The following is a 144,179-nucleotide window of genomic DNA, read 5'->3' on the forward strand; positions in this document are numbered from 1 at the left end:
TTCTCAGCTGCCCCCGCTGCCTGCCAGCCCCAGCGGTCCGGGGACGAGCGCGGGTTGAAAACTGATGTAACTTAGTCAAAGGGAACTGCTGCCCCACCAGATACCAGGTTAGGGGACTGCACAGGGGTCCCAGCAACAGGCTAGAGGGGCTTGTGCTAACTGATGCTGCGTAACAATGGCAGCCTGGCTCAGACTGGGACGTGACGCTGCCCCTCAACCAGTGCCCCCACCACTTGGAGCCGTTCTCATCCCAGCCGGGGGCAGCGGGGTGTAAGCCGCCCCCTCCTCCTCCCTTGCTCCCGCCCCAGACAGCGCATTCCAACAGCCCCCGAGTTGACGGGGTTGTGGTGCAGAAGGCTCAGAGACTCCCCCCCGCTTCCTGAACAGCAGCGCAAGGGTCAGCCGCTCTGGGGGCGCAGCACTCTCTCCCTTTAACCCGTCAGGCACATACACAGCTCCCCCCTCGAACACACCTCAGCCCACCCTGCTGCCAGCAGCTGGGCCTCCAGTTGGAGCCTCTTCTAGGGTTGCCAGGCAGCCGGTTTTTGGCTGGAATACCCAGCACCGCCTACTAAAAGTCCAGTCGGCAGGGTAGCGGGGCTAAGGCAGTAACCCTGCAGCTCCTAAAAGCAGCTGCTATGTCCCTGCGGCCCCCTACGTGCAGGGGTGGCCAAGGAGTCTCCGTGCTCTGGGCCTGCCCTGAGTGCCGGCTCCGCAGCTCCCATTGGCTGGGACCGTGGCCAATGGGAGCTGCGTGGGCAGCGCCCGCGGGCGAGGACAATGCATGGAGCACCCTGGCCACCCCTGTGCCTAGGTGCTGCAGGACTTACCGGCTGCTTCCGGGAGTCACCTGAGGTAATCACCACTTGGAGTCTGCACCCCCAAACTCCCTCCCAGAGCCCACATTACCCCCTCCGCCGGGCCGCACTCTGAACCCCTTGCCCTCAGCTCGGTGCCCCCTCAGAGCCTGCACCCCCCCCAACCAGAGCCCCCACCCGCTCCATTCTGGTGAAAATGCTGGAGGGGGTTGGGGGGGGTCTCGCCTCAGGGCAGGGGACGGGGTTCGGTTTTCTGCAAGCAGAAAGTGGGCCACCCTAGCCTCTTCGTCCAGTGCAGCACCCCGACAGGGGAGGTGCCGGCTGTGGCAACCCCTCCCCGCCATGGCTGACAGCAACCCGAGCAGGAAGACAGCGGGCACCGCTTGCTGCTGGGCACAAGCCAAAGCAAACTGCCAGGGCGAGGCTGGCTCTGCATGGGGCAGAGCCAGGCCCAATTCCCCTCCCCCAAGCCCTGACATGCTGCCCCCTTGGCGCACGTGGGAGCCCTGCTGTGCATGTGGCTCAGCTGCCCCTGGCCCCACGCGTGTCCACAGGGCTCAGCTGCCCTGCCACGGCCACGGCCACGCGTGGCGTGTTGCTCCAGGACTAGGTGGCGTGTGGGCTCCCCCTGCTGCCCATCACCCGATACTGCAGCTCGAGCCACAGCAGGCCACCCTCCGCTCCTCACCAGAGCAAGGCGGGCTCGGCCTTGGGGTGGGGGGCAGGGGGGGCGTGGTACAAACGCCTCCTGGATGGAGGAAATGCACAGCAAGGCTGCAGGCCCTCCCCCCCCCGCAGGCATAAGAGTAAACTCTCTCCCCCCGCCCTGAGTACTCCTGGGCCAACAGCAGCCTCAGGGGCTCAGCAGGCCTGGCCCAGCTGGTCTCCTGTACCGCAGGCCTCGCTCCAGCCCTGTGGGTGCAAGGGGAGGAAGGGGGGGGGTACGGGGGGGGGGGGGGTGTTGATGTGCGCACACTCACACTCCCCTGCAACGGCACCTCCGTTGTAGGGCGACCATATGGCCCATTTTGGCTGGGACAGTCCCTTTTTTAAGCCCTGTCCTGGCTGGCCCGCCTTGTTTGGCAAAACTGGGCATTGTCCCAGCCAACTGCTCACCAGCTGGCAAGAGCAAACTGGCCAAATGCAGTTTTGCCAAAAAAGTGGGGTGGGGTGTGACCCCCCCCGGCCTGTGGGGCACAGAGGACCGGGGGGGGGGGAGCAAGCGGCAGCATCGGAGGGAGAGCGGCTTGGGTGAAGCCAGCCGTGCATGGGCAGGCATTGGGGGGGGGGTCTTGAGCCAGACCCATGCAGGTGGTGGTGGGTCGATGGGGGCCTTTGGGTCAGCCCCATGTGGGTTGCATGGTGGCTTGGGCTGACTGGGTGGCAGCAGGGCCTCGTGCCAGCCTCACGTGTGGGGCGAGGAAGGGCGGGGGGCCCTCAGGCCAGACCCGTGCCAGCAGAAGGCAGGGAGGGCAGGCTCATGCGTGTAGGGGGGGAAGCTGGGGGCTGCAGGCTTGTGCTGTGTCCTGGTTTCCCTTTGGGAAAATAATGTCACCCTTCTCAGTTGGAGCATTGTTGGTGAAGAGGATCCTGCCAAGACCTAGTGAGAGCAAACGGGTGGTGGTCGGGGGATATTCATCCTGCCCCCGTCTCAGGCGGCTCATTCCCTCCGTGTCCCAGTGTATACCACCATGCGAGCCTGTGGCAGCTATGCTGAAGCAGTGATGGCGTGCAAGCGGCCAGGTGAGCAGCTAGGCATGACAGGAGACAGCTGCCCATGGTTGAGTGGGGAAAGGGATGGGGGTGAATGCCTGATTGGGCATGGGCCCCAGCCAGATGGGCCCAGCAGTGCAGCATGCTGTACCCATTTGTTCCCTTACACCGTCACTGCATCTAGGGCTGCACTCCTGCCAAAGCCCCAGTCATCTGTGCATGTGGCTGCCGCGAGACCCAGGGTACTGCTCACTCCAGGAGCAGGATGTTGGGCCCCTTTGCACCATCTGTTCATTCCACGTAGGAGATTGTGTATTTCCCCCCAGCTACGGCAGCGTGAGGACTCCTCTCCCTCGGCCCACTTCCACCACCCTGAAGCTGGAGCAGCAGCAGCCAAATCTACTAGAGAGCGGCGGGTACCTCTACACCAGGTTACTAAGGGCTCAGCTCGAAGGACGAGCTGGTGGGGTTCTTGTGCATTTTACCTACTGTGTGTATTCTATCTAGATGGGGTCAGGGTAGGTCCCCCCCGTACAGGAGGGAACACACTTCACAGCAATAATGAGCGGGCAAAACCTAGCCCCAAAGGTATTTAAAGACAGACTTGCAGGCACTATACCGTCACTTCCTTTGCTTGCTCAGGGTGTTATCCATGTTTTGTTAGATTAGAGCCACTTTTTAACATACACTAAAATGCTTACCAGCTTTAAAATGTACCAAACCACACTTCCGAATCCAGGAAGTGGAGGAGAACTGGTCCTTGAAATTATACTGACATGAAAAAGGGTAAAGTCTACTCTAGACTATGTTAGTGTACCCCTTCTGCCAGGAGTAGTCAGCAGCACAGATAACCAATTCAAATATCTAGGGGTTCCTTTTAGAATTAAACAAATACCAGCTTAAGCCCCTTCCCAGAAACCTGGGAAAACTAAATGCCTTCCCTGGGCATCTTTAACAGGCAATACTTCCCCACTCGCAAGCATGGAGTCTGAGTAGGAAACAAGGAAAACTGTATTCAAGGAAAAGGGGATGCAGAATCAGGAACAGTAACAACATGTGTGTGTATGTATAAAATAAATCACCCACGCCCATGGTATCTTTGGCAGACGTTCAGCTCAGTTCCCAAAAGGCTGGTGTGTTACAGGATAAGAAAATGTCCCTTTAACAACTTCTATCCCCTTCTTCTTCTTCCATTACACCCTCTCATTGTTGATTGGTTGTCACAGTCACTTTCCCCCTCTGCTACTGCACTCCACTTATCATTGATTATCCCTGGTTAGCAAAGTCCAGAATTCAGCAGGCCTATCTCCAACCCCTAGGGGAAACACTATGCAGTCTGGTCCTGAGTCTTCATCATTTAATTCAACTGTGATAATTTCAGTATAGTAGGGAACAAACTTGCCCTATTGGTTTCTGTCCATATTTCACTATCCAGCCATACCAGACAGAGGATTGGTTAGGGTGACCCCTCACCCAGGGCACATTTGGTGTAGTTCTTTTGCCTTCTGTCACCCAGCAAGGATAACAACATTTCATTATCCTTTCACCCAAAAAACAATTTTCACCACCATCACCACTAAAACTTTCACATAACAAAAATGCAAATGAGGCCTGGCTAATTCAGTCTCTTCTCCCCGTTCACCAGTAGATGGCAGCAGAGAGCTCTTTACCCTGCGGAGCTTGTGCCCATCTGGCATTCTCAAGCAGCTCTGGGCCACTTTCCACTGCTCACCGATCGAGGGTAGCAGCAAGTGCCCGGCCCGCTAAACTCCAGGCTACAGGTCTCACATCACACACACACAAACTCCATGAAGAATGTTTCGGCTGTAAACCCAAGTCCCCAACATTTAGGGAATTCTAGATTTACAACTGCCCATGCCCCCTTAATCCAGACTCCACGTCCATCTGTCCTGTCCACGAGAGCAGTGGTTCTTAACCAGGGGTCAGAGGCCCCCTGGAGGGCTGTGAGCAGGTTTTGGCAGGGCCACCAACAGGGCCAGCACTAGACTTTCTGGGGCCCAGGGCAGAAAGCCGAAGCCCCGCCACGTGGGGTTGAAGCCCAGGCCCTAAGCCCCACACCACCCAGAGCTGAAGCCAAAGCCTAAGCAATGTAGCTTTGCCCCTGTGGCACGAGGCCCCAGGCAATTGCCCTGCTTGCTACCCCGTAACACTGGCTCTGGCTTTTCTATGCAGAAAACCAGTTGTTGAGACACAGGTGGGCCGTGGAGTTTTTATAGCATGTTGGGGGGGCCTCAAAGTACAAGGGTGAGAAGCCCTAGAGGCGGCAGGGTTCCTGTGGGAAAAACAGCACGTAATTACAGACTGTACCACAATGCATGTACACAAGGGGGCCAGACTGAGGTTGCCCATGTTGCCTTAACTCTGGCATTCCCTAACTTTTGAGCTCAAGGCCTGGCTCTTGGCTTTGGGGTGCTCCAGGAGACTATTTCTGTGCAGCACCTACAGTGCGGGGGAAAGACTGACCCACGTGGTGACGGAAGAGTGACCTGAAGTCTCACTGCGGGGAAGGAGGGCCCATGAGGAAACCTGGGTGGGAGGCAACGTTTAAGGACTCCAAAGGGAACAGGCTAACGGGATAGGGAGCCTCAGTGCCGTGGAGCTACCCCTGTCCCTCCCGGCCAGCACTGCCCAGAAACAGCAGCTGCCACCACCCCGGGTAGCATAGAGGATGGCGACAGCTTTCCTGGCCTTCATGCCAGTGCCACAGTGGCAGCCTGTGGCCAGGAGGAATCACTGCGGAGGACTGAATTCCTAACAGCCTGTGACGGGTGCATGAGAGATAATTTGGTTGGAGGTGGAACAAGCTCCTTGGGGGTGATCGAAAAGAAAAGGCCACACAAAGATCTGCATTTGCTTGCTTCCTCCCCTTTAAATTTACAAGATTTTCAGGCTCCTTTCAGACATTCTTCCTTGCTCCCCCAGTATGGGACCTCCCTGTTTGAGAAAACCTGTTCTGAGAACAGCAATCTCTGGGCGTAACACAAAGGTCACGGGGATCCCTCCAAACATGCTCATGAAGCACGGGTTTTAAAGCCAGATTTAGATATAATAATATGGAGCTATACCTACCTCACAGAGCTGAAAGAGACCTTGCAGGATCATCGAATCCAGTCCCCTGCCTTCACAGCAGGACCAAGTACCATCCCTTATTTTTGCCCCAGATCCCTAAATGGCCCCCTCAGGGATTGAACTCGCAATCCTGGGTGTAGCAGGCCAACGCCCAAACCACTGAGCTATCCCTCCCTCTCCTCTCACCTTTTTCCATAGCTCAGTCTAGTACAAAGGCACATAACTAGGAGTAATGGCATGGGAATTACAAAAGGGAGGCCTTTTACTTATGATATTAAGGAAAACTTCCCAAGAGGTGGAATGGCTTCGTTTGGGACATTTCAAACTAGACTTGCCAAACAGTCATAAATGTACAGCTGGAAACCCGTTCCTACATCAGTGGGGAGATGAGTTGGGTTACCCCCAGAATTTCTATTACAATTTTTGAATGAGGCCTGAGGAAAAATGGTTTTCAGTTTACTAAGAAAATCTAAGCTAAGGAAAATGTCCATCAAAATGTAGAAATTTTAAAGAAAACTTCAAGCCAGAGCAGCTCAGTCGGGCTCCAGATCCACTGACAGGAAAAAAGGAGCTTGAGGAAGAAGGGATACATGCTCCTGTATAAATCTCCCTGCGTGAGCTGTACTTAACATGGTTCCCTCATATTCCAAAATGAATAGTTCTGATACTCAGGTGGGCTTCAACAGGCTGTCTCCGTGGAGATAATTTAATTTAACATGGGAAAAGGTCATTCAAGATTCTGAACCAAACTCTCTCAAGTGATATTCTGGGACTCCTGGACATCTATCATGTCTCAATCAGTGTGTAAAAAAAACCAAGACAATGTGTTTTAGCAGCAATTTCCCAATTTATTGAAACTGATTGATTTTTGCAAGTATGTCTAAGCTAATCCCATCACATAAAGTAATCATAATCAATAGGCATACCTTTGGCATGCCTAGGCAGACAAGAAACTGTGAGATCAACTAGAAAATAAGGTAATATTTACCTGAACTACATTTACAGAAAATCAGTACAACACACAGTCATGTTCTCCCACTGACTTCTGATTACTAAAATCTCCCCACCTCCCCAAAATATTAAACACATCTCCAATACAAACACAGGTTTATAATAATTAATATAAAGTCAGTATAATATAGAATATTCCCAGCAAAAAAAAAAATAGTCAACAATCTTCAAACACTGTCTTGGTGGGTTTTTTATTTTTAGTTTTATTTTTGTAGACAGGTTTAAAGCATGTTGAAAAATAAATATATATGAAAGCATACACACAGCACTCTTACTATGCAGAAATTCTAGAAAAGGCAGAAATCCAGAACACAATATAGAATCTAAAAATAAAAAGAACCATTAAGTATGGCTTTCTCAAGAGTTGCACATGTCACAGAATGAGCTAAAATAAGATTATCTTTCATAATATTGCAAAAAATTCCAGTTTTTGCATTTTCTTGGATTTTTTTTTTTTTTTTTTTTTTTTTAATTAAAGGATGATGTGCAAAATTGGAAGCATTAAGGTGGATCTTTTTCACACAGGTGCCTATTCAAAGATGGCAGTGTTCTGACCCAACACTCTACTGCAAATTGAGAGTCAAAATATACAACTTTGTCAGGAACAAGAGTTTGACACATAACCCAAAGTAATAAATTCCCAAACATACATATATATAAAAAGTCAACTGAATGCGATTTTCACTTTGGAGTTGCAGAACATTTAAAGGCATAATTCAAGATACAAAACATAAAATGGGACCTAACGCTAAAGTAGGCTTCCTTTTGATAAGAAAATATTCCTTTAATAGTCCAAACACTATTTGTTTTTAAAAAGAGCCAGTCACTTCGAAAACCTTCATGAGACATGTCCTACTTCTCATCTCCCTGCAAAATCATTCTGTATCTTTGTGAGGTTTTATGGTGACCTTAAACTTTAATATATAAAGAAACAATACTTAAATATATATAAATTAGGATTTTTGTTTAAATGACTTTTTGAAAGAAACAAAAAGGGCCAAGAACCTAAGTTGCCTGTATTGTTCAAGAAAGCTTTTAATGCAGTATTTTACGAAGGTCTAACTTACTGCATCATTTAGCATTCTTTAGGTATTTATTCTGAGCTGCATAGATAGTGTATATAAAACTGAAGAAATGCATTCAATCATTGAACTGCATGAGAAGTTAGCAAAGCTATATTTGAGATGCTCTTTGTAGTCCTGGCCCCATTTTATATATAAAAAAGATGAGAATAATAAAGAGATTCAGGGTACAGTGATCACATATTACATATAAAATTTTTTTAAAAATTACACACATTTCCACTGAGATCAAATGTTTTATTTTTTCATTAAGGGAGTTCTTTTCTGAAACTAAATCTGCATTTTATTTCTTTATGTATTTAAAGAAAATGAAATTTAAAAAGGGAACCTCAGTAAAATATATAAATTCCTGAAGGGAAATAGAAAAGTGGATGCTAAAGATTATTTGAGCTAGTGTTGGATAGAACAACATTTAGGCAGAGTTTCTTTACACAGAACAGCAAAGAGAAATTTATATAGGCAGCAAATTACACAAGTATCTGGACACAGAAAAATGTGAGATATGGTTGGTAAACTCTAAACTGGTGCTCCAAATTTAGAAAGTCAAACACCTGCACGCAGTTGTGCATTTGCTGACGTCTTTGTGGGCCTGGGCCTGGGGATGGATCTGGAAATTGCTGGTCTCTTTCCATGCTTAATTTCCTGTTTTCAAATCTGATTTCTTTTAATTTTTACATAGATTATCCCTGCAGTTAAACACAGTGCAGCTTCAGATTTCAGTTTATAACATAGAAGCGAAGTAACTGGTAAAGTTGTATAGAGAGCCCCCCTTTTCATCTGATGGAAAGTATCACCGTTTTCAAACTCACTTTCTTTCAAAAATAAAATCCCATGTCTCTCCCCCATAGGGTGTGAAAGTTTAAAAAGCAATTCCTTAAAGGTTTTTAATTTCCAAATCTGCACACCTCCATCAAAAACAAAGCACTTAAAAGTATACATCACATATTAGAATGATTTATTTGGTATATATATTTATTTAGTGTAAGTTAGTAATATAGACGTATGCGCTATATTATAATTTTAACATTATAACAAGTTAGCTTTTTGTGGGTTTCTCTTCTTTTTTTGCATCCTCAGTTTGAAGAGCACAGAAGTGGCACTGGTAGAAAACATTTATGAAAGCCATTTGGCTTCTTGTCCACCATTTTAAAAAAAGGAAAAGAAAAAGGCAATATAAAATATTTCCAAATAAAACACAAAATAAAGCTAAGCACCCCAAAATATTAATACAAAATCAAGTTCGCCCAAAAGGGGGCAGGGACAAGGGAAAAAGTCAATTCAGGATCAATACCTTTTGTTTCTCCCTAAAACATACTAGCTGAAGATAGTGAATTTGTATAGTGGAGTCAGGGTGGACGAAAAGTGGAATGTAGAAACTGAAGGTTTGTGGTTTCGGGTTTTTTTTTTTTTTCCTTTCTCCATTTTTAAATAGATTTAATATATAAAAAGCCAAGCTACAGGTTTCTTTAAAGTACTGTATGTATTTGTCTACATGTAACAAGTGATTGCTGGAAGTCTAGGGAAAAAATTAATATTTACAGAATAAATGGCAATAAATCCACAGCCTGCATATCTGATAGGTGAAAGCAGTCAAGTTCATGAAACAGTGGCCTGGTTTTATAATCAACACAGAGTGGACACAACTGCTGATTTCTTTTGCATTTAGAAAAAGGGATATAAAAAGGTCCAATCTTAAAATATTGGGGGGGTTTTAAACATAGTTATAGGGCTTTATAACAAGCTAAAATGCAAAAACAGCTTTTTACAGTTTCATAAAAATGGTTTTATATGACCCTCCCACACTATTCCTTGAATATTTAAAGAATCTGGTTGCCCATTTTTGTCAGGTAACTTTCTCAATCCTAAATATTAGCCTAAATATCACATAGACAAGTGATCATAGAGCTTTGCTTTGAGCTAACAATAGATTTAAGACCATGGATTGACTCAGAAAAACATTTTTCCAAATTACTGACAAGTACCAAACTTGAACAGCAACAATTCTGGTGCTTATGCACATTGTGAAAGTATAAACCATTGTGAGTGGAGTCCCAAAATTTGGGGAGGAAGAAAACATGCATAGGAAAATTGGGGAGATTTTGGTTTTTTTCCTTTTCAAGAAACTGAAGACAACTGCAGAGAAAGGAATAAAATACATAACAATGGTGATATGACCCTTCAAAGAGAGCAATGCCTAAATGTCCAACTATTCTAGGTAGCCAGGTGGGTAGGTTCCTGCATTATCACACTTCACTGGGAAGAGATTCCTGGCACCTAAGAGTTGAAAAACCTAAAGATTTGATTACTTGGATTTTGTACAGTAAAATCTGCTTTTATTTTACTCCCTGGGTAGAACCATGCTTTCCATTTTTTAAAATTAAACTGCAAGGACTTATATTGTTTTCCCACAAGAAAGTACCTTTCCCACAATTGGGGGGAAAATAGCACCTTTTAATAATTTGGCTTCCTAGATTTAACTGGTTGCCTCTTGGTCTTGTTTGTGGCAGGTTTCAAGACCACCATTAATCATACAGGTTGTATAAAAATCTGCTCCATAGCAAGAAAACAGTGAGGTCTTCAGCTTTTTTTTTTTTTTTTTTTTTAAGCACCAAAAGCATGAAGGTGAAAGGTTCAGCAGAAGCTTTTATTATGAGCAGGACACTTTCATTGAGTTTTTTATTTAAATGTTGTCATAGGAAGGCAGCAGTGGCCAATATGAACTGAACTATTTGGAACACACCCATGTAAACTCTACTGTATAAGAGGAGATGCTCTAGTGGAGAAATATGGTTCTCTAAAAGGGAAGGTTTACTTACTTGGAACCAACAAAGGAAGTTTTACTTAGTCAGTTAAACATACGGACTACACCTACAAAGTAAGTAGGAATGTTTCAGCTTGGCAAGGATGAATATAACAATTTGGGAAAAATCTTGACTTCAGAGCCAGGATTTCTCCCCTAGTTCCTTGAGTTATCACAATTTGTAATTCATTTTGCTAAATGACTTGTATTTACTAAAATTTGCATATAAATATGAAAAAGGCAGTTAGTTGACACCTAAGGAAGAAAGGTGACAACTTTCATGTAAACCAAGCAGCTGGGTACTAAACTCTATGCGTCTTTTATAGCAAAAGAAATCTTATGGAAACACCAACACTCATTTCAGATAATAGAACTAAACAAGGTTGGAAAACTGGATACTGTTAAGATGCCAGTGGGCCCAAGTAATTTCATGATCTTTAACCTGATGGACTATTTGGGAGTTAAGATCCCATGTTATGAAAGGGGTTCTTAAGGCTGCAGCCTGAATTGCTGTTTGATCTAACAGGCTCCATAAAAAAAATCCATACATTAAAAAAATTAAATATTTAAATTAATTCTTTGCGAAAGGCTTGGGTTATATGGAGAAGCCCTCGAACACACAGGTCAGTTTATTTACATGATACTAGTTTGTAAGTAAGTCCACTGCTGCTGTGAATTTAGAACAAACAAAACTTTAAAAAAAACCAGTGGTTTGGGACACAAAACCTCCCTGGTATTTAATTCAGGGTGGGGAAGGTTTATAAAAGGAACACATGCTTTACACTGTCTCCTAGTCTCTCTCTCCCCCCTCACAGTGCTTACATCTTCAGAAACTCTAAGTCACTTGCATGCAATCTGATTTGCTCCCACAGAGAGGCAAAGACAGACAATCATATTTTTCCATGTGGGAGAAGGGGAAGGGGATGTAACTGATGCCACTAAAAGTGACACTTACTAATACAGTATCTGAATGGTACAGATAAAGGACTTGTTTGTTTAAAAAAACCACAAACAACTCTTTTGCACACATGGACAACAACAAGGCTACTTAGTTTTTCCCAGCACACTCTGTCTTCCCTCCCTCCCCCTACAAACAAAATCTTCCCCGTTTCCCTAAGAAATCCAAGTAAAATCCTTGTCATTTTCTCCAGAGTTCTCTTGCTCCTGTGGAGAGTCGACATCTTCTTTGTCATCTTCTAGAATCACATCATCTTGTGAAATTCCTACATCATCTTTCCATTTTATATCATCATCATCCCCCATCTCTTCATCTCCCTCCACTTTCATGTCATCTGGATCCTCCATGTACTGGCCTTCACCAGGATACAATTCATCTGGAGAACCTTCTCCTCCATTCTGATCTAAGTGGCCTGTTATGCCTCGACCAGAGCAATCGGCACAAACTCCATGGCGGCGGGAACCATGCTTAATTCCCACGCTGGCTGCAGACATGAACACTCTGTTGCACACTTTGCATACATATTTTTTATCTTTACTGTGGACCTAGGGAAGGAAAAAATAGAAAAAAATTAAGGCAGGGAAGATGAAGCAGAGAATTGCAAATGTGGTCCAAGAAAGAAGAGATGCTTTCCGTTTTGCTGTAAAGGGAAAAAAATAATGTAGCCCGTAACTGTCACTGGCTGGTATTTCGAACAGAAATGATGGGTCCCAGGTATGACTTTTATCCACTATATTTCTACTAGTATTAGTAGGAAGGTATTTTACAATGCAATGGAAAATCCTTTTTTTGAAACACCTCTGACTGTGAAACCAATCATTTCAGCCTAAACCTCCTTGCTTCTCTTGGTCTACATTTACCACAGGGCACTAGAATGCACACATTCCTAAAATTCCTACTACATTTTGAAAGTCTCATACTATCTTAAAATAGCTGTCACCAGATGCTAGTTAAAAGCTACCCAGAAATATGTCTCAAAGATACAACAAGAATTTCAGTGTTTGCTATTGGTCAGACAAAGGAACGGTCTACCTTAGGAACATTTTCACTGGTGGTGTAACCATGTCAGTGTAGTTACACGGTGCAAACTGCTAATGTAGCTGCACTGCACTGAAGTAAAGTAAGGTTTACTTTGGCAATTAACCATATTAAGTCGTGCCTTTGCAAACCCTGTCTTGGATTGGTTCAGTGCATCTGTGTGAGAGGTGTACCCTGCTTTAGTTGCAGTGACACAATTACATTGATTACGTTTTTCAAAAATGTTCCCAGTGCAGACAGGCTCAAAGGTGGTAACTTATCAACAGGTGTCAGGATATTGTAACGCATGAATTTAGCGGTCTGTATTCCATCATTATCACCATCACCGTAGGCTAAAGAATAAAAATCTAATCAATGTACTCACTTTAAAACAAAACAAAAAACCAAACCACCTTCTAATGCACATCAGCTTCAAAATTTGTGTCTACTTTGACAGCTGAAGAAAGTTTATCACAGAAGTTTCTGTTTCTTGAAAGAGTCACACAGCATTGTGTGTCTGAACATGGCATTATGCACAGCTATTACAGTTACAGAGTACGAGCAGCAGTGGAAAAGTAATCTGCAGAATTTATTCAGAGGGAGAACATTGTTCTAACTGACCCAAACGTCACAGTATAATAACCAGAACTAAATACTTGAAGAGTTTGTGTGTTTAAACACAGCTCCATACAAAGTATGCTAATACACGTAATCTCTGCCTTAGTGCATTTTCACTTTAGGCAAAGCAAGGGAGCCTATTTACTCATTAAACTCATTTGCTACACTCCACTCCTAAAGAAAAGAACGTATCAGTGGGGTCAGGATTACTGAACTCTACTTCAGTGGAGTCACACCAAAAATAATCTGGCACACGAACACATGCTTTTAAAAGTTCTTTCTGTTAAGATGTTACAATGCGAAGAGGTCTCTGGAAACAGCATTCAAATCGATTGTGACTCTCTATTCTTTGAATTGATGGGCCTACCATGTCCACCAGAGAAAAGATGTTTTCTGTTTGAGGGCTCTAAGGCAATTAAAACTATGCTGGCTATGCCACGAAGTTATAGTAAGGAACTGATGAAAAAACCCCAAATTAAAAGCTAGACTTTGACCTGACAATCTGAGTTTAGAACACATGCTTCCTCACATTGAAGTCAGGTGGTGAGTTGGCTTTTCCACACAAAAAAGGAGATAGGAGGACAGATACCAATGCAGCCCAACTTTCATTAGGCATAACTTGATCCAAAGTTTTTGCATGACTAAATATGAAACCAGTCAGGAAATGTGCCACATAGAAAATGCCATAGAAAGATAAAACGAACAAACAGGTCAATATAGAGCTGTGCCATAAGTCACCTTTGAACAGGAGATGGCAGCCTTGCAGCTGAGCCACTGATCTGGGATTCAGATCTGGGGTTAATTCCCAAATCTGTGGCAGACTGCCTGGGTGAGCTCGGACACTTCACTTCATCCTTGTGCCTAAATTACCCGTCTGCAAAATGGGGATACTACCTATTTCCTTTCTCCCACCCTTCATCTGCTCTGTCTGCTTCGACTGTAAGAGTAGGTGAAGTTGGTCAGTTTCTTCTCTCTCCAAATACCTTTAGTTCAGCTGGGTAACCAATAAGGAAATTGAATATTCTAGTTGTAAGCACTCCGATTAGCCTATGATCGGAATAGGAGCATAGGAATTGCCATAGAACAACTGGTTTGGCTTCAGATCCAGGAAATGTAGATCTTCTGTGACTCAGTTAAAAATGTGTTTAATTGACCTTCTTTCTGAGTAAAAAAATGTTTTCACGTTGATGAGCCCAAATGCCTTTGGGAGCAAGGAAGTGGAGCCAGCACCACGAGAGCTGCCAGCAGACAATTAGAAAGTGGTCCATGGTCCTCAGCCAACATTTTCCCAAGGGGTCTCAACTTCCCAAGATGTGATTACGCTTGTCCTTGCTACAAGTTTTTGGGCCACCGTGTCCCCCTTTTAGTCGATACACCTTATATGCAACTATGTCAAGAGCACACACAGTATATGGGCAGTGCCTCCCCATATCCCCATGCTATCTACTGATTCAATTACTGTGTTTCTATCCTTTCTGTTTGCTCACTTTACTCTCCTTTTCTGTGTGTTTCTTTTTTATACACCTCCTGTTACTCCCATTCCTCCTTTTTCCTGTCCATTTTTATTAGTTTTTGCTCTCTTGGTTTTTTCTCTCCCTTCCCCTTGTTCCCATTGCCTATTCCATCAATGACCAGAAAGCTACGCTGCTTGTGATGGAGGTGAATATTTACTGCTTTCATGTGGCCGAGACTCTTGTTCTCACAACTGAGCTGTGTATTGCGAGGGACGACACACACAGATTGGACCAGCAAACTGCTTCCTGACCCTGCACTCCCCAGCCATGAGCTGTATCTCTTAGCAGCTTTATGAGGGCCCATCACAGGGCCAGAAAGGCTACCCATTTCTTTACCCCTAGCAGTATGTTTGCAGTGATAAATTGGTCCTGCTTTAACTGCTCCATTGCTCTTCTCATGTGGCACCTTACCCAAGTCGGGAAACTTAACATAATCCATAAGTGTTGCTAAACAGAATGACTAAAATCTGTTCAAACAACTTAACTCTGAGACTAGGAGTATTGTGTTCTTGATACTCCCAGCTGCCTTGAACTTTGAGAAACAGAAATCATCAGAGAGCTTAGTGCCCTCCGGAGTGGAGTGCTTGACTACAAAGTTGATTACAAAGTTAATGTGAGGAAGTGTTGCTCTTAGATATAAAGATTCGAGAGAATTTTTTGTTGAGTCTGGTGTTACATTCCCAGTTTCTGTCTGTTCAAATGCCTTAGTGGTGGTCAAATGCATTACAGGGGATGGGAATTATTCAGGAAACCCTTTTTCTCTGAGCTGGGACAGGAAATTACATATATTTGGGGATTCAAACTTGGATGTCAGTAGTCACAGTTCTCAATCCTGACAGCACAGTATCATCTCCTGCAGGCAGCAAGAGTTTGGGCACTTCACCCACTCTCATGTGCATTTAGCCATGGTACCAGCTGTGTTGGTTACAGACAATTCATTTAGAAAGCACCAAAAGAAGAAAAAAGTCTGCTATGTACACTTGATTTGTGCTACAAGAATTCTTACTTTCAACTGAAATTAGTTGATTTCCGGCTGTCTGTTTTTATTAATTATTTATATCACCTGGGGACCCCAAACAGGTTGTTATAGTGCCTGGGTCCCCAACCAAAGTTGGGGCTACGCTGTTTTAGCTGTTGCACAAATATATAATGAGAGGCTGTGTCCCTTCCTCAAAGATATTACAGTCGAAGCAGACAGAGCAGATGAAGGGTGGGAGAAAGGAAATAGGTAGTATCCCCATTTTGCAGACGGGTAATTTAGGCACAAGGATGAAGTGAAGTGTCCGAGCTCACCCAGGCAGTCTGCCACAGATTTGGGAATTAACCCCAGATCTGAATCCCAGACCAGTGGCTCAGCTGCAAGGCTGCCATCTCCTGTTCAAAGGTGACTTATGGCACAGCTCTATATTGACCTGTTTGTTTGTTTTATCTTTCTATGGCATTTTCTATGTGGCACATTTCCTGACTGGTTTCAGATTAATTTCAGATTTAGTCATGCAAAAACTTAGGATCAAGTTATGCCTAATGAAAGTTGGGCTGCATTAATATCTGTCCTCCTATCTCCTTTTTTGTGTGGAAAAGCCAACTCACCACCTGACTTCAATGTGAGGAAGCATGTGTTCTAAACTCAGATTATCAGGTCAAAGTCTAGCTTTTAATTTAGGGTTTTTTCATCAGTTCCTTATGAAAAAGTTAGGGCTTCTCTACACTTACCGGGGGATAGATGACGGCTGATCACTCTCCCGTTGACATTGCATCGTGTGAACCCCACAGTAAGTAGATCTAAGTATGTCACCTTCAGCTACGTTATTCACGTAGCTGAAGTTGCATAACTTAGATCGATCTCCCCCTGTAATGTAGACAAGGCCTCAGTCATGCTTCTGCTTTGATCAACATTGAGTTCACCAAAGCCGGTGCATTCTTACTCCTATTGAACTACACGTTATTCCATGTTCTGAAATATTTTTCAAGATGGGTTCTTGAAAACTATTTGAAATACTATTGTATGTATTACCATATGTATATGAAGCAAACTCTTTTTTAAAAAAAGTTGGATAGTAGACCCATCCTAAAGAAGGGATCTTAAAAGCGATTTAAAATGATCTATGCTGTATCCATGTATGCCGTTCTGTGTTACTGAAAAGATTTTCAGGAATCAAAACATTAACATCATCTCAGGAGATGGCAAAATAGGTAGATGAGGGGAGGTCCTCAGGGCCAAGAGAGCCAGAAGTGACACAATATGCACCAAAATGAACCATAACTTCAAACAGAAGTCCAGCAACCCAAACTTTTAAATGATTCTCCCCTCCAACCCGCTCCTTTTCTACATTTGATAGTCCAACTGGAATACTCAGAATGACGCACACAACTGGATTTTGCCATCAAAACATACTATTTCCATTCCCCCAGTTAACTCAAAAGATGTACTATCTAAAACAAAGGCACGTATGCTGTTTGTCTTCAGTGGTTGAAAATGACCACTTTCATGGTAGACAGACCCTATTCTTATTGTATTTGATAATAAGGATATTCACCAATATTTCAAAGGGGAATAACTGCCCTGGCTGCAACTGCACCAAATCCTAATGTAAAAAAGAAAAATATTCCACCCCGAACTATAAAGATCCAGGGAACCAGCTGGCATGACAAGGTGTCTACAACGGCAAAATTAACAACAGACCTTAAAACCTTTGTGTCTACAGGGGACAGAGCCAGCTGCTTGGATGTGCCTATTGAACACCAGAAGACTAACACCCAAAGGAAATAATAAAGGGACATCTCAAGGAGCAGTTGGTCCCAAGGCCAGATGGCTGGGCACTCATCCGAATGGACACATACTCATGGAAGGAAGTAAAAGATGGTGGGGTTTTAGATACCATAGCAACTGATAACATAAGCCCCTTGATCATTCTGGTTTAAGTGGTATGGGCTAACTGCCACCTTGTATATAAACACCACCACTTGGCAAGCTAAGACATGACACTGGCATCTGCTGCAGGCAGGCAACTGCCTACCAGCTGACTACATACAACTCTTCCCAGAAAAAGGAACTGAACATTGTTTCAGAATGCACGTGTGAACAAAACAAGCTGAATTCACAATGTAGTATCTACATTAAAAATGTCAGTTTATATTTTTAAAAAGCTATAGCTTCTACAAGAAGTTGGGTGCTCAGCAACAAGGGAAGCTGTTATTTTTCCCTCATAAAGCCACTAGATTTAAGTAATTTCTGGTCACTATGGACACTGCAACTAGCAGGGGTCAGAAATTTTTTAGCAAAAACAGGGACAACCCAAAGGGAAAAACAAAACAAAAAACCCAACAGCAAACAGCAGATCAATACTTTTTGCTGAAGCCATTTAGAAATATTTGATTATAGGGCTACACATTTTCCTTGCAAGGTGGACATCCATTTTTGGAGACACAATGTGCATTGCAACCTCAAGGAAAGCGAGTGGTGATGTAATGTTAACTGATACATTATCCATTGGTTACTTTTGCTATTACATCTAGGCCCTCCAAAGTAAATGGTCATTTTAAAATAAAATAAATGAACCTTATTTAGAATATGTATTTCTCAGTACACATCTATAAATCAAATAGAAGAAAGGAAATATCAAAGAGATATTTGCCATCTCAGGTCATGTGTGTGTTTTTCAGAAGCACAGCTGTTTATCTAACTCCTCTTTAGATAGAAATCACACTAGCAAAACTAACTTTTTATAGACAGTGTTTTAAGGGACAATATCAGATTTAAAACAATATTTTTAAAAATTAATGTCCTTACCTATGTTAACGTTGCATACATTATTAAAACTAGAATCTGTGCTGTTCACACATTTTGTATTTCTCTCAACCTGGACAATGAAAATATATCTGTCATTTTTGTTTCTAGTTAATTTCACTGTCAGCTTCTTATGCTCTAACACAATGGAAAAGTATCTGAGAAGCAAGGAATGCAGGGAAAAATCTTATTTGCTTAAAAAACTTGCTCTGGATTTTAAAAAGATACCGCATAGAAACATTTCTACAGACCTGAGGTTATGTAAAAGCTTTAACAAAACAAAACACATTTTTAAAACAAAAAATTGGGCTAAACAAAAACTAACTCAGGCCCTTTAAACCTTGCACATTGATTGAGGAACTGAAAGAAGCAAAGGCTTTGCTGGTTTAAACACATTTCCTTTTCTCTACTTCAACTTTTTACTCTGAGATGTATGTCTGGGAGTTATTTTTATAACAGGTGCAGTTTGCATTTGATGCACAACAACATTCATCTCCACAGTTCTACCTGCAAACTGGCACTAAGAAGCACAAACGTCTGACATATCAGGAAAATAAAGTTACAAGACAAATAAGCACAAGGAACAAGATTCCATGGGTTTCCCTCCCCATATTCAATTCACACAACCCCCAACACCTCCCCATAAGTGAAGATGAAGATACTGATTGAACTAGTAGCCTGTGGAAAGTGATGCTGTGCTAACTGGAAAAAAAAATCCGATGAACATAAAACTATCCATTTTCTGGAGTCTTATACACAATCTTCCCCTGTAGGGCTCTCACTTTTGTGAAAATACTCAGTCAGTGGGTTCCTCTGTAGAGATTTTTGTCAGTAAACCTGATGGGTCCATATTGTAACATCCAAAAAGCGAAGTGAACCTACCTAGTGCTTCTTCATAGAAGGAACAATGGTCTAAACCGAAACCAATCATGATTTTTAATTTATTTTAATTGTCATTTTCACTGTCCAGTTCGGGGCACCACCACACGTTAGGGAAGATGTGGATAAACTGGAGAGACTCCAAAGGAGAGCAACAAAAATGATAAAAGGTTTAGAAAACCTGACCTATGATGAAAGGTTAGAAAAACTGGACATGTTTAGTTGTGAGAAAAGGAGATTGAGGGGGAACCTGATGAGCTTCATGTTAAGGGCTATGCTAAAGAGGACAGTGATCAACTGTTTTCCATGTTCACTGAAGGTATGACAAGAAGTAAACCGTTAATCTATAGTAAGGGAGATTTAGGTAAAATATTAGGATAAGCTTCCTAACTATAAATGTAGTTAAATTATGGAATAGGCTTCCAAGGGAGGTTGTGGAATCCTCGTCATTGAAGGTTTTTAAGAACAGGTTGGACAGACACTTGTCGGAGACAGTCTAGGTTTACTTGGTCCTGACTCAGGCTGGACTTGACCTCTCGAGGTCCCTTGCAGTCCAACATTTCTATGATTGTTAACCCAACCTTTATCAGTTTTGTTATAAATCAGTTAAACTCTTTGGAATAACTTCGATAGTAGTAATGTTTTTTTTTTATTCCATGTGAAACTTTTTCAGGACTTTATCCCTTGCCCTGCAAATCTGCACACCCAGTTGGCACTTTCAAAACAACATGCCTAACCTCTTGCCATAACTGGATTCTGAGGGACAGGCTCAACTGCATATAAAGAAAAGCTACAGATATCTCAGAGATGTCTGATACATCTCCCCACGTATATACTAAAAGAATTTTAACTCCACTTCAATACACCATGGTAGTGACCTGAATGGTCCTTCCTTATAGCAAAAACGGAGATCTAAGATGGATTTGCACAAAACTACCTCAACTTCACTTCTGAAAGACAAGAGAAGATAAAAATATGCTACGTACTACCTGTTTAAAACTATCCACTACAATAGGAAAAAAACCTTGCAAATGTCAGGATATTCAAATGTGTTATATTTAACTTAAACTATTGTTTTAAATCACCTTTTCAAAATCTGGTGACGGGAGAGAGGATTTCTCTGTGGATATCTGCTGTTTGACTTATAACCAGTAAAACATAAATCAGTCTAAATTTATCTTTAATCTTTTGTGATACCTTAATTTACATGTACTTCACATGGAATCTACATCATCCAAAAGGAAAAGCTGTCTCCAGCTCCTATCTGTCAAAACCCATTAAGGTAAGGGTCTTTCTTAGCCTGGAAGATTTTAGTCAGTCTTACAGCCCACAATCAAGAACTGTTGCTTCTGAAGATAATACATTCCACTGAATTCTCTAGTACTTGCATCTATTTGCAAATTCAAAATTAAAAAGGTGATAAAAGGTAAAAGCAAGCAAGTTATTGAACTGGCTCTAATAATTTTTTTCAGTGATTTCTCTGCCCAGCACTCTTTTCCCCTTTCTCTCCCATAGTGTTACAAACCAGTTGATGTATGAGAAAGTATTACTATGAAGCCGCCACCATCCCTAAAATTAAAGCTGAAACTGGTGTTTGTGCTACAGACCTGATTTAAGGGGGAAAGGGACAGTGCTGGTGGTCTTGGCTGTTGAAACTATTGTGCTAGAAGTTGACATAAAATTTGTTCTTTTTAAAGTAACACTGTTTCAAGGTGGGGTTTTTTTTTTTGTTGTTGTTGGAGAAAAATGTGAGTTAGTTTTAGATTCCTTTGTGTCAAATTCTAGCCCAAACATTCTGTTTAAAAATCAAACCAAAATAAACTTGGTAAGGTGTTAGATTCTAGCACTTCTAGTTTGTGGGTACTGAATTTATTATAATAAATAGAAATTGCCAGGATATTAACAGGTTTCAGAGTAGCAGCCATGTTAGTCTGTATTCGCAAAAAGAACAGGAGGACTTGTGGCACCTTAGAGACTAACCAATTTATTTGAGCATAAGCTTTCGTGAGCTACAGCTCACTTCATCGGATGCATTCAGTGGCAAATACAGTGGGGAGATTTATATACATAGAGAACATGAAACAATGGGTGTTCCCGTACACACTGTAACGAGAGTGATCACTTAAGGTGAGCTATTACCAGCAGGAGAGTGGGGGGGAAAAACCTTCTGTAGTGATAATCAAGGTGGGCCATTTCTAGCAGTTGACAAGAACGTCTGAGGAACAGTGGGGAGGGGGCTGGGGGGGGGAGAGAACAAACATGGGAAATAGTTTTACTTTGTGTAATGACCCATCACTCCCAGTCTCTATTCAAGCCTAAGTTAATTGTATCCAGTTTGCAATTTAATTCCAATTCAGCAGTCTCTCGTTGGAGTCTGTTTTTGAAGTTTTTTTGTTGAAGAAACCCATTGTTTCATGTTCTCTATGTATATAAATCTCCCCACTGTATTTTCCACTGAATGCATCCCATAAAGTGTGCAGTAGCTCACGAAAGCTTATGCTCAAATACATTTGTTAGTCTCTAAGGTGCCACAAGTCCTCCTGTTCTTCTTCCAGGATATTAAGGTCTTGAAAAAGTAGCTAGTGAGTATGAACAACAATATTTGCAACAATTATATCTAATTTCACTATCACCAGATGGGACTTCATGTCATCTCTACTATCCCACAGTCTCACCCCACATCACCAAGGTGATGGACTGTCAGGTGCAAGAAGTCTAGAAATGATGCTAACAAATGCATGGAAGGGAAAATACCACAACCAAAGAAGGAAATTTGACAAAAACAACCCACACACAATGTCATGTGTTTATAACAACACCGCAGTTGAGACAAGCTAGCAAGTTACAACAGCACACATTGACCTTCTAGCAGCTCTCTGAACAGCAAGCAATCTTTAATTAAATGATAATTAAGCACAACAAGATAGCAGTAATCCTGGATCAGAATTTCCTTGCTTTTACTGGGTGGTGTATTACTTCAAAAAAAATTGTTCCTAATTAGTCAGTCTTTGGCCAACATTTTTGATCCTAAAGATACCATTGCCTCTTGTGCCTTGAAACACCAAAGCCTAATAGGTCCTCCACAGCAGTCTATGTTGCATTAAAAAGTAGTTTAGTGCACCAAGAAGTGAGGATTGAAGTTTGAGATCCCAGCTCAGTCCCTCACCTTAGGGCCAGGAGCACTAAACAGGGTTTGCAAACCACTTCAAATTGTTCTTCAGCAACTCCTCTGGCTGAGTTGGAGGACCAGATGTTGAATAACTCCAGAGGAACAATAAGCAAGATACTGGGACTTTTAAAGGTAGAGAAAACAGGAGAGAGGTCTTCTGCATTCCATAAAAGACTCAGAAGAGCACCAGGGAAAAAAGAGAATACAAATCTAAGACAGGTGAAGTTCCTTTTCTCCTTAATCACAACAACAAACCACCTTTCTGTTTTCCAACTACTTCAAATGCTCCTACTTACCAAGGTGTGCCGTTTCATGTGCTCCCTGCGTGTGAATTTTTTCCCACAGATTTCACAAGGATAGGGTCTTTCTCCTGTATGGGATCGCATGTGTCTCTTCAGGATACACTGATGCATGGCTGAGAAACTGCAGTATGGGCACTTAAATTTCTTTCTGATGACTGTGAATTCATTTACTGAAAAAGAGCAACCCAAGAGGGCAGGTTACAACTCAAAACATTTCAAATAATCCATTTTCTTGCTTAATTTTCATTAATGTTTTTGCTGTCAGACCACATTCCCACTGTTTTATACTCTGCATAAGGAAAACATTTAACAAGTTCAATTACGTTGCACTGTCTTTCTAATGTCTGCCTTATTAAGTGGAAGATTTTAACTAGGGTACTTATACTGTGTCAACACAGCTGGGAACTTCAAGTATGTTCCCCAGAGAAACTTGTTGATAAGACTGTACACCAGGCTGTCAAATATTTAGCAACAGTAAAAAAATGATGCAATTTCCTTAATGTCTGTTAAAGTACAAAACAAAAGGGGATTATAATCTGCTATAATCCTAAATTATTTTCAGGAATTGGTTGGCCAATATAGAGACATCTGAAATTCAAGCATAGTTCTAGTTAGTGACAGTGCCCTCATGTACTGAAACAGCTACATGCAGCATCAGGTCAGAAATAACTAGCTGTGAAGAGAGGATCACAAATGTGACATATTGATAGCAGTATGTCGAATTTCTCTTTAAACCCCTAAGTAAAACAAACGAGTGAAATGCAGTTTATAGGAAACCAGGTACCGTGGCACTATTGCCATTAATGTTCAAAGATGAAGGGGTGTCTTGGACAAAGACAGAGTTCACCATGCAAGCATTTAACAGTAACCATCTTTAAAGTAGCATACTATTGCTGCAAATACGGAGAGTAGCAGAAAGCAGATACAAAATCTTTAATGAAAGCGCAATTCTTGAAAGTGTGTTCACGGTCCAAATTGTATAATCTTTGCGAGATTAATTTTCTTATCACATTTTCCTGAATGATTTGGAAGAGAATGAATTTTTATAAGTTATTCCTGTGCTGTCAACGTTTCTCCTTTTGCCATCCTTTTAGAGGCAAGTGCACTCAAACTGGACCCCAGGGATACATACAGTATTGACAGCCTAATGGCCTAATTTGCCAGCAGAATGCACATAGAAGCTGTGTTGCTGTTTCCCCCTCCAAATAAAAATGAAAGTGGAACATGCAAAACAAAGCAGGGGAAAACAGAAGATCTGATATTCCTTAATGGAACCCACCCATTATACATTTGGAGGTCATTGTCTTTGTGCATGTAATGTTTGATATCCTCCCACTAGTGATTCTCTTAGTTGCCATTTCTATCTGTTAAATATTACCCACTTCAATGACTTTGCCCAAAGCAGTTTTACTGCTAGTAAGGACCTCGATTCTTAATCTTAAGGATACCGGTTTGCATTCAATAAAAGCAAATTCTAGTTGACATCTTAAACCTTGGTGGGCTTAAATATGCTATTGTTCTAAGCAGATGGCAAACCAGCGCTGTGTTTTCAAATGAAGCACTGCATGTAGGAGAGAGAAGGAAAAAAGGGAAGTCTAGTGTCTATTATGGTCTTATGTCACTAAAGGTACCGAGTTAAATTACAAGATGCGTACTCAAATATTACATCCTGCAAAGATCCCAGTAGCTAAGTCAACGCTGACAGCTCTCAGCGTCTCACAGACCCACACCCTTCAAGTGCAGTTGTACTCTGAGAAATAAACTATTTTAAAATGACACCTTTTTACTCAGCAGGCCTGCTCCCTGCGTGTATTCCGTCTCATCGGCTTACTCTGGTGACCAGTTCTTTTTAAAAATTTACTTCTATTTGCATGGCAGAACAAACACAACGAGAGTGGGAAACTAGGTTTGATTCCTCATGCATACACAGTGAAGACAATCCTTTGAAACCCCATTGATTAGTATGGGGCTGCACAAGTGTCACTGAAGGCTTAATCTGAAGATATTGAGTTGCACAGGAACACCTGGGAACAATTTTGGAAGAATTTTTATTGCTGGAACTGATACACAAGAAGGGTAGAAGAAAAAACATTTTGAAAAAAACTTGACTGTCTCATTATTAAATTTCTAGGGCTAGTACTTGGAGAACCAACCAGTCTTCTTAGTTGTAAGCTGTGAAATTCAAAGTAAAAATCAATTAAACAAACACTGAACCACAGTGGGTTGTGGTTTTTTCCCTCCAATAGAGAGACTTTTTAAACTAGAACCATACTCATATGCAGATGGTTACTTGTAGTCAATGTAACTTATTTCTAAGCATATAGATGGAAAATCCTTCACTTTTTTGTCCACATTTAAGTGCTGTGCCCTTGATGACAGAGGAAGAATCATATATCCAGCAGAACAGCACCTGTTGTGCTACTCAACACAAAAAGATAGGTCTTGATATTCCATTACTTTCAGTGGAATAATTGAAGAGTAATGCAATTTTCTCCCCTTTTTAAAAAGCATACATAATAAGATAATAAAGGGGCCACCTGTTGTATACTTGTAACCAAATCTGTTACGTTCTGATTTCCTATACATTTAAATGTTACTCATTGGTTATATTCTTATCTCTAGGCCTGAAGATTGTGGATTCAAATAACACCCAAAGACAGAGGCACCTACCCAGTGTTGCAATACACTGTAGGATTAGATAAGGAAGTACTATTAGAAACATTATTCCTTAGGGGATCATTCAACAACCCCTTCTAACTTTTGCTGACTGCCCAGGTAGAAGTTAGAATGCACAGCACTTTTATTTAAGGAGGAGGAAATGAACATATTTCATCAGATGCCAAAAGCTAAGCAAGGTCACATTTGTTCAATACGTGAACAGGAGACCAAGCAAAATACTGAGTTCTGTAAATTTTGGTGATTCAAAACGTTGACTTTTTTTTTTAAATTAAATGAAAAAAATTGGCATTTTTTTTTTTTTTTTTTTTTACAAGAAAGGATTTGGCTGAAAAGTGTTGTCCCACTCTAGTACTAACTGACTGAGAAACACTCTTCTCCAGGCCAGTACTGTAAAAAATGCCCCACGTTTGTGCTGGGCTTCCACGTGCCATTTTTCAGATAACGCACAAACATGGTACTAACAACAACTGGTTGGAACATTTCTGATGAAATGTATTTTCATTGAAATATGTTGTTAAATCGAAGAGTAAATGTTTCAGAGACCTAGCAGTTTTCTAAGATTTCTAAGGTCCAGGGCTTTCTGGTCATTTCTGAGGAGAGAGAGATGCCCAAATTGAAAATCTGATCTTTTCTATAAGAATAATGGACATTTCAACACAATTCCATTTTGTGGAAACATTTGAAAAATTTTGTTTTTGTTCTAACATGGAATGAAATCAAATTTCAACAACTCAAAATGTTGCCACGAAACAGAATTGTCATCTTCTGGCTGGCTCTAATCCTGACCACTTAGAGAGACAATCCAAAGTACAGTTTCCTTCTCCATCAAATGGGGCAGTTATTTTTAAATCTACCTCTAAATTTCCTCAAATCAGCACTTTGAACTTAATAGTCTTCACGTCTTGTCCCAGACTGTTGCTCTGTTGTGTTCTATAGCTCTTGTGTTCCACCCTGAAGTTATTTAAAGCAGCTCTGGAAAACTGTCATGAAAATTTACTAGTCCAAGCACAAAATCTATTCACCCACCTGTACCATGGTGACTATAATGATAATAATGAAAAAACAAAGACTATTTTATTCACTTGTCAGAAAAGATTACCCACTCCAGTCAAGTAGAATTTCATAAGGTTACTTTAAAGGGATTACACCCATGCATGCAAACTGCTTTGGGAACCTATGGAATGAAAGGTGCAAAAGAAAAGATAGAACACCTGAGTTCCCGGCACCATTCATTCTCAATAAAGCATATTCTAATGTCCACTGCTCTCTGCCAGCTATTGTTGATAAAACAATAGCAACACCTTGCTTGTGCAGTCATTGTGCTACTAGTATTTAACTTGTTACTTGTAAAGCACTGTTGAAATAAACTAGAGAATGGAAAGGTATTCTAGTGTATTTTATTTTTCCAACTTGCCTGGGAGAACTTAAAGTATATGAAAAATATTTTGCCTTTGCATTGTATCTAACACATTTCCCAGTTTATTTCTTTTATGAGCAATCTTTAGCAAGTTTGAATATTGTGAAGGACAAAGATATTTATGATAATCTGTTGCCAATTTCAACGGGATAAGATCTCTCAGCTGCTTGACCACTAACAATAGGTTATACAAACAAAACATTTGCACTCCACAGGATCACCATAACCCAAATACTACAGAATCTAGACAATGTAAGCAAGCTATAAACAGATCAGGTAAGATCAGCCAAGGTCAGCTAAGCCTCCCACAACTACATGGCTATTTTCAGTATTGTCTAACAATTTAAACATAACATACATAACTACATAAGGGTCTTATTAAATTCTCAGCTATCCAGCTCTGTTGGATTCCTTCATAGGTGGTTATTTACAGGAATTAAACTAGTCACAGGTGCAGTAAACAAGGTTCCTGCAGGGCCAGCGTTGTGAACAGGAGATGTTCCCTCTCATGTACAGTTAACCAAATCAGTTAAAAAAAAATGCTGTCTTAGTATGGCAAAACAAATTGGGTCCTTTCAATGAAAATGCCTCAAATTAACAGCAAATTTGTGATATTTTGGATTAGCTTTCACCACCACCTAAAAAAAGTCATTAATAGTAATCTACTGGTGAAATACACTATAAATAAATGCAGGACTTGATCCTCTCACCAATGGGGTGGAGGAAATTTTCCCCTGTGGGTGTGTGAAGGAGTGCTGAAGCTATCCATTTCTGCAGAATTTAAGATGTTCTTTAAAAAAATCAAGTGTGATCCTTGCAGTTGCAAAGAGAACCTTCCAAATGAGAAGTGATACAGTACTGCTTTCCTGAGTCCGCAAAGACAGACCGTTCTAAGCGCCGCCGCTGCTGGCATTCCCAATTTAAGTGGAGTCAAGCTGACAAGATTATGGTTAGTTTCACCGTTGCTATTTAGAATCCTGACAACAATGCAACTGTAAATCAGTTTCACACTGTCGGCCAAGAAACCTCTTACCAGCAACAGAAATAGGTACTGGAGCTATTCAGAAGAGGTAACATAGAATAGAAATTGAAAAGCTAGAGTAAGTCACAACAACATGTGGCTGTTTAGAACAGAAACTGAAGAAAAAATTACTGCTGTTTCAACTGTAGAACTTTATGTAGGCAGAATGTAGTTAACAGTGTTACAATTAGCCAGGATGCCACCTATACCATGAGTGCCATGAGAGTACTCTCAGAAATTAAGTGCCCCCAACACCATTCTGCGATACGGTGTCAATTCTGATCTGTAGATTACAAAGGCAAGAGAAGAAGGGATTACTGTGATCCTCTTGTCTGACCTCCTGTATAATTCAAACCATAGAACTTCCCTGAATTAATTCCCGTTTGAGCTACAGCAGATCTTTTAGAAAAACATCCAGTCTCGATTTTAAAATTGCCATTGATGGATAATTCATTACAACTCATAGTAAGTTGTTCCACTGTTAAAGATTTATGCCTTATTTACAGTTTGAATTTGACTAGCTTCAACGTCCAGCCATTGGATTTTGTTATACTTTTTTCTGCTAGACTGAAGAGCCTTCTATAATCCAGGTACTTATAAACTGTGATTAAGTCACCCCTTAATCTTTGCTCTTTGTTAAATAGATTGAGCTCCTACAGTGTCTCACTTTAAGGCATAATTTCCAATCCTTTAATCATTCTTGTGGCTCTTCTCCAAAACTTCTACAATTGATCATCATCCTTCTTGAACTGTGGACACCAGAACCGGACACAGTATTCCAGTAGTGGTCTCACCCGTCCCAGATACAGAGGTAATACAACCTCTACTCCTACTTCAGATTTCCCTGTTTATACATCCAAGACTCACAACAGTCTTTTTGGCCACACACTCACACTGGTAACTCAAGCCCAGCTGATTATCCACCAGGACCAGCAACTCTTTTTCAGAGTCACCGCTTCCCACAATAAGAGTCCCCCATCCTGTAAGTGAGGTACGTTCCTTGTTTCTAGATATATGACTTTACATTTGGTCATATTAAAACACATAATTTGCTTGCTCCCAGATTACTAAGCGATACAGACTGCTCTGTTTCAGTGACTTTTCCCATTTTACCATTCCCCAATCTTTTCATCATCTGCAAACCTTATCAGTGATGATTTTATCTTTCCTTCCAGGTCCTTGATAAAAAACAAAAGGTTAAATGCAGTAGAGCTAAGAACCTTGCATGTCTCCACTAGAAACACACCCACTCAATAATTCCCCTTTTACAATTACATTTCAAGGCCTGTCAGTTAGCCAGTTTTTAATCCATTTTATGTGTGCCATGTTAATTCTGCATCTAGTTTTTGTTTTGTTTTTTAAATCAAAATACTACGTGGTACCAAGTCAAATATCTTACCAAAATCTAAGTATATTCCACCAACACTATTATAATCTTTATCAACCAAACTTGTAACCTCATTTAAAATAAAGATATCAAGTTTGACTGGATTTATTTTCTATTAACCAAAGCTGATTGGCATTAATTATATTACTCTTCATTAATCAAGTCCCATAACAGCTATTCCATTAGTTTCCTGGGATAGACGTCAAGCTGACAGGCCTATAGCGACCCATGTCATCCTGCTTACCCTTGAAAATATTGGCATCACATAAGTTTTCTTCCAGTGTTCCGGAACTTCCCCAGCATTCCAAGAATTATTAAAAAAATCAATGTGACTGGTTCAGAAAACTCAGAGGTAAGAATGCCACTTACTGTACACATTACTTCCTACAACACTAAGATGCCCCTTGGAGGTCTTCCCTCAACTTATTGTCCAGACAACATATGGTTTAAGCTTGCGAGGCTAAATAAATTACAGTGAAATGTTGCATGTTACTGAAGACATAAAAGTCCCCAATATCAAAGCCAAGGTATACAGTTCCAGGAGTTAACCAGGCAAACCCATGTACAAAATGTCCATTTACGTCACTTTGGATGCATGGTCATAGCAAATCCATGCAAATAATGCATGTATTTGGATACCTAAACAGTATGGAAAAACCAGGCACAAAAGCTTTGAGAGAATGGTGAAAACAGATTGAACCACTTTAACTATTTCTGCTTACCAAGAGAAAGATGTGAAAGTTTTATGTTAAATTCAGATACAAACACCGTTTCAAATAACAGATCCAGAACATTTTATGATAATATCCCTCAAATTCACTGCTTTGGGTATTACAACGAATCTCAGTGCATACGACAAATTTTGCCGTTTACTTAAGATTAAACAGACAGAGGACAATAATTTTTGCAGTTATAATTTTATTAAAAACTAAATATTTTGTCAAATATCCATATATTTTTATTTCTGCATCTATAATCTAAAAACCTGAAAAATAAAAGCATCATTAGAAAAACTGTAATACACAGTTTCATTTTAGAGTTTCACAGTACTATCTATCTGTTAAACACACATGCCTATAAGCACATATAGTTAGTCAATAATATATTAACCTCGGTATGGACATACAATGCATTTTTTGGTCTAAATGACAAAGTTTAAATGCACAAACTATTTGCCCTAAATAAAAAGGCTAATATTAAATATTTACAACACTTAAGAATAGCAGCATCTGTAAACAAAGAAATGATCATTGACCAGATTACCAAAATCATTACCAGCAACGATACATGGCAAATACATGAAGAATAGTACCAAGAAATGAAATATGCATTACGAACAGAGTTGTATTTTGAACAAAAACTGCTAAAATAAATAATTTAATAAATTCATTTATATAAAATGAGCATTTTAAAAAAAGTTATCCAGCAACACTACAAAAACTTTGGCATTACTGTCTCAAGTTATCTATATTGTTTCACTGAGGTAAATTTTCATTGTTTTACATTTTTAGAATTCTCTCCTTGCTAATACATGTTAGCTCCCCTCCCGCTTTCCTACCTGAAAAAGTGATGTGCAGGTTTAACACTATCCTGGTTTGTACATGCATTTCCTGCATACGATCTTTTAAAAAAACCTGTTTGCAAATCTAAAACTCCAAACAAGTTCCCAATGGTGAAAGATAAAGACTTTTTTAAAAAGCATAAATCTGGTCTGTCGACTATCACTGCTAAACAGAGACAAATGCGTAGATGATATAGGAAAACAACCGGTTGTACAAAGTTTATATGCATTAGTCCTATCATGTAACATACTCACATCAATGATGTTATTTCCACTCTAGTTTAGAATATGCACGCTAACTCAGTGATAAAGGGAACCCATTTCATTTAGCATCACATGAACTACAGAAGACATTTATTGTAAGGTTTGTCTGCAGTTTGGAAGATTTGTAGTCAACACCCTCCCCACCAAAAAAACCTACAGCTAAATTTATGCTTTCTTAATATGTTGCTAATCTCATTTGCAACAATTATTCATAATTTTTTCTCTTTATTGCTGATTGCTACCATCAGGACCTCCAAAAAGATATGTTTATAATTCAAAGCCCAAATTATGGAGACAGAATTTCTGGAATCCTGTGCAGTAACTAGATCATTTCTGTGCCATATATTGTTTGGCATTCCCCTGCTTCAGTTGTCCATCCAAATATACTCTCATTACTGCAAGACTGCAATATATTATTTCATTTGGTGTGTTATTAGCATTGCCATCCTTAAGACAAGATGTTAAACCAAAAGCAATTTCTTCTGATTCTATGGAAATTAATTTTTTTTAAATTAAAGGGACAACTTGTTTCCTGACCAAAATTCTCGCTCTCAGAAACAGCTGCTACATTTCCTATACAGTTACATCAATACCAGCAGCTGTTTTGTAAAACACTGCATAACTATTGCATAAAGGTGCTATATAAAACTAAATTTTTTTCTACAAGTCTGTAATTTATGCATATGCTGTGTTACTGCATGACAATTATTGGAATACCGAATCTTTTGGATGCCAAGAAGTGTTTCACAAAATAGCTTGAGGCAAGTTTTTTCCCCTTCATTTTACACATTAGACTGCATTTTAAGCTTAAACTATATCTTTTGTTATTTACATGGTAAAACCAATAATCCCTATCACATCATCTCCTACTTCCCAATTTTGAATTTAAAAATACAAGTTTAAGAAAGTTTTCTATTACATGTTTATATAAACATTTGCTATATTGTTCCCTGAAATTCTAATGTTTGTGGTTTTTTTAATTAATTTGCTCCTACCTGTGAAGACAAGAACTTGCAAGTCACTCAAAAAGTTGGATAAGTATTTGCACAGGTGCCAGGAATCAATACGATCGGTATTGACTGTACATATTACAATAAAATGCCTACTTAACCTGTCTAATAGAAAATAATTTCTTCCACTGCTATGTGATCTCATTTGGATGTTAAATTAATTTAATCAAGTCCCTTAAACATTAGGGAAAGGAGAGGGCTAATCTAGTTGAAAGAATGTTATCTAGACATTTTCACAAAGAATAACACAAAATAATAAAGGACAGACTTAACAACATCAAAACAGCAAACTCTGCAGAAAATGCTAACAGAAAACATTAACAAAAATCAGAGAACCCACAGGGGCATTGGTTAGAATGAGAGAAAAGAAGAGGAAATGATCAAGGGTCTTCTTTCATGATCCACCTACTCCTTCTATTTATAAGATGTATTCAGTGACTTTAACAGTTCCTTATGTGTTTCATTACATTTATTACCATTGTGGCAATTTGATTTCTAATGACTGAACCGTAGCATCACTGAAGAAATCAGATAGGATCGAGATTTGTGACTGATGTTACACAGGTATTAATTCCCTAATACAGGGGGAAACCCCTGCTCCCAGTAAGTATTTAATATGGCCATTATATCTGCCTGTGGCACATAACAGTCTAACTTCCTATGGGTTGTAATACTTTGGGTTAGTTGGGATTAGTGTGAGGGTGCCGGTGGCCTGCGATAAAGAGGTCTGACCCTCTAGTAGCCCCCTGTTGCCTTAAACTCTATGACTATGACTCTGTCATGTGACAGCAGCCCTTTTAGGTATGCTGTGATTATTCATGTTCCTTTTCTGATACGGTCTAGATAAGCCCTCATTTTCTGCTTCCAGAATGCCACAGATATTTCTCATGGGGGCAGAGAGCTTTTTCACAGTTCCCTCTCACTGCTTAGTTCCTTCCCACCTCCTCTCCCATCTGCCAAACAGCACAGTAAATTTACTTAGCTATTGCCAAACATCAAACAGGCAGATTAGTCATGTTCATAACAGGAGGAGCAGGTTGATTCTAAGCCATATTTACATATATATCAATAATCAATAAGGGGAAAGCATTATATGGACAAGAGAGAGTTTAATATGGCTTTCTTGCTATATCAATTAACATGACACGTGCTGTAATAGTTACACAGGAACAGACTCAAACTGTCTGTGATCTGCTCAGGCACATTGGGGATGGGGGTGAGGTGGAGTGGTTTGTGGCTCCCTGGCCCTAAGCTGCCACCCAGCTCTGGTGCAAATTAGAGCTGCAGTGAAGCAGATATAATTTACACCAGAGAAGGACTGAGTGTAGCAGAGCAGTGCTCTAGAAGGCGCCACTTCCTCTCCATGTTGGGGATGGTGGAGCCACCTCTTCCAGCTTTCCACTGGTGGACAGTTCCTCCGCATGAGAAATTCTCCACTGGCCATCTCCAGCTGTTTTATGCCCACTTTGTGTAGCTTGCAAAGTGGATTTAGCAAGCTAAAGAATGTGGCCCTTAATGTTTAATCACGCTACAAGTATACTATATTGTTTGTGCAAAACTAAGCATTTCCTTGCCTTGTTTTCCTGAGGTATGGCCATGCTACAAGAGAACTTCGGAGAAATCACAGGACTACTACTTCTAAAACTTTTGTTATTGCTTTCTATTTATGTTGTGTCACATATCAAAAAAACCAATATACAAATTAACCCCTACACACTACATAACACTTAAGCACCAAACTAAGTTGCTGACAACTTGTGCATTGCACACAGAGTATTTGAAACGCACTCTTACTGTGCCTTAAACTACAGCAATTGTTAGAGTAATTAAACTAATATGTATTTGTATGAAAATAAACAGCAAGCTATGAGTTAAACAGTTCACAGCTTTCAAATAATTGAACCAAAGTAATTAAATGGGAACTATATTAAGACTTCAACCTTCCAGTAACAGTGTCTGATTTTCAAGTTCCACTGTCTCCACTATATAGGCTTTTTGGAGCAACAGGATCTGTTTTTATGTACATTCAATTTGGCTAGCTCAACCACAATGTACAGAACAAACTGATGGAGTTAAAAGACTTGAAGAAACTTAGTTTTTGAATGCCACATTCTTACTCATAAATATAAAAAATAACTCCAGGTAACATTCAGCAGCATACTAAATAATCAAATGTTCTTAAACCTGCAGCAATTTTTAAAAAAACCCTAGTATAGAACATATGCCCAAGTAGCACAGAGTTTCTTAATATGATACAGAAAACTGGACTTCTTTATAAATAGCTTGTGGCATTTGGTGATAGCAAAGTACTTTCATTAACTGGTAGTTTGGACCAGAGATGGAACTAGCAGCTCCATCTAGGGTGACCAGATGTCCCAATTTTATAGGGACAGTCCCAATTTTTGGGTCTTTTTCCTATATAGGCTCCTATTACCCCCCACTCCCTGTCCCGATTTTTCACACTTGCTGTCTGGTCACCCAAGCTCCATCCCACAGTTGTGCAATTGCAAAGCTCAGGTCTTTTGTTGTTCTGTTTCTTTTATAATCTGTTTGATGCAATACAAATCTAATTTTTGTCCAATAGCATTCCAGAAGTTTTATGTGGTTTTTAAAACTAGTATAAATGAAGACATCATTCAGCAAAGCACACATATTTGTCACAGTGGTTCAACAGAGTTTCTCATCTAATACAGGCAACAATCAGAGTGCTTTAGGAAAGAGGAGGTGGCTGAGTGTACATACATGGTACATTGGCAGGAAGCCAAAGGAAGTTTAAAAAAAAAAAAAAATCTCAAAATGCCATAATCAAATTTTTTGAAACAGCAGGCCAGTTTCACCTCTTCTGGTAGGACTATATTCCTCTACCCATGCCTGACATCTGCTGGAATTTGTACTTCTCAGAACAGATTCACTTTAGCTGCCATGCAGAACAAGCTTATAGTTCAACTGTGTAATGCCTAACATCAGAGGGGGAAATCTCCTTAGATGACAAAGTCGACACAGAGACATGCCTTCTTCTACTCCCAAATGCAGTTATCCTGTATACTTCTCAATAATCCTTTTGAGACTATTTTAAACAGAACCTATAAAGCAGAATTTTAAACCAAGCAAATGTTTACAATCACTGATCATTTCCATTCATACAGACCCTCACAGTACATAGGGACTGCATAAAACATATTGCTCTAAATTGCTATCTTTACAAAGGAATCTTTTAAAACTGCTTTTAAAAATAAATAAAAAGTTAATTATCCTTAAAACATTATCTTTGTATAACCAATTAAATCTTCTCTAAAGGCTTGAGCTTATATTAAAAAAATACACAAGCCAAAGTTGTTAATCATGACATGTAAAAATTTTAAAGGAATGTGATCTTTAATCATGAGTAATCCAAAATACCATTATATTATCTATCAAAAATATTCTTACACAAAATTGCAGCTTGATTCTAATTAGAGTTTTTAGTTTACAAAATCTGGAGCTGAAATAGTGCCTGACCAATCTGTCCAATATCTGGGAATTATTACAGTGTTACAGTTTATCCAATAAGAAAAGGAGTACTAAAGGCACCTTAGAGACTAACCAATTTATTTGAGCACAAGGTTTCGTGAGCTACAGCTCACTTCATCAGAAGCATTATGAAGTGAGCTGTAGCTCACGAAAGCTTATGCTCAAATAAATTGGTTAGTCTCTACGGTGCCACAAGTAATCCTTTTCTTTTTGTGAATACAGACTAACACAGCTGCTACTCTGAAACCAGTTTATCCAATGGTAAACCCATTCTCAGCAAGTAACAAAGCAGCAATATACTCCTCTTAATTTATGTATTTAATAAAAAATAAATGCCTAAAACATGGGATCCCATCTCCCTCCAATCTCATGATTTTCTCATTTCCTTAATACAGCTTTGATAGACGACGTCAGGTTCCTGATTTTGATCCACACTATCCAGAACTTCTTCACCAATTGGCTGGGCAGAGCCCAGGTAACACACTTTTATATGAGTAGTGAGATTCTTTTGTGTGCCAAAACCTTTGCTGCAAAAGAGACACACAAAGGTACGTTCATCTGAGTGCACAGACATAAGATGCCGGTTCAGATCTGTCTTGTCTCGAAAGAGTTTTAAGCAGTCAGGGCACTGCATCTTCTTGTGGTTAAAGTGGATTGTCTTTTCATGCCTATCCATATTTGATTTTAGTGTAAAGCTTGCAGGGCACTTAGAACACTGGAAACGGGCAAGCTGATCCTGGGACATATGATCAGTGAGGCCAATGAGCACAGGTCTGGCACAGTCAATTAAGTCAAAAGGAAGAATCATGGAAAAAGCATGCTCGTGTATGTGCTCCTTCAACTTTTCAGTGCACTCAAAAACCCTCCTGCAGAAAGCACAAGTCAGTCTCTTGGTTAAGATTGAATCCAAGAACAGGCCTTCATTGGTTAAGTCCATATCTTCACATCTTGAAACATTTATATCTAAAACAGAAACACACACATGTTAATGACTTTAAGTATAAAATAATTTTCTATTAAAGGTATTGTTCTCTCCATTTACCTGTGTCAGAGTTGCCAAACTGCCACAGTGCTAAAAATGCATCATAGGGGACCTGCAAATGAAAAGTTCAATTAAGTTAAAATAAACACACACAGAAAAATATTTTTCACCCACCCACCAGCCCTCCATTTCTTTAAACAGAGATCTAGCATTCTATTCAGCAATAACTAATTTCTCTTTTACAAACTTTTCATTAATAAAATTTAGAAATGGAGGTCAGAATTTTCAAGTTTGGAGCATAAAGAAGGGGACTTAGATAGGGAATTTAAATTCACAGTTGGGCTCGTAAGTAAATGTGGTTCAATTTTCAGAGTTGCCTAACACACACAGCTTCCTTCAACTTAATGGGAACCATGGGTGCAGAGCAATTCTGAAAGTCAAGCTACTTTTATTTAGGAGGTGGCGTATGGATCCAGGTACTTAACTTTGCCCTTAACCCTTTACTGCTATTTTTCTTTCCATAGAGAAATATCCATATCAAGCAAAAGCATGCTCTCCTCCGTTTCTTTTATGTTAAGACTATATGATACGACTGATTTGAATTATAAATACAAGCTGATTTTTGCATAAGCAGTTTGCACTATGCCATTGCATGGGAGACAGTGACTCTGTCTATGGAATAGAGCAGATGATGTAGTCTGGGCAGGTTTCTCAGAGATTGGGGACAGGGTGGGGTGGTAAATTAACCTTTCTTACCAGGTGATTTTTTTCTAAGGTGACTGCAAAAGAAGAGCTGTATTTTACTCCATTTGTTTAACAAGGAGGCAAATATCTAATTCAAAAATATTTAAAAATGTAACTCATTACTGAGAGCTACATATTTTAGTTCAGAAACTTTTCCGTTATGGAAAGCAATCCCTGCTTCTATCCATGTTTAAATAATGAGTAAAAAAGCACACTGGACACCTGTGTGTTCAAGCATCCCTATACTGTATTATAAATTTTAATGGTTTTTACAATAAAAAGCACACCTGCCATTTTTTAAAAAAATACTAATTACTTTTGGATGCATGTTCCATTCAGGAAAGGAAGAAAAGGGAAAGTGATCTGCAAAATTAGGAAAATATTAGCTCTTAACACAGCCCAGGAGCAAATCTGGATTTTTTTTTCCTGAAATTTCAAACTAACTGTATTTTGAAAATCTAACTCGCTAGTGTGACATGGTAAAAGTATAAAATACGATGGTCACATTTTTCTACTAAGGAGAATGTGTGTTAAAACCCTTTTAACATTTACAAATTTTTGCAGCTATCTCTTGATCTTACCTGAGCCGAGGAAGACAGCTTTCCTTTTATCATGGTTTCTGGTGACATTTCACCAGAACAGGAGATCACAGGGGGGCTCTGAGTGGCAAGGTGTGATGAAGGCAGCAGGGGAGATGGTGCTTCCACTTTGCCATCAAATTCGCCCCTTGAACGATTCAAGTTGGCACCAGGCCCTGGGGAACACAGGAAACGAGTCTCACCCACGTGAACTAGCACCAGCTGGTGGTTTTAAAAAAGGCCCTGAAAAGGTAGTGAATGAGCACTTGCAGTTTATCTTCTGTCAGTGGGAAGGAAACGCAGCAGTGTAGTGATGCAGGCCTTTTGTGTTTTTAAAACCAGCCTCCCCACCCAAAATGCCAGTTGTCTGCATGTGATGTATGTGGTGGGGGTTATATCTCACAGCAGCAAAATGGTCACTAAAGAGAGTCACATGGGAGAAAGAAGCAAAAGGTAGCACAAATATTCTGAACAATTACATCTCTGAAATACACTGCTTTCACAAATACTATTTTAAAACATATATCTCTAAATTCTCCATGAACATATACAAAAATAATCAACTATCCATATAACTGTCTTTAAAACTTCTGTCAAAGCCTTAAGATCAACATTTAACCATAATAAATAAATAAATAAAATAATTTGTTTTATATAGTATGCTTAATCCGAGATCTCAAAGTGCTTTGCAAAGGTGAGAAAGCATTACCTACATTTTATGATTGGGAGAGCAGAGAACTTAAGAGACTTGTTCACGGTTGCATAATTAAACCCTAAAAAGTGTTACATTCTAAACCTCTACTAAAGTTTAAGGGAAAAGAATATTGACTGGCCACTAAAAGGCCAACTTATTTTTGCTGTGCCAGACAAAATAAAAGTAAACCCCTTTGTTCATGTTGTGACAGCAGCTAAATGGTATACAGTACTCAGAAAGTATGTTGACAGTCAATGGTGAAAATATACAACAATGTTTTGACTAAGACAAATGGCTATATAAGTTTAAAATTGTTAATTAAACCTTAACAGCCATCTTAATTGTTGCCTCATTTCAACCTCACAAACCACTGCTTGTGAAAAGAAAGTGGGCAAAATCAACAGGAAAAAATACTATATATGCACTGTTAAATGTGGTTTTGTAAACTAAGCTGTAAAAAAAGCAGAATTTTAAATACTTTACGTCCTTTCAAAGGCTTTTTATTCTTATTACAAGAGTACAATAATTTGCTTGCAAGATCGCAAACAAGATGTATAAAAACTTAGCATAATTTTCATCAAATTATTAAATACGTGCAAATGTTAAGTCGCATGGCATGAACAATTATTTCACAAAAGATACAACTTAATCAAAATTACAACGAAGCATTCCACTGAAACTGGGTAAGAGTTTCTTACTTAAACCACCCGTCCCAAAACACAGCAGCCTAACATTTTTATTAAATACTAAAAAAGATTAAAGTGACTTTAAGATGCCTTCTAATAAGGACTCCCCATTACTTCCTCAGTTTATTTAATTTTTCGTTCATGTGAAACACCACAGCTACTCTTGCACTTCTTACTATCCTCTGGTTTGGCCTCCTCTGTTTTGGTCTTCTGTATTAAAGTTACTCTCACAGTTTAGTTAGTTACATTCAGGAGTGATGAGAAGAGAATATTTTTAAGCTTTCCTTCTATTTAACAATAAACATTGCACGGCAGTGAAGAATGCCAAGAAAAACTAAATGTATGCAGTAATAAGGCAAAATTAAATTATTAAGTTACTATCTCCAGTTATAAACAGGTGGATTTCTTGTCTTAATTTACCATTACAACTTATGTGATTTCCTTGTGACTGGGCAATGGTCTGTGGCAGTTTCAAGAACACATGGAGAGTACATACGAATGTAAGAACGGCCTACTGGATCAGACCAATGGTCCATCCAGCCCAGTATCCTGTCTACCGACAGTGGCCAATGCCAGATGCTTCAGAGAGAATGCACAGAACAGGCAATCATTGAGTGATCCATCCCTGTTGTCCAGTCCCAGCTTCTGGCAGCCAGAGGCTAGGGACATCTAGAGCACGGGGTTGCATCCCTCACCTTCTTGGCTAACAGCCATTGATGGACCTACTCTGCATGAACTTATCTAATTCTTTTTTGAATCCTGTTATAGGTCTGGCCTTCACAACAGCCCCTGGCAATGAGTTCCACAGGTTGACTGTGCATTTTGTGAAGAATTTCCTTATGTTTGTTTTAAACCTGTTGCCTATTAATTTCACTGGGTGACCCAATTGCTGTGTTATGTGAAAGAGTAAATCACACTTCCTTATTCACTTTATCCACACCATTCATTATTTTATAGACCTCTCTCATATCCCTTAGTCATCTCTTTTCCAAGATGAAAAGACCCAGTCTTTTTAATCTCTCTTCTTGTGGAAGCTGTTCCATACTATTAATCATTTTTGTTGCCCTTCTCTGTACCTTTTCCAATTCTAATACATCTTCTTTGAGATACAGAGTAAAAAATATTTTCAATATTCAAATGAATCGGGGGGAAAAATTAGATTTATAGTATTACACTACTTTACGTAATTGCACAATCACTGTCCACCTACACAAATATGAGATTAACTGGTGTTCTGATTAAATCTACAATACTGATGCAGATTGCCCTGTTTACATTGCAGTTCTGCATTGTGACTCTAGAGAACTTACATCAGGAGTCCACTTCAGGCTAAATGTAGTCTGAACTTTGACAAAGTAAGAAACAGTAGCTTAAGCTTTCGTAATTCCCTTGCTAGTTTCCTTAGGAAGCTGTGCTTGGTATTGAATGTGAAGTAAACAGCTGCCCACTTATTAAAGCAACAGTGAAGGCTGATGGAATGGGCAATTTTTTGGAGAATAAGGGAAAACAATATGCCACTCCTGAAAATGGAAAGAAAACATATGCAGCATAAAATAGATACATAACAACAATAATTAATAACTACTTGTTTGTTTCCACCAATTGCAAGTATCAAATGAAGGTATATCATTGATATTCTGTACTATGCATGCAAGTAAGTAAACAGCATCTGCGTTTAGATTTTAATTCATTTTTGCTAATACAGTAAGAAATGGTAAGATTATTTTTTTCTTTAAATTCTTTCAAGGAAGCAAGACAATTTTCTTAATCAGAAATTAAAACTATCAATTGTCCTGTGGCCAGCATTGTTCATGGAAAAATATGCATAGAAGATCTCACTGATAGCAACATGGCAATGGAGGATACTATTTTCAAGAGCACAAACAGATTTAACAGGAAACTCCTGTAGAAAACTTAAATTGAACTGCCAAGATCATTATGACATGCTTAAAATGACATCAACTCTCCTCTAAATCTTGTAAGAAAACATCCCTGCCTACATGAATACCACTTGGGAAAATTGACCACTGTGTAAATGTATTCCTTTAACTTTTAGTGAAAGTATAAATTATTGGCTTCAAAGAGTATCTAAAAATAAAATATTAATTGGTTAGCCCAAGAAAAAAGGGCCTTTTGTACCATGCAATCTGTTGTATAACACGCTTCATAGGAATTCCTTCTATAAACAAACAGAGAGAGTAAACAGGAAGAGCCAAACAGACATATGGAGAACTTTATAACAGACTAATCTGAAAACATGAAAGGAGTCATTTTTTTTAAAATGAGAGTTGACTTCGATCACCAGAAAACTGAAAACGTAACTGACTTTTTAAACTATGGAATATATGGATAAAGTAATTGGATCAATTTATTTCTTACAGCATTACCTGAATGGCAAGAAATGAAAATCAATTTTTTATTTTTTTTATTACTTTTATTTTTAAGCTGATTTGAATTGGTTAAGTTTACAAGTACCGCATTACCTTCTGCTCAGTTGTTTTAACACAATATATTAATATCCACTGTAACAAGAATCATCCTGTATTCCCATTGTCCATTACCTGAATATTAGGGATTTCATGCCTCTCTTTCAGTGTCATCATTACAAAAGGTACAATGCTTGTACATCCTTTAAAATTAATGTTCATTTACACAGAACTTTTTACTTTGTTTTGTTAGCTTAATGTTTACAACACAGAACCACAGTAAAGTTGACATGAAGCTAAGCCTTTTAGTAATCAGCAGTTCCCTTTACTCACCAAGCACAAAGATTTCCCAGGTTTAAAATCCATTAGAAAAATCAGCAAAGGTATGATGAGCACCTTTATGTATTCTCAATTAGCTTCTTACAACAGCATAAACTATGCCAGAGAAAAACTAAAAAAACCCATGTGTTTCTACAGCAACCAGGGGTGCAACCAGAATTTTCCTCAGGAGGGAGCCCCAGAGATGCATTTGTGTGTATGGGTCTCCCCCACCCCTCCGGCACTGCCATGACCTCTTCCCGCTTTCCTCCCAATGGCCAGGGGGAGAGGGGAACCCTGGGCCCCCTGATTCCCTCCCCTCATTGCATCGCTAACAGTGACAGAGTTATACTCTCTTAGAAAGTTCATGAGTATTTCAAACAAAGAAAATACACTCTTACAACCTATTCCTCCTTACCTCAACCTTACTCAGAAAAAGGACAGCAATTTTAGGTCATCTTCTTACACTAACATTTTCTGGGTCAAGACGACAACTGAATCAACAGATGGTTAAGATGGTCCAACACACTTTTTTTTTTTTTTTTAAAGCTTCAGGGTGAAAACCATTTAGAAATGCTTGGTGTAAGAACACGTCATTTTCAGATTTGATAAAACAGAAAACAAAATTACAATAAATAACATGTCTGGGTTTTTTTTTTTTTTTTTGAAAGAACTTTGTTCACTGCTTTTTTTTTTTTTTTTTTTTTTTTTTAAGTACCAAAGATTTAAATGACAAAATCCTCAACTCATGGGTTTGAGAAAGAAAGTAAAGAACTGAAATAATGGAAGGGGAAAAAAATCCAAAAATCTACTACTAACCTAAATTGCATGTTCTGAATGTCTTAGCAGTGCCCTAATCACTTGATACATTATAATTTATGAGTTTAATACTAAACACGAATTTAAAAACAAGCTATCACTTATGGTTTTTTAACAAATACAACAAGACAAAGTTTAATGAGAAATTTTAGTGTATAGAGTTAAATATCATTAAAGAATTAACATTAAAAAGATACTCAGATTGAATGGACCATTATAAAACAAGTACACTCAAAATTATGACAGCAGCTCCTAGTGATATATTAACATAAACAGCAAGGAGCCTAATAAAATATAAAGAGAAGGTTCCCCTCCCCCCCCCCGCCCCAATTCCCTGCTTCAATCAGCTGTAAAATGAGTCTCCCCAAGCTTTTGGGCGCAGTTGTGACAAGTAGTATAGACCAATTATCTTTTTCTCTTAACTCCAGAAGACTTTCATTTTACTTGCATAAAGACCAAGTAATTAGGGCCTATGTGGGTGAATTTCATGTGCTGGTGAAAGCGTAAGGATGTGAAATCAAGTACCTGCCAATCTAGGGCCAAGATGAGGGGCTGCAGTGTGGCATCCTCTCAGAGCTGTTTCTCTTGCCCAAGAAGGCAGAAACTGCTTCATCATGCTATTACTCCTAGAAGCAGTGGCCATGACACATTATCTCTGTAACACTGATCCCAGGTTCCCCCCTGGACCTGCCCTATTTCTAGCCTCCACCCACCTGTAGGCCTGGTGAGAAGACCCTTTCTACAGAATGCAAGGAGGGCAAAAACTCCCTTGTGCAAACACTCTGCCTACAGGTTCCTCCACACAGTTGCAGCAAGAGTTTAGATAGTACAAAGGGTCATGTGCTGCTTCATTGCAATGGGGCCATTTGCACTCTAGGAGCAGCCTGAAGAACAGAATATTCTACTTATTTACTTAGAGATATTATCAAAGGAAAGAAACTACCCTAGCAATTAAAAAAAAAAAAAGCAAAACATCACTCCCAAAACAAAAACGAACGAAACACACAATCCCAAGTTGCAAAAAGATTACTCCTTCCAATTCCCCATAGTTTTTTCACTTTTAAAAAAAATCAGACTAACGTCAACAAAAAATTCAATTATTTTCATTTTGGGAGTGAGAAGGAACATTAAGATTTGCCATTACATTATTTTTAATTGCATTGCCACTGCACTGTAATTCATCATGCAGTTCAGGTGATTGTTAGCTTAAAGGTGACCTAATAAAAATAAATAAAAATCAAATAATATGTGCTAAATGTTTTTTTCACTTTGTTTATTTGGGTCATTCACTGCCTTAATGATGATCTCATCCCCCCCCCGCCCCCTTTCTGGAAGTCTGAAGTGCATATACACTGCTAATGTATATATGCTTTGCTTTGTACGGCCAGTGTTCTGCTCCCCCACTACTGAAAATACCATCTCAATATAGCATATATGGTTGTTATTTCTATTTTCTTCAGCCCACCAAAGTTTTCATAGTTGTATACCCCACAGAATCTAAAACACTTTACAAAAGACTTATGCATAGAAGAAACTATAGATCTATCTTACAATACAGGCAAGCATATATACTCAAGTTCTTATTAATGTTGTGTACACATAACCAGTAGAGCATAACCTGAAGCAACCAGAAATCATACTATGAACTATATGTCCGCATGCTTCAGATTTGAAGAAGGTATGTTTTAAGTAATGAATACACAGAATGATCACTTTTATCCTGAAGAAAAGCTCTGTGTAAGCTCAAAAACTTGTCTCTTTCACCAAAAGTTGGTCCTCACCTACCTTGTCTCTAGCATCCAGGGACCAACATGGATACAGCAACACTGTAAACACTTCTACCCTGATTATTTGGAGATATCTAGCAAATGTGCAAGTGACTATTTACAAGATGCTATCATGAATTTTCCTTCCTTCCTCAATTCCAAATATTTAGTCCTAAAAAATTCCCAAAACAAACAAGTATCATCCCTCTTTGTGCACAAGAATAGTGAAAGTCAGTATGGCTATAGAAACTATATTTGTTCATTACCAAATGCAGAAAATCAGAAGAAAGAAGCAAAAAAAAGGATTAGGCTTGTTGGGTTTACAAACATGACTACAACTCTCATTTTATTTTTAAAATTTACTGGAGTGGCAGTTCCCTCCCACCTGGCTTTATGATTGATTCATTTTTGATCCAAATCCTACAGAGCATCCCTTCTTTAACTGAAAAAGTCAAATATTCCATATTCTCTAAATACTTAAAGCCATGCTAGTGATTTGTCAATAAGCGCGAAGTACAAAATCAATGTAATAAATATCTCCCTAATACCTTTTGTATTTCCAACATTGGTATTAGAGTTACGCTGCATAACACTACAGATGACAGGATTCCAAACCTGGTGGGACGTGCATTTATACAGAAGTTTAACCTAGATACAAATAGTAAAGGAGCAATACATCTCGAGTGCCCTGAATTTCCTCCTTTTCCCCTAATTAGGTTTTAAATTAATCTTTAAGCAAAAATATAAAAGTATAAACTTACGAGATAAAGAATGTGTGCCTTTGGGTAAGTACTCGAATAGCAGAGAACTGTCCTCTCCCAGCATGTCAGCTTTCAGAGATAACAAGCTGTTCTTACTCATGAGGGCTGCGCGCAGGTTAGCAACTGTGGCAGCCTGAAGTGCATCATCCTTCTCTGGGGTAAGAGGCTGAGATAGGTAGCTAACATCACCTCCTATGAGTGCTTCATCAACATTTGCGTAAAGGTCTGATCTCTCCAGTCGGCTATCCGAATTGCTGGGTTCTGTCACTGTCACATCAGCACCTATGTAAATAAAAACACCATTAGAGAAACATACAAAGTATTCAAACTTTCAAGGTGAGATATCTACCACATGTGCATTTCTAATCTTAGGACTAAACAGCTAGGCACCAATAGTACATAGGGAAAGGACCTATGTTTTTGCTCTCATAAGTAGATGGTACAGAATTCTGGTTTGGGTCTCAACTTTTATTGTCCATTATGTATTTTAAATTAAAACAGTTACACATTTTTACTCAACCCAAAACATGCAACTCACATGCTTCTAATTTCCGGACTACACAAAGATTAAAACAAAAACTCTGTTAGCCTTTTCTGTTGCCAACCACTAAAGACTTATTCAAATACATGGTGAGAAACAAATTTAGTGCGAGTAACTCTTTCATCCCTTGAGAAAGCCTGAAGGTAAATAGCAATATTATATGACCCATAATCGTGAAACAGAAAGTGCATATGCATTACAAGAGATACATCAGAACCAATTCAATTAAGGTTCACCACCAGATCCTACCAATTTGGGTTGCAGTCTTCACTGTTGTCCTATGAAGCAGGTGGTTACATCACAGGTACCACAAACAATGTAGATGGATAGGCAATATAAGATAATCAATGTAACTCACTGGATTATACTGAGCAATTCATATTCTGTACTTCAGCAAGAGTTTCACTGACCATGACAGTTAAGATTTTATTACAGCAAGCTAGTACAGAAACGGTTTTCAGCCACTTTAAACTGTGGCTTTCCAGCTGAAATTTTCCAGGCTTGGTCTTTTCCCCCAGGATGAAGATTTTGGAAAATCTGAGCAACAGGTCTACTACAATTCCATGTGGACCCTGAGGTCATTCATATTAAAAGTACACCATAAACCACAGTTGCACAACATATATTATACATGAAGTTTAACGTGAGTACTAGTGAAAAACTTCTGACAAAACAGACCACCCGACATAGTTAATTGCCTCAGATGTCAAAAATATAATGGACTATTACAACAATAAAATTAGTATAAGTACAGAAGAATGAAAAGAATGTTAGAAAATGATAATACACATGTATGTAAAGTTGTAAAAATTACATTTGCATGTTTTTTATTCTAATAAAAAATGACATCCATTCCTTTAGCCATCATAATTATTTAAAATATTCCACAAAGGAATAATCACCCAACAGAGTAACAGTGACCACACACAATAAAGTTAACTAGCCATCAATTCAAAATAGCCAAACATACCCAAACAAACCTAAAACCCAATCACACACACAATTTAGCCATTGCCAAAATCCTGAGCAAATGGATTGTTAGTGCAGCAGGTCCTAAAAGTCAACAGATTAAGGCTATTTTGGAAAGCCAGCAGAACATCACTGAGAATGCCCCACCGAGGGGGCTCTGTATCTCTGCAGAGTGCATGTGTGGCTGCATCATATAGGCAGAGAGGCAGTTTTTTCAGTAGACAGGTCCCAAATGATTTATTACTTTATAGGTCAAAACCAACTCTCTAAAAAAATCACTCAAACCAATAGGCAGCCAAGGCAGATCAAAGTGCTGATGCTGTGTGCTTGCTTACAAGATATACCACCTAAAAGGTGAGTTGTAGCACCAGCTGCAGTTTTCATATGGATTTAATGTGTGGCCCCATGGAGAGCATATTATAATTTAGATAGCAATTTCCATCACTACATCTCAAAGTGCTTTACAAAGGAAGTCAATCATTACTCCCATTTTACAGATGGGGAAACTGAGCACAAAGGTGAAGTGGCTTGCCCAAGGTCACAGAGCAGGCTAACGGTAGAGCTAGGAATAGAATCCAGGTCTTGAGTCTCAGTCTACTGCTCTATCCACTAGATCACGCTGCTCTACGTTATCACAATGTAATTTTGAGGTGACAGTGACACAGATAACAGCAACAAGGTCCAAATCAGAGAGAAAAGGTTGCAATCTCCTGTCTGGCAACAGACCAAAAAACAACATATTGGTCATTGCTGTAACATGGAGTGTCTAAAAGCCACTGCGTTTTAGATGATGGTCTACAACCATTCCAAAATTAAGGAACTAAGGACAGATGAATACTGTGACACTCTACACCCCAGGGGAGCACCCTGTAACCCTCATATTCCTCATTTGTATATAATTTTGATATTAGATACAAAGTATGCCTTGTAAGGTATCATGGGAAAAGTTATGATCTGCTGAAACCCACTGTTCCATCTAAATATACATCATTAATGCATATGAAGTTATGAGAATTGTGTTGTATGATTGTCACTAAAATATGCTATGGGTTTGGGAATCACCCAGATATTAGCTCCCCCAAAGACAATAACCAGGGAGATCAACACCTGCCTGGGCTTTGGTTAACAACTATCAATAGCCATTGTCCAGCAAGGGAGCTACAAAGCAATGACTAAATTGCACAAGGCCACTCCGGGGAATTGCTCAACCTTGCCTGGGGACTCAGCAGCCACCATGAGACAAGCCTAGATTTGTGTTCTCCAAGCACATAGGACTAGGGGTATAAAACAGAACAGAGTGGCCCCATGCTGGGCCTTCCCCCCCCGCCCCGGCTTCAAGCAACAAGGACACTGAGAAGACAGAAGATTTCCACACAGGAGACTGGCCCACATTTAAGGGACAAACCTGTACATTAAGGACTGTAAGATGAAGTGGGGTGAGAACACTGCTTGATCTAAATACTGCCTAGTGTGATAAAGGTTAAGGTTTAGACTGCATGCTTACATTATATTTTATTTTCGTAACCACTCTGCCTTTTTGCCTATCACTTATAATCACTTAAAATCTATCTTTTGTAATCAATAAACTTGTTTTACTGTTTATCTTTACCAGTGAGTTTGCTTGAAGTGCTTGGTAAATCTGCTCAAGTTACAAAGACTCGTGTATGTCCACTTTCCAATGATTAAGTGGGGAAACAATTAATAAACTTGCATTGCTCAAGAAAGGGTCTTGAGCAGTGAAGACGGTATATGCCTGAGGTACAAGGCTGGGAGCTGGGGGGGATTTGGCTCTGGTGCTTTTCTCTGTGTGATTCATGAGTGGCTCTGGGAGCATTCATGCAATTTAGCTGGGTGTGGGGCTCCATATTGTTTTAGCCATTGTTTTCAGCTACCCGCTGGCTGGGCTGTCAGTGGCGCGTTTACCTAGTTTACCTCGGCCCGACTCAGTGACAACAGACGGACCACAGCTATATCAGAGAGGTATCCGTGAGAACTGAAACGGCCACGTGGTCGGCCTCCAAAGAGGTGGGATGATTTCCTAACAAGGAGATATGGACAAGCATGGCGAAGGATGGCCAGAGTGAGAGAAGATTGGAAGACATGTTGTGATTGGCTCAGTCTCAACTGATGAAGGACCGACAGTCTATGCAGTGGGGCTTCACATGCAGTTGTACTAAGTGGTAACAGCACCTGCAGGGGTTTGCTGCTTGCCCCTAGTAAGGCATTGTGAGAGAGAACCCAGAATAGGGAGTAAATGGGGCACAGTGGTTCCACAGTCTCAGGCTGCATCCCAGGGATCCCATCACAAACACCTTCAGCCAAAGGGGCTTATGTTATTTCTCCATATCATCCTAAACTGGACATCCTACAATTTAGCACCACCTGAGGTTTGCCTAGTTTGAAATTTAACTCACCTGCCCTCCTCCACGACCTAATCTCAACCTGACTAAAACTGGCTAAAAGTGTTCAATAGCATTGTTCAGAGAAGGGGTTCTCAGCCACCTTCTTTCTGAGGCCCTGCCAACATGCTATAAAAACCTCCATGGCCCACTTATGCCACAACAACTGTTTTTCTGCATATAAAAGCCAGGACCAGCATTAGTGGGTAGCAAGCAGGGCAGCTTCCCAGGGCCCCATGTCACAGACAGCCCTGTGAAGCTAAGTTGCTCAGGCTTCAACTTCAGCCCCGGGTGGCAGGGCTTGGGGTCCCGGGCTACAGCCCCATGTGGCGGGGCTTCGACTTTCTGTTATGGGCCCCAGAAAGTCTAATGCCATCCCTGCTTGGTGGATCCCCTGAAACCTGCTCAAGGCCCCCTTGGGGGCCCTAGCCCCTGGTTGAGACCCACTGGTCCAGAACACAAGCTGGCTTTCACCCTCATAAAAAATCCTTAAAATACTGTACTCCATGCCATCACCTCACGAAAGCTTATGCTCAAATAAATGGGTTAGTCTCTAAGGTGCCACAAGTACTCCTTTTCTTTTTGCGAATACAGACTAACACTGCTGCTACTCTGAAACATGCCATCTTAGTGGCCTTCCTAATGGCCACACAAATAAGAGGGGTGAAAGAGGAAACTGCAACACCCTATACTTGAGAGCCCTATTTGAGAAACAATGTGATCATGAGACTAAAGACTATCCCAATACATTTGCATAACAATAGCAGAATTAAGGTTAATCATATGGATATCTTGACTTTTAAGTGCTTAACTATGCAACTTGAAGTTTCTCTTAAGAGTTCGCAAGAAGAAAAGGAGTACTTGTGGCACCTTAGAGACTAACAAATTTATTTGAGCATAAGCTTTTGTGAGCTACAGCTCACTTTATCGGATGCATCCGATGAAGTGAGCTGTAGTTCACAAAAGCTTATGCTCAAATAAATTTGTCATTCAACTGTCTTAGTTTCTTTTAGAAAAAAGTATTTTAAAAATTAGTTTTCTGAGTTTAAAATGTTAATACTTAGCCACATTTTTATTAGTGCTTATAACTAAAGGATAAAAACAAGTGTAAAAACAGATTGTTTTAAAAAAACATTTGTCCCTTTAAACAAAATGATTCAAAATCATGCATTGCATGAAAAGATAAAGAAATGAAGAGAATTCTGGCTAAATAAAAAGGCAATTTAACAAACATCTTTAAACCTATTACTCCTATCAGCATGTGTGTAGTGCATTTTGCATGAGGTGGCAAAGAATTCAGGCCTGAAAGGATGTTTGACAACAATCACTGTTGCCAAAAATTGGGCAGTAAAACATTTCCGGTTTTCTCACTTCTTTTCCATAGCCTATTACAGATGCTGACTGACAGTTTCCAGAATGTGTTGCTGCATGCTGCACACAAACACTAATTGCTAAAACAAAGACAGATTAATTGTAACCACAACAAAATATTGCATCTGATAAAGTGAGCTGTAGCTCACGAAAGCTTATGCTCAAATAAATGTGTTAGTCTCTAAGGTGCCACAAGTACTCCTTTTCTTTTTGTGGATACAGACTAACACAGCTGTTACTCTGAAACCTAACAAAATATTAAGTATTCGTCAAAAGCCAAGATTAGAGGTAGCCAATGAAATAGTACCTTTGGGGCTTTCAGCATTTATAGTTGAAATGACCTAATCAAATACATATTAAGGCAAAATAACTAATCACACTCATGTAATTACTAAAAAAAAAATACAAAATAAAAATACAAAACCAGAAACCCCAAACACACAAAGTCCCCCTTAACTGAGCTTCCAAAACCCCTCTCAAATCTGATGTAACAGCTCTTCTAATTTGCTAGCCAAGAATCACATGAACCTAAAGTATCCATCGCTGCCCAATTAACTTAGGCAGTGGTAGGGAACTTACGGCAGGTCCAGTCCGCTGCTGCATTTCATCTAGCCTGTGGCAAGTCTCCATGCTGCGGGCCAGAAGCCCTGGGCCTTGGTGCCCCCGCGTGGGGCTGGAGCCACGAGCACTAGCTCACCCAGCTGTGGAGGGAAGCTGAGGTTGCCAGGCCGTTAAAAGTACGGTTGGCTCCGCACAGCTCCCAGAATGTCCCTGCGGCCCCTAGGAGCAAGGGCCATCAGGGAAGCTTCACACGTTGCCCCCGCCCCCAGTGCTGGCTCTGAAGCTCCCACTGGCTGGGAACTATGACCAGTGGGAGCTGTGGGGGTGGTGCCTGCGGGCAGTGCACACAGCCCCCTGGTCCCTCTGCCAAGGGGCTGGACATGGCAGCCACTTCTGGGAGCAGCATGGAGCTAGGAAGCCTGCCTTAGCCCCACTGTGCTGCTGTAAGCACCTGCACCCCAAACCTCCTACCAGGTCGGAACCCCCTCCCACACCCTAACTCCCTCCCAGACTCTGCACCCCCACCCCCTGCCCTGTGCCCCCTCCTGTACCCAAACTCCCTCCTGGAGCCTACACCCCAAACCTCTTCCCACATCCCAATCCCTCTGCCCCAACCCAGAGCCTGCTCCTGCACTCCAAACTGCTTGGCCCCAGCTCTACCCAAGCCCACATCCCCAGCCGGAGCCCTCACCCCTTCCTCCTGCACCCCAACCCCTTGCCCCAGCCTGTAGTCCCCTCCCACACCCTGAACCCCTCATTTCTGGCTCCACCCCAGAGCCTAGGGGAAGCCACAAGCCTCCACATCCCATGTGGGGCTGGAGCTGCAAACACCAGCTTGCCCCACTGCGGGGCAAAGCCCCGAGCCTCCGCAACCCGCCTTCTTCTCCCCCTCCTCCACAGGGCTGTGTGTGGCCCTCAACTGATTTTTTTTCTGTGGGTCAGTGGCCTATATAGAAAAAAGGTTCCCCACCCCTGAACTAAGGAGTTCATCAGGGCCCTTCAAATTCAAGTCTATCAAGTTCCAGTAAATGCTTTTTTTTTTTTTTAATTATCCAAGGAGAGGAGGAATGTAATAAGCCTTAATTCACCGAACGTTTATGGTATGTGTATGCTGCATATGAAGTTGTGACTAAACATACCATGCTAGCTTTTATCTAGCTAGTACTGTTGATTAGTAATGTAGATGTGGCAACAAGAACTTTAGCACAGGCTAACAACCTGATTACAAGCCATCAGGAAACCTGGGTACATACCTGGGTTAGTAGCTTGAGTTGCCACGTCTTCACTATTATGGTTATGCATGCATGCTAATTAAACCTAGCACAGATATGCCTACTCATGCTACACTCACACCTTCACTTACAACATAGACATACTCTAAATGAGAGCTTAAATGACATTTTATTGCCAAAGAGGCATTTCCCTGCATCTTTTTGCATCATTCACAGGAAACCCTGTTAGAGCCAGCAAATTAAATATGGAATTAAAATGCTGTTCTGAAAAACTGAGCTCATTAGTATCTGCTAATAATTCTCCCACAATTATTCCATTGCCCCACCCTTGTTTCCAGACACTGACGCTTTCAGAAAATCTTTATTAGGAAATTCAGTCTGCTCAAAGACTTGCTTTAAAAAAAAAAAAAAGTTTCCTTTTAACAGTTTCTGCTATACTGTAGGTCATACATTCCTGAAACTCTGAAAGTTTAACTGGGAAAAATCCTTATTTACACATGAAGCCCAATTACATGCATCTTGTTACAGAGAGACCACACATTCTAGCTGACTAATGCATGACACACACACTTTATCCCTAACCATGCTCACCACTGTAAGCATTAGCACAATTCTAGAAACAACAGTGTTTAAGCAGTTTGACAGAGTGGCTGGAGTAGCTGTTTCCTAAACCAACACACACAAAGCCTCTGCACATAAATTTCTACTTGGATAGAGGTAAACTGGACACTTTTTTTGCTTAGGAGCACAAGGGACAAGAAACCAGTTTTTTGTTCTTTGGTAGGTATAGAAGATTGTTAGCTTTTATGACTGCTGCTGCACGCAGAGTGGATGTTTTTAGAGAACTATCCACAATGACTCCAAGATCTGAGAGTTAGCAGCTAATTTAGACCCCAGACTTTTATATATTTCGTAGGTACTATGTTTTCCAATATGCATTACTCTGCATTTATCAACATTGAAGTTCATCTGCCATTTTGTTGCTCAGTCACCCAGTTTTATAAGATCCCTTTGTAACTCTTCACAGTCATCTTTGGATTTAACGGTTTTGAGATAGAGTCCGAGGGGTACTGTATCTCAGCAGTATGCCACTGCTGTAACAAGGGTTTTATTTGAAAATACTACTAAACTGGAAATTCCTACAAAGCTTAGGGAGGTCGGAGAAGTTACAAATACAAACACAAATTAAACAGTCAAAACAGAAAAACATAAGGCAATCTTCTTCGTTGGGAAAATAATCCAAAACTGTTATGTGAGTGACATACTTGGAAAGTATGAATGCAGCAAACTACATAAAACTATAATAAAAACATACCAGCCCTGGCAAAATAACCATTTATCTGCTCTTTACACATGATGATTGATTATAATTGAAAAAAACCCTGTATTTTAGTCACCTGCCATAAAGCTTACTTGCCTAAGTCAAGAAGAATTTTTCAAAGTTGGCTAAAACATACCTGGGGAGGAGGCAGAAGTTTGTAGGCAGCTAGATATTAATTCTGTGATGCGTGACAATTTTAGGTTGTATATCCAGAAAGATCATATATTAGGAAAATAATCCTTCTATATTGCATTGTTTACACTAGGAAATGAACCAGTCACTGACATTATGTGTCAGCAATGGGGGTAATTAAATTAGCACTGAAAATAGACTACAAATGTAGACAGAACAAAAAAACCACATTCATCGCTGTGTCATAAACAGTGGTTGAGCACCGCTTGGTGCAAAGTTCAGCTACTATTTCTGAAACGGTTATGACACATTTGGTTCTGTTGTTGGTTACTAATTTGGAAGTCCATGTCTGAGGTCAGACTGTTTACCAACTCCAGGTAAATCACAGAATGATAGGAATGTTGGGGCTGGAAAAGATCTTAAGAGATCTCTAGTTCATCTCCCCCACTGAAGCAGAATTACATATACCTAAGCAATCCCTGACAGATGATTGTCTAACTTGTTCTTTAAAACTTCCAATGACAGGATTCCACAGCCTCCACAGGTAACCTATTCCAGAGGTTAACTATCCTCATAATTAGAAAGCTTTTTCTAATATCTAACCTAAATCTCCCTTGCTACAAACTAAGCCAATTACTTCTTGTCCTACCCTTGGTGGACATGGAGAACAATTGATCACCGTCCTCTTTACAACCATCTTTTCTGAAGAGTTGTGTCACATCCATGTGATTCAAGATGCCATACCACTGAGATCTCAGAATCTTTTGAGTGTCTTATGTGAAAGTATACCACAAGAACAATAAATGTTGTAGTGACTATTAGGTTACGATTCTCAGTATAGTTGTTTCAAGTATCTTTTAGCTGTTCTTTCAGCATTCCATCCAAGTAGACCTGAGCTCTCTGGTCTGAGCTATGTCTACAAGAGCTGTAATATAATGTTTCAAAGGGGCAAGCTTACACTTTGAATAACTTCCTAGAAAACCTAGTGTCACTACTGAATCCTTTTCCACAGAGATATTTGATCAGCTAATCTCCAGCTAGAACACACAACTCTCATTCTGCGTAGCTATATAGTTATCTTGAACACTTAGCACATGACATGTTCTTGATTAACGGTAGCATGAAAGAAGCAAAAGCCACATGTCAGAACGCATTTCTCAGGTGTCACATCAGGTCAGACTGAGGACACTACTGGGATTTGGTACCTCAAGAAATGTAGCTGATGCAAAATGGGGTATGGATTTGATAATCACTAAGGCTGTGTCTACACTGCCACTTTCAGCGCTAAAACTTTAGTTGTTCAGGGGTCTGAAAAAACACACCCGAGTGACAAAAGTTTAGCGCTTAAAAGCACCAGTATAGACAGTGCTCCCAGAGACAAAGCTACCACCCCTCGTTTGGGGTGGTTATTTTTTAATCGCCGGGAGAGCTCTCCTGTGGCGAAAAGGCGTGACTACACTGCCCACGTCACAGTGCTGCCATGGCTGCGCTGCTGCAGCGTGCTGTAACGTGGGCAGTGTAGACATACCCTAAACCTCTCTCTATGCTCTGCAGAAGTCCCGCCACCAAACTGAGGGTTTAGAGCCATAATGGAATGGCACTGAAATGCAGCTTATCCCTTTGACTTGAAAGGCAAGGAGCTCAAGTACCACTTCAAAACTCTCAAGTTGCTAATTTGGGACCCAATCCAAAAGATTCTACATTAAAAGAGGGTGATTCCAACGGAGGAAGTCTAAATACAGTCACTAACCTTTTAAGAATTTCTTTGCAGACTTCCATGTTAACTGAAGAATCAGTCTAATGGGAAGCTATGGAGGATGACAGGTATAACTCAACATAAGCCTCCTGGGACCTGATAGCTTGAGTGACATCTGTGAGCAGACAGTAATGCATTTACGTCAATCATGCTACTCTGAAAGAAGACAGGTAGTGCTCATGTCTGTCAATGATTGACATCAAGATGACCCTTGGGTTAGAGCATGTAGCTGTTGGGTTGCTTCAAGTCTTCGGACATCTTATGATAATTGCAATTAATAAAATATACAGGTTTAGAGACCCTTAAAAAAGCAAATACCAAATATCATATTCATTTTTAAAGGATCAGAAACTGAGCATTAAACACTGCAGACCACACACGAGACACAAATTTATTTAAAACATTTTGCTCTAAAAAAATAGCAACTTGACCTTGACATGCATTTCTCACTCAAACCATATAAAAAGTCATTACTCCACCCCTCTTCTTTGTTTTATAATCACTGCCTCATACTTGAATTAGAAAACTGTATTACTGATGCTCCATGCAAAAATTTAAAAAAAAAAATTTTTTTAAAGATTTTTTTTTTTTAATATTTCTGGACCATATACAAAAGAATGCTATAGGATCACATTCTACTGCTCATTCTGGCTAAATACATTAAACAACAAGAAAGTTATGTTGACTGGACTGCAATAATTTCAGGATATTTTTTAGTTTAGTTATCCTTCTCAGTAGTCATCCACCAAACCTATGTCATGTAACCAATGAACCAAAAACGGTTCTGTCCTTGATTCAAATTTACTGCTGCAATAAGGAGAGGATCAAGTCCATGAACTATGTTACAATGCTGATAGAAGTTGACACAGATAAATGAAAAATTTAATTAAAACTGTGGGAGCGGTACCAGAGACTGAGCATTTAAAACCCACCTCCATCAACTAAAATGTATTATCATGGACAATTATTTGCAGGACAGTCAGATTTAATAAACTTTTTAGATAAGGCTCTATTTATAAAAAGACTGTACCGTCCAGAAAAATATGAAGTATTACCCCTTGAAGTTTAAAGTGAAGAATTAAAACAAAAGTAAGATGTGACAGTGAGACTCTACAAATATTAGAACAAAAAAGAAGAGCGATACATAATTCCAATCTTCAAGAGCTTGAAAAATGCACTTGACGCTTTTAAAATAACTAAGCCTATTAGCCTGGATGAAAATTACTTGTGCCACCACCCCATAGACAAGGATTATATGCCCAAAGAAACAGCTCCTGCAATTTAAAGGTTGAATACAAATTGTGTACTGTAATTAACTGTAACTTCTTATTCCATTTCAGACATTTTAAAAAATCCAACTCTTGCTTTTGTTATACATTTATCCTGTCGTGGCTTCACTCCACTTTTTGTTTTTCTTTCCTATCATTGTTCATGGTATATCAATATCAAGTTATATTCAGCACCTGTTTCTTCTTTTCCTTCTCTCATTACACCAATTTCTCTCTTCCCTACACTGTGTTCTTTAATTCCTCCTAAACATTTTTCTATCACACTTTTATCCCCCCCCCCCTTTTTTTTTTAATTTGTTCCATCAATTTCTTCCCCTCTCCCTCCTGAATATTGGGTTTCTGGAAAATATTCAAGCCCGGTGTACTAGGAACTAGCTAAAGGGAGTTTGATCTCTCTCCCATAAGTCCCTCCTTGGCTAACAGAATGAGAAAGAATAACTGTTTCCCCATCTCAGTCTTCAGAGACTCCTGGATGATGAGACTGAAGACAAAACTCCAATGGAAGCTGAAGCTAGACAAATTCAGGCTGGAAATAAGGTATAATTTTTTAACAGTGAGGATAATTAACCATTGGAACAATTGATCAAGGGCTGCGCTGAATTCTCCAACACCGACCATTTTTAAATCAATATTGGATATTGTTCTAAAAGATAGGTTCTAGGAATTATTTTGGGGAAGTTCTATGGCCTGTGTAACGCAGGTCAGACTAGATGATCATAATGGTCCCTTCTAATCTTGGACACTATAAATCTATGAATAAACTACCTGATCATTTTCTCTGCCTGATTTTTGGGTCCCTAAGTCAGTAGTGCCTCAGCTGTTACACACAATTTTAGGAGACGCAGCAGAACAAAAGCGCCCATCACCTTGGCAATTTTACTGCTGCCCTTAGGGTTCCGATAAGTAACAAAAACTGACATGACTTTGGTCACTTTCATTCTGCTGAGGCTTGACAAAGCTATAAGCAACACCAAAGACACTGGAACTGTCTGCAGACTCAAGATGGAACTGCATCACTTAATACTGTGTTCATGTTTAGAAGGTATTCTTCAGCATAAGAGCTAGAAACTACATTTCTTTTAAATTAAAGCTTTGATTCTCCAGAAGCTGGATGCTAATCACTCAAGTAAATGGATTTATGAACTCCTATCTATGTATCATATGCATTTGTAAAGCAGCCACTACCATAATATCTGGACATCTAATAAAGATATTCAGAAGAACCTTCAATAACTGATTGTGAATGGACAACTAATCCCACTTCTCCTAATAAAGGAAGAGCATCTTATAAAATGTGTAATGTGTAGGTTGTGGTGGGAGGGAGGCAAGGAATTTTGATTTTGTGGGTGTACCTCTGAACCATACAAAACAAATGGTGAAAATATCTTTTCGTTCAGAAATTGCCAGAGTCAATATTTCTATGTTATCATATTCTCTTCAAATGTCTTTTTTCTAGGTACAATGTTTTAGAAAAGTATAAGAAAGTCTAATGCACAAGATGACAGGAGTGTATGATCTAATCAGTGAAAACTAATTGTAATTATATGTGCAGTTTTATATAAAGAGTCTAGATGAGTACCTAGCACACAGTAGGTACTACTGGAAATAAATACTTGGCACAGCAACAAAACAGGCATCTGATTTGTACTTTAAAGTTAATTTCTAATCTAGATATTTACCATTTAAAATCCATTTTTACATTTAAGAGTTAGAACTGAGCTATTCATAAATGTTGCCGTGCGCTGCAACAGTTGATAGAGTATCTTCCCTACATCTGCATGTGATCCACAGGTAACATATCAAATAGCATATTATACCCCGAGGGGGGGGGGGTGGAATCCACAGGTGGGTCGATATTTTTTAAAAGTATCCTAGAAACACTATCAATAATATTTAACTTGGCATTTTAAATGTAAGTCACATTTATAAATTACTGTTGCGTTGTGTATTTGACCCAAAACTAAATATGTAACCTTCCAGTGCTAAGGGGACATTAACTTTACAAGCATGCATTGCAACTGCCACAATTGCTTGCATCCACCCACCTTCAGAACAAAATAAACCAAGCTTTTATATTTATTGTGTTCTAGTGGACCCTGACCTTCTACTTCATAAGAAGTGCAGGAGCTCAGGTTTGCACACCGGGGAAATAAGTATTAGAAATGCTGCCAGTGCCACATCAAAGATATAAACACAAACCCTCCTCTAAGTGAACATTTTAAAACATAAGATTGAAGCAAATAATTGTTTAAAATGGGGCTGCTAAAAGCACATTATCTCCAGACAAGTTTAAATGGTCAGAGTAGACATGGAATATTTTAGTTACCATCACATATATTCTCTGGTGCTTTATATCTGGTAGAATAAGAGACCTATAGACAACTTTAGGCAAATAAGAAAGCCTACAGAGCTTTAAAGAAAAAGGTGGGAACTTTAAATAAATGGAAGGTACTGAAACACTAAGTTATAATTCACTGTATATATAAAAATCATGCATTTATATAGCACTTCCCTCCCCCACGAAAGACCCAAGCTACTTTAGAGTTATAGAGCATTATTAAGATAGGGCCCATATGCACATTCTAGAGTAAATAAATAATAGTTAAATATAAACTTAAGTATTAAAACAGAGGTTGACAAAAAAGTTATGTAAGAAACCAACTTGGACAGTCTACAACTCTGTTTTATCGTCAATAAAAAAAATCTAAAGCCCACAGCTGAATAAAAGAGGGGAAAAAAAAAGGATTCCACAATAAAAAAAGGTCCAATATCTAAAAGACATTTTCTTTCAAATACTTTCCCTATTAAGATGTACCATTATCATAGTATCATATTAAGTTCCATACCTAGTATTTATGGCCAGCCTATTGTTGCTGGAAAGTCAAGCAAGTTCTAAAATATTTTGGCCCCAAGTCTGTGAACACATACATGCTTAATATTTTGCAAGTGAAGTCAATCAATGGGACTGTTGTCAGGGGGATTTGTAAAACAACATTTTTTACACTGTTACATGTTCTTTGTAAAACGTATTCTTACCATTTTATTGCATGTTCTCTAAAATAGACAAGTCTAGAGGAACTACTAGAGAACTTAGATTGTAAATACTAGTTGAAAGACAGGAAACATTAACAGATGACATTGGATTGATACTTAGAGTACAAGCCTTACTGTATCTTGATAAATTCATCTAATGTTGGGGTTTTCTGATACGTAAGCCAATTTACACAAAGGGACATGTCCTTTTCATCCACTCCCAACTCTCTCTGTATAAGGTATCTGAAGGCAATTTACAAATTTGTGTGGGAGTGGAAAGTGAACATACGTTGGGAGGGATGAGGGACATATTTGGACTGCCAAAGTCACTTTCAGTGTATGAATAAATCAAAAAGATTAAACAGCCTATAATTATACAGCCCCCCGCCCCGAGTGCAAATACTTCCCAAATCTCCATGCTAGTTTTAAGTTTAAAATAATGGTCATACAGTAATCTTCATACATACATGCAATTCAATAGGGTATTCCCTGCTTGTTTTATACCAACAATGCACTGCACTACTCAACATATTATAAAACGCAGTTGATTATGGTAACTGTGGTTCTCCCAAAGCACTGTCTTTATGTACATACATGTGCATGTCTTCCTGCACGTATGCATATACAATGAAGAGCTCGTCTCTTTCAGCAACAGAAGTTGGTCCAATAAAATCTATTGCCTCACCCATCTTGTCTCTCCAAGAATCCTACAACAGAAGAACTCCGAGGAAGAGGGGAAAATAGTATGGTTTGAAAAGGCAACACTCTCAAAGAGCCACAGTCAGAATGTTAAGTTGTTGGGGTTTTTTTTCCCTCTTAAAAAATGACCCCTGCATAATCCTACTTGCAAGATGCTAGCAAGCAGCACCCAGGAAGTTGGACTGAGGAATTCTAACACCACAAGGATTGTAAAATTGCCCTCAAAGGGTCAGATTCGGATATCCTGAACCATGTTGAATAGTAATTTATTCTAAAGGTAGCCCTACTGAAGTTAATGGTACTTTTTTTGGAGTAAGGCATTACTCAACATAATGGGGGGGGGAGTGGGGGATCAGAATCTCGCCCAAAGTCAGTATCAAAGCTGGATGCCACGTAAACTGTGGCAAACACTGTCAAAAATGAATATCCTTGATGTGGGAAAAAGAAAGGACAGCTCTTTGTACTGATAATGGTAATTCTGCAGAGAAAAACAGGAGGTATTTTATCGGAGCCAGTCTGAAAGTTATATGAAAGTAGCATTCTTTAAGGTGCCCTTTAAGTCCAAAGCCCCAGATTAGCTGAAAGGGAAAGGGCAGGAATGATAAAAATTAAAATTAGTCTTTCAGAACTAGAACTTTCTGATAAAGCTGTTTGACTTCTGGAGGTCTGCAATGGGATGAAGACAGTCTTTTGGTATGATTCTGAGATACTGTTATCAACCTATTTATGGGTAGATGATGAAATCTTAATAGCATGGTAACACCATGGAGAAGTTCTCACTCTCTTTCAATTATATGACCAAAAAGACAGAGGGTGCCTGTTAAAAGAATGACTGTCCCAGTTACATCACATGGTCTAATGCCATTAGGAGATGAAGTTTCATCATCTGATTCAGTGAGGTTTCATGATCAATGAGAAAACTGGTAAAGCTTCCCTCAACAAAATTATGTCTTCACAAAATAAAGAGTCTTCACATTAAATCTGATACTTTTGATACTAAATGGTGATACATCCCACTCTCAGATGACAGACTGAAGGTGGGTATGGGAAAGGGAGAGTGGTGCCTGTGGGTATGTTAAAAGCTTTGAAGAAATTTGACTGAATTACAAACTCAGGGAGAGAGCTGAAAAACCCTTCATAAGATGCCTAAAAAGCATAACTTTGTTACATCAGAAGATCAAGACCCTGGAAAATAATCTTAAATGTTGTAATCTTAGAGAGACTTAAAGAAGTAATGTTAAAGAACCTTGTAATGTTTTACCTCATTTGACAGAAATGTCCTTTTGATAAAAAGCTTTGGCTCCCTTTGTAAATAACAAATGCATTTAGAATGCCTTATAAATTTATAAATTTTATAAATAAATGCTAGGCACTTCATCTACACCAGCTTTATGCCACACCTTTAAACTTATCTAGAACCAAGGTTAAAACTAAGTGCTATATTACAAGTGATATTTGGAAGTACTTGGGACATATTTTGGAGGAATGGAAGGGAAAAAGGATACATAATAAACAAGCTTTACAGAAAAAATGAAGCATTAATATGGACTCCTTTTATGGCTAAAACTGAAAAAGTTATTTTTTACTTCTGTTGTCACATCAAACTCTCAAAATCAGGGTTAAACCCCAAATTTGCTCACCCTGATATGTAAGGCTCCCCATTACAACTTGACTGTTTAAAAATAACATCATGACACTTGCTAATAAGGAAACATGAGCCATTGCTAACTTACAAATAGAATTCCTTTGATTGGCCAGTGAGTATCCAATGCTACCATAAAGAAGACTGACTGCTGTCAGTGGAAAGCAAACACAATCCAACCACATGTGCTGTATGAAAGTCTTTGTTGAAAGTTCATGTGGATCCTGATTGAGACCAGGCAACAGAATGGATATTGAAGGTGCGTGTTGACTTCTGAATTTTATTTCTGTTAAGTTTCTTGGAAAAGTCAAATTCTATAAAATCCTCACGTTTGCGTAAAACAGAACTTTTAATTGGAATTTAATCCACGTCAGTTGTTCTACAGGTCTTCAGCAAAGTTTCAAAAACCCCATTTATTTATGCATAGATACATACATACTAGCAAACCTAAATTTGGGTGTTATATTGGCTTCATATCCCTTTAAAAGCATCAGAACATACATTTTTGGGGTGTATTTATGTTGTTACCTCATCCAAATTCAGGAAGCAGAACAAACCCCCTTTAACTGTTCCAAAATGCATTTATAATTGCTTTTTTTAAATGTGTAAAGTTTTAGGAGAACTGTCCAGAACTGGTGAAAATCTGCAAGATACTAGACTTATTCAAGGTGCCAAAGATGAAGCAGGTCTGGAAAAACATGCACTCGCATTTCCACTTTTAATCTACTCAACAAGAACAAACTGTGAAAAGAGCTAAATTTATGTAAGGCAAGACTGATTTGCAAACAGTCAGAAATCATTCTTTGATTTGCCAGTGCTTTTTGTCTCTTTGCCTCCCTCCCCCCACCTTTTTTAAACAGGATTGGGCAGGGGTGGGTGGTGGTGGAAAATGATATTTCACCTCAGGATGGCTCTCCAGTGAGAGGCGGCAGATAATCCCTAGTTGGCAAAAATGAAAACTCCTAGCAGACATAACTTTTCTACAGGTCACTATTTATTAAGCAAAACTACTATTTTCACTTACTGCAGTTAATTTGCATGACAGAATTCAGGCACATTATTATCCTGGATTCTTGGTTATCACACCTTTGAGTTTTGTTGGCTTAAAGTGTGTATGTGTATATAAGAGCTGTGACTAGGATAAAAATGTGCAATATGTTCTATAAAGATATATTCCTGGTTATTAAAGGAAAGCACAAAAGCCTTATTTGCATAACAATTCACAGCTTTATTACAGAAAGGTCCAAGCAAACATGAATATTCAAGCACAAATTTATTCTAAGAACCTCTTTTAAACAGGATATACCTTCTGAAATACAACTACATTTAACTGAAACAGTAATTTGACTAAGTTATCTCCTTGGGGCTGCACTTCATTTTTCACTATGTTATAGATTCTACAGAAACTTTTTACTGTGGTCCATGCTGGGACGTGGAGCACTCTCTCATCTGCACTGCAGGTTGGCTTTGGATAATCCATTAAGTATCATTTTGGAAAACGTAGCGAACAGCTTTTGAAAGTTGCTATCTATTGCTGGGAACCCAGAGGGAAAACTTCAAAGCTTGCTAGGCCAGCTACTCCATTTATTTTGTCTTAGCTAGAACTTTCTAGAGATCTCCCAGAGTCCTTTGAATAAATTGAGAATGCACTGTAGTACAATCTCCCTGAATATTTGAACAGTTGAACTTCTAGAATACAAGGAGTTCAAAGTGCATGCCATTTGAAAGGTAAAGTTCTGCTATATTTCCAATAAGGTCTTGAATATGAACTATGAATTGGTTATCATAGGCCATTATTCGATTTCCATATGGCCAATGCAACAAATACATTTTTATTAGAAAATCTAAAATCCTTCACGTGGAATATATCTGTTCTTTCAATACACAACTCCAGATGTCTGAATGAATGTAAAAAAGCAAGACAAGACAATTTCAACAACTCTCCAAAATCTAGATTTGAAGAGTATCTGAAAACAGTATTTCAAATTCTTTTTAAAAAAAAATATCTAACACTAAGCCTTTTTGAAGCATGCTAAAAAGATTTGGGTTTGCTCCTAGACTGGGCATGTTCTAGCAGAACTTCAGTTTTTAAAGGATATTCACTTGACTACAAAGATACATATTTTAGGACAGTTCACTTAAATACCAAGTACTTTAGCCCACCTGAGGATAAGCTGATTCCCCCTGTTGACATATTACAGAGCAGCTCAAATGTGGGCAGGAATTATACTTTCACATGCAGAATCACAGAAATGTTGGGCTGGAAGGGACCTCAAGAGGTAATTTTCTAGTCCATCTCCCTACACTGAGGAAGGATTAAGTAAACCTAGACCATCCTTCACAGATATTTATCTAATCTGTTCTTAAAAATCTCCACTGATGGAATTCCACAGCCTCCCTTAGAAGCCCATTCCAGTGCTTAACTATAGTTATAGTTAGAAATTTTTTCCTAATATCTAACCTAAATCTCACTTCCTGCAAACTAAGATGCTTATCCTTTGGTACCCATGAAGAACAGACTGCTCTTTATAACAACCCTTAACATATCTGAAGAAGTCTCCCCTTAATCTTCTCTAGACTAAACAGGACCAGCTCTTTCAATCTTTCCTCAGATGTCTGGTTTTCTAGACCTCTTATTTTTGTTTCAGAGTAGCAGCCGTGTTAGTCTGTATTCGCAAAAAGACAAGGAGTACTTGTGGCACCTTAGAGACTAACAAATTTATTTGAGCATAAGCTTTCGTGAGCTACAGCTGATCCGATGAAGTGAGCTGTAGCTCACGAAAGCTTATGCTCAAATAAATTTGTTAGTCTCTAAGGTGCCACAAGTTCTCCTTGTCTTATTTTTGTTGCTATTCTCTAGACTCTCTCCAATTTCTTAAAGGGTAATGCTCAAAACCGGACACAATACTGCAACTGAGGCATCACCAGTGCCAGTTAGAGCAGAATTACCTCTTGTGTCTTACATACAACACTCCTGTTAAAATACCTCATGACACTAGTCTTTTTTGCAACAGCACCATATTGTTGACTCTCATTCAATTTGAGATCCACTCAAACAGAGAGATCCTTTTCTGCAGTACTGCTGTCTAGCCTGGTATTCTCCATTTTGTATTTGTGCATTTGATTTTTTTTCTTCCCAAATACATTACTGTATATGTGTCTTTACTGAATTTCATCTTGTAAAGTTCAGACCAATTATCCAATTTATCAAGATCACTCTGAATTATACTCCCAGCCACCAAGGGTTTGCAACTCCTTCCAGATTGCTGTCATCCGCAAATTTTACAAGTGTACTTTCTACTCCATCATCCGAGTTGTTAATGAAAATATTGAATAGGATTGGACACAGGACAGACCCCTGTGGGACCTCTCTTGGTATATCCTCACAGTTTGTCAGAGAACCATTGATAACTACTCTCTGAGTATGTCTTTTCAGCCAGTTGCGCATTCACTTTATAGCAATTTAATCTAGACCATATCTCCCTAATTAGCCTTTACACATGACATTCTCATAAGCAAAAGTCTTAACACAGTCCATGATTATTATGACATATAATAATCTATTATAATTACATGTTTCATACATATAATACTTTGTGTGTCTGACCAAATAATTTATTTTTCGTTTTCCACTACTACAAAACTAAATCATGAAAAAAAAATATTACTGGTAAAGTACCAATGATAGCTTGATTGGCCTTCAAAAGGAAGGCTCCATGTTACAGACCACAGACCTTTTCGCCAAATTAGAAAACTCCCTCCAACACTCTCACAGGACAGAAATCATTTAAATTCAGGTTTAACAGATTAACAAATAATCCATGGGAATTTGAGGATAATTCACCCTCCTTTAACATGACATGGTAACATTCTGCAACACTGCAAATGCTAGTGTACTACTGTATGTTTATTTGATCTCTTGACTCTTAAATACGGATTTCCTAAAATTCTAGACAAAGTATTATATTATAAATTTCTCAGTGTTGAGACCTTATCTGCCTTTATTTTTGTACAGGACCACACAAAGCTATGATGAGATATAAATAAATGATATTAACACTGAATGACAGGTGCACTGGGACTAATGGCCCCCACTGGATTAGCATCTTATCTCAGAAATAATGTTAAGATTTTCAAAATCCTTTTAAAAAGAATTATTTTGTTTCAAGACGTGATCAAAACTCAGAAAAAGCAGTAGTAACTTCACAGTACTTGTAGATCTCAGATTTTTTTCAGATTGTAGACCACTGAATTCAAAGAATGAACTCCTACATATCATACATAAATGCAAAATTACCCCTTCCATTATAAAGATGAAAATACTGAACAGTTTATAGGAGTGTGTGATTCACAAACCAGGAGAAAATACTTTAGCAGTCTGAACATTTGACTCACATTTAAAAAAATTCTCTATTCATTCAATATTCAAAAAAGGTTATAACTAAGAGAAAAGGCTGGATTAAAATATTAAAATGGTAATAGAATTTTTGTTAAAAAGTTGGATAAATATAGATTAGGGAATAGTATAGCCTCAACTCAAGATGCAAATACATTAAAGTTGCAATAAAGACACTCAGAAGGGAAGTGCTCTCTGATCTGTGGAGTTAAAGCAGATTAGCAGAAACATGGCTGTTATTATAGGGAGGAGGAGGAGGAGAGCTTTGGAGCCTAGGGAAAAAGGAATGCAGGGTGGGGAAGGGAAACAGACAGAGCTTTGAACTAAAGCTGGTTTAGGGTGGAGCCATTTTAAACCAAGGGTGTAGCCAGGGAATGGAAGTCCGAGTTTAAAGCAGTTTCCAGAGAGACTTGAAAATAACCTGACCTAACCCTTTAATAATGGAAACTTGAAACTGCTATTCCTGTGAAGACTGCATCTCACTAATTTCATAAATGTATAACTGTAGTTAAGTGAAGTATCTGATATCTTCCCTGAACATTCTAGGATGAACTAGTCATTGAACATTCTGCAGACCAAAACAGGATTCATTGTATTTTCTTTGTTTTGTTGCAACTACGATCTATTTCCTTGTATACATTAAAATTATTCATTTTGTACATTTAAAACGGAGAGTATACCAAAAGAATTTAAAAATCTGGGCATCTTCCTAATCCAGTGGAATGCAGAACATGGACTAAGCTGATTTGGACTCCAGGAAAAGAATTCTGGGGGTGGGATATTCAAGCACTGAAAAGGTAATCCCTGCAGGTCTGGCTTTAAAGAGAGCCTAGCTCTCCAGTGTATCACCACCTACCCTAGGTGTCACAAAATGCACAATTGTTTCACAAATTGATTAATCGTATTGCCAAATACATCTAAATAATAGCAAGGTATCCATAATACCCTGTATCATAATCCTGTCTTAATTGCTAAATTGCCAATCTGTTTTTAATTAAGTTACTTTTTTAAGGTGGCATGTTGTTTGAAGCTCAAATTGGAGCAAAACTATTACTTTGCTCTTCAATATATATACCGAAAAATTCTGATACCGTTGCAACATTCTTAACCTTTAACTTTCCCAAGAACCACCTTGCACCATAATTAGGTCTATCCTACTTAAAACAAGAAATGTTCTGATCTTTCACAAACTGAGTGTAAAAACAGCATAAAAGCAGTCCAAATAATGAAGCAGCTCTAATAATCTACTTAAAATTTGAGCCCAAATGTTGCTTTTATAATTTAAAACATCCCAGATTACTCTGACACAACTCAACTTTTAACTAAACCAGTTTTAAATTCACTAATGTAGCAATATTCAAACCCTACTGTTCAATTTTATATTTAACACTGGAACTTAAAAAAAAAAAAGAAGAAGAAGATATGGAGACTGATGGGTTGCAGCTTCATCCTGCTCCAGTAACATTGAGCATCACTGTTGTAGATACTTGTGTCTTGGACCAATTATCTTCTGTCCCCCTTCTCCACATCTGTGCAACAGCAGTGCTAAACAAAAACAGCATAGCTATATGGCAACCGAACAGTGGATCTACAAAAGAAAGTATGCAATCTACAGCATCTGTTAGAGGTGCAAAAAACTCAAAACACTATATTACAAATGTTATTAAAAACGCTAATAAAGCCTGTTCTCCATCTCATTAGACACAAAGTCCTTTGACATTCAGTGGACAGATAATTGTACACCAAGGTCTACTTGATAAAATCTACAACAGAAGGACTGAGGCTTTGGTTTCCTTTATAGTGTTCACACAAAATACAAAAGGATAGTGTAGAGGACCTTTTCAAACAAAACTTGATAGGTCAGACATAGAACAAATAGCATAGACCTCTTTTGTTTGCTTTCCAGAGTAATTTTCTATAAATTAGCTATCAAATCAATCTCTTCCAAATTTCAAATTGGTTTGACTTGATAAAATTATATTTTATACACCTCTTCATAAAAATTTATTTACATAAAAAACATATTATATAAACCTAGAAAAGTTCACTGAAACTTATCGGCCCACTAAAAAACCACCACTGCCGCCATCTTGATGGTTAGAAATAGAGACCAAAAACAAAGGTCCAAAGGGTCCCATGGAGCTTAAATATATACTTCAATAGCCCCTTTTATACAAGGATTTTGAAGTGCTTTACATCCATTAGGCCAATACTTAAAGTCAGTGACAACAGGATGGGAATTCACAGTTCCATTAACTGCAGAAACCTCATGGGGCCACTGGTACAAATAAGTCCTGGTCTACACTACAGAGCTAGGTCGACATAAGGCAACTTAACTGTGTAAGTGTCTACACTAAAATGTAGGTCCCATCAATGTAACTAGCCCACTACACTGACTTAATAACTCTACCTTCGCGAGAGGAGTAGCATAAAGCTTAGGTCAATGAAGTTAGCTCAACACAGTGTCAGTATGACACTGCATTGCTTACATCAACTGTTGCTCCCTTTTTGAAGCCGTCCCACAATGCGCCACACTAATAGTTAAATGAGTGCAAGTGCTCCAGGAAAGGATGCAAACCACCGACACGAAGCGTAGTGTGGACATGCAACGCGATTTAATTACTGTGGAGGTGATACTTCAACATAACTTAGGTTGACTTAATGTTTTAGCGTAGACTCTCAGAAGGACAGATAAGTAATGGGTGAGAAGCTAGTACCCTCTACAATTATAATGTTGTGAACCAAAACACTACTATCTGCCTATGACACAACGAGGCCTCAGCTGATGATGATGGCTTGCACACCACTGTGTATTTTGGTGGCTTGCTGGAAAATGTGTATTTTTGGGAGAATAAACATTTTGAATTCTTAAAGACTTTTACAATGGATACTTACCATTCAGCGAACTGGCAGTCTCCCCCACTCACTAATTTTTAAATTAATCTAGATATATTCAGGAGGACTGATCCAGTTTATTTCATCCAAGTTACATTCAAGGAGCACAGACTCCTCTGTAATTGTCCTTGAATATTGAATATGAACTGCTGAACCCGTAAGTATTCCCGTTAAATGCCCCTCTACCCTCAAATTTCTTTCCCCAGTGCAGACTCTAGAGGACCTTTGTTCTCCATGATGATATGTGCCAATTAGACTACCAGTTCTGCAGACAGATGCCCGCCATCCACATTCTACAGGAAAGGTGTCCCTTTGGTGTCCCACTCACTGAACAGAGTGTTCTGCTGACTAAGGTTAACAATCCATATTATGAAGGGTTAGATGAAGTGCATCCCACTCAGATATACAGAAGATAGGAAGTTATATAAAGGGAAATCATGTTACAGAAAGATCTCAAAATAACTTTCTTGGAGAAGAATTTCATATATAAGGCCCTACTTAATTTGCCATACTGCAGATCCCACAATATTAGTCTTCCACCACAATTTTGACTTTAATTAGCTTACTTTGCACAATTTTACATACATTTTGAGGTTTGCATATTTTTTTCCCCATTAGTACAGTAGAATCCCATTTATCTGAGATGACAGTGGCTGGGGCTCCCGCTGTCAGCCCCGCGCACGGCTGGGGCTCCCGTTGTCAGCCCCGCGCACGGCTGGGGCTCCCGTTGTCAGCCCCTGGCACTAATGACTATAATATAGTTGCAGCAAAATGTCTGGTTATCAAAAAAAAAAAAATTAACAGGCGTAACATAATACTTGAGTGTTTGTATTGTTCCAGCATTTTTTTCTTAAACAAAGATCTTCTCTAGCATTTCCAAATTACTGCAATTAATAAAGGTCCATTATTTCTTTTCCATGATTTTCCATGTCTTGTCCACGTAGTTTATAGGATAGGGATCACTACACACATCACAGCCAGATTTTCAAAACAGCATGCATGCAAACATCATTGTGTTCTGTGATCACATACTTTTCTTCTTATGTACTTTTTCACCCTGAAAACAATTTTTATGGTTGTACACATTTGTCTTTCTTCCAATGTCATGATTCCATATTTGTGATGGAAACTCCAACATTTTTCCCTCATGTTGTGAATATCTACAGCTCAATAGGGCAGTCCGATGGATAAAGGCCTGACAGGCTGAAAAATCTTCAAAAAATGCATCAGAAGGTTGCATCATCATGCTTGGCTGACCTATGGATGGCGGTGGAAGTCCGCAGATCTCAAAGACTATGAACACCCTTGATCACAGAGGGAGCTATGAAAATTTGAAAATGGTTTAGTAGCTGGGAGCCATTACATTTAAAACCAGACTGAAGACTTCAATGTGGGAGACAAATGTATAAAATGCTGAAAGTGGAAAACAATATGGCTCATTTGTAATGGTTCCCAGCTACCAAATTAATTTACATTTTAATATCCCCACCACCTCATTGTTCGTTTCTGTACATAAACCTCCTGACCATTTAGTTTAGCTCCACTGAGTCACACAGGACTCAAGCACTGCCTACAGTGTCTAGCTGGGCAAGGAAGTTTCTTTACCCATTACCATTACCCGACATGGTTTTCATTTTGCATGGGCAAAAAGCTCACAAATTAACTAGCAATAAATTGTCTGGTGATTGCTGCAATTTGGTTTATTTACCTCCTTTTCAGGCTCAGAAGCAACATATTCCTCTTAGATAGCAGAACTTCTGCAGAGATCATTCAATTTTATTGTTAAACTTTAATACCATTGTTTCACTCACCAGATCTTTCTAAAGGCAGAGCTGAAAGAAAAGACACTGCCATTTAGAAAGAGGAAAAACAGGGAAAGACATTTTCATTGACAGAAACAACATATGAAAGTGCCTCCATAAAGACTATACTACTTATGAGTCAACAAGAGAGTTCTTTTGTGCCAAATACATGGCAGATATGCCCACCATTTGAGGAGTTGCAACATATGGCATCTGCGTTGCAGAAAATGAAATAAAAAACAACTTTTTTTGGAAGCTCAGTGTCAGTTAGCTGTCCCTGATGTACAACTTAGCCAGGGGTTCTCAAACTGGGGGTTGGGACCCCTCAAGGGGTCACGAGGTTATTACATGGGGGGTCATGACCTGTCAACCTAAACCCCAAATCCCGCTTTGCCTCCAGCATTTAGAATGGTGTTATACATATAAAAAAGTGTTTTTAATTTATAAGGGGGGAGGGAGTTGCACTCAGAGACTTGCTATGTGAAAGGGGTCACCAGCAAAAAAGTTTGAGAGGCACTGGTCTATACCATCTAGGCTCTTATACCATAATCATCACCATCCACAATTAAGATTTTAACCATATGTCCTGTATTTCTATTTCATATAAAAATCTCTAGTAGGAAGATATAAGCCCCAGCCCAGCCAGTGGTTTGTTAAAACTTGCCTTAGACAAGTCTGCTGAGACACACATATTACCCTGAACAAAAGCGTAGTAATTATACAAAATATATTGGAAAAGATTGTATGTTTGGAGATACAAACACTTTAAATAAAGTGGTTAAAACTTGAGGTGCTATAACTTTGTGCTTTAAGAGTACAATTCCCATCAAGGGCACCCTTTTTTGGTGGTGCTAGTAATGGAGCCAACCAGGCTGCTATAAAGACAGACAAGTTGGGAGGAAAATATGAACCATGATGGACAAAAGATTGAATGACTCTGGCAGACTGAAATGCCATTCCAGGTTGTAGGAGACAAAGATTTTGCCTGCCATGCTATATGCAGCATTTCAGTAGTTTGTCTCATATGCTCTGGTCTCACCTCCTGAGGATCTTTTTAGTATCCAAGTAGACGCATTGTTTTCCTCCTTTAAAATCTGCACTTTTCTCTCTACAAGTTGCCAATAATTCTTATTTAGACAACTTGACTAGGTTATGAGATGATGTTTGGGACAAGCACTGATAGGTGCCTCAAAATAATTTCTAACCTTGAGGAGGCAGGGACAAAAGTCTTGAGTAGCAACTTCAACTCCACATCAAAAAAAGGTTGCTTATTCCCTTACCTAACCTAGGCAAGAGGTTAGAAAAGGCATGTGGTGGCATTAGTATTTCTCATACTTCTGCAGTACAGTGCACATTCTTTTAAGTTGATCTGCAACTATTTAAGAAAAATAGTGGAAGCTTATTTATGATGGAGAGCACATGGAATAAGGTTAATTTTTCTGCTGTAAAACCTCACAATTTTGAAGTTTGTATCTTGCTCAGAAGGAAAGTCTCTTAGCGATCTCATCCAGGCACAGACAATCTCTGGTTTATTTGCAAAAATTTCAGACACTTTGAAAACATTATCTAAAATGGGATTTTTAATGCATATTACCAGCTGCTCGTCTTTGCAGATACACTTCCTATATCCTAGGATGATGGATTAAGTTATTACAGAAGGGTTGCATACTGATTTGTGGGGCTGTAATGGGATGTGGGACTAAAGAAAAATTTAGAGCTGGAAAGAGGGATAGCTGCTGGGAAGGATGGGCGAGTAACAGCTTGGAAAGATTTTGAAAGGCTAGTGCCTAGGCGTTTTTAGTAGAGTTGCTGTCATTGTGGACGAATGAGAATAGCTTGCAGGTAGGAGACTTCATATCTAGGAAGAGGGAAAATAATTAGCTGAAAAGGATTTCAATTTTTTTTTTGTATTACAGTAGCTGTTAGGGTAAGTATACACTACAATCAGAAGTGTGACTGCACATGTGTGATGAAGCTATCTTGAACAACTATAGCAGCAAAGAAGCAGCAGCTGTAAATGCCTACCGGACCTTGGGCCGGTACATGTTCTGGCAAAGAACAGAGACCATTTGTTCTCGTTGGTGGCTAAAAGGTCTATCACAGGAAGCTCCACTCGCTGAATATAAGCTTCAGAACACAAGTCCTGCTGGAATCACTCATGGTTGGCAGTTTACCTCAGCAAATAGTATTCTGCTAGATCATTGTTCCAGATAGGTCAACAGAAATGGGAGTTATCCTGTCGTCATATTCATCACTGGTCACAGACTCCCTAAGGCAGCAGTTCTCAAATTGTGGGTTGTGACCCCAAGTAAGCTGTGACCCCATTTTAATGGGGTCGACAGGGCTCATGTTAGAGTTGGTGATGCCTGGGGCCGAAGCCCAAGGGCTTCCGCCTGAGCAGCAGAGCTCGGGCTCCACTCCTGACCTGCTTCTCCCCCACGTCACATAGTAATTTTTGTTGTCAGAAGGGGGTCGTAGTGTAATGAAGTTTGAGAACCGCTGCAAGGGAAGAAAACCAAATGCTAAACCCACTTGGACTTGCAGTGTAAGTGCAGTTGGTATACGGGCTACCATTGGCCAAGGGCCCATCTGTGAATGGAAAAATTGCAGCTTTCACCCCAGCAGAGGCAGATATTTGAGGGGTACACTCAGAAACCAGAAAGGAGACAGAGGTGCATATATCCTTGTAACCATGACAGACCTGTTAGGATCTGAAGCCTTTGGCTATCAAGGTCAATGTGTGATGGGAATCTTGACAACTTGTAGAAAGACATTCTTGCAAGCCAAAAAATATTGAGAAAATTTTGTGGACTAGGAACCTAAGCAGTGTATAAACAAGGCTGCTTTGTGGTATGACAAAGTATTTTAATTTTCAGAGATATCATTCCTTCACAAGTCTAGTGTACTATCAAAGGTATGCAAGTTTTATTCTTTAGTTCAGCCAGACCACCCTTCACTCCAACCTCATGGAACAGAACCAAACACATTGCTCTGTTCACTCTCTTTCTACTCCAATAGCAATCTTAAAATATCTTCAAGTAGTGTTCAAGGTAATGTGCAAAATAAGAAAGCTAGTACAGTACTGCCCTTTCAATTACTAAAATCTTTAGGTAACTAAGTTTGACATCTGTATTCAATAGCAGTTTTGCACATAAGTGCTACGCTAATTTTTTTTGTTAGCTTGATAATGGAACATATTCAAATGCTCTGAACAACATTTCATGGAATATTTCACAGTTATACATACCCCCCCCCCAAAGACCAAACTGAACGCTTACTTCAGAACCAAGGTCGTCTTAGTTTAAGAAATACTACCTTAGCGGCTTAAATGAATTAAAACTGATTTTTTGTCTAGGGTTTCTCTTTTCAGCTTATGTGAAAATGGAAATAGTTTGTTGACATTTTGACACTTTAGTTTGAACACACACCAAATTCTTGCACTGCTCTGGTAGCCTACAGGCACTTTCTCCTCCACTCTTTAAAGAAACACAGTTAAGTTGATGCTATATGCTTAGAGAGTTAAAATACTGTATGAAAATATTAGAGGATGAAGAGACTGCATGTTTTCTCTTGCTTTTATTCTTGTTCAATTTTACAAACACCCCTCCGTATCATTTAGCATTCTTGCTTTCCTCTTCAAAATAGTAGAGCATGCAGCCAGCTGAATTCTCCACCAGGACTACTGACAATAGTCCTCCAACAGTAGGCAGCAGGATTGTGCGGAGTTCTGATCCAACTATGTGGCTGAGCCTTCCACGTCACTGGCAACAGGAAATGTTGCATAGCATAAAAGGGTTTTGACTTGAGAGTTGGGTTTCTCAGGTCCCAAAAATTTTAAGGCATTTTAATATTAATTAGATAATAAATGCACAACGTACATCTTGGAAATATGACTCAGATGTGATGGCAGACGAATTTGGCCACAAAAGGTAGCTATATCCCTTCAAACCCCAATAAGATTAATATAACTAGAGCCTCTCATTCAAAATATAGCTATTATGTGTGCTAGTTGCTGAAACTTGGTTATAAGTTCCACAGACTCTGTATCTTGGAAAACGAATGTGTTCAGTTTTGGTTTGAAAAATCATCATCTACTGCTACATGACATTGTTAGTAGTTCAAAAACAAAACAAAAACACTCCAAGCTTTTGGGAGAAAGGATTTAAAAGATACGAGTGGGAGTGTTTTCTTATAAATAAATTTCTTTACCAGAACTACTGTGCTTGAGTTGACATGTATTAGCAAAAACTGTTCATAAATTTCTCAAACAAAAAGAATGGCAGAAGTTTCAATTATATGAAAAAAGCAACACCTCTGTTTTGCAAGGCTAACAGCTCTTCCTGTGAAGATATGATCTCTGTGAGGCCAACCTTTAATACCATCAAATCCTATAGTCCAGAGTCTGACTCTATTTAATCCTGGAAAAAGGAATATTCCTAACACTAACTGAACAGTCTAAAAAATAAACAAGACCTTGTCTGAAACTTCAGATGCTTCTTTTATATTCAGAATAATCCAAGCAGCAACATTTTAATTCTCTACTAATGCTAAAGGGTTTATAACAAGGAGGTGAAAAATAAGCCAGCCAAATTCTTAAGATAAATCTCTGTAAAAAAGCTTCTTCTTGGTTAAACAATTGTGCAAAAGTTGCAATGTGAAAATACATTTCTCAATTTACCTTTTAAAAGTTGTGATTCCAGTAAACGTGGTCAGAAAAGGCTTACTGTAAAGGAGCATACATCTTTCCACAAGTCTCAATTCCTTCTTAAAAGAACACTGGAGTACTTTATTTCAAATAAATGACTTGCAGAAAAGAAACTAGCAGATTAACCAAGTGAAGATCTAGTAATCCTGTGACGGTGGTTGCTCCTATTACTTGGCAGATATGAATACAGTGTAGAGATGTCAGTAAACAAGAACATCCCATGAACCTTACCCCCCCTTTGCTCTACCCTGCTAGAACAACTAAATAGCATACACTTAAAACACAGAGCAAATAGTATAGTGCTTTTTTCCCCAAACTGAAAAAAGGAGTGGTGGATTGACAGGCATCTCATAGGAAAGCAACTGACAGGTAAGACAATTAAAGTATACTAAATTATGAGGGAAAAAAAACCAGCATATCCCAGATATGAGGAAAGGGAAAGACTGGCAAAACAATTTACACTAATCCAAATAGCAATGGAATAGGAACACAGAAAAAGCACTAAAGAAAAATACAGATTAATCTACATCTGCATGAAAGACCCTTTCAGCCAAATAATGTGTCCACAGATGCCAGGAAACACACAAACTGGACCACACGGCTACCTTAGCCTACTTCACCAAGCTAGAACCTTTTTCAGCCCCCCATACCACCGAAGATCTCAATGAGAGGGGATGCACTAACATTTATACGATTAAGGCCATCCTTCAGAAACTGCAATTTATCTGATTCCCATCACATTTTCAGCAGTCTAGAATCTCAATTTACTCCATATTCTTTCACAAATCCTGCTTCTGCATTCCTTCCTGGAGAAAGTGGATCCAGAATTCACGGCGAACAGTAAGAATCCCTTTCCCCATTTGCTATTTCTGTGGTATCCAAGTACCATGGTGCCTGTGGCCAATACAATATTATCAGAATCACTCCAGACGTTTGCCTTATTTATTTAACTGGCCTGCCATGTAGTGGAATTCAGGAAAGCAAAGCGGTGTCTCTATTCACATCTGGGATAGGGAGTCAACAGATCCATGGATTATTCTCTTAGCCTTTCCACCAAGAATCTGATTATTTCTGGGTTTGAGGCTCCACTCCATAGTCTGCTTTGGTATGTAGGACCTTTCTAATATGCAGTGCCTGTATGTTTCTCACTGAAATAAGCACCATTACCCAAAGGACTGGTAGCTCCTTTACAGTTCAGTTGTGTACACTAGCAAAGAATTTCAGAAAATAGCTTACTATATAATAAACTCCATAACAGCATCAAAGTTTTAATACATTAATTGTTTCTGCAAAACACAGGAGGGGTTTTGGGTCTAGCACTGGTTACTTCAAGTCCTAAGAAGAAAGAAAATTACTTTCATTCTTTTCCTGTGTCAACCCAGCAACTCTAAAATACCCACCCCTCAAAAGTTACCATTAAATTGAGGGGACTTTGTGATAACAATGGAACCCTGTATTATTCTCCTCCCCACTCCAAAATCCACACATGATCATGCTTCTTCCTGTTTCTATAGGGCCTAGAGAAAATTCTAGGGAAGAACAAGTGCTCACACCACACAATTCCCAGAGCAAGGTATCAACACTTTCAGACTATAAACCTGTAATGGCCTTCAGTGAATCATCATTTTAGGCTGCCAGATGGTCTATACTAACCCTTGGCCTGGCAGTATTCATAGATCATAGATATTAAGGTCAGAAGGGACCATTATGATCATCTAGTCTGACCTCCTGCACAACACAGGCCACAGAATCTCACCCACCCACTCCTGCGATAAACCTCTCACCTATGTCTGAGCTACTGAAATCCTCAAATCATGGTTTAAAGACTTCAAGGAGCAGAGAATCCTCCAGCAAGTGACCTGTGCCCCATGCTACAGAGGAAGGTGAAAAACCTCCAGGGCTTCTGCCAATCTGCCCTGGAGGAAAATTCCTTCCCGACCCCAAATATGGTGATCAGCTGAACCCTAAGCATATGGGCAAGATTCACCAGCCAGATACCCAGGAAAGAATTCTCTGTAGTAACTCAGATCCCACCCCATCTAACATCCCATCACAGGCCATACTATTCTAAAAGACTTAATTCCAGGACAATCAGAAGTCTCAAGATACTTCTAGTCAGATTTCAACAGAATGAAGAGGAAACGGGGCCTCAAAAAAAAGTAAGTTTTAAATATTTTTTTCTCCTAGGTATCCCAAACACACACATTACAATGGTATATCAAGCACCAATTCCCTCAATATTGAGGTAGTACTTTTTTCCCTTTGGATATGGACTGAATGGGTAAGATCACTTCCAGATTAGTGAACAGGACAAAGAACCTTACATAAAAAGTTAGGGACAGTTTGAAAAGGTTTTCATTAGGGTGGAGGCTATTAAATTCACAGTAAGGAGGGGGCTGGAATTTGTTAAAAGGTAAATGGTAACAAAACTTGCTAAATATCTCTAACACTTTGCTTACATATGGCATGCATTTGCCATCATCTCTTGTTTTTACTTATTTAGCTGATCAGTTCTCCGGGGCTGTGGCCTATCTATTATAGGTTTGTGAGGTGCTTAGCATATTTTTGGACACTAAATAAATAAGTAATTAAGAAGCTAAAGAAACCAAAAAATATCAGTGACTAACCTAAGCTCAGCTCTGAAGCCTAGCAGCTTAGTAGATCTAGTAACTAGCAAGAGGGTTGCTTCCACCTGCTGGAGATGGGAAATATTAATTTGAGGCAGAAAACCCTATTTCTCACAGCAAAAAGTAAGAGCTTTGTTGACAACTTCCTCCACTCCTATCTCCACCCACTGGAATGGTGAAATGAACTCACATGAATAGCCTATTTAATTAGATTTCATTTCATCCAATGTACCTGCAGAGTTGGGCACAGGAAGGAAATTTGCAACTGGCAAACATCCTAAGTATCCCCGCCCCCGTTCCTCAGACGTTCTTGTCAACTGCTGGAAATGGCCCACCTTGATCATCACTACAAAAGGTGTGTCTCCCCCACCCCCCCCCCACCCCCCGGTAATAGCCCACCTTAAGTGATCACTCTCGTTACAGTGTGTATGGTAACACCCATTGTTTCATGCTCTCTGTGTATATAAATCTCCCCACTGTATTTTCCACTGAATGCATCCAATGAAGTGAGCTGTAGCTCACGAAAGCTTATGCTCAAATAATTTTGTAAAAAGAAAAGGAGTACTTGTGGCACCTTAGAGACTAACCAATTTATTTGAGCATAAGCTTTCGTGAGCTACAGCTCACTTCATTGGATGCATACTGTGGAAACCAAAGATTAAGTTGTAACCAGAAACAGAAAGCAAATACACAAGGTGTGAAACAGAAAAACAGTGTCTCTCAGTCGCTTAAAACACTTTTAGGGATTGATTCTGGCACTATGGTGGATCACACAGTGCTCTCGCAGAAGTGTGCTGAGCAGCACTCAATTCAAGCCCACTCTTGTGGCAGGCAACAGAGTCTTGTGGAGAGGAGCAACATCACTCTGCAACAGTAAAGGGAGGAGAATTCTATTTCTGATCAATTCTTGAGCTGGCTTAAGTGGGAATACCATGGGCTGGTCAGCCTTCAGATATCTCCCTTCTTCAGCAAGATTGCCTGTATTGAGGACCATAGTGTTTGTGGTGCAGCAGCCAGATCTCTGTAGGTCCCCATCTCTGCTGGCATCACCCCTGTGTGTTTATTTCTGGCATTTCACTCAATTTCAACAGTGAACAATAAATAAGAGTATTTCTAATTAGTTTCTCTTTCTGATCTACTGGCACTACTGGAATCTTTAGCTAAATCTTTTTTTAAAAAAACGAAACAAGTTCTACTAATTAGGATCTACATGTGGTTTAACTAGGACTGTCAGTTAATTGCAGTTAACTCATGCAATTAACTCAAAAAAATTAAACCTGATTAAAAAAATTAATTGTGACTAATTGCATTGTTAAACAACAGAATACCAATTAAAATTTACTAAATATTTTGCGTGTTTTTCTACACTTTCAAATATATTGATTTCTATTACAACATAGAATACGAAGTGTACAGTGCTCACTTTATACTATTTTTTATTTCAAATATTTGCACTGTAAAAAATGATAAACAAAATAGTATTTTTCAATTCAGCTCATACAAGTACCGTAGTGCAATCTCTTTATCGTGAAAGAGTAACTTTCAAATGTAGATTTACTTTTTGTTACATAATTGCTCTCAAAAACACAACCATGTAAAACTTTAGAGCCTACAAGTCCACTCAGTCCTACTTCTTGTTCAGCCAATTGCTAAAAAAACAAGTTTGTTTACATTTATGGGAGATACTGCTGCCTGCTTCTTATTTATCTGAAAGTGAACAGGCGTCCGCATGGCACTTTTGTAGGTGGCGTTGCAAGGTATTTACATGCCAGATATACTAAACATTTGTATGCCCCTTCCTGCTTCAGCCACCATTCCAGAGGACATGCTTCCATGCTGATGATGCTCATTAAAAAAATGTGTTTATTAAATTTGTGACTGAACTCCTTAGGGGAGAATTGTATGTCTCCTGTTCTGTTTTAACCACATTCTGCTATATATTTCATGTTGTAGCAGTCCTGGATGATGACCCAGCACGTGTTCATTTTAAGAACACTTTCAGAGCAGATCTGACAAAACGCAAAGAAGGTATCAATGTGAGATTTCTAAAGATAGCAACAGCACTCGACCCAAGGTTTAAGATTCTGAAGTGCCTTCCAAAATCTGAGAGGAATAAGGTGTGGAGCATGCTTTCAGAATTCTTAAAAGAACAACACACAGATGTGAAAACTACAGGACCTGAACCACCAAAAAGAAAATCAACCTTCTGCTGGTGGGATCTGACTCGTATGATAAAAATCAACATGCATGGGATCACTTCACTTTGGATCGTTATGGAGCAGAACTTGTCATCAGCATGGGTGCAAGTCCTCTGGAATGGTGGCTGAAGCATGAAGGGACATATGAATTTTTAGGGCATCTGGCACATAAATATCTTGTGAGGGCGACTACAACTGTGCCATGCAAATGCCAGTTCTCACTTTCAGGTGACACTGTAAACAAGGAGGAGGCAGCATAATCTCCTGCAAATTGTAACCAAACTTGTTTGTCTGAGCGATTGGCTGAACAAGAAGTACGAATGAGAGGACTTGTAGGCTCTAAAGTTTTACATTGTTTTATTTTTGAATGCAGTTTTTTTTGTACATAATTCTATATTTGTAAGTTCAATTTTCATGATAAAGAGATTGCACTACAATACTTGTATTAAGTGAATTGTAAAATACTATTGTTTTTTACAGTGCCAATATTTGTAAAAAATATAAAGTGAGCACTGTACACTTTGTATTCTGTGTTGTAAACGAAATCAATATATTTGAAAATGTAGAAAACATTCAAAAATATTTAAATAAATGGTATTCTATTGTTTAACAGCGTGATTAATTGCAGTTAATTTTTTTAATCGCTTGACAGCCCTAGTTTTAACACATAAAACGTAGATTTAAGGCCACTCTAAACTATTTGATAGTGTCCACTGAAGCAGATGTCTGAGGACTGCACTGAATCAACACTGGAAGTCTCTTTTGGGTGGGGGTGGGGTGTTTTTGTGACCATTTTCATGTTAATACTGTTCAGTACCTTAATCATTAGGTACTCAGTGACACAGACCCTATTAATTCCAACAGCAGAATCTCTTGTATTATGCCACTGAATATATCTGATATATGTTTTAAGAAACTATATTTTTAAAACAATCCTCGAACATATCCCTGCAATTAGTTTTTCAGTTCCATTTTTGCAGCCATTCCAGCATACTTGTATTTTACTCTATAAACCAGTCCAAAAATGTCCACAGTGTGAATAATATAAATTGCTTGAGTGGTTTTTATGGGGTGGTGCGCAAGCCAGAAACACTTATGCTTGAACAGCATCATAGGCACTTAACTGGGAACAACAGGCTTTATTCAAGAATACCCTGAAGTTTGAGAACTATAAATCCAAAATTCATTATAAGCCAGTATCATTTGGCATTGTTGGTTTTAAATTAAAATTGTTTAGGTTTTTATCATTAACCAGTAAGGACGATCAAAATTATATGCAAGCTTGTTGCTGCACGCAACAAAATAAATCCAAAAGTATTTCTAGACTGTTATCCATTCCATCTAATTTGACTTTCCATGACATTTAACATTCAAATTCCAGACCAGAAATATTTCACTAATACTGCCCTTCAACTTCAAATAGGATCAATTATGTAGATTTTTTCCCTAAAATTATAATTCTGTTTCTTACAAGATATATGAAAACACATAAACGTATTTACTTTACACATTACACCTCTCTCTCTCTCTCTCATACACACGCACACACACACCCACACACCCCTCTCCCCCCTTTCCTGACTTTATGTACCAGCATGCCGTAACAGATTTTGTTAATAACTCATGACAGGCTGGGATTTCCAAAGAAGGCCAAGGGAGTTGAGCACCTTGTACTCATTGAAATTCAACTGCAGTTGGGCACTTAACACGCTCAGGCTCCTTTGAAAATCTCAGCCATAACTTTGACAGGCAAATATTTATTCTTAAACCTAAATAATTGGTGGATAAAGTGAATGCAGCTGGACAATTTTCATATTATTTTAAAAGAAAAACACTGATGAAAATTCAAGAGGCGAAGAGTGTATTTGTCTCCCTTGCAATGCATTTAAACCTGCTCATCTGAAAGACTGCAGATATTCATAATAAACCAATAGATGGTCTAAACCATGAAATGACATGAGGATTCCATTCTTAAAGCCACTAAACACTTGGCTGACATTTGATTAAGGAGGAACATGGATGCTATGTTGTCCTTAATCGCCCCCTCTGTCAACACCATAGCTGTTCCTCCATTGAGGAGTGATCTAAGCAGGCCATATGAGTGAAATTGGCGCTCCTGTAGATACCAGAAGGCAGTGTTAGAAACAGTAGTCTCATTAAGATGCAGAGATTAGAGCACATGCAGTAGCAATTAAAAAAGACTCCTTGCTCTATACAACCAGTGCTCCTCAACCCTGACCTGAAATGATTAATCTAGCAGGTGGTCAAGTCCCGTTTCAATCCTTTACCAACACCGCTAGTAAGAATGGCAGTTTTGGTGACAGACAATTGTACATCAAGGACCTGACTTAAGCCACTATTTTATTCGCAAATTAATACCTATGAGATGACTATGACTTCAGTTCTCTACTATCCAGGGATAAGTTTGGATAAATAACCTAAAGATATAAAGGTTCTATATTCCATTATCAATCCCCAGAAGTTCATAATATTTTTATTTCAGTGAATGAGAAGTGTGCTATAAGCAAAATACTATCTATATTTGCATTACTACAGCTGCTCATTGCTGAAAATCAAAAGAAAAAAAACCAAAACAAAACCTTACTTGGGTCACGACTGTTGTATGGCCATCCTGAGGCAGATAAAAAAGATGGCACTGGAGAGCTTGCCCTGCTGTCAGTCTCTACTTGCTGTGTAATATGACGCACAGTTTCTTTATTTTTTCTGTTCTTTCTGCGTCCAGTGGGTTGCCAGCCATCCCCTGCTCCTTGTTCTGAGAAAGTATTCTGTATTGCACTATCCTTGGCAGAACGCAATTCATTCCCTCCATAGTGAGATGGTGAAATTTGCTCCTCTTTGATACGCAAAGACCCATAGCCCATGTCACTGGACCAAAGAGACTGGGATGAAATGTCATCATGGCTATCTGTTTTTGGTTCCTGATCCTCTTTTCCATAACTGCTCCCTCCTTCATGACAGCTAGCAATGGCCGAATCTCCAGAAGAGTTCGCGGGACTTGTTCGTCGAGCTAACCACGGAGAAATACTCCTACCAGCCACCACTGCTGAAATCAAAGCATCTGTACTACTGCTGGAAGCGGCCCCAAGTTCATAATCAACAAGATCATCTGAGGCATCAGACTTTATACTTATGTCAAGAGCTGCCTTTATGAAATTGTGACAAGCTTGTACAATATCAGTCATCTGGAGATAGCTAGCAGCTGACATCACCTCAATGACATTTCTGCTCGTCAGTGCTAAGTGTGCAGAATACATGAAGTCAATGATGGCTTTAAAGCCCTGTGCAGTTACAATGTCTAAATGAGTGACTGTGGCCTGGTCAGATGTCTTCTGCACCTGGCAGTAAAGAGTCTTGAAGTAGCGGCTGCTCCCGAGCAGGACATTTTTGTGAGCCTTAAAGATCTTCCCCTCCACTATAATGCAAACATCACAGAGGATGCCATGCTGTCTCTGCTCATTGAGCTCACGAAGCAGATGACGGTAATGGGAGGCAATCTCCATATCTTCCTTTCGGTTATTCATTTGGGAATCTTTGTGTTTCCTCGTCCACAGACTCTGGAGGGAGAAAGGAAAGCATTACCTCAAAATGCAAAACAAATGTAAAAATGTATTTTGTCAATAGCACTGGTGAAAGGAACTGAAACTGCACCACACTAAATGCTCTTCGAGGATTATCTTGTCATCATAAAACAAAAATTATTTCCTAGCACAGATTGTGTGTTCCTTATGTGATTAATCTTAACCATGATGCTAGTATTCAAATAATTCACATTATTAAGAGAAATCAGAGTGGAAGTTCAACTCCCTAATATACAGGAACATCTCAGACATTATTTTACATGTACCACTGATTATACTTTAAATTAACACAGGATTACGGTGAAAAAGCTTGTCAGTAAGGGCTTGTACACACAGTGGGATAATGCACACTATGGGAGCTATGATTTCTAAAGTGCAGTAACATGTTTTGCATTAATTGTTGCGTGAATACCCTGCTGGTGTGCACTAAAGGTTCCCTAGTGTGCTTTAACATAGTACTGTTTCAAGCAGCACTAAGTCAGAGAACACTAGGGAATCTTTAGTGCACACCAGCAGTCAACATGGTCCAATTAATGTGCAACATGTTAGTGCTGTAGACAAGCTTTGTGTTACTGAAATGGTCCTGGTAAAATACCTGTCAGTTTTTATCATTTAAGACTTGATAAATAAGAACTAGAGTTGAAACTATGCTAATGGATGCAAACCACTGAATAGTATCCTGTAGCGGTAGTATTTCCTTAGGGGGGAAAAGCCCAACTTATGTATAGGACGCTAAATACTCTAAATCCTCAAACAGTAAAAGTCAATTGAAACCAGCCATTTACTTTGCTATATTGTTGCTTTGGGGCTATAATGCCGTTACAGTGTCAGAGAAAAATCAGATCTGAAACCACATTTCGGAAAATTTTAAATCCCCACTCAATCAAGTAAAGTTTTAATGTATAAAGACTATGAAGTTAATTTCACCTGAACTTTAACTCGTTTTCTATTTACGATCAAAACATTTTTACAGGTTTCAGAGTAGCAGCCATGTTAGTCTTTACCATTTTTAGTGTCACGATAAATTTATTTGCCAGGCATACTTTTTGAATGGAATGGATTTGATTTAGTCTCTATATAATCACCCTTTTTTCAATCAAGGGCCCCTAAAACACTATTTGTTCACCAAATACTGTGGATGTATGCATAGTAAGGATTCTCTGACTTCCAAAACAGTAACTTTTGCATCAGACTTGGACTTTTACCCACCAATTCAGAAGACCCTTACAGCAGATTCCTGCCAAGCCTGGATGACGCTACTAGCATTGCCAACATCAATATATATTCCCTGACAATCTTTAATTTAAATGTATAGTTTTGTTTTGTTGTTGTTTTTTTTTTAACCGCCAGCAGAAGTCTTCCCTCTTAAAGCTGCTAAATGTTCTAACTTGTTTCTTCTAAAGAAATTCATAAAACAAGATGTGTTAAGGTTAACATTTTTTCCATAACGCAAGTAGGATCAAATTCACAAGTGAAGTGATAAACTACTATTTAATTATTATTTTTAAATACTCCAATATCAGCATGAACATAGTCCACATATGGTTTCCATATAGCATTAAATAAGTCACCTCTGTCTTAGAGTGACAGAATCTGAACCCAAAATCTTCAGGAAAAAAAGGAGAGAGAGAAAAAAAAGAAGATCAATAGTATGCTGTAAGACCTCTCCATTTGAGGGACCTCTCTGATGACTTCAAACTTCAGAAGGTGAGCTACTGTTTCACACATTGCTCTGTCTGCAGAAGTTCCTTGAGGTCTGCAAGAAGATAACGGTCTCCACAGGAATGTGAAAATTCCATGGCATAGTATCTTCTTTGACCAGTGACAGTTGAAAACAGTAGCCTCTTCCAAGGGAGGAGGAATCCTTGGACAGGTAGAACTGGTAGCCATGTGTTATTTTTGGTGTTTAAATTCCAGATGGAGTAAGCCCTAGATTTTCCTCCTTGGGAATATCTATCCTCTTCCTTGGGAGTAACCAGAAGCTCTTTTAAAGAAGTACCAGGGAAAACAAACCCCATAAGAGGGCTAGACTTTTTGGTGCAAATTAGAAGAGGCTGATGCTATGTACCTGCAGAATATCTGGATGACATCACTGCAGGTAAATTTCCAGGTTCAACCAGTGGTCCTCAGGATATAGGTGTCCTGAAGATTGCACTGGAAGCCATTACCCATGCCACAAATCTTAGCCCACGTCTACACTACTGCGGTAAGTCAACTTAAGTTTCACAACTCCAGCTACGTGAAGAACATAGCTGGAGTTGACGTAGCTTAGGTCGACTTAGGGGTAGACGGGAGACACTCTCCCGTTGACTTATCTTGCTCCTCTTGTTCCCAGTGGAGTACCGGGGTCGACCAGACAGTGAACTGCCATTGAGTTAGCGGGTCTTCAGTAGACCCACTAAATTGACCCCCTGTGCACTGATCACCGGAGCATCGATCCAGGGGTAGCGTAGACATAGCCTTAAGACCCTATACAAGCATCAGACAGACAGACAGTCTTCTCTCACCAAAGTGAGAGAACATTTGAAAATCATTTCTTCCAATGTTTGGACTTGAAAGGAAAAAATTGTTAAAAATACTGTGATTGAGGATTTGACTGCCACAGCTCCATAATTTTGCACCAGTGGGCTCCTGAAAGCCCCCTTCTCAGATGGAAGGACAGTATTTTTGATTAAAGAAGCCACTAGTGCATCTACTTTTAGAGGCTGTAGAAGTCTTTTTGCCTTTGGGAAATTGGAACCACCATATAGGATCAGATGAGTGGTCCATCATCCATGCATTCATTCAAAGGAAGATGCAAGAAATCTCAGTTATGAAGTGAACAGGTTTTTTATATATTTGTCTTCTTTCCTTTTGGTGTTCTCATTCCAACATGAAAGTTTACATGAAAAGGAGCAACTTCTTGGACTTGGTTGGAAACAGGCTCCCCTTGGAGTTACTGTTCCTCATTTTGCTATGGATAATATCAAGCATATTTAGCAACATTTTCATCCATCTTGAAGAATTTAGGCAGCAACAGCCTTTTGTGGGTTTCTTCTTCAATGCCTTCCATCTGAAGTTCAGAGAATTTCCTTAGCATTTGATAAGGAAGACCTCTGCCACTACTTGTGTTTCCCTCAGCTTATTTTGACTATATGTATGTTTTTTCTTTGTGTGTTGTCTGCCTTCTGGATATACATCTCATTACTAGTTATCTTCCAACAGAGAAAAGCCATTTGTACCACAGTGATGAAATCAGTGTAAGTGTCTAGACTGAAGATGGCTAGGATAAAGGAATCTGTGCAAGCTTGTGATGTGAATCTCCTGGTGCCTTTCTTAGGTTTTTTTGTTTGTTTGTTTGTTTTAAATTCAAGCAGGGCTTCTTTAACTAGATCCTTTTGAGACTGAGCCCCTGGAGCTAACCTGAATCAATCTTTACTAGCCTTGTCCTTACGGACAGAGCACTTGCTAGCCTCACTGGATGAGGAGAGCTTCTCACTGGATTTGGCTATTTCCTGTTCAGTATATTCTTACTAGATTCTAGAGCATAGCAATAAAGGACCAAGTATCACCTTCCTTCCCACTCACCAAGACCTTGGCAGAAGATGCAGCCTCTGGGCAGGATGAAAGAATCACTAACCAAAGAAGGGCAAGAGTTGGATGATCCTAGTTTGCTTGCCCATATTTCTAAGGGCACTAAAGAGGAAGCAGAAGGCTGGAGGATACATTTGGGGGGTGAAACTCTGGACTCTCCCCCAAAATGCTTCCCTATGGGGCAGGCTCTTTGGAACGTAGGCCATGCAAATCTGCCAGGTATCTTGAGGAGGAGGGCTGGCAGTAAGTAGCTGTGGCATTGTCAGACACGATAGAGGCAGACTGCATGAGAACTAAAACCAGTTTGGAGTGTGGACTGACCCAAAGAAAGTGGGGGCTCTCAATTATTCTGCTCTGAGTTCATGCTCTACTAAAATATTAAGTATAAGAGTGGTAAGAGTACTGGAAATGAGACTCTGCAGGACCATGAAAGGTGGCTTACTGCAAAAGCACTGTAGTTTTATTACTGTAGCACCTAAAAGCCTTAGTCATGGACCAACATCCCACTGTGGTAGAACAAACACGAACAAAAAGACCTGTCCCACACAGGTTACAATCTAAGGATAACACAATAGACAAAATAGAGTAAAACAAAACAATGAGACAATATTGGTCAGCATAACAGACAATGGCCCCAGCAGTTAGACCACTGATGTGCTATCAACTTTTTCTAGGTATCATGGAAAAATAAAAGTTTAAGGACAGTTTTGAAGGAGCATCATTCGATAACTTTGCAGATGTTTATGGGGGCACTCCTCAAGCGTGATGGACAGCACAGGAGAAAACATGAAAGTGCTTGTTTAAAAGTTTAATAAGTAGGCAATGGAGGGTAGCATCAGCAACCAATCAGAGGCGGGAGTCAACTTCTCAATAGAGAATGACATGACAGGTAGGGTGGAGACAGGCCATGAAGATCCTTGAAAATGAAGACAAGTTGCTCATGTTTGATGCAAAAATGTACTGCATGTTGAGAATTTTCTAGTCTTTGGGTTCTTAGATTCATCTACTTGAGGGAAGGGGAGCATGCTAGCTTGGAGACTAACAAAAATCACTCAACAGTAAATCTGAAACTGGCAGAATAGCTACAAAAGAAAAAGAGAACACCTCACTACTGGAAAGAGACTGAATTTCTCATTCCTGCCTCCCTAAACTGAAGAGAGTCTGGAGACTGAAAGCCAGGAGGACACAAAAAAATACTTTCTGCCATCAATTAGCAAGGTGATGAAACTACTATTTGTGAAGACTAGTGGCTATCGCAACAAGAGAATTCCACATTATCTGTCACCTTCAAATTTGTGCGCAATAATAAGAATATTTGTGTTCAGTTTGACTAGTGAAGTTCAACATCTTCCAATCTGAGAGAAACAGTTATAAATTACTTGATCTGTGTGTCACAGAACCTGTCACCTTATATGCTTTGTTCCACATTCACCTTTTATAACATCATTGTACTTTTTATATAAGAGGTCTTTGGTTGAGAAATTAAATATGCCTCAAATTCAGAAGAGTTAGTTAGTTTTTTGTCTACCCATGTCAAACTAGAGCATCCGTTTTATGTCAAGGACCAGTAGGGAATTAGCACAAGTTAAATTTAAGGCAATTTGCTAGTAGTTAATTCAGTAAGCTTCAAAATCCTCCTCTCCCGTGTTCCAGTTTTACACACTACTTTGTGGTTTTGGTTTTCTACCCTACTTTGTGATTAGATATAGCTATTTATGAGAAATAATGGAAGGAGTTCTATAGAAATGTAGCCCCTCCAACTACTAATGGAAGCACCTGAGACTAAAGAAAAATAAACTGGGGAGTAGAAGTCAATTTTATAAAAATGGATCATTACATAGACAAAAATATTAAAATGTGAGCTTATGAAAGCTCTTTTTAATACTCTGAATAAGATTTCAATTAACTCAGATTGGATTATTTAGGCCGGAGTTCCTGTTAGTATTTAAATGTAATGTGGCTTCTGAAAGAGTTAAATAGAAATATTTAATATGAAAAGTCCTAGTTTTGAAGAAAATGACAGGTTTTTTTAAATGAAAATATTTACTAGATGAAGTCATACATGTGCCAAATACATTTCTACTAACACAGATGAAAGATTTCAAAAAATAAAATAATAAATAAGTGACAACTTCTGGAATGATTTCACTAACTATAATAGAGTCATTAATAGATTAACAAAATTAAAGAAACATGGCATCGGGGTATTAAAATTCAGGTCTCAAATTAACAAACTTGAAAGTTTTACTATAAAGTGTATGGATTAGCATTACTCTAACTTTGCTTCATGAGGGGTTTTAGTTCTATATTTTGAAACATTTACTCTATTGTCTCCACATCTCTGTCTCTCTCTCACACACACACACAGTCCTCTACCGATCTCTCTGACATGCTTTAATTCTCCAAAGTCTAATGTTAGTAAGACTCTTGAAAATGTATCTATTTTTGTTTAATATGAAGTCATCCATATGAAGTCATCATTCATTTATTCTTCACTAAGCCTTTACTTGTATCCTGCATATTTCAAAGATGTCTTACTTTTTATAATTTTGTCCCAAATTTCAAATACTTGCATGTGTGCATAACTTTACACATTGTTAGTAGTCCCACGAAAGTCAGTATGTAACAAAGTTAAGCGCACACACAGTCTTTGGTTATCAGAGATTAAAGCCTCATTTTACAAACAGGATCCATCTATAACCAAACTTTAGTATATCTAGCTTCATGTCAAGATACCCAAAAACACATAAGGAAGCAGCCTTTAAAGAAAGGATGTGAGAAGTATGAAGAGTTGCTGAGTTTGGAGAGAGTACATGATTTAAGATTTAGCCTATATCTCAGTCAAAAAATAGAATACCAAGAACAGACAAGTTCTAGTTTTGGATCAGAACAGTCTGCACCGTTATCGAAAGCAAAATGTAAGTAAGAGCTGTACTGGCTTTTTTGGCAGACACATTCTGTTACCAATATTTCACTCATCACACAACAGTATTATCTACTTATATAATTACTGATGTCATTAAAAATATTTTCTGAAACTATATTTATTTAGGAAGTTAACCTGTTTACAAATCCTTGCCATGTAAATATCAGGAGACAAAACAACCATTACAACAATGAGCTTTCGAGAAACTTACAGTAATAAAATAGAGATCTGATGATTAAATAAGGTTTTACCATATTACAGAGTGAGCATCTTCATACTACTTTATAACATGATGTTTTGGTGATTTTATAAAACTGAGTGAAACGTCTGATTACACATTTAACAAAAACAGACAGATCTATCAATTGTTAATATTCGAAAAAATTGGAAAGTAACTTTTTTTTGGCAAGTGAGTATACTCCTGGTACTGAATAAATGGTAACCAAATAGCTAAGTAACTATTTGTCCTCCGTCTATATTGTTGGGTACACAATTGGTGTGTCAATTGTTCCATAACCATCACCTCCCACATTTTTGAATGATTCCTCTAGTGTTGGACTATTTATCTTTTTCCAAGGCTACCAGTAGCCTTGCAGCTACTAGCAGATGAGAGATTAATTCTTCACTTCCTTGTGTGTGACCATTTCTGCTAGAAAGCCCAGGAGGATTACCAAAGAATCATTTGGTAATAAATATCCAACAATTGTGGTAGTGTAATAAGCTGCATCCAAATACTCTCTAATGACTGGACATGTCCACCATATATGCACAAATCTCCACTCACTCCACAATTTCTTCAGCACTTATCGCCATTCAGTCCCCCCCCTCCCCCCCCGCCCCGCTCTCTATATATATTAACCTGACCAATGTTAGGTACCCTTGAAAAAACATCTTAATCTAAATCTCAGATTGAGATTGCTGATCCTCTTTTCCAGATCAAATCCCATTTCTCTTGGGTAATGCGTCTATCCAGATCCTTTCACCAGTATGTCATGTGATGTCACTAAAATTTTAGTTTCATAAATTCTATCTGAGCATTGCTGTGTATTCCTCCTTAATTCCACTGAATTTTACTTTACACAACCCATTTCCAATACACAACTATCACATGGAAATTTCCAGCCTTTAGGAAAAACTTCAAACAGAATGTATCCAAGTTTAAAGTGCTGTATAGTTTCCTACTTGGAAAGTATTCATTGGGGTCACAACAGATACAGATTTCAGAGCGGCAGCCGTGTTAGTCTGTATCCGCAAAAAGAAAAGGAGTACTTGCGACACCTTAGAGACTAACAAATTTATCTGAGCATAAGCTTTCGTGAGCTACAGTTCACTTCATCGGATGCATACAGTAGAAAATACAGTGGGGAGATTTTATATACACAGAGCCAGAAGAGTACCCAGAAGTTACCTACTACAGGACAGGCCCAACAAAGAAAATAACAGAATGCCACTAGCCATCACCTTCAGCCCCCAACTAAAACCTCTCCAGCGCATCATCAAGGATCTACAACCTATCCTGAAGGACGACCCATCACTCTCACAGATCTTGGGAGACAGGCTAGTCCTTGCTTACAGACAGCCCCCCAACCTGAAGGAAATACTCTCCAGCAACCACACACCAAAAACACTAACCCAGGAACCTATCCTTGCAACAAAGCCCGTTGCCAACTGTGTCCACATATCTATTCAGGGGACACCATGATAGGGCCTAATCACATCAGCCACACTATCAGAGGCTTGTTCACCTGCACATCTACCAATGTAATATATGCCATCATGTGCCAGCAATGCCCCTCTGCCATGTACATTGGCCAAACCAGACAGTCTCCACGTAAAAGAATAAAGGGACACAAATCAGATGTCAAGAATTATAACATTCAAAAACCAGTTGGAGAACACTCCAATTTCTTTGGTCACTCGATTACAGACCTAAAGGTGGCAATTCTTCAACAAAAAAAATCTTCAAAACCAGACTCCAATGAGAGACTGCTGAATTGAAATTAATTTGCCAACTGAATACAATTAACTTAGGCTTGAATAAAGCCTGAGAGTGGATGGGTCATTACACAAAGTAAAACTATTTCCCCTTGTTATTTCCCCTCCTACTGTTCTTGTCAACTGCTGGAAATGGCCCACCTTGATTATCACTACAAAAGGTGCCCCTCCTTATCTCCCCCCACCCCCCGGTTCTCCTGCTGGTAATAGCTCACCTTTCCTGATCACTCTTGTTACAGTCTGTATGGTAAAACCCATTGTTTTATGTTCTCTGTTTATATAAAATCTCCCCACTGTATTTTCCACCTTATGCATCCGATGAAGCGAGCTGTAGCTCACGAAAGCTTATGCTCAAATAAATTTGTTAGTCTCTAAGGTGCCACAAGTACTCCTTTTCTTTTAACAGATACAGAGCTTCCTCAAAAAAAAAAAAAGATATCAACACCACATTTATAAAATATCCATTAATGTGGTATGAACCGAGGTTGAAAAAGTAGGGCACCACCAACCCAGACCTCCATCTACAACAGTCTGTCCAATTTCCTATGGTAGTTACATAAGATACTAACAACCAACCCACTGCTTACCTTCATTGCAGTGTTAGCCCATGTTAACTGCACTCAAATTAGCCTACATCACATGACAGCAGTCACACCGCAAAGTTTTTGAGCTGCACAGAATGTATTAACAGCACAGAATAGCTGAGCTCCCACTTCATTACTAGCTCAACCCACAACTCCTGTCCTGACTGGCCAGCTAGCTAGAGTTTAAATCACCACTTCACCCAATCTAAAGAGTTTTGTGTGCGCATGGGAGTCAGGTTAGGGCAGCCCTCGAACTATACCTAAAACTAATACTGCAATTTGGGCAATTCCCCAAAGAATCACTGTGCTGCCAAAGGACAAAAGAGTTCCCCCCATAGCAGGTATGCAAGGGTCCTCTCCCACAACTCAAGAGATGTGTGTAGGATGTGTGACTACAAGTCTCCTGTTGGTTCAGGAAGTGAAAAAATTAGGGCTGTCAATTAATCGCCGTTAACCCATGCGATTAACTCAAAAAAAATTAATCGTGATTAATCGCTGTTTTAATTGCGCCATTAAACAGAATACCTATTGAATATTTTGGATATTTTTCTACATTTTCAAAAATATTGATTTCAATTACAACACAGAATTCCAAGTGTACAGTGCTCATTTTATATTATTTTTATTACAAATAGTTGCACTGTAAAAATGATAAACAAAAGAAATAGCATTCACCTCATACAAGTACTGTAGTGCAATCTCTTCATCGTGAAAGTGCAACTCACAAATGTAGCTTCTTTGTTACATAACTGCACTCAAAAAACCAAAACAATGTAAAACTTTAGAGCCTACAACTCCACCCAGTCCTACTTGTTGTTCAGCCACTTGCTAAGACAAACAAGTTTGTTTACATTTACGGGAGATACTGCTGCCTGCTTCTTATTCACAATGTCACCTGAAAGTGAGAACAGGTGTTTGCATGGCACTTTTGTAGCTGGCGTTGCAAGGTATTTACACGCCAGATATACGAAACATTTGTATGCCCAACATTTGTATGCCCCTTCATGCTTTGGCCACCATTCCGGAAGCGTATGCTGATCCCTGCTGATGACGCTCGTTAAAAAAATAATGCATTAATTAAACTTGCAACTGAACTTCTTGGGGGAGAATTGTAGGTCTCCTGCTCTGTGCTTTACCCGCATTCTGCCATATATTTCATTTCATAGCAGTCTCGGATGCTGACCCAGCACGTTGTTCGTTTTCAGAACACTTTCACTGCAGATTTGACAAAATGCAAAGAAGGTACTAATATGAGATTTCTAAAGATAGCTACCGCACTCAACCCAAGGTTTAAGAATCTGAAGTGCCCTCCAAAATCTGAGAGGGACAAGGTGTGGAGTATGCTTCTAGAAGTCTTAAAAAAGCAACACTTCGATGCAGAAAATACAGAATCCAAACTACCAAAAAAGAAAATCAACTTTCTGCTGATGGCATCTAACTCAGATGATGAAAAACGAACAAGCGTCAGTCTGCACTGCTTTGCATCGCTATTGAGCAGAACCCATCATCAGCATGGATGCATGTCGTCTGGAATGGTGGTTGAAGCATGAAGGGACATATGAATCTTTAGCACATCTGGCACATAAATATCTTGCAACACCAGCTAAAACAGTGCCATGTGAACGCCTATTCTCCCTTTCAGGTGACATTGTAAACAAGAAGTGGGCAGCACTGACTCCTGCACAGAGTGGATTTGATTTAAATCATGATTTAAATCACTAGTCAGGAAGACTCTATTTAATCATAGATTTCTACACAGACGTGCATTCTTGTTGGTTGTTATAACCTTAATACGTATTCTTCACAACTCAGAGATAGATGTAGGTTTCATTTTTAGAAGGTACACATGATATATTTTTAAAACTTTTCAGATTAGTTTTACAGGTATATCAGAAAACGAATGATTATTTGGTTATTTTATTTACCGAAGGGAATTGAAGCAAATATTTATTGAAGTCACTGGGAGATGAACTAGCTCCAATTCAACAGGTTAATCAATAATTGGAGGATTTTCTTGCCATGCTGTATTAGGAAGAGAACATTATCAGACAGACATTTAAATTGTTTTATTTAACTAAAAACAATAATGCTATGTATTCTGGATTTTTTTCTTCAACAGCAAACATAATATTTTAACAAAACAAACATATGAATTTTTGAATTTAAACATTCAAGTTTTTTAAAATCAGGTTTGTTTTTGTTAAAATTGTTTTTAACTAAAACAGTTAAATGAAATATTTTTTTAAAAAAACAAAAATTAAATTGACTACATCAGCCAGGTCAACATGAGGAACTTAAAATATTGGCTTCTGCAGCTAACTCAGTCATCTTCACCTTCATTTTCCTGTTTGTTCATAATCTGGAAAAGAAAAACAAGCTTTCCTGCTTTTTCAGGTCCCAAACGATTTCTCAATTTGGAATGAATTAGTCCAAAGGAAGAAAATATTCTTTCTACAACATCAGAAGAAGCTACTGCTGTTAAAAGTGAGATTATCACTTCAACTGTCTCTGAATCCAAGTGCTTAAGTGACTTCCACCAGTTCACTGGTGTGACTTTATTTCATCATCAGCAAACATTTCTTGAATGGTTCTTATTCCCAAACTGGGTCTCTCTTACGGCCTGCTGCCATTATAGTTTTCCCTTCTAGTGAGAGAATGGTATGGTAGATCTCAAATCAATGAAGGCTACACTCAGAAAGACCTCAAGTTTTCTGGAATATGCTGCTCAAACAGTTTCACTTTTGTTTCTACTGCCTGTCCCTCCCTTCCCACATTTATCTCCAGCCTTCTTTTCCGCCCCCAGCAATCTTCTATTCATTGAACTTTTTGAAACTTTGCACTTTTAGAGAGAGGTAAGGGATTGACTCTGTGTACACACATTTGCAGAGGGACAATAGGGTTGAGGTCCGTTATTTCTCACCTCTATATATTTATTTATTTTAAAACATTTTTGCTGTTAACCAGCATATTATCTCTGGAGACACAAATTCACAGTTTGAGAACTGCAAAACTAAGCATCTCTGACGGCATCTTCTAGACTGAGCACTGAGTCCCATTGGATAGATAGAAAGATTAACCTAAATAATCTATATAGAAGCCCCTGGAACCCCATAAGATTGGGTCCCTAATCCATGAACTATTGGAACTCATTTACAAAACTTTCCTTAAACATTACATCAATATAGTCTCATACTATAGAATTAGAATTTATAATCCCTATTCCATGATGAGATATCTTTGAGCTAGAATGTATCTTAATTAACGCTTTCTTTAGACAGGTTTTTTCCTCAAAAAGCATTTTATCAAAAAATCCAATTTAAATCCGATTTTAAAAAAATCATTGATTTTTATCCACCCTGCTCCTGCACATGTAAACAAACTTGTTTGTCTCAGGGATTGACTGAACAAGAAGTAGGACTGAGTGGACTTGTAGGCTCTAAAGTTTGACATTGTTTTGTTTTAGAAAGCAGGGGGGTTTTGGTGAATAATTTGACATTCGTAAATTCAAATTTCATGATAAAGTGATTGCACTACAGTACTTGTATTAAGTGAACTGAAAAATACTATCTTATTTTTACAGTGAAAATATTTATAATAAAAAATAAATAAAGTGATCACTGTACATTTTGTATTCTGCGTTGAAACTGAATATATAGTATTTGAAAAAGTGGAAAAATGCCAAAATATTTAAATAAATGATATTTTATTAACATTGCGATAAATTTTTTTTAATCGCTTGACAGCCTTTGAAAAAATTAACAGGAGCTAGTGATATCTTTGACCATTAGGATCTATTTTTCAATTTGCAAAAAGCTACATCCCACGAAAAGAAACCAGGAGTAAATAAATGGCACTCTCTCAAATCCTGTCAGGGTGATATACACCAATAAATAGCTGCAAATTTTGGTAATCCTAAAATTAAATATCCATTGTAGAAAGACAGAAGCTTTGCAATTGTCTACTACTTTGACAATGTTATATAACAGATACTATGGATATCAAGCTATTTATAGTTTTTTAATACCAGTTTTATGGTACAAGAGAATAAATTATTCTGCTAACCAATCTGAACAGAGGAAGTTTTAATTGATAAATAGCTTGGAGAGCTCATTTCCAGTGGTTTAGAAAACATGTGTTAGATATATCATTCAAAGGGTTTAGTATTTTACCGGGCTGAACTTTGAAATATGGTAAATCCCACCTCTGCTCTGCATTAATATGCCCAACAACCATGTTAGTTTCCCCAAGTACAGCCTCTCACTTTCTAGGGAACAAAGGAATAAGGACACTGCAGAGACAGCATCCCCAATCTCCAAAACAGAAAGTTGCTCTAGTCTACAGGACTTTTCTGATTGATCTATCAGTTACTATAACACCCTCCAGAGGGAGGAAAATCTGGTACTCTGATAAAGGAAGGTTGCTACAACAGTGCCTTCCAAGAGGCCAGTGAACCATGAAAGCTCATCTGTAGGGACTCTGACAAATCCTCCCCCCACACAAACAATAAACTGTAGTCTGAACATATTTTCTCCGCAAGCTAATGTGCAAATATAGTAATTTGATTCTACTGAAAGCATATTAATAAACAAACTGCAAAAATAGTATAGAGATTGTTTCTAAACAAAAATGCACTTACACAATAGTAAAATCAAGTATGGGCTTTTAAATCTCAGCAGATTTAATTTTACTTAGCCATATGTCAATTTATAGCTATAGGTCAGAATGACACTGCTCACATTTTTACAGGCTAGGTCGGAAACTAAGTATTAAAAATACGACTCTAAATTACTGCTAGAATGAACCTAGTTCTACAGATACTGTAAATTCAAGAATTTTCTAGTAAATTGCAGATACACACAATGGAACCAAGTCAATGTAATCAGTTGGTGAACAATTTACTGTACTTAGCATGGTCTTGTTTACTTCTTTAACAAGTTAATAAAATACAGCCCAATTTGACACACAAAATAACATTCAGTCTAAGCTTATGGACCATCTTGCTCACATGTTCTAATCCACTTTTTGTGAAATGAGAAACTGTTTTGCACACTCAACAAAATAGTCTTTATCTACTAAATAAAACAACAGGAGCAAAGCTGCAGACTTCAGAACACTAAATTGGGTAGCCTCCTTCAATTGTACCAACACTTGTTAAAATATTCTTTGAACGTTAATATAGAATTGATTAGATACCACCCAAAACTAGAAACCTCAGTAAAAATGACAGTTACTTGAGGTTGTTTGTTTTATTAGAATGGACTTCCTGTGGAAGTTCAACAATGAAGGAGGACTTCATTGAAGTACATCTGTTTCAGGTGGCCACCACTGTAATATCTTACTTTTCACAACATTATCTTTGATGGAAAAAAGTATCTTAGCACTTATTCTAAATTTCACAATGAATTCTAAACTTTAGAGTACCAAACTTTCTACACTTCACAAAAGTAGTATTTCAATGCTAAATCAGTCACTGCAAAGATAATATTTATTGCTTCAACCAAGTAAGGTTTTTCCCCCCAAGTAATACACTTTTTATCTCAAATATCATAATGTGAGATATTTTAAAATACAGCTGAGAAAAAATTATTTAGTTTTCAGACTGAATTAGTATCTGAAAGTTAGAATCTTAAGGGCACAACCCTGCACTAATCTTATCTCCACTGTGCTATGCACTCTAAGCAATTCAAAAATTGTTGATTTTACGCCATCAATACCTAGGCATAAAGGTGTGCCTTCCGGATATAGCAGCAGCCTTACCAAAACTGAGGGATCATCAGTTAAGTTAGAACAGTCCTTCAAAATAGCAAATAGTTATAGGACTATCCTGTCAACATTACGATATGAGTAGTCCCAAGATTAAGATTTAACCCAATTAAAATTAAAGGGTACAAAAAAACCTGCTATATAACACTTTAGTCCCGAATAAAAAGAGATAGGCAGAACACACTTCCTAGGTGTAAAGTAAGTCTACAGAACTGTCCCCCAGAAAAATCTTGGAGACAAACAACAACTCTTCCGCCTCCTCAAAGGTACTTTGTTTCCTTTGCTCAGAAGGAAAACAGCAACAAAAACACAGATTACAAATTTCTTTGATCAATCCAAAGCACGATCCAGGAGAAAGATTTTTTTTTTAGGACAAAAACTAACCAAAAAAATGTACAAACAATTTAGACTGTGTACAATTAAGTACCACATAGCCTTGAGAGTGAAAAAAACAAACTAAGGACATATAAATAATAGGCTACCATAACATAAGAACAGCCATACTGGATCAGACCAAAGGTCTATCTAGCCCAGTATCCTGTCTTCCAACAGTGGCCAATGCCAGGTGCCCCAGAGGGAATGAACAGAACAGATAATCATTAAGTGATCCAACCCGTCATCCATTCCCAACTTCTGGCAAACAGAGGCTATGGACACCATCCCTGCCCATCCTGTATTACTGTATGTATTATACACGATACTAAGAACAACCTAACATTCCATACTCCCCTGGGGGAAAAGCTTAACTGGAATATAGACAAAAAAATTCAAGTGTTGCTCACAGTTATCAAGATAAAACAAATTCAGCTAACAGATTAAGGAAGAACTGAAACTCAGTCCAAAATTCTACCACGTAAAATTAAATGAATGCATCCCATGTTTCTATTTCCCTTATCCCCTGTCCATGCCCACAGTCCCCCCACCCCCCAGCATTCCGACATTTTTTAAATTCCAGTGCAGACGAACTCCGCTAGGTTGGGTCACACTTTCAACTCTTCTACTTGCAGAATAGGACACAGGATGCTTGTCAATTTCACTTGGATCTAGTTGAGAATGCTGGGAAAATAACATGTACAGGAACCCAGGCATAGGTATGTTCTTACACTACTACAAATTAATCGGAAAACAGAAAAACAGAAGAGGATTGTGTCTATGCTTGGGTTACTGCACCTACTTAATGGGTCAGAAAAAGCAGCAGAATGAAAGCACTGATGGACGATGACTCCCAGCAGTCACTCTCCTGCTACTCAAGCTAGCAATGGAAGAGCTCACTCTCCAGAAGCAGAGACTATTTCTGTAAGGATGTATTTCGGGGGGGGAACGTACAGAAGAGAATCTTAGGGATAAGATGGATGATAGAGTACTTCCAATACAAGTTTTCAACAAAATGTGTTTATACTGGGTGTTCAAAAACACACTCAGTTTGCACAATGTTTAAAAGCACAAATGTAAGGCTTGACTAAACAAATTGTCAGACAGAAGTAAGCAACCTTAATTTGATTAAAGAAACGAAGTCCTTTTGGCCAGGAAAAAAAAAATCAAAATTGTGAATTCCAGATTCCTTCAAATATAGACTGATGTCTGTTGTAAGGACAAATTGGACCTTTGGACCTGTAGTGTCACTGAGAACTAGATAAGACTTGCAAAAGAGTATGATGAAGGCACTCCAATATACAATCTTGTCCCTATAAATAAGAGAGAATGAAGACATTGAGTTAAGGACCAGAATGGGTACTTGCCTTTATTTTTACTCCTGCAAACTCTACCCCTAGAAAGCAATGTCTTCTAATGTAAGGAACATTATGGATAAGGCAGAGATCTTTGGGGCTTCATTTCCAATGAAAAGACATGTTTTAAGCTGTGTTTTACTTTTATTAGATTTTTACATAAGCAGAGAATGTTCAGCTTATAAGCCACTTAAGTATCAAGAACAATTAATAGCAGTGGTGAAACAAAAGTAAAATTATTTGATAGGACAACTTTTCATAACTAAGGGATCCTTAGGACATGTAGGATGGAGAGACATTCATCAGAGGGAGTTCAGCATGTCTTTTGTCCCCTTTTCCTTCAGCTTCTAATTTCTCTTTAAAGAGAACTGCTTCCTCTGCACACACAAAAACTCAAGATGTATCCTTGTCTCCCCAGGAATCTGCAAGCACTAACTTTAGATACAGAGGTTCTCACTGGTGATGGGGCAAACATTCCCTTCTTCATAAGTTTAGGCCTGATCCTGCAAAGACCAAACACATGCCTTGATTTCAATGGAACCAGTAAATTAAGCTGATCTTTGTAGAACTGAGACCTAAAATTGCATTTGGCTGTGAATATCTAGTATGTAAGCTGAATGTAAATATCACTGATTGATAAACCTACTTTCCAAGACCATCCCACATCTGGAGGCTTTGCATTTAGAGATCTTTGCTATCACAAACTCTACCAAACTCAAAGGAAAGGTAACTATAGCAAGTAGCATCAAGGGCATTTTATACTTAATGAGACAATGACAAAGTAAACAAATCTGAAACTTTTCAAAACTACTGCTTTGTAAAATAAAAAACAACAGGTGATGTCATAGCCCTGGGCCTCTCAATGTTGATCATTTCCATTAAGACCATTTCTTCTCAATAGTCATGGTGTAATGAGCCTGCAACTATAATTAGCATAATCTGTTGAGGAATATGCAACTGAATTCCGGCACTGGGTTTTGACTAATTTCAAGCTGCAAAAATATTAGGACATAGCTGACATTACTGCAGGAAAATTTTTTCCTTTTAGAAATTCTTACGATAGACAGTGTCCAAGAACACAGAAAGACACCCAATTCAATCAATACAAGAATGGTTAGCAACTACACCCTTGGCATATTTACATGTTCTAACAAATCAATGGATGAGGGAGGGAGTCAACTGATTCAGTCAGGCTATTTCCAAGCACTCTACCTCAAAGAACAGGTTCAAACTCTCAACCTGTATGGAGCAGATTAAGTCAGGAAACTCAAAACATGGCAAAAGATGAGAGCTTAGACACCAGTGGAGTCTACAGTTAGAAGACAACCTCTTCTAGGAGGAGAGCTGAAGGTGTCTGATGGGCCAGAAATATTTATATTCTTTAGACCATGCTACTGCAATGGTGGAGATAAACAAAAACACATTCAAACCCCAACAGCCAGAACTGAAATAAGTGGGAGCAATCAATACAGATTTCACCCTGTGCTCCCAAACCTTGATGGTCAAGCCTTAAATACTGGTCAAATTGGCTGTCAAGAGCTAGGAGCATGCCTCAAGTCCTCAAAGGCCATCTGGCTACAACTGAGTCTCTTGAAACCAATCCAGAATCCTCCCGCTCCAACAAATAGATTCTACAAAATGGTAAGCCATACACTATCAGATGGACAAAAACCCAGAAAGTCTGAAAACTTGTTAAAATATTAGTTTATTAGTTCAGGCTAATGTTGAAGGTGAAGGCATGTTTTCAGAGAAAAACGAGAAACTTCAAAAATAAAAGCATGGTAGAACATTTAGGCCTGGTCTACAATAACAAGGTAAGTCTATCTAAGTTATGCTATTTAAGTTACATAAGGTATGTAACTTAAGTCAACATAGCTTAGATCAACTTACAGCGGTGTCTATGTCACGCTATGTCAACGGGAAACACTCTCCTGCCATCAACAGAACTTCGGCCTCTCAGGGAGGTGGAGTACTGAAGGCGAGGGGAGAGAGCTCTCCCATCAACTTATCATGTTTTCACCAGACCTGCTAAATAGAACAAGAAGCAATAGGCTTAAATTACAGCAAGGGCGGCTTAGGTTGGACATTCCTAACTGTCAGAGATGTTAAGCACTGGAATAAATTGCCTAGGGAGGTTGTGGAATCTCCATCATTGGGGATTTTTAAGAGCAGGTTAGACAAATACCTGTCAGGGATGGTCTAAATAATACTTAGTCCTGCCTTGAATGCAGGGGACTGGACTAGATGACCTCTCGAGGTCCCTTCCAGTTATATGATTCTATGAAATCGATGCCTGCTGCATTGATTGCAGCGGTGCTGATTTAGCTCATAGTGAAGACAAGCCCTTATCCTTAATGGCTTTGAGGGAAAACCTGACAGCATGATGTTCCGTGGCAGATTGAAATGCAAGATAAATTAGGCAACAACAGTTTAAACTTTACAACAGGAGCACACAGGTTTGTATTCTTTAATTAAAAGTTAGCTGAAAGAAAAGTTAAAGAAAAAAATATTGGTTTTTAAACAACTGTGTACGTTTTTACCATCTAAGTAAATTTTAGAATAAACCCACTTTCCTCTTAATAGTCACAAGCAGAATTCAAGGTTTCATGTTTCTCCTACAACAGTCGAGAACATAAAACATTCTAGAGCAGCACAGGCATATCAGCTCTCTGAGCTGTTTGTATCTTACTGGTATATTATTCCTACAACTCTTGTATGAGAAAGACAATTCTGATAAAAAATTATTAAAATTAGTAAGAAAATAAATAAAACAGTGATACAAATTCTGAAACTCTCTCAGTCAAGCCTTACAGCTAACGAGTGTTGAACACCCAGCTATCAGCTGATGGACTAAATATGCTACCTAGTCCACCAATGTAGAAGGCGCTAGAGTTTATGAACACAATTCCAAGATCTACAAGCCATGTGATTGCACAATGGTAATTATGCAGCAGTGTTACCCTTAAAAACGTACAGAATCAAATTTTAGAGTTCACATATTTTAAACTCCTTGGAAAAGGATATTTTTGTTTTGCAATTTTTTAAAGATACTCTTAATTCTAAATGCTGTTTTAAAAAGAGACATTTGTGGTCCTAAAGACACCAATCTGTCCCATTTAATTGATAAAACAATGACGTTAACCTTAAACCTGAAGTAAAATTCAGAGTTTCTCTAACAGTCAACAACAGAATTTCGGGGAGGATGCCCTCCTGCAAATATCGAACCAACTGCCAGATTTTATTAGATGATACCATATTCCTAGACTTAAAGATCAAAGAAATTCAAGACAGTCCAAACATACACACACATTATATGTCAAAAGACAGACTTCCCAATAAGTTTTAATAGGTTGTGACTACAGAAGTAAAACTGTTTGGTACACTGGTGCCCCACTCCCTCACACACACAGAGCAGTGTCTGTATATGTTCTTTTTTAGTTACACCATTTAAAAAGATAACACTACATAAATTCTTTTACATTCATATAATGGTTGATTTGTGTACAGAAGAATTGACCAATATTAAAATGGTTAATTCAACGTAATATTTACAACTTACATAGTCCTTTGCACACATTAGTCTTCAATAATCCTCTGAGGATATCATCATTTTACACATTTAGAAATTACAGCAGAGTTTAAATGGTTTACCAAAGGCCATACAATGCGTGGCAAAACCAAGAGTAAAATCCTGGCCCCACTGAAATTAAGGCAAAACTCCCACTAACTTAAATGGAAGCCAACATTTCACCCTAGGATAATAATTTGTGCTCATTCTTCTAAACCATGCTGCCTGTCCAACAACATGCATTCTGTATGGGACTGTATATGAATATATTGTTCTATGTGGATTATTAAAACAACCTTACAATTAAATTTTAATTCTTGTTAAAAGAATTCTTACCTCAACAGGGTGATTCAGATTCCAGACAAGATTAAAGAGCTAGCTACCTATGAGAAACTGTCTCATACACCTCCACCAATTTACAGTTTAGAATAGATTAAGCAAATTAGGAATTCCAGCTTTTACACTAAAAGGTGTTATTCAGCAGTTTCTATTTATTTTACACGGATTTATTTTCTGTATGCTGTGACAAGGAAAACATTTTAGGTCTGGGAGGTCTCTTCAAAACATAGGTCCTGATCTTGCAAAGACTCATCATGCACATGAGTAACTTTATGTAGTGTGAGTAGTCCCACTGAAGCCAATGGAGTACAGTTTCCAGGATAAGGAACTTAGTTTATAGATGAAGAGATGACTATTTCAGCCACTTTTTTTTTTTTTTTTGGGGGGGGGGGCAAAGTGGGGTTAATGGGATGAGGTGTTTAATTTTATATATGACAGTATATTTATTTGTTAACTCCATCTTCTTGAATAACAAGTAAAACATAACAATGAATCACATATCTCCCCGCTATAAAACATTATGAAGAAAACATGCTATTCAGTACTCTTAAGACATTTAAGTTTTAATTATAATTCTTTACTCTACCTTGTTCTAAATTTAGTTTGTGTGCTGTAACTCCATCATAACAAGATAATTTTCAGTATATTCCCCAGTCCCAGGTGCACTCTCTCTTAAAAGGGCTAGCCACTTTCTGAAACTCACATGCCCACGTTCCAAGAGCTGTGTTCTGTACAGTTATTAGTCACAGACTAGCTCCCTTAAAGAAGAGGATCAATTTTTAGATCAACAATACCAATTTCTTTAATGACAGGATATTAAAGCCATGCTATTTCAGCAAGTCTCAGAAAGTTTGAGGAACCACAGCTGTTTTTTCTAAATACAAAAGTACACAAATTTCCACTCTGTTGTTATGGCCAGTCACTGCTAATTCTTGTTTGCACCTGACCATGGACTCTAGGCTTCACAGAACTGAGGCTGAGTAGAATAGGAACAGTAAAAGCAGTGAAGCTCCTACCTTTCCTGTTTTTGCATCACCCCTAAATGTTTTTCTGTTTTGAGTCTTGTGATATTCTTTCTTCTTGCTTCTCATACACTCAGAGAGAATAACAGACCGATCAGGATTAATGAAGGTGACCAAACCAGAAGGTAGGAACAGTACAGTAGCCAAACAAATTTACGTCAGGTTTTAATTCTGTGTTAGGTTTTCAAATTAACCTTCACTGTCAGTGTTAAGTTTAAATTTAAAGATAATTCAAAGTCCTCAAGGTAATGCTTTCCCCCACCACACACAAACCAAAAAGCAACTCTCTCAAGTGTTCAGAACTTACCAATAGTTGAAAATTGTTTTCTTTAGTAAAGATAAATGCCACGAGGTGTCATGGTACACCATACATGTTTTAATGAACAGAGGGAAAGCGTTTCTGATAACAGGCTTTGGAAGGTTCATCAACTGCCCTGTAACTGGGAAGGAAGAAGAGAAGAAAAAATAATCTTAATTTTAAGAAATGTAAAAGTCAGTAAGTTTTAAATCAGGTATTACACACTGTGACTTCCATGTTCTTACAGGCAACAATTAAAAAAAGCCAAGCCTGGAAGTTGTCTAATAAGTAAACTAAAAGTTATTATTTAATAATAGAAAGAATGCATATACTTTAAACTGGTATACCTGTTAAATCATTCAAAATACTAATATATTTACCATCTCATGAAGAGAAATATTCCTGAAAAATTACATAAAAAATGTCTAAAATCAGCTGCATAGGAAGCAAACTTTATTAAGTTGATTTTAAAATACTGATTATTCTAAAAATACTCATTCCGGTCTTAATTAAGGATTGTATACTATTAATAGATTACTAGATTAATAAATTAATGTGGTCAGCAGAACTCATCATCAAAGAAATCCTGAATTCAATGCTTCCAAGCCCCTTTCAATACAGGAACTGAATCTTTATAATTTTAAAGAAGTGGCCTCTGTTATATAGAAGTTCCTTCTATCTGAAGTGTGATACACTGCCAAAGAAAGGTATTTAAAAAGACATTGATATTATAATAAAACAGAATACAGTTACTACAGTGATCAGGCAAAGGAAAAATCTACAGTACAAAAACCTCGCACTTCTAGCACTCAGAATTACAGTGAAGGAAGCTGCCTAATAATCTCAACAAACAATACGTCCCAAGGTAAGCACCGGTAATGTGAAAATTTTTAAAAATGTATTGTGAAGCATTTACTTTGGTGTTGTTATACTTTGCATTTCATTTACACCATCCATCCAAGCACCTCAATAGTCTTACCTAACATCTGCCCGCCCATGAGATCTCTCTAAAATGGAGATTTTGCGAAGGCAACTTAGTTGACAAAGATTAAAATGATCTGTTCAGTACAATACAGGAAGTCTGTAGGAGACATGGGTTCTATTCCCAGACCTATTGAATCCTTCTTCCATTTAGACCAAATCACAGTTACAGGAAAGCACTGCACAAGGACACTAAATTAACTGCTGCCCTTTAGCAACCTGAGAACCTTCTGAAAAAATAGCAAGGATATGAAAAGAAGTACAACCAATACCTAACTGAACTTAAAGAAGCGGCTTTTTTTTTTTTTTTTTACACCAATACAAAACTTAAACAAACACAAAAATTACTTAGCCAGAACCTCTGTATTCCACTTGATAACACTGCTGATACTTATGTCTGGATGGCATCCTCCCTCACAGCCCACTAATTAAATCAGTCTTTTGTGACATTAGAAGTTATCATGATCTATAAACCTCTTGACTTCAAAATGCTTCAGTGTGAGAATACAATGTAGAACACAATTTTCTACTTATTATTTCTCCTCTCATCTCCTCTCTCTGCATTTCCTTTGTACTTGCCTTCTAATTCATTTCCTCGTGTCCTCCCATCTCTATTCATTCCCCTCCCTTCTCTCCATATCCTTCCCTCACCCCCATGCCACAGGAATACTGCTTATATATAGCTCTCATCCTGCCACATCTCTGCTCCCTCAGACTGTAACCTATGTAGCAGAGACAGAACAACAGCTCCAACAGTGCTCACACCACTGGGGCTTGCATCACAGAGGAAAAAACAGAAATTAGCAAATAAAGCATCTGAAAAGCAGGATACCTTATAGGATGCTTGAGATGTATGTCAAGCCCCCAAAAGCAGGTCAAAGAACAGCAAGCACCCTAGCAGCAATCTCAGCATTAGAGACTGTATCTCACCGGGTATTGCTCCTAAAGAGTGAGATCTCCTCACCCTTCTTATTGTTTTTTGGCTGTTTGGTTTAGTACACTCACTATGGGATGTCTGACAAAGTTTCCAAGCTCAATGTGAAAAGGGGTGGGTGAAAGAAAGAGGAAGAATTATGAGACATTAGAGAAGAGAAGTATGGAATTGAGAAGGCTTTTGCAGGAGACATGGGAGAAAAACAAAATGTAAAAGTTGAGGTAGAGAATTTAACATAAGCTAAGAAAGTTATAAGAAAGTCAAGGATGATAAAAGAAAAAGAGAAAACACTGCAGAATTAAATACACCATGTTTGGTGTTTTGTGGATGATCTGTTTTTGTTATTTATGGTAACTTATTATAGACAAATATCCCTTTCTATTTTTATTTTTTGGGGGGTGTATAAACCTAATCTAAATCCAATAACCTATCACAAAAAAAAGGAAACGGAAAGAAACCAAGAAGAATATGGTGATAGTAAGTTAAGATTTTTTTTAAAAATTGTAAATAGAAAACTGTTTGACAATACGATACAAATAAACACAGTTCACAACCATTTCATTATTTAAAACATCGGGGGCATAGTTCTGAAGGGTGTGGCAGCACAAGTATTTTTCATCCAGGCTATCTGGTTTAGTCCCCAAATTAGCTGGTATTGGGAGAGCTTTTTCCCAAGTACCACACAGACACACACACACTAATCAATCCTCATGCTTCAGCCAGCCAGGGTCAGGAAGAAGTTTCTCCCCATGCTATAGTACTGCACAATTAAGATTTTGCATCTTCTCCTCAAGCATCTGATATCAAGCACCAAGAGCAGTTAATGGACGAAAGATCAACTGCCTATTCTGGTATGTTTTCCGGACTCTACATTGCTCAACTTGTGACAAAGAGAAGACTGGCTTGGATGGAACAAAGCAGATCATTTATATCCAAAGAGCTTTAGTAATAACATAAGAAAAAATTGTGAAAGGTAACTGGGTATGTGTGGAACTACTCTCAATTATAACTATTCCTCAGTATGTGAACCCCTGCTCAGTTTGCTAAGTACAGTCAGTAGCTAAATTCTTGGCACATATACCCTGCCATTCTAGTTACTAAGCATATTTCAGCACATACACCAGTGAGTAACTGTATGTGTAGAATATTTTAGACTTCTTTGCTGCCCCTAATCTGGAAACTCCCATCCCAACCTCATTATATAAGTGAATTTTAGGTATACTAATTATTCATATTCATTATAATAAATGTATAAGATAATAAAATAATTGAACAGGAACAAACCCCATAATAATATGGGTACGGGGTGCAGGTATGCATATATTTAAAGGGAAACTTCAAGTACCTACTGTCACTCTGCAAGTACCTGTAACTTTTCAACTATCTACTGCACATATCTACAGACATATTGCCCATTCTTGTGCATGCATACACACACACACACACGTATAATCAAACTTCTACCATAAAGCAGACCATGGTTCCATCTAACTAGAATTCTGTCAGCAAAGAATTCAAGAGTAATGAAAAATCCACACTTCAATTTAAAAAAACTAATGTTTCCTAAAGGCGTGCTTCGGTAAGAAAATTACAGCTGTAATTTCCCCTAACTATATTGCTGATGACTTTAAAGAAGAATGAAATACAAGCCTCTTACAGAAATATACCAAAAAGTGTTTGACAAACGAACCCAAAATTTCAGACTATTTTGCATTAATTAATTAATTAAGAATACACATGCTGCATGCTAATATAACACACCATCTATGGATTTGGAAGCCCTTTAAAGAGGTGGGTAAGCATTAGCATCCCCATTTTACAGATGGCCAAAGATATACATAGAGATTATGTGACTCGCACACTGAGTCATTAGCGGAGGTGGGATCAGAACCCAAATCTCCCAATTGCTGTGCAGCCAGATACATCAAGGCAGCATCAGATAAGTAATTTAATACTTTGGGCTGTGGGAGTCAAAATTCCTCTCTCCCCTGCCCCAAGACTGATAGAACACCAGTGGCAATTAATACATTAGAAGGTCTGGGGAATCTAGTAGATTGGGAAATAAGAACTAGCCAAGACCACCAGAGAATATTCTTTTGATACAAACCCCCTAAAACAATGGTTCGTTAAAAAGTTAACACCGGAAATATGTTCATGTCTATATCTTAATGTAAACAGCATGAAATATCACAGGCATCATTAAACAACCAGTATCATCACTGCACTCTACGCAAAAATTATGCATCCCACAACTTTGTTAGGTCCTTTTTATTGTATCTGCAATTTACAGACAACCACACAGGACATTTTCCATCATCATTAATGAATTGTAAGATACATAAGTGTTAGAGACATACTGTACAAGTACACTGCACATTCAGAAAGTTTAAAGTAGGTCAGCAGTAAACTGACAACAAAATAAGAATGTTATATTAATCCTTTTGTGTAAAGTGTCAGAATTTTCTGCTGTAGTTTGTTGCCAGTAATGGACAGAAACTGCTGGCTCCAGGGAATTACAATGAACATAAGGAATATCCATTTGAACAGCTACCTGCTGTTCTAAGATTTAAACTAAGCCCTCTCCTTACCCCTTTGTTTGCCCATTAAACTAAGCATGTAGGAGTAAGGAAAACCCATGTGAGTGCTTCACACCAGAGCAAGACAGTTCAAAATACATCATGGAGTGCTCTAGAGTAGCTAGTTAACACAGGCACAAATAGTCACTGAGAAAGAAGCCTTAGAAAAAGTTGGGCTGTTGCAAGAAATATTAACTAGGAACAAAAACGTGGATTGGATGGTAGTCTTCACCTGGCAGGACAGGAAACATTTTGTTAAAAAATGTAAGCATATGTATATAATAGATCAAAATGGGTGTTTTTAGGAGAAACTTCAACTGGGAATAGAAGGCAAGGCAAAAATAGTTTCAAAATATACCCAATCCCACATCAATGCAACACCGTGCCAGAGCATGAATGAATATAGAAACGGTAAATAGACTAAAAACCTCTCCTTTTTTTTTTTTTTTTGGGGGGGGGGGAACTACTTGCCAATCTGGTTTTCCTCTAAGCTTTCCAATTATAAATGCCTCTTGCATAGAAGAACATATCCACTGCTGTACAACTGTCCCAGAAAAAACATAGACCATGGGGAGAAAGTGGCCCATTTTCTTTAGTCTCTAAGAATCATGTGTACAGGTTATATTTTCAAAAGTTCCACTTAATAAATGTATATCACCACATTAACAGAAGTTATATTATATGGCTTTTAAAATATGAAATTGTAATTTTCACTCTTGAAGTCTGTAAAATTTACTCTCAGTTTTGCATATAGCACTATAAAAATATAAAAACTTTATTTCCATCACTTACATGAAAACTAAATGTAAATGAAAGTGACTGGAATCTAAAAAGATGCTATTTTATTGCAATAGTGAGGCTAGAATCAGAAAAACAAAAAAAATATAAAATTTTCCATTTAAATTGCAATTAATCCATTAGTCTATCAAACCAAAACATAATTTTCAGGACCATGTGTATGAGAATTCCAGCAAATACAAATATAAATATTGTTATGTAGTTCCCAGCATGGCCCATGGGGCAATCTTCTCTATCAGCTTCTATTTTAGCGCCCAAAAACACCTCAAAGTGAGAATTCTTCACCACATGTTGAAAATGTTGTGACTAATAATACACTTTTCCTCCCATTTTTTCCATCACTAAAAGGATTTCAAAATAAAGAACTTGACAAACCATGGTTAAATTCCATTTCTCTGAATTCAAATCAGTAAAGCCAAATTTAATCCACAATCAAAAAACTTGCCATAAGAAGTGAATGCATCTTCTTTTAACTCTTGCAATAATAGTTATGATGATATACAATATACAAGAAAAAATTCAGTACAAGTAGAAAAAGTATCCAGTAACTGCAAGCTTCTTCTGTAAAATTACACCCTCATTTTTGTCCGTTTTTTAGGTCACCTAACCTTGTTCTTTCTTTCAATTACTGTTCTCTTCCCCCTTCTCTCCCCGCCATCCTCTCTTTAGAAAAAGTCCCTTTAAGGTAGGTAATTTAACAAAAATGGAACTAGACAGAAAATTTAAACATGTAATAAACATTTTGTTGAGGACAAGAACTGGGAGCTAGACCCATACTAAATTAACTAAATGTAAAAAATGATAGAAGGCAATTAATATGCATGTAAGAACTTCCGTACAGGTGTCTGCAATAGCACCCTTTGCAAAACACATATGCTAATTAGCATATCTTTAAACAATGCTGATAATAATCTTGTCCCTATAATCCATGCCAAATGAATCACTCAGATTGTAAAATAGAAAGCATGTGGAAAGTCATTAAAAGTCTCTGTTAAACCTTTCTTTGTTTATATTTTCCTTGGCAGGTGTAAAAAATAAAATATTGTTCTAGTTATTTGGATTTCTTCAAAGTGTTCACTTAAACATTTTAACACAGGTTCTTTAATGGTGCATTAAGTATCAACATTTTTTTTTTCCTATCAAAGAGATAAATCCTCCCACTAAAATCTGCTCCATTCTCTATTTGTCATCTGGGATTGAGTTATCAGACACTACTTGTATTACTTTGTGAAACTGTCACGTCTATTTACAGGGATACAAAGGCAATCCAATACTACAACCCCTTATTTTACAAGCACCTTCCAAAACACCTCTTCTCTCCCCCTATTTTTACAAATACTTTGTTTTTTCAATGGGGTGGGAGAGGTTATGCAAAGTAGTTTTTCACCTTGACAGAAAACAATTTCAGTCACTTTTGCATTTGTTTTAATATACTTATAAATCACCTACATCTCCAAAGAGGAGAGGCATTGTTTTTCAGGGGGTTTTTGTTTGTTTGTTTGTTTTTAAATAGGGTCACTTCCCCCATTTCAGCCTGCAATTAAAATGGAGGCAAGGCCAGGCGATCTGTGTCTGGCTTTAGGGGGAGACAATAACCCAAAACAGGCCTGGCTTTAAAAAGAGAAAGAGAGAGAGGGAGAGAGAGAGAAATACAACATGCTTCACCAGTATTATTACCTCATCCCTTTTTCCAAGCAGTTTTGAACCACACTCTTGACAAACTCTTGGTCCAACTTGCACAGATGCTGATTTTTTGGGGGTGGAAAGGTTTTTAATTCTGGAGCCAGAATTCAGGCTTGTTATTTGCAAGTGGAGCTGCTGTTAAAATGCCCCCTTGTCTCCTCTCCTCTCCCTTGAGCTGGGTGTTGACGCAGCAGAAATTACCAGCTGGAAAATTCCCCTTTTGGAGGTTACAGGGAGGGGGGGAAGAGGGAGGAGGGGGGACGAGTCATGGGGGAGGGGGGGTCAAACCCTGCCACTCACCTAGTTAACCCATCCACCCACACCAAGTCAGTCAGGCGTGCCAAAAGGGGCTCCATGCCCCTTCCACAAAGGGAACATTTCCCCCTTTCCTCCCCACCGAGTGTAGTGGGCTTAGCCCAGCGGCCCCCGGGGGCTCAGAGAGGTTCAGGGAGAGAGAAGAGTGTTTACCGGGCAGGGGAGACATTTGGGCTCAGACAAGCTCCCCACCGTCAGGACCCCCGCACTTGGAATCGCGGCACTGACACCCCCACCCCGCTGTTACCCCACTCCCGGTGGGGGGGGGGGAGCAGCACTCCCCCGACCCAGCCAGGGAGGGGGTGTCCTCGGCAGCGTGTGAACCAGGCTTCCAGCACCACCCCCAGACAGCCCCCCTGTGCTGCCGGGTAACTGCCTCCCTCATCTCCTTGGGGGGCGGGGGGGGCGCCTCCGCCAGGCCAGCGCCGCCCACCCCCGAAGCGCCGCGCGACTCCCGTGCTCGCCCCCCCCGCCCCTGAGTGAAGTGGGGGCAGCTACCTCCCTAGCCAGCCCCCCCACCCCGGACGACGAGCGGCTCGTCCTCCCCATCGCCCCGGGGGCGCCGGGCGCCCCACCGGACACCCCCCCCTCCAGCGGGACGCGTCGCCGCGCTGCCCCGGGACCCCGCCGAGCCGGGGGGAGCGGCCAGTCCCCGGGGAGAGCCCGGAGCCCCCGGCCAGGCTGGGGAGGGCAGGTCGATGGGCGGGGGGGGAGAGGGGGGCGGCGCGAATCCCTCTCCCCTGAGGGGCCGGGAGAAGCGGAAAGAACGGGCTGGGGGGGGGCTCAGGCCCCCTCCCTTGACCGGGCCGGAAAGGAGTCCCACCGGCCCCTCTCCTCAGGGAAGGGGTCAGCGGGCAGCCGTGCCGAGCCCCCGGGGTGAGGGGGAGCCTGGCTGGGGGGTCTCGCTTACCTGGGCCCCAGGCAGGGGAGCGGGGTCTCGGAGCGGCCGGAGCTTTGGCTCCTTCGGTCACTCAATGTCTCTCCTCACGGGTGGGGATGAGGGGGGGGAAGCTGGGGGGGGCGGGGCGCGCTCCCGCCGCTCCCCCTGGCGCGCGCTCCCAGGCGGCGGGCGCGCGGGCGCGGGCCCGAGACCGGTGAGGGCGGGGGCGTGGCCTGAGGGACTCGTGCGGCCTCCCCCCCCGCCCCTGCTACGCTCCCACTGGATGACGCCGGACACAGGCCTCCGTAAGCCCCGCCCCTCGCCCCGCCTCCTCCCGGCTCCCTTGCGCCCGCGGATCGGGGGCGCCGCCAGCCACAGGCACTGCCGGACACCGGAAGTGAGGGCAGCGCGCTGAGCATCATGGGAGGCACCCCCAGAAGGGGGTGGGGTGCGCGGTGGAGCGTTGGCCTTGCCGGGGGGCTGCCGGCCTCCCCCGAAGCCCCCCTGTGCCGGGGCTCTTGAGGTGCCCCCTCGGGAGCAGCGCCTGGCCCGCAGCTGCCCCAGCCCCCGCAGCCAGGCCCAGCGCCCCTAGACACCCCCAGAGCGCCTGGGGGCCTGGCGGGTTCCGCTGCCGGCCCCCGCGGCGGGTTACTGGTAAAGGTCGGGATGTTAGGGGTCGCGGGCTATTAGCGGGACGAGCTGGGTGAGGTTAGTATCTTTTATGGGATGACCTTCTGTGTGTGCCCATAGGGAGATTCTGCAAGCTACTCTCTAAAGGAACAGGGGGACTTGCGGCACCTTGGAGACTAACCCATTTATTTGAGCATAAGCTTTCGTGAGCGGAAGTGAGCTGTAATGCTTTATGCTCAAATAAATGGGTTAGCCTCCAAGGTGCCGCAAGTCCTCCTGTTCTTTTTGCGAATCCAGACTAACACGGCTGCTGCTCTGAAAGCTACTGTCTGTACTTTATTCGGAGTGGTAGCTGTGTTAGTCTGTATCAGCAAAAACAAGGGGGAATCCTTTAGTTACACATGAAGGAGGGACAGCTCTTATGAAGGATAAGCTGTTCCCCAAGAACAATACAGCCATGCTCACTTCAGAGATCCCTGCCTTCAATGGGATTGCAAGTGGGCAGCTGTGGGTCTAATAGAGATCATGGCAGGAAGTCAAGAGAATTGGATTTGATCACTTTGTCACAGTAAAATGGAGATAATTCTTACTCGTTTATGTCGGATGCCTTGAGATCTGCAGCTGAAATACATTATATAAGTGCCAAGTATAACTGATAACAGGGCCAAATTTGGCCCTTTGACGATAACGACCAAAAGATCAAAGAACTGGACTATATTTCATGGGAGTGAGCTAACAGATTTAGAGTATGCAGGACACCACACTTTTGAGATGGCTTTAACAGGCAAGACAATGGGTCTCTGAAGCCTGTGTTGTTGTGCAGTTGTACTAGGGCACAATTTAGCCGGAAAGATGTAGAACCAAATATTCCAGGTATTTAAGTACATGCACTTACTGTGATTATGCACACAAATTGGGTAATTATGTATGCAAATAACTGGAAGTGGCCATTTATGAGCAGTTATCTGATTTCTGTGTGTAACCTCAGCAACTGCACAGAATTGTGTGCCTAAGCTCTGAGAATCTGCTCCCTAATTTCCTTTTCCTCAAATCATGGTACATATAAGGTCACTTATTGAGATAGACTGTTTTCCCCATGCACACAGATAGTGGGTCAAATGCAGCCCAGGAGTAAAGAGAATCTATTCCTCTGAAGTCAGTCAAATTACACCACTGCTCCTTACTTAAGTGCATTCCTAAAAGGATCTTTTGATCCCTAGTATGTTTTAAAGTGGATGAACAGTTGTTCCAGCATGTCTTTCTTCCTACTCCATCCCACCCCCCAAAAACCCAAACCATTTTATTTTAGAAAAAAACCCCAATGCAACTAATTAATGAAAATGAAATGTCTTCACTCCAGTATATTTTTCAATTACCTTTTCTTCTGTATTGCTAAAGGAGTCCAACTACCATCTTCCAGGAAAGAATTCCATTAAAATGCAAATGAACAGTTTGCAGTAGTTGTCTATGTATGCAGTGAAGGGCACAATTCTTAGTTTAAGGAATACAAAATTAAAAGTAATGGGCCTTATTTTTAGACCTCAGCCCCCTTTTATGTAAACCCAATCTTGTGCGTGTGCACATCGCTGCACATTCAGTTGAAATTCACCTGTGTGCAGGTGACAGAATTTTAACACACAAATCCCCATTGTCCATGTTAAATTATCTGATGGGTTTTACATGTGAACATATCCTCACATGTACATACAGATATTAGAATATTTCCACTGTGGTTGCAGCTGTTGAATGCTTTAAAGCTGAATCGTAGTGCCTACAATTACAGGTGCACAAGTGGAAGCTGGGTTGTGGGGGAGGAACACATTAAATCAGGCCATATAACTATAGCTAAGTATGTTTGTAACACTCTGTGTTATCGATAGGTAAACCACCCTATTATTCCTTTCCTGGTCTCTTCTCTTTCCAAGACTCCTCTGATTCCAGGCAGGAATTCCCCTATCACCCCTGGACTCCTTCAATTCCAAACATGCATGCCCTAGTTCTACCCCTACTCAGGATTTCTTCCTCCTCTCTTTGTTAGAGGAAAGTATTTATTTATTTAGTTGTGTGTGTCATGCTGGACTCACTCCCCCATGAGCTGCAGCAGCTGCAGACTGGGCACTGCCCTGGGGAATGCTTTCAAAGAGGGGGAGGGTGGAGAGAGGCTGAGTTTCCTGAAGCTGCAGAACACAAAGGGCTGGGGAAAGCTGGAAGGGTTTAATACACTTGAGCCTGTATTTTGCTGTGTAGAGATAGGTTTTTGTTTGTTTGTTTGTTTTCTTTTGATTAGCAGTTTGTATTGCAGTTTAAGTAAGTATGCAATTACACAATCTGTCCTCAGAAGAGGGGAAGCTGCTCCCCGGAAAGAACTGACAGTGGGAAAAGAAGAGAGAAGGAGAAAGGAAGGTAGAAAGGGAGGATGGTGTGGTTAGGGTGACCAGATAGCAAGTGTGAAAAACTGGGATGGGGATGCGGGGGGTAATAGACTCCTATATAAGACAAAGCCCCAAATATCGGGATTGTCCCTATAAAAACAGGACATCTGGTCACCCTAGGTGTGGTCCAAGAGGTGTTTGCTGAATGAAGAGCACGTCACCTGGAAGCATGATACAGAGTTTAATAGTGTGTAACATTGATGATATATGTCAAGGATTAAAGACCACGGGGTTTTCAGACTGAGTGTAACTCTTCTGTATCCCACCTTTCCAAGGCTGCCAAATCACAAAGCTCATAAATCCAGACCATATGCCCAGGGACGTTGAGGCTTCTATCTGCAGCCTTCGTTTTAGCACTGAAGAAGCATTTAGAAGTCACATTCTTGCGAGCAGTTCTCTTGTGATAAGGAATATATGAACACTTTAATGCATTCATATTTGCATGCTTACTCTACATAGACAGTCATCATATGGGCATGTGAAAATGCTGAGCATCTATTCACAATAACTGTGTACACAAATTAGGCACACACATTTTTGCACATGGTTTCTGGGAAACTGAGGTACAGGGCTACACGATTTGCCTGTTTTCACAGAATGATTCAGTTGCAGGTCCCATGAGTACTTCTCAAGTATCCTTACTCCCAGTCCCCTGCTCAGCTCTAGACACCTCTGTCCCCCTGTCTATCTATAAACCATAACAGACATTGCATTTGATAAATGCAAAGTAATTTCTTCTACCTCTGTAATTTTCCTAAATTCAGAATGAAGACGAAGACAAAATCCCAAATGGCTGAATCACTCTTTTTCTCTGTGTTTTGTACCCTAAAATAGATGTCCAAAACCAAATAAGCATTCTGAGCTGACGAGCTTCTTTGTCAGAGTTCTTGTTTTCAAGAGGCCATTCTGACAGGGTTTTCCATGCACCCTACAAATGAATCCCAATCCTCAGACCCAATTCATTTCTGACCAGAGTGGGAAGAAAGCAATTTGACTGGGACCCGTTACTGCCCAACGTGGTGGTTCTGGTTGCATGAAAATTCCAAGACTCTCACCTTTTTCAGCCAATTTCCCTCCAAACCTCTGATGTCACAAGTAAGGGTTAAAGGACCTATACTCCTGTCCATATTACACTGAATCAAAGGTCATCTGGTTTCTTTGTCAGGGGACCATAACGGAAAAAAGGGAGGTGATGTGCATCCCTGACCAGGTCATTTTAGGAGTAAACCACATTTAAACTGAGCTAATGAAAAAGTATTTGTCTCTTTCTCTCACGCACAGACATACTCCCAGCCTGTGCTTGCTTGGTGAGTGAGAATTCCTTCTCTAGTGGGAGTCAACATGTCAATTGTATTTTTTTTCCATGATGTGTAAGGAGGCATTCACTAGGTTGTGGGAGTAAACACATGGGGGAATTCTCCGTGAGCTAGCAAGGGCAAGTCACAATCCTACTAAATATGGTGAATGAAGATTACAAAAACCCCAGGAGAATAAAATTCCCTCTCTCCACCCCCATCTCTTCCCCCCCACACACACTTATTTTTTCTCATTACCATGCTCTGCTGTTTAACTGCTTGAAAGTTAAATCTATTTCTATTTGTGTTACTAAATGCACAATGTTGGTTTAGTTTTATTCTGTGCACTGAAGGGCAGAACTGGGGCAATATGTTGTTTTTTCATTATTAATCAAGGCACATCATTAGAGAGGAGCAGAAACACCAAGTATTCAAGTAGTGGGAAGCAACAGGAAATAGTCCTCAGGTTTGTAAAAACTCAAGGGGTGGGGGATGATGATCGTTTATAACATATTTAACCAGCGACATCCTACTGACCTCCTTCAGTGCAGTTCTTGAAAGGAACTGGCCTGACTCCGAAGATGTTTAATACTCCAAAAATACATTCCCCTCAAAATGTTGAATTTAGAGAGGGGCCCAAGCTGCAACATTCAGGTCCCACTGCAAATTCATCATAATCTGGAAGTGCTGAGCTCTAGGGTATTTGTTTGTGTCCATCTTTAGTTCAGACTGAGAAGCCAGTCTGTTTGGATAACTTTTGTATGGATAACTTTGCTGTACCAACATAGTCTTCCTCTTACAGTCAATCATGTAAATGGTCTTTGCTTCCATTTTAAAAGCCATTTTGCATCAGGTTCACTTTCTATCTAATTTTATACGTTGGTGCACTGGGTGGGAGTATATTCTTTTAACAAGTTTCTCCTTTGATTGGGGTCAACTTCCCTCTAACACTGCGTTTTGGACTGGTAGGCTGACAATTTATCCTTTAATCAGATCTTTTCTTTTTGCAGGTCTTTATTTAAGATGGACTCACTGTACATCGGAGAGAACAAGAGATGTGGGCTTTTCTTTTTCCTGGAGCCCAATAGTACAATGGTGACATGTTTAGAATAAATTTGATTTCTCCTTTCCCTCTTCACCCCTATGTCCGTCCCTTCATGCTTGCAAACTGTGATACAGTTTACAATGGCTCAGTTGCGCTGTCTCATTTTAGGATGGGCACCTTCATTGTCTTTTTCATTGTTATGAGATACAAACAGATAAATGCCCCTAACTAAATGCTAATATCTACATTATTAGAGAAATAAACTAGTTTTCCATTAAACGAAAGCCATTTTGCTACAATCTCTCAAACCAGTCCATTTGTATAGGAAGGACTCCACTGAGGGATCTCCCTGTTGTCTGCAAAGAAATCTTTCTGTTTTCTGTAGAAACCAAACAAATTGCAGAGCTTGTGTACAAGCCCTTTGTCTCACGCAGATTGCATAAATAGTGTACCAGTACAAGTAATATATCTACTTAAAAAATAGAAGCAGCAGTTAAACTATATATAACTCTGCTAAAGAGGCTATGCAGTGTGGTTTTGGGTTTACTCAGACAATTTGGAGTTTGTACAACAATTGCGGCCACATTCTAGGCTCTAGTTATCTAGGTTAGATACTATGAGCCAAATTCTGCTCTCATCTGTGCACAATGACAGTTGAAATGTCAATGGGACTTGCACCATGTAACTGAGGACACAACATGGTCCCCTAAGATGCTTCAGTTATGTATGAATGAACTAAAAATTAAGCTCTCCTCATCAAATGCCTTCACCTCTCTGGAATGAGCATAGACAGATATCTTCTCATAATTCTAGTACTCCAGCAAATGAGATTACTCAGACTCTCCAGAAATTAGCCAGAGTGTGATCAGTGCTTCAGGTCACATCTACTTACTGATCACATATCTGAAAAATGTTGATAGATGAACACACCTGAGCCAAACATTTCTCGAGAGGATTCAGTTGCTCTGCTCAGTGAATGAAGTCTTTTAAAAACAGTTTGGTGCAAACATTCCTGGTATAACTCCACTGACATCAATAAACTTCACTATTGATGAATTTGGCCTATGTTCCCATGAAGTATACCTGCTCCAAGATCACGTGTCCCTTACCTCCACTGACCTGGATTTGCTACAGTGTCCCAAATTTCAGGACACTTTATCAGTGTCCCATAATAGCACAGGACGTGCAATTCAAAGTATTTGGTGCAGAGGTGTCTAAGTGCTTGTCATTGTAAAAAATGGGAAAAGTCATGACAAAAAATGCACTGAACCACAGGTTTGGTTTAAATAAATCAAAGTTGTTGCACATAATAGCTGAAAGTCAAACGAATGACCTTTATTTTACACTAAAAGTTGTTTAAAACCAGGTAATGATATTTAGCAAATAGTTTACCAACATTAAAATATATTCCAATGCACTGGGCACATTTAGAGCTAAATCTGTGTGGAATCATGCAGAAATAAATCTTGCTTAATTGGGGGACTGGCTGGGGTGTAAAGATCATGATTTTTATGGAAAAAACCTATAAAACACAATTTTGTCAGGAAGTTTATGCCTATTAGTCATAGGCCCCACTCCTGCAAAGATTTATGCATGGGTCTAACTTTATGCATGTGAGTTGTCCCACTGAAATCAATAAGAATACTCTTATGTATAAGGTTCAGTACATATGTGAGTTTTCGAAGAACTGGGGCCTTCGCGATATCGCACAAAATACTACCAACATCCTCAGCACCACAGAAGGCCACCACATGGTAAGGGCTTCATTTTTAAATGGCACCCAAGTAACTTGTGGGTGCCTATAACAAAATGTATTTTTACATAACTTATTTGATCTGCCAGTGGGGGGTGCGAGTGAAAAGTCCAGAATTTGCATGCACAAGAGATAGTGCAATAAATAACGCGTGTGCAAGAGCTTGTGCACACATGCACACGAACAAACTTTTAAAATTTGACTCACAGGTTGAGATTTTTAAGCTCGGGTGCCTAAAGTTAGGCCCCTAAATCCATATTTAGCCTGATTTTCAGCGGTGCTGAGCACCCACTGAAGTCAATGAGAGCTGCAGGCAGTTAGCATTTCTGAAAAGCAGGTCATTTTTATTTTATGTGCATAACTTTAGGCACTTGAGTTGAAAATTCAATCAGAGGGCATGTCTACACTGCAATTAAACACGGGCGGTTGGCCCATGCCAGCTGACTAAGGCTCCTGAGCTCAGGCTGAGGAGCTGTAACATTGCACTGTAGACGTTACGGCTCAGGCTGCAGCCTGAGCTCTGGAACCCTCCCACCTCGCAGGGTCCCAGAACTTGGGCTCCAGTCCAGTCCCAAACATCTACACTGCAATTTTACAGCTCCAACTCCACAAGCCCGAGTCAGTTTATACAAGCCAGTTGCGGGTGTTTGGCTAAGTCACATGTACCCTAAGTGACTTAGCCAAGAACAGAACCCAAGCGACCTTAACTGACATACTGCACCTTATCCCCTGGTTTACAAAAAGAATGTACAGTAATTTCCATTCAAACTTTCTCCCACACAACAACAGCTAAAGAAATGTCTGTCGTATGATATTGAAGCAAAATGCAAAAGCCTAAATGCTGAGGTGATAGGTGCCGACCACAGGCTGCCAGAGGACTCTTGTGTCAGCTGTGGGTCATACACAGTGGTTACCGTTAAAAGGTCAGCATTTGCTCAAACCCACCACGCAATACTACCAGAGGTTACCTGTTTCCCCCTGTACTCAGAAAGGTGGTATTAATGCCAGCTGTGTGGCACTTGTTGGCAAAGTCTACCATGGTACAGGGAGATCAGTATCTGTCTCCAGGCTGTCAGCTCACAGAGACTTCCTATCTCTTCAGAAGTCGGCAGCATGCAATGTGAACCAGTGCAGCCTTTTTCTCCAGGTGGATGGGGTCCACCTGGGAGCCATCCAAACTCACTCAACCGTCATGTTTCCAGCAGCTGGGTGCAGTTCCCACTGCATTTGGACCTGCCCATATCTGACCTCTGCGAGCTCACTTCAGAAAACTGAACCCTGTTCCCGAGCCGATAAGCTGCTCTGAATAGGAAGTGCTGACTCCCACGTTGGCTGGTCATGCAGGGGTTGGGTGGGGAGAAAACAAAGGGGAGAGGATGAAATGGGGAGGTGCACTGGGAGTTGTCAGATTAGCTCTAAATGGAAATACAAAACGGATACAGCCCTCTGTTTGGGAGGGTGAGCCCGGGGGCCTGCTCATTTCCCTGATGCTGCCCTGAGTGCAAAGCAAGTAATGGTTACAGGATCCCAGAGATGAAATTACAGCCAGACTGATCTGTGATGTTCTGTACCTTGGGGGAGCGTCCTTTAACCCCCATATTCCTCATTTTTATATAATGGTGATCTTGCATATAGATTCATAGATTCATAGATTCATAGATATTTAGGTCAGAAGGGACCATTATGATCATCTAGTCTGACCTCCTGCACAACGCAGGCCACAGAATTTCACCCACCACTCCTACAAAAAAAAACCTCACACCTATATCTGTGCTATTGAAGTCCTCAAATTGTAGTTTAAAGACCTCAAGGAGCAGAGAATCCTCCAGCAAGTGACCCGTGCCCCATGCTACAGAGGAAGGCGAAAAACCTCCAGGGCCTCTTCCAATCTGCCCTGGAGGAAAATTCCTTCCCGACCCCAAATATGGCGATCAGCTAAACCCTGAGCATATGGGCAAGATTCATCAGCCAGATACTACAGAAAATTCTTTCCCAGGTAACTTGGATCTTACCCCATCTAAAACCCATCACAGGCCATTGGGCCTATTTACCATGAATATTTAATTACCAAAACCATGTTATCCCATCATACCATCTCCTCCATAAACTTATCGAGTTTAATCTTAAAGCAAGATAGATCTTTTGCCCCCACTACTTCCCTCGGAAGGCTATTCCAAAACTTCACTCCTCTGATGGTTAGAAACCTTCGTCTAATTTCTAATCTAAATTTCCTAGTGGCCAGTTTATATCCATTTGTTCTTGTGTCCACATTGGTACTGAGTTTAAATAATTCCTCTCCCTCTCTGGTATTTATCCCTCTGATATATTTATAGAGAGCAATCATATCTCCCCTCAGCCTTCTTTTAGTTAGGCTAAACAAGCCAAGCTCCCTGAGTCTCCTTTCATAAGACAAGTTTTCCATTCCTCGGATCATCCTAGTAGCCCTTCTCTGTACCTGTTCCAGTTTGAATTCATCCTTCTTAAACATGGGAGACCAGAACTGCACACAGTACTCCAGGTGAGGTCTCACCAGTGCCTTATATAACGGTACTAAAACCTCCTTATCCCTACTGGAAATACCTCTCCTGATGCATCCCAAGACGACATTAGCTTTTTTCACAGCCATATCACATTGGCAGCTCATAGTCATCCTATGATCAACCAATACTCCAAGGTCCTTTTCCTCCTCTGTTACTTCTAGTTGATGCGTCCCTAGCTTATAACTAAAATTCTTGTTATTAATCCCTAAATGCATGACCTTACACTTCTCACTATTAAATTTCATCCTATTCCTATTACTCCAGTTTACAAGGTCATCCAGATCCTCCTGTAGGGTATCCCTGTCCTTCTCTAAATTAGCAATACCTCCCAGCTTTGTATCATCTGCAAACTTTAGTAGCACACTCCCACTTTTTGTGCCCAGGTCAGTAATAAAAAGATTAAATAAGATTGGTCCCAAAACTGATCCCTGAGGAACTCCACTGGTAACCTCCCTCCAACTTGACAGTTCACCTTTCAGTAGGACCCGTTGTAGTCTCCCCTTTAACCAATTCCCTATCCACCTTTCAATATTCCTATTGATGCCCATCTTATCCAATTTAACTAATAATTCCCCATGTGGCACCGTATCAAACGCCTTACTAAAATCTAAGTAAATTAGATCTACTGCGTTTCCTTTATCTAAAAAATCTGTTACTTTCTCAAAGAAGGAGATCAGGTTGGTTTGGCACGATCTACCTTTTGTAAAACCATGTTGTATTTTGTCCCATTTACCATTGACTTCAATGTCCTTAACTACCTTCTCCTTCAAAATTTTTTCCAAGACCTTGCATACTACAGATGTCAAACTAACAGGCCTATAATTACTTGGATCACTTTTTTTCCCTTTCTTAAAAATAGGAACTATGTTAGCAATCCTCCAATCATACGGTACAACCCCTGAGTTTACAGATTCATTAAAAATTCTTGCTAATGGGCTTGCAATTTCTTGTGCCAATTCTTTTAATATTCTTGGATGAAGATTATCTGGGCCCCCCGATTTAGTCCCATTAAGCTGTTTAAGTTTCGCTTCTACCTCAGATATGGTGATGTCTACCTCCATATCCTCATTCCCATTTATCATGCTACCATTATCCCTAAGATCCTCTTTAGTCTTATTAAAGACTGAGGCAAAGTATTTGTTTAGATATTGGGCCATGCCTAGATTATCCTTGACCTCCACTCCATCCTCAGTTTTTAGCGGTCCCACTTCTTCTTTCTTTGTTTTCTTCCTATTTATATGACTATAGAACCTTTTACTATTGGTTTTAATTCCCTTTGCAAGGTCCAACTCTACTTGACTTTTAGCCTGTCTCACTTTATCCCTACATATTCTGACCTCAATAAGGTAGCTTGCCTTACTGATCCCTCCCTTCTTCCACTCCCTATATGCTTTCTGCTTTTTCTTAATTACCTCTCTAAGATGCTTGCTCATCCAGCTTGGTCTACAGCTCCTGCCTATGAATTTTTTCCCCTTTCTTGGGATGCAGGCTTCCGATAGCTTCTGCAGCTTTAATTTAAAATAATCCCAGGCCTCCTCTACCTTTAAACCCATAAATTCTTCAGTCCAAATATAAAGCATGCCTTGTAAGATATTAGGGGAAAAGTTATGATCTGCTGAAAGACAGTGTTCTAGCTAAATATGTGTATCACCAATACATATGAAATTATAAGAATTGTGTTAGAACATAAGAATGGCCATACTGGGTCAGGCCAAAGGTCCATTCAGCCCAGTATCCTGTCTACCGACAGTGGCCAATGCCAGGTGCCCCAGGGGGAGTGAACCTAACAGGTTGTATGGTTTTCTCTAAAATATGCTGTGGGTGCCCAGATACTAGCTATACAGAGACAATGACAAGGGAGACAACCAACACCGGGGTGGGTACTGTTGAACAGACATCACCAGCCATTGTCCAGCAAGGGAGCTACAATGTAATGACTCACCTGTGTGAGGCCACACCAGGGGAATTGCTCAACCTTGCCAGGAGACTCAGCAATGCCCCCCCAGACATGCCTGGATCTGTGTTCTACAAGCACATGGACTAAGGGTATAAACCAGAACACAGTGGCCACATGTTTGGCCTTTCTCCTGCTCCCACCTATGCTTTAAGCAACAAGGACACTGAGAAGAAGACTTAAGACTCCAACAGAGGAGACTGGCCCAGGTTTCAAGGGTGAAATCTGCATATTATGAACTGCAATATCCAGTGGAGTGAGAAAAACTGCTTAATCTAGATGTTGCCAAGTCTAACAGGGTTGAGAGTTTAGACTGCGTGCTTATATTTTCTTTTCTTTTGGTAACTAACTCTGACTTTTTGCCTATCACTTAAAATCTATCTTTTGCAATCAATAAACTTCTTTAATTGTTTATCTTTGCCAGTGAGTTTGGCTGAAGTGTGTGGTAAATCTGTTCAGGTTTTATAAAGGCTGGTGTATATCCACTTTCCATTGATGAAGTGGTGAACCAATTAATAAATCTGCATTGCTCGTCTTGAGCAGTGCAAGACACGTATATTCCTGAGGTAGTGCTGGGAGCTGGGGGGTTTTGGCTAGTGCCTTTCTCTGTGTGATTTATGAGTGGCTGTGGGAGCAGTCAGGCACTCTAGCTGGCTGTGGGCCTCCACATGCGGTTGTGCTGAGTGATAACAGCACCTGGAGGGGTTTGTTGCTTGTTACTAGCAAGGCATTGAGACAGCCCAGGCTGGAGACAGTTAAGGTGGCACAGTGGTCCCACAGTCCCAGGCTGAACCCTGGGGATGCCATCACATGATCCTGCACCTGAGCAGGAGATGGGCTTGCCCTATACAATCTACACCAAGCAGGCCTCAGGGAAATCCTGCAATATGTTACCTCTTCCCCAGCAAGCACTTCAAAATCCTTTCAGGTGTGATGTGGTGCAGCTTTGCGCTGAACCTAATATTCACAGTGAGCAATTAGGAAGGAAGTATGGTCTAGAGGTTAGAGCAGGGCGTTAGGAGAACTGAGTTCTAGTTTTGGCTCCCTCTGTGACCTTGTGCAAGTCACTGAGGGTCATATTTTAAGTCTCATCTCTGGTTTAGGATGTGCACTTTTGACCCATTCTAGAAGAAGAAAGAGACCAAGACATGTGGTCTGAGTGCTGTGAGCTGAATGCTGGGGGACAGGAACTTGCCGGTTACCAGCCCCGCTTTGGCACTGACTTCTTTTGTAGCTTCAGGTAAGTCGCTTACTGTCCCTGCTCCTGGTTTCTAATATGTCAAATGGGGTGTGTACTTGCCTGGGGTGTTATAATTCTCTGCACATTCCTATCCACAGGAAATTTGTTCACAGCCATGGACATGGAAGCGAGAGATCTCTGATGTGCAAGACCCACACACGCACCTGCACTCTTTGTAAAAGTCCTATGGCATGCCAGCATGGTTTGCAAAGTCGTTCCCTAGATGCTTTACTGAATCGAGGGTCTGTGCTGACAACAAAGTGAACTTCACAGCCTAGGGTAGTGTGAGCTCTAATTAAGTTCTCCAGTAACATTGTGAACTGGTGCCTTTCCCTGCCTGCTCTACAGACACAGTTCACACACTGTGTGTAGTAAAAACTCTCCCCTTCCAGGATCTGGCTTATTAACACAGAAATCAACGATCAAATAACATCATACTTAGCTGAGATCTTCTCTCCAGGCCTGGCCGCTCCTATGGTTCCTCTTTCAGATCTGTTCACCCCATACATTAGCCCCTCTCTCCCCAGAAAGCCATGTCCACCTCCCTTATATCCAGCACCCACCTCAGTAAACCAGCAGGATCCACTTAACCCTCTCCCAGCGGGATCAGTGCTTACTAACGGTGGGGTGTTTCAGGCAAATACGGCTGGCCTGCTGCAAACTCTCGTCTATCTCACAAGGGTGTTGTGAGGCTTCATTAACTAACACTAATATGGAGCTCTGAAGATTCTACAAGCTGAGAATTATTACTACTAAGAATGCATGGGAAAGTCTGTGATGTCCCAAGGAAGCTCTCAGGAGCACAAGTGATTATGGCAAAAGAGGAGGCTATTTAGTGTGTGTAGAGTTAGAAGTTCCAAATCCCCCCCAAAAATGTAATACACGTCTCAAAACTCCTTTCTAAACCCAACTTACTTGCTCTTACTACTCCCTTTGGTGAGTCTGTTCCATATACTGTATTAAGTACTCTTAGCATAAAGAATTTCCACATGAATCCCTTTAGTGTCCAACCCTTCCTGAGCTTTCATTCATGCCCTCAATTGTTGCATTTGACATGAGTTCAAATAGCCTTGTAGTGTCACTCCTCTCTATTCCCTCCAGAATTCTGTACACTTCAGTGAGATCTCGCTTAATCTTCTCTTTACTAAAGAACAGAGACCTAGTTTCTCGAAGCTCTCTGTTTAACTTCCCTGAGAGCCTGCACCATTCTGGCTGCCTTTCACTCTCTCGTCTTCATCTTAGTCATATGATCCTTTTTGAGACTGAGGTGAGCAGAGCTGTGTGCACCGTTCCAGATGTGGTCTCAGCAGCCCCCTATGACACGAAGGTTACAAGTCGCCAATGCAAACAGTATGAGCAAAAGACAAGATTTCCTCTTCAGGCAAGAGGCTAGAGGGGGGCATGTCCTAATCTCCAGAGCGTGGAGGTTTTATACATGGCATTCCTATTTGTGCGGAAAGGTCTTACCGTGATGGTCACTGCTCTTAGGGTGACCAGACAGCAAGTGTGAAAAATCGGGACGGGGGTAAGGGGTAATAGGAGCCTATATAAGAAAAAGACCCAAAAATCGGGACTGTCCCTATAAAATCGGGACATCTGGTCACCCTAACTGCTTTGGACTAGGAGGAAACGGTGTACCCCTCAAATGGACACTTCATGGTAGCCAGCTCTTAACTCTGCCCCTCCAGAATGACTGCAAGAGCCCCCCGCCTCTGTCCTGGAAAGATAGTAATGTTTGGGTCGGGCTCTCTTGTACCTGGCTTTCTCTAACCTTTCTGGATTGGGGATCACTTTTGAAGAGCCTCTTGCGCAGACACCTCCCATCCAAACCACAGGCCCACACCTCCCCTAAGGATAGCACCTGGCCCTGTGACAAAGCCACACAGGACCATATAAAGAGACCAGAAGAAAATATTCAGTTCTAATGAGGCAGGCGCAGCTGTTGAGTTGCACCTCTGTGTTCTGCGTTTGGGCTGTTGATTTCCTCTCCCTGGATGGAGAACTTCATGTTTATTAGTCCCCTCTACCCTGCTACTGCCTGCAGGCCCCAGTACTCCAACATCTCCCTCACTTGACTTTGCAGTTTGGCTCTCTTTGGGAGCGTTTGCTGTCATCAGCCAGTCTGAGCACAGTTATATTTCTTCCAAGAAATACCCGATAAACACACAACAGAGAGTGCAGAGCAATTCTTCACTTTTTCGTTTTAGTTCAGTTCATTAAAAAGGCCTGTAGGAGCCCTTACAGAGTCTTGGTTGCTGCCAGCAAGCATCACTGCTTGGAGGTTGCCAAATGAATCCCCCATCACCACAGAAGATGCCCAGACACTATAGTGAAGAGCAGAGAGAGAGAGAGAGAGAGAGAGCACCCGGCATTACTCCAGCTCTGTGCAGCCCATTGCTTGAAGAATGATGGCTCTAGTAAATGCCTTCTCCAAACTGAGAAATGAGCAACCAAGAGCTGCCTTTGCAATCCTTTTCTTCCTACGGCCATTTCTAACACCCACAGCTGAGCAGGAGTCACCTCTGAGCTCATAATGGCTTCTGAATGTGCCCATAGGCACCGACTCCGTGGGTGCTCTGGGGCTGGAGCATGCACGGGGAAAAATTAGTGGGTGCTCTGCACCCACTGGCAGCCAAGCTCCCCGCCCCACCTCACCTCCTCCTCCGCCTCCTCCCCTGAGCACGCTGCGTCCCCACTCCTCCCAGTGCTCGCCGCCGCCAAACAGCTGTAGTAAGCTCTGGGAGGGAGTGGGGAGGAGCGGGAACGTGGCGTGCTCAGGGGAGGAGGCGGGGAAGAGGCGGGGCCAGGATGGGGATCTGAGGAAGGAGTCGGAATAGGGGCAGGGAGGGGGTGGAGTTGGGGTGGGGATTTTAGGGAGGGGGTTGTAATGGGGGTGGGGCCAGGAGCAGAGGAAGGTCGAGCACCCTCCGGTGCCAGTAGAAGTTGGTGCCTATGAATGTGCCCAGATGCTGCACTTCCAGAGCCTGGCTCTCTACTGACTTACACTTTGGGTCATCATTTACACTAGTGCAAAATGCTACCTCTTGGATTCTGCTGGTAAGACATGCCCACTTTGTACTCCCTTTACAGTGACAACACAAGGTGAGGGGTATGGGAGGGTCACACCTCCGGTGACTTTGCTTTCAGAGCACTTTGGGATCCCTCAAACAGCATGATACCAACCCAGATTCTGCTCTATTTTATCTGGCAGGGCTTAGGTTACAGAATAACAGACGCACTGGTTTGTTTGTTTTTAATCTGAAGGGAAATCTTCACACCTTTGTTTGCTCTTTTCCGCATCAGGCCCTCAGCCTGACAACACCGCACTTCAATGTGGGAAGTTGCCCATCTATCTACAATTGCAGTTTTTATACTTTTAAACCCCCCCCCCCCGTCTTCTTCTCTTCTACCAAGGGCCCATGAGTCACCTTCCCCTCTTCAGCAGCTCACCAAAGATGGCCCCCTCCTTATTTTTTCCAGGCTATGTCTCATCGATACTATAACGCAAAACCAGTAGACAATGATAAGTAAGAAAGGAAGGGGAGGATCAGTAGAGTCAATCTCTGTAGGGGTAAGGAGAGAATGGTACATAACTACCTGGGGGTCAAGTCCATCCCTGGTGACCTCTGCTAACTTCAGTGGAGGTACACGAAAAAGGAAGCAGGGCTCTGTGTTCAGTCACAGAGTACATCAGGAGTAAGAACTATTGTACATCAACAGTCACCTGCTCCAGTCTTTAATAAAAAGGTCCGTTGATCTACCGTAGAGGAGGGCTGATACCGAATGCACTTGGCTTCCTCTTTCTTGGGGGGAGTGGAGGCGTGAAGGGGTATTGCCTGTATCCATGCAGATGGTGTGTTGTTTGTGCTTACCAGATAATTTGATGACTTTATCTGATCACAGGTTTTCCTGAGGAAGGAAAGGAGAGTCTGAGTCACTTGAAAATGGGGGCCCTTCTTCTCTGGGTATGACTAACTGGACCACAGACTGCCGTTAGAAGAAAGCAGAGAATCTGGAGTCGTGGGCTGAAGAGGTTCCACAGCTGTTCCTCTTTTTAATTTCCAGCCAAAACTGACAAGGGGCTCCTGGAAGTATTGATAGGCAGCTCAGCTGCTTTAGTCATTATTAGATACAGAAAGTAGAAGTCCAAGTGTGCAAGATGTGGGTCTGAGAAGAGCGCTATGAACTGGGAATCATGAGTTCAGATTCCAGCACTGACAAAAATTCAGTCACTATCTCTCTGTGCCTCAATTTCCCCATCTGTAAAATGGGTTAATGAAATGGACTCACCTATCTCATGTGGGAAGGGGGAAGAAGGAGATTTTGGACTTAAATAGGCTGGGATTTTCAAAACAGCCCAAGGGATTTAGACACCCAAATCTCTAACTCTCTCAGGCTGCTTTAAAAATCCCAGGCTCAGTGTCTGTAAAGTGCTTTGAAGATGACAAATGTTATTAAGCATTGTTTTTGCTTTAATTCTGAGCCAGTAAGCGGAGGAAGGGGACAATTCCCCCTCCTCTCCCGACATGTGAACTCTGGCCTGCATAGAACATCTGAAAATGTAACCCTGTTTAACCACAAATAAAACCCTCCTCATTCTCCAGCCAAGCCATTTGTTTTCCACAAGCAAAACAAACGGCTGAGAAGGCCCAGTCCTCGCCAAACGGGGCTGAAAGAAGACTCAGCACTTACACAGCACCACCATTCTCCCAGAGCACTTTACAGAGAGGAGATACAGCAGCAGAGCAGGGATGAGAACTCAGGAGATCCCGTCTTCCAGCACTGGACTCCGTCCACTAGACTGCACTGCTCCCTGAATAATTAACTTGAAGATTTTAAATAATGCCAGGCTTAGAATCTTTCAGGCCCATTCTACTACCTAGGATTCAGGGACTCCCCTTTGATTATCAAGACCGCTGTGTGGTAGTAGGGATATTTCCCTTTAATCCAAGGATCTCACAGCCCTTTACAAGCCCTTGTTCATTAAACCTCACAACACCCTCGTTTTACACTCATTCAGTGTTTTTCACAGCAACCATGCAATGGTGTTTGTCATCACTAATGCTGCTGCTCCTGACTGTGTGCATCGTTGACTCCAGGTCCGTCTCTTTAGGTAACTCCCCCAAGGCATTCTAGTTCGGATGGAGTCCGAGCAGCCAGAGAGACAGAACATTCCCCTCCTTCCTTCCACCCCTAGTGAGAGCATAAAGGAAATACCTAGAAACAAATGCCATGGAAGAAAGAACGAGAGAGAGCATTGGCCGTTTTCATCAGGAGAGTGAATGAGGGAGTTGCTGACATGATCCCCAGGGTGCAGAATGCACCATCACAAGAAAATTGAAAACCAAGAGATAAAAATCTAGCAGCAGTGGATAAATTCAACAAAGAGACAGGTTCATGCCCTCCTAGAAGAAAACCCAGATAATTAAGCTCCTTTACTCTGCTAACCTCTTTGGTGACTGGTTTGAGAAACCAACTACTTTGAACTAATCTTCTTTTTCTTTGGAGAACATCAGCAATGCCGACAATGAAATGCTGGAGGGGCGAGGGGCTGCTACCACTGAGTACTGCTGAAATGGCTTGGGGTGCACAGTGGGTGCATGCACCAGCCTTTGTCGTCTGCACGACCGGTACCACACCTTGGCTAGGGCACAAGGGAAATGAGTCGGGTGGCTTCAGAAGGGTCCCTGGTACATGGTTATATTGTGGAAAAAATAGCTCACATTGACTCCCTTAAAACTGGTTTCAGAGCAGCAGCCGTGTTAGTCTGTATCCGCAAAAAGAACAGGAGGACTTGCGGCACCTTAGAGACTAACCCATTTATTTGAGCATAAGCTTTCGTGGGCTCCAGCTCACTTCATCGGATGCATGAGCTTATGCTCAAATAAATTAGTTAGTCTCTAAGGTGCCACAAGTCCTCCTTTCCTTTTTCCCTTAAAAGTGTAAATCTCTGCTCAGGGCTAAACTAGCAGGGAGGGCTGCCTGCCTGGATTGAGGCACGTTGGTGGGGTAGTGTTGGACCCAGGAAGTGCAGCCAGTTAGGGCTGCGTTGCATTATCAAAGCTTATGGCAGGAGACTGTACTACACTCAGATCCCAGACTTTACTCAGCGCTGCTAGTCCATTGATGTAACCAGCGCCAAGAAAACAAGTGATAGAAGAGGCAGATTGGCCATCTATCTATTTTTAAATAAAAGTATGTGACTTTCCATCAAGTTCCCTCAAAGTGTTAATGCACTGCACCTGGGATTCAGAGGAGCTGGAGGCTTTAAAACTTTTACTAAACTCCCAGGATTACTAGAGAGAGAGGAAGAGAGCAGCAAGCTGCTGAATCCACATATAGAAAGGCCTCTGGGATCTCAAATTAATAGGCTAGAGAGGGGGCTGTTCCCAGTGTGTTTTATTTATGGGAATCAGGACAATTAAGTTCTATGAATACACAGAAATAGTGATCAGTATCACCCACGGTTTGCACTGCCCAGGACCACAGCCTTGGTAGATGTATAAGTGTGAAGTCTTGGAAGGTCAAGAGCTAACTTTAAAACAAAGTGTATGTGTGTGTGGGGGGGGGGGGGGAGAGAGAGAGATTTCACCTACTTGACTTTTTATCTCCTTTTTTGGACTTAAGTAAAATTAACTTGTGCAGAGCAGGAAGTTAAGCTCCAGTCACTCAGAGCCTGACTTCTTAGCCCTCAAATTGTCCCACTCAAGTCACTGGGGCCACGTGTGGAGTAAGATGCTACAATCTCTGGGCACAACAATCTGGCCCACATTATATCATTCCTTTACATTCGGATTTAACTCACCCTGGGTGAATTTCCCCTGGTGCACCAGGCCTAAGCAGCACTTGCACCCTATTTTGTGGGCTTAAGTGGGACTTAAGGGGTGCCAAGGCCTTGTTCTGGCCCCTCTGCACAGAGGTGGATTTCACCCAAAGTGACGCAGTGACTCCTAAACACAGACCATCTCTGGACACTTCCGAAAATCTGCCTGTGTTCATATGGACACACAACCTGAGACTGGATGGTCCTGCCACATGGGTAGTGAATGTAGTACTGTGAGTGTGTGAACTGAGCTAGGCCATCTCTAACCTAGAGAGAACCAGGAAACAGAAGCTTTGTTGATTGGGTGGGATCTACAGCATGGGCCTGCACTGGAGAAGAGCACCTTCCTTTTACTGGTCTCCTCAAGGCTAATCAAGTGCAGGTGAAAGGTGCTGGGAGCTGCATTGATCAGGGCAAGGCAAGAAGAGAGAACTCCCCACAATCTACCTAAGAGAGTGACAGGTTTCAGAGTAGCAGCCGTGTTAGTCTGTATCCGCAAAAAGAAAAGGAGTACTTGTGGCACCTTAGAGACTAACCAATTTATTTGAGCATAAGCTTTTGTGAGCTACAGCTCACTCAGTGAAGTGAGCTGTAGCTCACGAAAGCTTATGCTCAAATAAATTGGTTAATTTATAGGGTGCCACTTGTACTCCTTTTCTTCTTTCTAAGAGAGTGAGAGGATCATCCATTCTCTCTTTGAGACTGCCAACACAGCCACTAGTCATGATCACTGATAAGCGCAAATGTAAATGCCTGTAGAGAGACAGGTAACACAGATAATGATCCACTAGGCAGTGGACAATTAATATCACACAGGCCACCAACACAGCCATCAGGCGTCAGTTACCAGCTTGACCCCGATGGGAACCAATGACCTAAAGGAAGAAGCTGCCCTATCCCATAACCGGTTCCCCCAGCAGCATTTTCCTGGAGGAGGACGAACCTCTTTGGTGGAAGCACCTGCACTACGTGTCTGGAAACCTATGTTTATATCCATCGCGCTTTGCAGGAGAAATATGTCTGGTGACCAACCTGGAGATGGAATATGGTAATAATGATATTGCATCTGCCCATATGTAACCCAGCAAAGGATGTTGTGGATCAGAACTGAAAGTTTTCATAGATTCATAGATATTTAGGTCAGAAGGGACCATTATGATCATCTAGTCTGACCTCCTGCACAACGCAGGTCACAGAATTTCACCCACCACTTCTACAAAAAAAACCCCTCACACCTATATCTGTGCTATTGAAGTCCTCAAATCGTAGTTTAAAGACTTCAAGGAGCAGAGAATCCTCCAGCAAGTGACCCATGCCCCATGCTACAGAGGAAGTTGAAAAACCTCCAGGTCCTCTTCCAATCTGCCCTAGAGGAAAATTCCTTCCCGACCCCAAATATGGCGATCAGCTAAACCCTGAGCATATGGGCAAGATTCATCAGCCAGATACTACAGAAAATTCTTTCCTGGGTAACTCAGATCTCACCCCATCTAATAGCCCATCACAGGCCATTGGGCCTATTTACCATGAATATTTAATTACCAAAACCATGTTATCCCATCATACCATCTCCTCCATAAACTTATTGAGTTTAATCTTAAAGCCAGATAGATCTTTTGCCCCCACTGCTTCCCTTGGAAGGCTATTACAAAACTTCACTCCTCTGATAGTTAAAAACCTTCGTCTAATTTTTAGTCTAAATTTCCTAGTGGCCAGTTTATATCCATTTGTTCTTGTGTCCACATTGGTACTGAGCTTAAATAATTCCTCTCCCTCTCCAGTATTTATCCCTCTGACATATTTATAGAGAGCAATCATATCTCCCCTCAACCTTCTTTTAGTTAGGCTAAACAAGACAAGCTCCCTGAGTCTCCTTTCATAAGACAAGTTTTCCATTCCTCGGATCATCCTAGTAGCCCTTCTCTGTACCTGTTCCAGTTTGAATTCATCCTTCTTAAACATGGGAGACCAGAACTGCACACAGTATTCCAGGTGAGGTCTCACCAGTGCCTTGTATAACAGTACTAAAACCTCCTTATCCCTACTGGAAATACCTCTCCTGATGCATCCCAAGACCGCATTAGCTTAGCATTAGCTTAGTTCATAAACACAGCTACAGGAGGAAAGCTTACCCAATGCTTGTCTACTCTGAACCTGGCTCCAGCCAATGCTACCAATCTCTCCTTACGGAAGCTCACAAATTATAGTAGCAAGAAGTGCTGCAAGGACCAGCAGAGGATAGCAGGAGGGCTACTACCTTTTAGAGGAAAACTAGACATGACATAAACTTTCCCCATGGCAAGCAGCAGATCTAGGATTTTGCAGTGGAGGGAGGAGTTATGGTTGGGGAGTGGCTTAGTATGTAAATTGGTATGCAAAATGTACTAGCAGGCTAAAGTTAAAAACAGGGAGCTAATTATTGTCAAGAAGATGCTTGAAATAAACTAACACCTTAAAACAATGAAATCTTTCTTTCCCCTTTTTGAAACTGAAAATTATTCAAAATCTTTCCTGACCCTAATTTTCTTTACATAGCTTTTTAAAACAAGAAATGTCCTTTTTCTTTATTTCATTGGAGTACTGGCCGTAGCCCAGGGGGCTGAGTTCAGAGCTTTCTTAGGTCTCAGCGAGGAATGTCTTTGAGTGATAAGACTGTAAGTTAGACTGTGAATTACTAGTGGCTAGGGCAGTGGCCTGGACCTCAGGAGAGCTGGGGTCTTGTCTCAGCTTGGCCATTGGCTTGCTGGGTGACTGCAGGCAAATCATGTCACCGCTCAATGCCCCAGTTTCCCCATCCGTTAAAAAAATAGGAGTAATGTGTCTGTGTCTGAACCTCTTTGTAAAGCACTTTGAGGTCTACTGATGAAAAGTGCTCTATAAGAGCTAGGTAACATTATTTTTATGTCTGTCTGGTGCTTAATTCAGTGGGAGCCCAGCCTGGCTGGCCTTTAGGTGCTACCATGCTATTAATAATGAATAATAATGATGATAATAATATCACTTTTCTTTGTCTTTCCCCCACGAGATCCTGTTTGGGGGTTTGGTTTTGCTTTGTATTTCTGGTAGGATTTGCAAGAATAAAAGTACCTGATTTAGGAGCACAAGTCCCACAGAAAGTCAGGGTTTTAGCAGCTCTTTGAAAAGCCAGTCCTCACCACTCTGTGGTGCAGTCAGAAATATGTCATTGATCTTTAACAACTCCCCCCTCCCCCCACCTGTTAACAGAAAAGATTGTCTTGCCACCAGCAGTTTTTAAACTTGTCCACAAATGTTCTGGGTTACACACAGACAGCTATGCTGGGGCAGCATGAAGCTATTCAACAGTTCTCCCTTGGCTTTCTTCCTCTCCATAAATGCAGATTGGGCTAGAGGACAAAAATCCCCAACAAAAGCCCCCAGATCTGTCCTGTAGTTTTGAGGCCAGATTACAAATCTAGTGCCTGGGTTTCCTCTTATTCACACTGGTGCAGTAATCCCAGTGAAGTCAATGTCATTACACCTGTGTAAGTGAGAGGAGAATCAAGCACCATACTCTGCAGATCAGTTGTGAATGCACCATAAGTCTGATTCTGCTCCCTTTGAAATCAATGACAAAACTCCCATTGACTTCAACTGGAGCAGCATCCGGGCCAATGTAGAGAAAGACTTACACATCTCCAGCCCATAATATGCTGGTGATGTTAGCTCTTTGCAGGCACCTTGATCAAAAGGTGTTTTCTCTCAAGAATTAGAATGTAGCTGCTGTTGATGGATAATGGAGAGACCAGAGGCCTTGAAATAGGAACAAAAAGCAGGTCAATTTTCCAACATGCATTTTGATGAGTTTCTTAGAGCAGGGTTGTTGCTTTGCTAACTCTTCACCAAAATCACCAGCTAGGAATGATGTGGCTCTCTCCAACTCTCTTACAATATGTGCAGGTTTGCAAGGTTTTTTTGTTTTTGTCCCTTTAGGTGTCTTTCTTTCCTAACAACAGGTAAAGCTGCCCGCTGCAGCAATGATCTGTCAGCCCAGAGAACAGGAATGGCAGTCTCTAAAAAGGCATGCAGGAAGTGGAAGGGGCAAAAGATGCCACAGCTGCCTGTGGAAAACAGAGGCTGCGGGCCGAATTCTGATCACAGATCAGTGTAAATCTGGAGTCACCCCATCAACTTCAGTGGAGAGACTCTAGATGTACACCAGCTTATGAAGATAGGGCGTGGCCCTATATCTCTACCTAGAATAGACAAAAAGAAAAGGAAATCTGATGAAGTGAGCTGTAGCTCACGAAAGCTTATGCTCAAATAAATTGGTTAGTCTCTGAGGTGCCACAAGTCCTCCTGTTCTTTTTGTGGATACAGACTAACACGGCTGCTACTCAGAAACGTAGAATAGACAAAGATCTCATTCAGGGAACATATTTCATTTCACCTGAACAACAAGACATGCCGGGCAGTGACTTTGGGCTGATTAGAGCACAACTCAGCTGGCGTTAGTGTCATGCTGCAGATGCCAAAATCAGGAACAGACACGTCAATCAAGAGGCAGAGTCAGCTAAATAAATTTCCCATTAAAAAAAAATTACCACACTGTTTCCCTTGTTTGCAATTTAAGTTCCCCCACTATGGCAGGAGGAGTTCAGAGACCCAGGAGCAATCACCGTCTAAGGGCCTATTCCTGAAAACTCTTACTCACATGAGTGGTCCCATTGAGCCTGACTCTGATCTCAGTTACACCAGGGTAAATCCAAAGTGATTCCACCAAAGTCAGGGGAATGCCTCCACATTCACACTGATGCACATGAGATCAGAACATGGCGCAGTGGGATAGCTCACATGAATAGGAGTTGCCAGGATCATTCCCCAGGTTAGAAATAGATCAGTTATATCCAGTGTCTCATCAATATAGGAACATCTGCCCAAAGTGACAGTGTATAAAACCACGTCACATGCACACTCCTTTCTCAGCTAAAGGAACACGGGTTCAGACTGATGCAGTGAAATGTACAGTCACAGCTACACAGTACTGAATTTAACACCAAGTAGAGAGCAAAATTGCAGCACCTCTCCCTGTGATCATTTCTGTGCATTTCCCCAAGCAAGCTCTGTGGCAACACTTTCCCCACTGAATTATAATAACAATAATTGTACTTTGTACTTCTAGAACTCCTTGCATCTGAGGATGGCAAACAGCAATTAATTAAGCCTCCCAGAGCCCCAGATGGCAGATACAGTATGTATTGCTGTAGAAAGTGAGGATTAATGTACTCGTTTTATAATTAATGAATTAAGTGGCTAGTCCAAGGTTTCACAGCGAGTCAGTGACAGAGCTGAGAATCGACCCAGCAGCTCCTGCCATCCCTTGCTCTAACTACTAGACTTCCCTTCCCTCCCTAGCCAATAATTAGTTCAGTTACATTCTGTTTCAACCATTAGCCTTGTATTTCCCCCAGTGACTTCTTACAGCCCCCACATTTGCACCTGCTGTTAAGCTGACCTCAGCAGAGTAGAGTCTCCGACTGTATTTGACCCCTTGGAAAGTTTTGCCTGCACAAAAGCAGACACAGTATTCTACTAGGGCTTGCCCCAAATCACTAACCTGCCATTGTTAGCTGTGTATTTGTAAAGTGCTCTTTGGGGTGCCATTTAAAACACATAATTTATTTCATTATTGCTATTATTTATTTACTATTCTGATTATTCTCCCTGTAGCGGGGTGGACACCTGCTCCGGCCCTGAAGGGGTTAAAACAGCTTGCCGGGGGCGGGGGGGAGGGCTGACCCGGGGGAACCAATAGGCTAGGCTGACTGGGGAAGCAGCCACAGCTGGGGCCACACCCCAATCAGGCCACAGCTGGCCCTATAAAAGGGCTGCTAGGCAAGCACTAGGAGTTTCTCCCCAGCCTGAGAGAGAGATGGACCTGGACCTGGACCTGGACCTGGACCTGGACCTGGACCTGGACCTGGACCTGGACCTGGACCTGGACCTGGACCTGCCTGCCTAGGAGTGCATGGGGCACCGCATTTCCTGGGCTGTGGCCCAATAGAAGGCCAAAGCATGTCCAAACCCCCCTTGCCAGTGATGAGTGGATTACAGACTGCAGTCTGCCCTAGTGAGTGGGGCCTAGATGATGATTGGCAATAGCCACTGAGGCAAGGTTGGGATAGAGATCTGGGTGTTCCCTGGGGAGGGGAGACCCAGAGACTGTGAGGGTACTGAAGAGGGCAGAACCCTGAGGTAAGGGGCACTGGGGTCTGGGAGGGACATGGGGGGGCCTGAGGCAAGTGGGACACTGGCCTGGAGAGGGCACTCTGGAGAGCTAATTCCCTGGACAACCAGCAGGAGGTGCTGCACTGGTTAGTCATCGCTTCGCTACACTCCCCTATAAGCTACTCCAGAGTATAGCCAGTAGCCCATGCTCTCTTCGTTGGCTCCTGAGCAATATACAAGCTGGAATACCTTGGCAGGTGGACAGCGCAAACAATCTGACCAACCAGGGCTGAGAAATTTCACCAGCCACTTGCTTCTCAATAAGCCACCAATCCAGCAAACACCAAGAGCTCCCTAGAGAGGAAAGATGGCCCAGTACTTAGGGTGCTAGCGTGGCACTAGGAAGACTTACTATGTTCAAATCCCTGGTCTGCCACTGTTTGACTTTGGACAAGTCACATCCCTCTACCTCAGTTCTCCCTCAGTAAAATGGGGAGAATAGCCCAGCCCCACCTCACAGGGGTGCTGGGAGAATACATATATTTAAGATCGTGGGGTGCTTAGATACTATGGTAAAGGGTGTGGTCTGAGTACCTAAGACAGCTAGAACAAGTAGGATAAAAGGGTTAGTCATTCCTGTCCATGGGAGGGGGGCATTTCCATAAGGATCCCCTCCAGAGCGATGTCTGGGCTGGGAAAGGAAGGTGCATTTGGCAAGTGCCTTAGCTCACGCCTAGTAATTAACATATTTTAAAGCATCACTGAGCACCTAGCGGAGTCAAAGGCAGCGGTGTTTCGAAGCACGTTAGCTGACTGGGGCCAGCTATAGGCTTTGTGATCACTAGGAACAGGCGTGCACTAACATGTTAAAGTCCTAGAGTAGACAAGGCAGTTGTAGTTTTAGAATGTGTTAGATGGTGTGATGAAGTGGGAATTTTCTGTCATATTTTTGAGTCCCATTTGTGCCTTGGTTTCCCTGATATGCTGCATTGTGACTATTTGGTCTTGGGCAGACCAGGAGACAGAGGTGTAGGTGCCGCCTTGTTGTCTGGGTCTTAATCTCCATATCAGCAGAGCATCTGGGAAGACCACGGGAAATCCAGTTGCCCAGACATTGATACCAAGCAACCAGTGACCCAGAGAGAGAGACAGACTTCCCTGCCTCTCAGCAAGGGGGTGAAGCAGCATTTCCCCACCTCCGGAACAAAGGACTGGAGAGATGTGAGATGGGGATAAATAAGTGTTGGCTGCTGGAGGCAGTGGGGGATCTCACCTGGACTCTGAGGAAGGAGGTCAAATGGAGAGACGGACAATGGGTTCCCTAGAGCTTGGCTGGGCTCTGGGCTGACCAGAATGGGCTATGCTTTAACCTTCAGTTCTCTGTGCTGCCTTAAGGACTTCCTACGCCTGTTTCGGTTAATAAATAAACCTGACTGTTCTGACAGTGCTGTGCGAGGGTTGTGGCAAATGCCTGGTGAGGTGCATTAACGCTCGAAGAGTGGACAAGTCACCATCAGGGGTTTGTCTCACTTGGACTCATAGAGCTCCCGGTGTGAAGCAGGCATGTTGCAGGCCCAGAGGTCCAGTCTAAGGAGGCAGTGAAGCCATGCGGCTTACCCTGGAGGAAGAGCGAGACCCCTCAGGGTTCCTCCTAGAGACCGTTCCATAGCTGGGGCCATAGCTCTGATCCACTGGACATGGCAACGCCGACCATCCGCCCCTGGGGTTTACCGTGACCAGCTAACATGGATTAAAACTACAACTTGCCCTGTCTACTCTACGATTTTAACACCTTTTTCTCCTTGTGTAGACATGGCCCTAGCAGCGAAGGATCAGAGGGTCCACTGCAATCAGCGTTCCACATGGAATTTAAATACTTAAAATAGGAAAAAATAGCAAGAGGGACAGCCTCAAAACAGGGAAAAATGCATTATAAAATGCTTTCCCTCCCCCCCCCCCCCCCCGCAGCCTTTTGGTGTTTTAGTCTCAGCCTGTCCCCAAGGAGAATCCCTCTGGGAGCGGGGCATGCTCAGCTGTTCGAGGGTCATTGCTGCTGCCAGCGTCTTTAACAAAAGCCTGTGGCTGCCTCCTGAAACGAGGGACGTTCGTTGTGTGCCAAACCTGCAGCTCCTCCCTTGCTGGGTCTGTCGCCACTCAGAGTCCCAGCGGGCAGAGGGAAGCAGGGAAAGGCCTTTACCTTGGGGACGGAGGAGACCCTGGTCTGCTACAGTACTGGGTAGCCATGTCCCAGCCAGCATGGCAGAGCGCAGCCTTTGGAGCCAGGCCCGGGAGCACTGCTGTATGGCTGAGGGGGGCTGTCCCTGAGGCTCTGGGGCAGGGGGAGGAAGGCTTTACCTTGGGACTAAGGAGGCACGTGCTTTCCCTGCAGTTTCCTAGGGTTCTCAAACAATGCACTGAAGAGGGAAGATCTCTAGGCCTTGGCTGAACTCCGGCGCAGCCGTGGGGCTGGGGACTGACCTGAATTCCAAAGCTTTCAGCGGGTTACAGCCCCTCAGCATGCCCAGGCACGGCCTGGCCTCTCCTCCCCTCCCTGCTCCACCCCCACCCCCAGCCTTCTCTGGGAACAGAGAGAAACCCTGACACTGAGCTCCATCAGCGTGAAACCCCAGCTTTATCTCGGCACAACACTGGAGTCTCATGGGGCAGCAGACGCGGGGCACAGCCCCTAACGCTCCCCCGGGCACTTGGCTACGCCATGGAATGTGACCTCGGCTCTGCCCTTTCTGCGAGGGCAGAGGAGGCTTGTCCATAACAGTCACTCTGTGTAAGGCGAAGAAGGAACGCTCGCTGAGCCGGGAGGTTAGCGACTCCCCTGTGCCGGGAGTGCTGTAATCTGAAGAACTCAGCTGACACTGGCAGCCAGGGGTCATTTGGCCACTTCATGGGATCGTAGGAAGGAGGGGTGCTAAAGCGAGTCTCCTGCGCAATCCCCTGCCCGTGTGGGATTCCTCCCGATTACACAGTCTAGTTTGAAATGTCTTAGCTGATGGGGCTTGTGGGAAACTATTGCCCAGCCTATGAGATCTCATGCTCTTCTCCCCCAGTTTCTCATGGTGAGATCCTGCAATAACTCCTCTCCTTCCCTGAGGTTGACCCACCTCAGATACTTATACACTCAGATCGTGTCCCCCTGTGGATTGTCTCCGGGAGATTGTCCTTCCCACCCCCTTTCTCTGTTGATGAGAGAAGGGTCCTGAATTTGTAAGTCACTCCTGAGTGACTTGAGCTTCTATCCGTGAGGCTGGGTAGACCCCTGCCCAAATGCTTCATGCTACAGCAAAACACCCTTAGCTAGCAGAGAAGTAGTGACCACAGACTGGAACTAGAGCCCATCTTCTTGCTAGATGATCTGCCCCGGCTGCAGCCTCACCCCAGTATCATTATCATCTCCATTTGACAGAGAGAAACTGAGGCACCGAGTGGTTAAGTGACCTGCCCAAGAGCACAGCAAGGCAGTGGCAGAACTGGAATTAGAACTCCTGTGTTTCCGATTCCTAGCCCCTGTACTCATTCTGCTGTAACACTGCCTCTTTGCCGTGGACACACCATTTGGATTACGGGAAGGTTTTTTTAATTCACTTTACTACCTCCAGGTTAGATCAGAAAAACTAATATATCTGGCAATATAATTGCAATTTTTCACCTGAAAAGCAGGTTGCCTGGTTTCAGGCATTGTTTGGATGTAGCAGAGGTTTTTACCGTAACCCCCTCCTCACCCAGACCCTACCAAAAAAGAGGAAAGTTCATAAA

The 144,179-nt window shown here is 40.5% G+C and overlaps 1 protein-coding gene and 1 long non-coding RNA gene across 7 annotated transcripts; one reads left to right on the plus strand and one right to left on the minus strand.

Annotated features, from left to right (window-relative positions):
• Positions 1-6,804: 6,804 nt before the first annotated feature.
• ZBTB46 (zinc finger and BTB domain containing 46) lies at positions 6,805-114,645 on the minus strand. Of its 6 annotated transcripts, none has more exons than XM_077832657.1 (8): positions 114,541-114,645; positions 113,310-113,532; positions 106,353-106,485; positions 83,555-84,524; positions 45,382-45,663; positions 37,915-38,087; positions 36,650-36,701; positions 30,210-36,570 (listed from the first exon to the last, which is right to left on the minus strand). In XM_077832657.1, the coding sequence occupies exons 4-8, from the start codon at positions 84,489-84,491 to the stop codon at positions 35,975-35,977; spliced, it is 2,040 nt and encodes a 679-aa protein (XP_077688783.1). In that variant the 5' UTR covers positions 84,492-84,524; positions 106,353-106,485; positions 113,310-113,532; positions 114,541-114,645; the 3' UTR covers positions 30,210-35,974. The 6 variants fall into 6 exon arrangements, with proteins under 6 accessions (XP_077688788.1, XP_077688783.1, XP_077688785.1 ...); XM_077832659.1 differs by having other exon boundaries at positions 113,310-113,490; positions 114,541-114,611; XM_077832660.1 differs by having other exon boundaries at positions 113,310-113,377; positions 114,541-114,601.
• Positions 114,646-114,925: 280 nt separating this feature from the next.
• LOC144273730 (uncharacterized) lies at positions 114,926-120,005 on the plus strand. Its single transcript, XR_013347788.1, has 2 exons — positions 114,926-115,218; positions 119,878-120,005. It is a non-coding gene; the product is annotated as an uncharacterized LOC144273730 (long non-coding RNA).
• Positions 120,006-144,179: the final 24,174 nt, after the last annotated feature.

This window comes from Eretmochelys imbricata, chromosome 13, assembly GCF_965152235.1.
Source record: "Eretmochelys imbricata isolate rEreImb1 chromosome 13, rEreImb1.hap1, whole genome shotgun sequence".
Lineage (NCBI taxonomy): Eukaryota > Metazoa > Chordata > Testudines > Cheloniidae > Eretmochelys > Eretmochelys imbricata.

Excerpts from the sequence above, each read along its gene's own strand:
- ZBTB46 (XM_077832657.1), bottom strand. The coding sequence starts at position 84,491 with ATGAATAACCGAAAGGAAGATATGGAGATTGCCTCCCATTACCGTCAT. Across the intron at positions 45,664-83,554 it reads ATACAACAGTCGTGACCCAA|GTGCTGATGTGACAGTGACA; the intron begins GTAAGGTTTTGT and ends TTATTTACATAG. Across the intron at positions 38,088-45,381 it reads AGGCACACATTCTTTATCTC|GGCCTGGTGCCAACTTGAAT; the intron begins GTAAGTTTATAC and ends TGTGTTCCCCAG.